Raw genomic sequence first — 121,896 nt, forward strand, 5'->3', positions numbered from 1 at the left:
TTTTATTATAACTGTTTGTGAATGATATTTTTGAAAGGAAAGTTTAGGTTTTACTTTGTGGTGAAGGGTGGAGTAGGCTTATTTATCTGTGTTTGTCTTGTTTTGTTGTAAATTTTCTAACGGGCTTTTTTGAGATTAAAGATGGGGTGTTTCCTAGGTTAAAGATGGGGTGTGTTTTGTTGTATATTTGCTCAGATTTCATTTCTTTGAAGGATATCTGTTAATGTTGCTAATTGTTGATGCAGCTGATAGACAGAAGTAGAAAAGGCACGTTGCTGTGACCGATCGGCTTAAATTTTATTTACTTATCTCTTTCCAGAAGCTTCTTTGTGGATTTTTCTTCTCCCTATCCCCTCTTCCTCATCATGCGCTGGCCTTGGCCGAGGAAACTGGAGTGGGGGAGTTGGGTAGGGTCAAAACTGAGCACGATACATAAACTCAGATGTCAGCTCCCCACCAACCCCCTGCCTTAGATGTATTTTGCAACTTGGAACGAAATGAAAGCAATTTTCGTCTGCAGAACTCCGTGATCTGTCTGCGAATCCCCGTGAGCTGTGTTCAGTCCTACACCAACACCGGCGCCACATCGGCTGCCCAGCCCTCTCACCAGCGTCCTAAACCTTCTGGGACGACGTCCAATCAGGGAGGCGACGCGAAACGTTAGCCCTCGTTTACTCGTGAAATCTCGTGGTTTTTATCCGCCGCACGCGGTTTTAGCTGGGAATTGCTAAATTTAGGCGCGTACCGGCATTAGACCCGGTGATCAGACCAGACAGTGCATATTTAGACTCGCTTGCTTACGTTACGCCTGCGGTTGTGAGTTCACGGACATTGGAAAGAGCAAGGAAGTGGAGGTGTGTGTTGATGGGCGGTGGGTAAAGACTGCTCTGCATGTATATAGTAGCTGTTTTCCTCCCTTGTCTGAATTTTCCAACCATCATCCCCATACCTCACCTCTACCCCCTCATTATGCAGACACACAGGCAGGCAAATCGACAAACACATATCAACAGATAACTAACACAATGTGGCAAAGGTCAAAACAAAAAGTGCCATCGTGGTAGGGGCAGTAAACGTAAGTGGTTCATCGTGTCAAGGGGAGGACTTTGGAACCTATTTCTCCGTCTTTCCGCTGCCTTTATCCTCCCGATATTTGAGTACCTAACTCTACTGTGTCTTATGGGCATGGAGAGTTTTCAAACCACCGACCCTTCCGGGTCTCGAACCAGCTAGCAGTCCACAGTCGAGTGCACGGACCACCACACCATGCTTGCTTTCCAATAATGATAATAAGCTTAGTCACTTCTTTACTTTTCCAATGACTATAAATGACAGGCTTGTTTATAGTCGAGTGCATTGACCACTGCGGCACGGAGCCTTTCCAATAAGTCTGACAGTATATAGCCTTTCTAGTACATAGACCTCGATAAGAAATCTTTTTCAATAAGCCGGACAACATTTTTTGTTCTCATAGGTTCGTCTGGTGCATCGATAGACCACCAGGCTAATCTTTCCAATACGCCTTACAATCTTTATTACCATGGCTCGTCTGTCTATCAGATATGGGACGGGGTGGAGAGTTAGGGAATATTATTATTGTTACTATTATTATTATTATTAGAAAGCGCCAATTCTCTGTCCTATGTCCAAGCTCATAGGTGGGGGAGAGAGTAATAGATCATAAACAATGCAAAGAACAATTAAATGAAAGCTGAATTCGTTTGAAAACATTTTTTTTTAAGTTCTTGATTCATCAGATAAGAAAATAGCCAGCATTGCAGGTTAGGTATGGAGAGTTGTTTACAAATAAAGGAGATATATGGAACTTTGCAGGATGTAGACAGAAAGATGTGGTAACCTGTACAATGTACACAGGCAGCCTAATGTGTTAGGGAATCTACACCTCTGCGTTCCTAGGAAAACACAGGTGTACGTGCACTTACTTTCCCCTCTATTTCTCCTCCTCCCTCCCAACCCTAACCGAAAGAGATTATGTCCCAAGCGCTTAACTCCCCCTCCCTCCCCTCCACACAGCTAAAGGTTAGCTCCTTACATTCTCTTAGCAACCGAAACTTAGGACGCGGGAAACGGTGACGTTGCAATCTACCCGGGGTGTATTCCTATCTACCCGCTTCCACTTTTCATGTCCTTATCTGCCTGCGCTCTGTTCAGTTAAAGCCGGTGCATAAATAATAGCCGGCAAGCCTCCCTTACTCACACCTTTGAGGCGGCCTTTGATACCGACAAGATTGAATGGGGTTTCCCCCTCACACTGCCAAGCCCAGGACACCTTTGGCTGAGGGATCGAGTTTCATCAGAGCCCGACTGGAACGCAGACTGTCTTGACGGTCGCAACTGTTTCAGCCCTCCGTCAGGAACCTTAATCCGCGCCGCATGAGAGAACATACAGTACGGAAGAAAGCAATCACAATATAATCTCTCTTTTATTACCACCCACCCCATCTCTTTCGCTTCTTCCCTCCTTCCTCCTGTACTTTGCCTTGTGTTCAAAAAAGGAAACCGTATCGCTCAACTGTAAGGAAATAACGATTGTGCGCATGCGTGGTACGGAGTTGTTTGTTAGTGTTTTAAGTGGCCTGTGGAACTGCTGATTAAACGCGAACAGATACATCTAAATATGCAAATAAATGGCAACACTTTCTTCAATTATCTTTAATCGAGCACATTCACCATGGATGTGTATAGGTGGATTGCTGTCTGTTTGCCAAGACCAACGCTTAGTCTCGGCGAGCCTAAACACAGAATGTGACTAAACCGGAAGTTTTGTAGTAGCATGCCTCGTTTTAGTAGTTAACTGGCAAAAATCGTCTGCCAGCCGTCCAGTAATACAAGTTCGTGCATTCACACACTCTTTCTCGTTCGCTCGATCTCTCTCTCACAGAGGCGGGAATGAGATGGAAAGGGAGGAGAAAAAAAATGATGCACTTGCCGTGTAGTTTTTCTTTTTTTTCCACCTTCTCCTGTCTATTCTTCTAAAGCTTTCTTTTCTACAACGTTTTTGTTCCTTACCCCTCCTAAAAGACTACCCCATCCCCACAACAACCAAAAAAAAAAAATCAGAAAAAGTTTTTTTTTCTTTTTTACAAAACTTTGTTGATTTGGCCTTGACCTGTGATAGTCAACAGTTTAGAGTGGATGTCGACAGCCGTTGGCGTGTAATAAATCCTTTTGATGTTTGACGCTAAAGACGTGCACAAAATGTTTGAAATACTGGAAATGCAGCACTTTTTGCCGCCTGGAATCGAAACCAGCTGAACTCAGGCGAAGGACTTTGACGATGACAGAAGGGTGTGTGTGTGCGTGAGACAGAGAAAGAGTTCGTCCGCCTCTGTGTCTACTTGTATGGTCTCTCTCGGAGGCACCTGCTAAGACATTAGTTTGCTAGAAACACTAGCTTTATTCACGTTTTTTTCTAGATATGAAAATAAATCTTGATTAGTGCGTTTTCTGTCTTTACCCTATCACACTATCAAAACTGTCTGTATGTCTCAGCTCTTTCGACACTTATGTCTTATCGTCTAGTTTTTCTGGCGACTTAAGGTGGTTGTTTATCTATCCAATGTCAGAATCGGTACAAACATAAATATTTCTTGTGGCTCGACACACTAGTGTCAAATTATTCTCGGTCTAAATGTGAGGGCAGTGTGCAAACGCGCCTTTCAAAGCAACTCAATGTTAAGAACTTAGCATGTGTCGCTCTTTGAACTACGGGGAAAAAAAATTTTGCAAAATTTGAACTTTTAATTATAGTTTTCATTAGTCCTTCGTTTATTTACACCTTAATTTTATTTTTAAAATAGTTGAATTTTGTGAAGAACTCTTTCGAGTCACTACCACATCATCATCGTCGTCGTCGTCGGCGGCGGCGGCAGTTTCACCAGAGGATTTCCTGTGCTGTCTTTTAAGTTTTACCCGAGATTCTGATAAAGAACTTGGTGATGACCAGACCATTCCGAGTGAGCGGACTATAAGAAACAGGCCCCCGCCATGTGTGCGGCAGTTTGTGGTGAAATTGATTTCCCTTGTTTACTCACTGCACAAGGAGCAACATGTCGTGCGTCAGCAGCAGGAGATGCTTGCGAAGACATCAGCAACCTTGACATCCTCGATCTGCTGCTGGAACCTTCTTGTTGGAAGTCTTAGTAAGTGTCAGACAGACATTAAGTGCAGTGGCGTAGGAATCAGGAGCGGGGTGCAGGTGGCAACTGCCCCCTCAAAAAAAGATACTGAGGAGGTAAGAATGTGAGCGTCGTTCACTGTCAGCATGGAGTTCGCCACCACCTCACAAACCCCGGCCCTTCCCCCTTATTTTTCCCAAGCCATTGCAGAGTTACACAGGAGATAGAGGAACAAACTTGACCTCTCCTGCTTTTAACTGTCTTTTGAAAAAAAAGTAGATAAGCCTAAACAGATTTTTATTTCAATACTTGTGGATAGGTGAGTAGCAGAAATAAGTACATATGATTGACCACAATGATATGCTTCCCTCACATTATTTGTCGCTAAAATAAATAAGTAAAATGTCCTTCATGAACTGGGCTTCTAAACTTCCCAGACATACCTGATACAGGTATGGTCTAAGTCTTAGTGACACGCAGGTGCAGCAACCAGTCTAGCAACATCCCACACAGGATTTTATTTTCCTAAGATTTGTAACCCCATAAAAGAAACTGTGTACAATTCGAATAAGATTGCTGTGACTGCTAATTTTTTTTTAATGGTTTCACTGCGGCTCACCTGTTCAGAAACCACCACAGCCAAAAGGACAGAAGCCACACACAATGGCTGCTACGCTGACGCCACGCATCTGAATGAGCTCTACGGAAAGAAGGAGCATGAGCTAATTATGACAATACCAACAATACAATCACAAAAGAGATGGAAATTCAATGGCCAAAAAATAAAATACTTCAAATGAATTATGGATGCTACTTTACAGTCAATATATATATAGAACAGATTATGCATCAATAAGCTTAAAATAATGATCACTCCCTGATGTAATGTTTTCTCCTAAAGAAAGACCATCATTTTGTGTTAGCATCTGTTCTAAACATCTAATATAACACCTTTCACAGTAGTTGTGACTCACAGAAAGTCAGTGAGTCGGTATCGTTTTCTCGTTAAGATGCTTTCCTTTCTCAGAGTACATTTCAGAATTATTTCAAACATTTAGCTTAATGGCTTTAATACTATAAAAGGAGTTTGTCTTTTTTGCCTGTAAACTTATTCCTGCCTTTATTTTGGAGGATGAAATCTAACCGCGCCTTTAACAAACAACAGCCATAACTGACTCCATAACACTAGAGTGACGTAGCACCGCTTTTCCGAGCCCGAGCGGCATCCTGCGCCAGTGATTACAGGTGCAAAATGCGTTCGTTATAACCGGATATTTCATAAATAGCTGTGTGTAAGACAGTGCAATTGACAGAATATCTATTGTCAACATCTACCCATATGTATGAAAAACACCAACCACCCAGTGTGGTCTTTAACATTGAATTTGACAGCTGGCCTGTCATCCCTTTAACATGGCGAAGCTGAGCTGTGTTTTGTAGGTGCTCGTATCCTTAAATAATTAAACTGCTTTAGATGCGCAGGAGGCTTCACGGACATAAACACGTTCCCCACTCCATTCCCCCTTTGAAATGATAATAGGCCGTGGAGGCGGATAACAACGAAGGGGTCGAATCTCCTGGTTCATTTTCTCGCCTTCTGTGCTAGAGACTGACCTATTTACAGTATGCATCAGCATGCAGCTTGAGACGCCAGATTATGGCAAATTATTTCCAGTCTGCTGCCTTCTCCACGGGAAAGGGAAGCGTCAAAGCAGCGGTGTGCAGAACTCACTCACAAGTGTCTGGCCCTCAAAAAGCCAGCTTTTTTTTTTTATTGCGGCCAGTCAGGGCAGACACAAGGCAGCCATGTCGATGACTTAGAGTAATGTTTTTTTGAGGGCCACCACCCGCTGACAATACTACATGACCCCAGTTGCGACCTGCACCCACTAGATTGAGCTCGAACCGTCTTACTCTGTAGTCAGTTATTTTGTATGTAGGCCCATGCATGCACAACCGAACCCCTCCAACACTTTGAACGGTGCGTACAAACAGACCAGGAATTTTATTATGTTAATAAAATTATGCATGTTTCTCGGTTGTTGTAATTATCGTTGCTCATTAAGTGGAGTTCTGGGCTTGTGCTCCAGGCATGTCTGTCAACACGTGTATATATGTGTATACAACGGCGTCTTGATGTGAATGAGAATGTACATCAACGTCCATCTATCACCTCTTGAGAGCGCTTCCTGGTTTGTACTAACGTTGATTTCATTAGTTCACCCCTTGAGGGGCATGAAAAGGTTCGTGTTACGGAGACATGTGCCTGAACTATGGAAGTATGAATGTCCATACGTTTGTACTTTTCTTGCTGTCTCACCCCTCTCTCGACCTGTCTCTCGATCTCTCTCTGTCTTTAATGCTCACTTTGTCGTTTTGTCTTTATCTCTGTCTTATATCCGTTATCTCTCACTCACTGTTGATCTTCTTGTCTGTGTTTCTCGCACATTATGTGTATTTTTTTGCTAGTGTCTCTCTTTCTCTTGGTCTCCCCTCTATTCTCTGTCGCTCAATGCATTTTTTTTTTTTGGGGGGGGTCTCTTTCTTTCACTCATTCTCTACACTTCTTTTTGTATCTCCTTCTTTAGATAATATATCTTACGGTTTCTTTGTGGATATTCACCAATCCCTGCTATCCCTTCAGAGCTCCGGTATGCTGTCTTCCTCCAGGGTGCTGGAATGTGAAAACGCGTTTATGATGCAAGGGAGATAACAAGATTGGCAAGCAAAACTTATAGTTATCGACCTTTTACACGTACATGTAGTCCATTTAAAAAAAAAAAATTTTTTAACGAATCCATTTTCAGGATTTTTCTTCAAAGATATGAATTGACTAAACATTTGTTTATTTCCACTTCACCTAAGGCTACAAGTTCGTGACACACCTTTAATGAGGAAACCTTATTAGTTTTTGGACATTGATGATGTTTTGGTCAGACAGTGCAAGGGAGGCAATGCTGGATGTATCATCGTATTTGCTTCAATCTCAGTTAAATGCTCGAAACTTGCGATTTGACATTACGTAATTAAATATCATGATTCCATACCGATGAACTGGATTTACATCATAAGCGATTTCCAAACTTTTTGTTTGTCCGGATTTTTGTTTACAGCCGAAGTAAATAAATGTAAAGCAACGTTTAGCTGGCGTTGCTTGATGCTGGCAGTAGCTACCCGTATAAACATTACATTTCCTTTTTAGTTCACAGACGTGTTCACAGTATATTCGACACTAACTTCGGTACTACAGACGATGAAAATGTCTGGAGAAAGTGACATATTGACATGGAGAGATGGGTTCCGTATTGTAGATCTTGGGGAGCTAGCGAGGCAGATGTATTGCAAGCATTGCAAATCGCTTCTAGACCTGAACCAGACGGAGAAGGAGACCAAAATGGGTCTGGCAAGTATACTAACTGTCGTCTGTCATTGTGGCTGCAACAATGACATTCATACAGCCAAACAAAAAAATACTGAAGGGACTTCCTTAGTCCACACGATCAACATTAGTGCAACAATAAGTGAGTTCTCAGGAGGCGGTGTAAAAGCCATGCAATTTTGTTTTATAAGTAGCAATCCTTAGATACTGTAAACGATCAGCTTAGTGTCCACTTGCTTAAGTTTATCAGAAGATCAAGCGCTGAAAGAACAGATCATTGTAGAGACTGTGTGTGTGGTCATATACACTTACAAGTGTATGTATTTTTTCCGAGTTCATTTTACATTTATTTGAATTTAGATCTTGTTCTGTTAGTATCTATAGACTTTTTAATCCAGTTTTTTTTTCCTGCTCTTATTTCAGGTATCATGCGCTGCACATTAACCTGTGATATAGTTCATTTGTTTCTAACCAGCTTGGGAATACCTCTACCGTCTGCAGATAAACTTGGTAAATATTTTCCATCTCTCTTAAGTTCACCTTTGGATGCTGATGAAATAACACCTGACAACAGACAGCTTAAACCCTGCCATAACGAAAGTTTGGGAGAAAGAGAGGCAAAAGAGACATTGGTAAAGTACCATTTTAACATTTCCATCCTATCTAAGATAAAGCTAGAACACTTTTCCACATTTGGAATTAATAAATTAGGATTTCCCAGCTTATACAGTGGATTGTAAGTAATGAAGGGGGTTGTAGTAACTGCCAGAAAAATGTTGAAAAAAACCTGTACTTTATACTGTCCAGCCATTGCTTTGTATTCTTCGTGAAACTTTGAGAACTTGAACCTGCTAAGAGCATGTTGGCCCAGAAACGGCAGAGTAAGTCAAAATGGAAAGTTTGTAGGCTATACAATCCATGATTGGCAGCCAGCGAAAAGAGTGAATGATTAGTGATATGTTTACATTGAGATGGTCTGCACATGACGCGAGCTGCATTATTCTGGATCCTTAGAAGTTTGTCAAAAAGATACTTGGAAATTCCAGCTAAATGAGAATTACAATAGTCCATCAGATTAGAGTTTTAGCTGCATCAGTGCATACTTCATGTATGCATTCCTGTGTCTGTGTCAATAGTCCAGTGAATTCAGTGACTGATAAAGCTGTGTATCATCAGCCTAACTCACATGCGGCAAGGCATGGTGGGACATAAGATCAGACAGAGGGGATGCATACAACACAAAAAGTATTAGACCCAAGACAGACCCTTGCGGGACACCATATCTCAGAACAGAAGCATCTGAGTCTACGCCATTCATACACACAGTCTGTATTTGGTCTATGAGATAGGATTGAAACCAGGAAAAACATGAATACCAAAAGAGTGCTCAAGTCTGTGTAGAAGTATAGCATGATTGACAGTATCAAGTACAGCTGATAAATCTAACAATGTAATGCCAGAAATGAAACTTTGTCATCGTCAGCACTAAGGAGTAGATCGCTTACAACTTCTGTGTGAAGTGTAGATTCAGTACCATGGCCTTTTCTAGACAGATATAAAAATGATGTGATTAAAATCTGCCATATAAGTTTACTTTCTGCCTTTTGTGTTGTGACAGGCTCAAGAAGTGGATCTTGATCACAGCCATCAGACCTGTTCTTCTGGTCAAGCACATTCAAAGAAGTTATCCTTGACAATTGAACAATCCATTAAATCACCAGTCTGTTTTAAGAGCACAAAGAGCACTGATGTTCTGGTCTCTAACTTGGATCTGCTAAAGAATTTGAAAAATGTGGAACCTGTTTCAAATAGTATGATTTCCTGTTTATTAAGCAGTGGTGAACAACATATAAATGTAAGTGTAAGGTAATGATAATAAAGGTCAGACCGCAAAATTATTTGTTAAATTATGCCATCAAGAACCAATAAGACCTCAACAATGAAATTTATTATTTTTTTCTTTTGTGTTCCTGTCAAGAGTTCTGTGTTTTTAGTGACTATGAAGAGGGTTGTCATCTTCATGTCTGCTTTGGTTTCTCTGCCAGTGTGACACCCTGAGACCATGACTCCATCTGTGCATGTTTGTATAGTGGGCAGAGCTGATAAATCTACTCAAAACCTAGCTTTTAAATCAATTGACAACAGATTAGTTCTTTCGTAGATTGTTTTTATGGGCTGTTGAGTTTTGGAATAGGGCTGTTATGATCACTGACAGTCCAATGAAATGGCACAATAGGATAAAAATTGCAGGAATGGATAGTTACTTTTTAAAATCTCATCATCAAATGTGCCTCAAATTTTGTTTTAAATTAAGTCTGTGCAGAAACAAGGGAGAGGATCATCCACAGATGCCTCCTTACCTTCATCCACCGGCAAGCACAAGAAATTATCCCCAGCACTTAAGCAGAGAGAAGGCTGGCCAAAGACCAAAACTACAAGAAAGGACCCTCCAATTAAGCCACACAAATGTGAGCAGTGTGATGCTGCTTTCAAAGCTCCAAGCTCTCTTAAAGTACACATGCGCATTCATACTGGTGAGAGACCTTACATATGCAATGACTGTGGAGCAACTTTTGTGCAAGCAGGAGGCTTGATGTCTCATAGGCGCCGTCACACTGGAGAAAGACCATACATGTGTGATGTTTGTGGTTTTACCTGCCTGCAGCCAGATGGCCTGCGAAAACACGTTCGAATTCATACCGGAGAAAGACCATTCAAGTGCGAGTCTTGTGGCGCTGCCTTCAAGCAGTCCAGTAACCTGATTGTACACAAGCGTATCCATACAGGTACTATCACAATATAGTGTCAGTCAGCACTTGTCTTGAAACGCAGTTAAAGTTTGTTATAAATAGTGGTGAATACACTTGTAAAGAGCTTTTATAATTGCAAATACTATTTACATTTTTGAATAAATGCGTGTATCCTAGTGGTCAAAGGATACAATCATGTATTCAAAGAGATATATAGAATTAGTGTGAACTGTAGCACTGTCAACAAACAGTCAGAAGAAGAAAGGGTTGCCAGCCTAAATGAAGACAAAAAAACTGATCATGCATGTTCCAGAAAGCATGGATAAGACCATACTAGTTGTAATTTGCAGCTATAAAATAAAAAACCACACAGAAATTCAAACCCAAGCAGTGCAAAGCTACAGAAAATTTTAGTTACATGTTTTCACAGATTTGGTGTCAAAATCTGGCTAGCAATAAATTTGATGCTTGTGTTCTAAAGAGTTACAGTATAATACTTTTGATCTGAAATTGTTAACAAACTTTTATTATTTCAATTCAAATATTACAACTGGTTTTAATTTTCTAAAGCATATGATATACTTGTTTGTTGGAAATGAAGAATAGAGTATAAAAATCAGTAGTGAATTAAAACTTTTTATCGTCATTGTGCTCTTTCTTTCTTTTTTGGTAGGTGAGCGGCCATTTGTTTGTGAACAGTGTGGAAAATCTTTTGCCTGTGCTAGCACATTAATTGGTCATGGCTACAGCCACATCTCAGACAAGCAGTTCGCATGTGATTGGTGCAACAAGAGGTTCAAGAAAATAAAGGACTTGAAGATACACAAGAAGAAAACTTGCAGGGCAAAGAAGAAACTATCAGACAACCTAGGAGGGAATAGTTCAGTCAGCACTGAGCTCGGAGAAAGCAGTAGTAACAGACAGGAAGTGTGGGAAGATGGATGCCTACCATAGTTGATGCAGCAGATTTAAAGATCCACCTTACCTTAGAGCAGCGGTTCTCAACCTGTGGGTCGCGACCCCCTGGGGGGTCGCGACGTGCCTACAAGGGGGTCGCGAAGGTGGTCATTTTTTTAAAAAAGTTTCTTATACTGGTATTAGTGGAATTAGTTTACATTGTGTAACCGAGTGGTGCGGGGGCTCAAACTCCAAATCTCTTCTTCCTATTCAAGTACACTGTCTCGGCAATGCAGTGACTTCTCACTTCCAAAACTCAAAACACAATCTCCCTCTCAACAATTAAGCCTCCAATCTCCCTCCTCTCACCTTTTGCCCTCTGTCTTCCCCAATCTCTCATCGCTGACTCCCCTATATTACACCACCATATTACAAACAACTGACAAGATGAATGCTTTCGTCCGAAAAATTTCGTTGTGGACGCAAAAGATACGCCAAGAAAATATTTTTGATATGTTTCCGTGCTTGTGTAAGTGCAAGGCTGACAACTTGAATCTTGATCAGGTGAAGAAGGTAATTATTGCCCATCTAAACGGACTGCAAGAAAGGTTTCAGCATTATTTCGCTGAAATTGATGTGACTAAATACGATTGGATTCGTAATCCATTTCTGGCTGATCCTAGCACAAGCGGGTTGTCCACGCAAGAAGAAGAGCAGCTCATCGACCTTTCGAGTGACCAATCCCTGAAAATGGTCTTCCAAACAACACCAGTGCCAACATTCTGGATTAGCATCAACGGTGAATATCCTCTCCTTTCTGAGAAAGCAATGAAAGTTCTGCTGCCATTTTCAACTTCGTATATGTGTGAGCAAGGATTTCAGCATTGGCAGCACTGAAGTCGAAATACAGAAATCGTGTGGACGCAGAGGCTGAGCTGCGAATAGCAGTGGGTACGAACATCGCACACAGGTTCGCTTCTTTATGCAACAGCAAGCAGGCTCAACCTTCTCATTAATCAAAGTGAGTGTCCAATAAAATAATATTTATTAGCTTTAGTAAAATTTCATTAACAGTTATACTTCTTGCAGATACGAACTTTGCTCTTCCGTTGTTGAATTGCATTGATTTCCTCGACGCGGCGTTCGAGGTTAGCTAAAGCTGCCCCCCCCCCCCCCCGCTCTTCCACCGACCTAGCCGGCTAAGGGGGGTCGCGGACGTACCGGTGTTCGTCAGGGGGGTCGCCACATGTAAAAGGTTGAGAACCGCTGCCTTAGAGCATGCTACTAATGTGGCTTGTGAACATTCATGTGATACTGTTTGTATTGCTTATTTCATTTGGTGTTGCATGAGCTGAGAAGTGAAGGAGTGCATGTGCATTCAGGTGACCAGTTTCCATAAACAATTATGGGGAAGACATACTTTAGAGACACAGCAGACAATGTTGGCTACCTCGCAGTTTTGCATGTGCTATACAGTGTTTGAAAGAATGAATAAAGCCATATTGTCCATCTCGTTCTCCACAAGTGAAAAATATTTTTTATCCTGAGGATTATTTCCTGCGCTGTTCAGTTCTTGCATATCATGCATTAATATTGCATTATGTGGTAACTTTTATTGATAATTTTGTTTGTGACCTCAAGGACTACCAAGTACCTTAGCAGGAACAAAGCCTCACCTGATCAATTCAAATGGTCTTCTGCTTTCAAAGGTGCAATGCTGTTTGATAGGGAGTGCCCAATGGTTTGTATTGACACGTATTATTCTTTCTTCGGATTTCATTTCAATGTGTTTAGCATTGTGCTTGCCACTGGACATTTGGATGTGATGCCTTATTACCTCTTGGTGGCTCCAATTCCTTCCGACTTTTGCTGATCTATGAATTTGTCTTAGCCCCGATTACCCTGCAATGTGAAACATGCTACAACTGTGGGACAAAGTGTTTGGAAACTAAATTCACTAAGGGCGTTATGGCTACTTGTTTTATTCAGAAAGGATTATGTGAACACTCATTTTTTGCCTCACAATACAGTTACTGAATGTGTACATAAGTTTGTAATGTCACCAGATGATATCATCTGCAGATCTGAACTATAAATCAGAAATCTGAACTATGAAAAAAGTTCTGATGCTGACAAAGCCATGATTTTTTTTTTTTTCAAATTCTGGCCCAAACTTTCAGATTGTATATTCAAAGAAGTGAATCTTTATTGTATGAAGAAAGTTTAGCAGGTTGTGTATTAACTTGGTTTCAGTGACAGATTTTTGTGTTCTATTTTCAAATAGTGTGCATTAAAGCATATCATTTTGCCTATTGCCGAACCAGTTGATTTCGGGGGCATCAAACTTTCACACATTGTACATCTGTGAGCGTGTGAGAAGTGTAATGCTAATTTTCAAAGTGTGAGGAAGACTAACAGCAAATTAAACGAAAATACTTTTTTAAAAGACACATTAGTATCTTTTCATTCAACTTACAGTTAGAGTTTCCTGCTTAACTTTCCCTTTCTCCATTCCCTACTTCAGTCTAGAATAAAAAGTAACAAAATCGTATTTATGATCGTTGGTAGATGAGAGAACTGTACACTGCCTTTCGAAATGTGTAATTTGCATGCATTCGTGTTATATCTTGTTAGGGACTAAGCACACGCATCAGTGGACGGGTAGGAAAAGCTTGTCGTAAAGATCCGTTCTTGTAGTAACAGTAATAATCATAAGATGCTGAACAAAATCACGGTCATAACATGAAAACCACGATTCATGACCTGACATGACCCATGTGACAACAAGAAGGAAGTAGTCTAATAGCCTCCCTTGATTGTGGCGCCAGCATTCGGGATTTTTCTTGCCATCGCTGCGTTTCTTTAGAAACAAGGGCTAAACTTACTAAATCTTATCACAATGACTTGGAGGGAAGGCCACAGAATTGTAGACATGTGCGAACTGGCTCGGCAGATGAACTGCACAGACTGCGGGTCACTGTTAGATTTGAATCGAACGAAAGGGGAGAGAAGAGCAGGGCTGGCAAGTGTACTGTACGTGGGCTGCCAGTGTGGTGTCATGAATCAAATTCACACGAGCAAAAAGCATTCTGCTAAAGGGATGAGGACGGCTTATCTCATCAACATTAACGCTACTATCGGTAAGAACAATCTTTAACGTACGTATAATATTAAGTACTTTCTGCGGTGCTTTTCATTTTCTGTGCTTTTGACTAGAGCACTACCACTACCAGTACTCGTGATTTCTCCCTGTTTTTGCACTTTGTTTGCTCCCGGGAACTAAACGCATTCAATACAAATTCAGCGTCCTCTCATGCATATATGTGAGAGATCTGTTCAACTGTTCGAGCGGCGCATCTCGAGACGGACAACAGCGGGTGACGTAGCACCCAAACTTTCCAGTACAAATAGCAGGCAGAAGTCAGTGCTTGCACCTGTTTACCGAAAGGCGGCTGGTCCTGCTTGGAAAAGCAGTAAAACTTTTGGTTCTGAACAAGCGAGAAGTACCGTTCTGCCGCAAGGTACTATGGTCTCACTGGAAAGCGGCTCACGTCACTCAAACCACCCCTAAGTTAAATTACTGAATTACACATATTAATGAAAAACTTCACATAGTATATCTTATGTTTTTATGTAAGATAAACACATATAAACAAGAGATCAAACTAAAACTGAATTTTTATTTCACTGTTTTGCAGGTGTGCAACGTTGCAAATTGATAACAGAGCAGGCATGCAAGTTTTTGAGAGGATTAGGCATCCCAGCAACCAAAGAAATATTTGACACCTCTGTGAAAGAGACCATAACACTAAATTTAGACACTAAATTTCCCCATGTTAAAGAAACTTGCAGCACTGATCAGCCTCAATTAAGATGTGAAAATGATCCATGTTTTGAAATTTACCAGGCTGGGACTCAAGAGGATGCAGGTGTATTAGAGTCTAATAACATCTTGCATGATCATAGTTATGGTGTGACTGCAAACACGCTAGTGCCAACAGTGAAGTCAGAAGAACACACAGATGAGCTAACAAGTGTTAAAAAGTCTCAGGAGGCTTGGCGATGTCGGGGACACAGTGGTAAAAGAGATGTCAGAGAGGAGGAAGACCTTCCAGATTTGGGTGAAACTAATGTTCTAGAAACACAGATTCCTTTTGAGAGAAAGAGGGAGGTAGAGATACCAAAACCAGTAGAATCTGAAAAAACAGAGCATGTTAATGTTCAAAGAGGCATCAGTCATACTGCACATGACAACACTGAGCGCAGTGAAGAAAAAGAGAGGAAGACTGTCAAGTCATCTACACCCATGGAATCTGATGCTTATTCCTTTGCCATGCCATTATGTGTGATTGAAACAACTGGGGTAAATGAGTACTTTTAACATTTTCTTTCAAAATTCCAAACTGTACAACACTTTTATCTTCATCTTGCACCAATTACAAAAGATTTCTTTATTGCTATTGTTAATGCTTTTTCTGCAGTATTAGTTTCAAATTTTGGACTAACAGTATGGAATTTCTATCTTGGTTTTATAAGTTTATTTAAACTCTATTTTTCCTGAGACTGTTTGATACCTTTCTATATCTTGCTTTTTCTTTTTTCTTTCCAGCAGCCCCACACAGATACCAGAAACAACCCTTTCATCCTTGATGCAAACAAAAAAAATCTTCCACCATTTCCTCAAGCAAATCACAGGAGGACTTGTGCCCAAAGGCGAGGCATAAAAATGTATGTTGTAAATGATTTGTGTGCTCCCTTTAAATGTGGGGAATGTGGCGCTAGGTTTGCATTGGCAAAAGCACTGACAATACATAAAAAGGTTCACTGTAACGGATTCTCCAATCTCATCATTAAAAGTGATAGACAAGAGCATTCCGTCAAAAATGATGAGACACAAAGGGAAGACGCTCAGAAAAGAGACGATGAAACCAGCAAAGAGTCTGACATAAAGTTTCAGGAAACAGCTGAGAATATCAACTGTCATTCTATTAAACAAACTGACTCCAGTCAGAAAGAGTCTTGCCCACCTGCTAATGATCCTTTCGTAGCAGGTGAGATGCAGACAAGTGAGTCTGAAGCAATGTGCGATGTTTTCAAGTGTGCACAAATCGAAGATCAACCAGCAGAGAGTTGCGAGGACTGTTGTGCTGGAGAAAAATGCAAAAAGTGCAGCGCTACCTTTAGCCTATCTAGCACTTTAGAAAAACATTTGAAAGCACACCTTGTTGAAAGACTTTTCCCTTGCCTGGAATGCAGTGCTAAATTCAGCAAGAAAAGAGCTTTAAAAAATCATATGGCAAGGATTCATGCAAAGAGAAAGACATTTTCTTGTCCAGAATGCCTTGTTACCCTAAGCACATCAAACAGTTTGAAGAATCATATCAGGATACACACAGGTGAAAAGCCCTTTCAGTGTGAAATTTGTAAAAAGTTGTTCAGAGAATGCAGTGCCTTAAGAAAACATTATATGCGAACACATAGTGGAACTTTGTCACATGTTTGCCAAGATTGTGGGAAGAGTTTTCCTTTTGTTTATGAACTGAATCAGCATCGAATTATTCACACTGGCCAGAAAACCCACACCTGCCAAGAATGCAAAGCTACTTTCACCTATGCCAGAAGTTTAGCTCTGCACATGAGAATTCATACAGATGAGCGCTCCTTCTCATGTGAAATTTGTCAAAAATCATTCAGACAATCAAGTCATTTGAAAGCACACCTTAGGACGCATAGCAAAGAAAGGTCATTCCTCTGTGAAGATTGTGGGAAGACATTTGCAAGTAAAGATTACTTAGTTGTTCATTATAGAACTCACACTGGAGAGAGACCCTATAAATGCCCTTCCTGTCCGGCATCATACAGTCAACGTGGATGCCTTCACCATCATATGAGAATACATACAGGTGAAATGTTTTTGTGTGATATTTGTCAAAAGTCATTCAGAAGTTTACAGTATCTTAAAGAGCATAAAAATATACACAGTGGGGAAAAATTCCTTTGTCAGGATTGTGGAAAAACTTTTTTTAGCAAATTGCGATTACAAACTCACCAAAAAATCCATGAAGGGTCATCTGACAACAAAACGAAGAAGACATTTTCTTGCGAATTATGCAGTACCACCTTCACGTTAGCGAGCAATTTATATCGGCATAAAAAGATTCATATGGGCATCAAACCCTATTCTTGTGTTATTTGCCACAAGCCATTTCGTGATCCAAGCTGTTTGAAGACTCATATGCGGGTACATTCCAAAAATTGACCTTTTCTATTTATAGAGATAGAAGATATCTTGGACTTTCATGCCAAATTGCCTGTTTGGTTGCTGTTGAACATCAGATGTCTTTAAAGAAAAAAAGTACTTGTCATAGTTATGAAGTCCTTTCATCCATGACCCCCTTTTCCCTTTATTTCAATACAGTGAGGATTGTCTGCCCTGGTTCAGCTCTTGTCTCGGACACACTATTCTTTCTCTTTATGGGGCATCTGTTTACAGGGCTGACTGCCTTGCTGTGAGATAGGCTTAGTTGCTGCCTCCGCATAAAATACCAATACCCCCCTCTTCCCTCCCCCTTTATTTGCTATGTTTCTTTATTTATTGATGTAAGAGTGTATGACAATAAATGGGCTAGTACTTGTATCACTCATCCATCAACATCTGGTTTATCATCATCTTTTTTTTTTCTTCCTGGTTTGTTGTTAGTGTTTTATGTCATGTCAATAGCTTAAGCTAAATGAAGCAAGATCTGAACTTACAGTATTAACTTTTTCAGTGACGAATTTTACCATCGCACCTCAAGACTGCCTCTTTTTCATCCTGATATTGTGTAGATTCTCCCAAAGGACTTAATTGTTAATATAAGTCATATAAATCAATACAACATTACAATTGTACTGTTTATTGTAAAGCAGCAGTCTTTTCTGTCTTTATAGAAAGCTAGCTAATTGCAGTTATTAAATATCTTAGAATGTAAAATGTGTTTGCCTTCTTTAGTTCCTACATTACACATCAAATGAATTTTGCTTATGTCCTTTCCTCATCATCCATCGCTTGAATTATTTTTTAATATCTAACATTTATTTTCCATTAACACATTACAGGCCTAACACATTACATGCTTAAACAATTCATACAACTGCAATATAACAAACATATATAACAATACAACAAACATGAGGTATTGCATGTCAAAATATATGTATAAAAGTCTAGTCACTGTTTAAATTCTAGTCAACAAGTTGCAGATAATGTAGCCATTGTTTTACAATTTTTTCTTCTTTCAGTTCCAAGGATGCATTAAAAATTTCAAGTTTATATCTATGCTGCAGTATCCTAATGAATGGTTGTAACTGGGGGTGTTTTTTTTTTTTAATCTGCAGGAGTATATGCATGATTTAGCAACCAGTAAAATTATATCCAGTACTGCATCTGTCTTAAAGTTATGACTGCTATAACAATATTTTCTACCCCTATCTGTTTAATACAGACCTGGACAAGGGGCGGCCCTCGGGCCGCATCCGGCCCGCCTGCCAGTATGTATACTATATATAGTATTGGGTAAAACTGAGTTAACTATATTAGTCCGGCCCTCTAAAACCATCCCAATTTCTCACGCGGCCCCTTGGGAAAATTAATTGCCCACCCCTGGTTTAATACATTCTTCCAACTGTGAGTAGAATTTTGGGTCATCCTTTATTTGGTCCGTATACACTACCAATCAAAAGGTCTTTCTCAAATATTTTTATCGCTGCCATCACATAAGTTCCTCCATTATCTCTGTAAATTTTTTTAATTGAGAATTCAAACTTATAATTAAATGTTAAGGTTTTATTACCAATGAATAAAAAATATAAAATTATTGCTGTCTTGACACTCATTTGTGTGACATAAGGTGCAGTTACTTTTAATAACAGTACATTGTATAACAATTAAGCATTCAAAGCTAAATCTGAAAGACTGTCTTGATTGAAGACTTAACCTGTTTGAGTTCTTTGAATTTCTGGGTATGTTGGAGCACTTTGCTGGCTAAATATTAAAAGGCTAATATATTTATGATGACTCATGGTCTTATATTGCTAGTTCTGATCTGGTGATGTTGCTCTGATGCTTGGAGTGTGTCTGATTCGGATATGTATATAATGCAGCAGTTTTTCATGTGTTGACTTCCCTTTGAAAATAAGGCAGGTGTAATATGAGGGACTATGTACCTGGTGCTGTTGGGGAACCATTTTTTATTAATCCACATATGGTGTGCACACAAATTCTTCAAGAAGGAAATGGTTTGGGGTAAAGTTTTTTGGTAGATTCTGTACTGGTCACTATTCATCATCACTCTTCCAGATTTTACATTTCTATAATACAAGAACTAAGATAATTTAACAATATCGATACTGGAAGGGGATGTCTAAAAGAGGATCAGTAAAGTTACTTTAAGAAATTATGTGCGTTATACATACTTTAATGCAATGAGGTCAGAAATCGCTCAAGTGGTTCAACTTTATTTACAGTGTCACTGCAGCCCACATTTGCTTACCTATTTACATAGAAAAGAAAATACATCACACCAAATTTGCATTTAGCAAGGAAAAATCAGTGTGCTTTCAAACTTCTGAAATCCATGGGACAAAGTTTATTACATAGATTTAAAGTCAGGGTTCAATTTTAGTGACTCACTTGATTTTTATCCTTATAAACAAATATGTATACACGAAATTTTTCCTCAGCCTCATCAAAGAAAAAAAAGTCATAAATGAGTAGTAACATTAAACATCTGTTTCAGTGGAAAAACAGCATCTAAAAACCAGGTCATTTGAAAGACGCGATCCAAACATTATTATCCTGAGCATATTTGTAATTTTTTATTTATTTTTATAGAAAAATGAATGACTTGAACATCTGGTAAAACTTTTTTCTTTTGTTATGTCTGTTATGCCTCTCTTTCAACAAACTAGACAAAATATAAACTGCCTTTCCATTAAATAAAATGTTCATGAAGTGACAGATATCTTTTTAACGGCTGCTATTATATAATAGCCAAATGATATGTCTGACCAGTATTTTAACCGACCTATATACAAATAAATACTTGCATGGGGAAAGCGCCGGTGACTACCAGTAACAATATACAAGCTGATTACGACTATATTGTGATACTATAAAAAAATACGATGTAGTTTTACTGCCAACGCATAGCGGCACAGTCTTGATGACATAATTACTCAGCACCATGCATACATATATACGCAAAAAAAAAACCCCAAACGCCAGTCAGTAAGATCATGGTTAGATTCTTTGTTTTTCCTTCTAAATATAGCCGGGCTAAGAGGGACTACTCTTAGTGATATGTAGTCTCCCCTTTGCATTGTTATGATGGCTGACGGGACTTGTAGTATCAGAAGCGGATTGACAAAAAGACTTGGATAGCTGTTTTGTGGTCAAAGTATTGTTCAGATCGTTGGCGTGTGCGTGCCCCCCACTTCCGGTTAATCTACACATATACATCATCAAGAATGTATATGGATATCGAAAGTGGTTCAAAAGTACCCAGGAGAAAGTGGAAAGGTGCAAATTGTTGCATTATTGGGTGCCATGCTACTCAAGCGAGGTGTAGAGGATTGTCATTTATATCTATTCCAAAAGCTGGCGAAAGCGAAGATCAAGACAAGTGGAGGGCGTCTTTGATTCAGGCCATTAATCGGTATGACAAGAACTTCAACCCGAACAAAGCCAAGATCTGCTCACGACATTTCATGGAAGGCTGCGTAAAATACGGTTCGTGTCGATTATTTTACTCTTTTGTCATATAAACTTTTTTCCAGTTCAATCTCTTGTTCGAATTTTAAACACTTGCGTAGTCTGTATTTTATTGGGATAAATCATGTGTGTGTATATATATATATATCGTTATTATATTGTCGATACATCAAGCTTATTTATTTTGTGTCCAGTTTAGGCTTGCTAGATAATTTCTAATTCTATATTTTCAGGTCCAACGGGAAAATGCAGTGGCCTCGTTCCTTGGAGCTTGCCCACTCGTTGGATGCCAAGCCAACCACATGAAACACCTGAGTACAATCTTCTTTGTAAATCCATGGTTACTGAGCTTAATCAAAACAAAAATCAGGATTCTAAACTTACAATGACATGGAAAGAGGGCTACAGGATTGTGGACTTGTGTGAGCTGGCTCGACAGATGAACTGCAAAATATGCAACTCTCTTCTAGATTTAAAACAGACACAAGCAGAAATAAGAACAGGCCTTGCAAGTATACTATATATTGCCTGCCAGTGTGGTGTCATAAATCACATTCGCACAAGCAAAAGGCAGCAGGATGATACTGGGAGAGCATCAGCTTACCTCATCAATGTTAAAGCTTCTATCTGTAAGAACCAGTTTAAATTCCATCAAGCTTTGCTTATCAACAAAATTATTCTCCATTATTAATGATGAGTGGATGTTACCACCATAGACAACAACTTAAAGTGAAAAAAATAGGAAAGAGAACAGATGCCGACTGTGAATCAGAATAGTGTGTGTGTGTGTGCACACACATGCATGCATATGTGCACATCTGTGTGCAAGAGACAGTGGCTTTGTGAGCAGTGTGTGTATATATATCTCAGATATTAAGATGCTTGGACTTGAACATCCTGAGAAATATTATGCCCTCTTCATCAGTCCAGCTCATGTTTGGCATGCATTTTGTGTGAGAATGCAAATACTAATCATCAAAGGAGTTCCACAATGCCATAAATTATTATACAAGCATTTATTTTGATCTTTTCAGTCTTTTTTCTTATAATAGAAACTTTTCTTTCCCTCATTTTTAACCTTCCTGTAACGAGTGATGAATCAGTTTCAGATGAAGAACTATACAATTCAGCTTAAACCTTCATAAACTATACATTATACATTATCTCATGTATGTATCTTTCTTTATTACACTATTTTCTAGGTATGCGACACTGCAGATTAAAGACAGAAAAGGTGTGCAATTTCTTTGCTGAAATGGGGATCCCAGCAACAGCAGAAACTTTGAACACAGTTTCACAAGAGACAGCAGCCATTAGCTTAGCTGAAAACATTTCACAAATTGAAACATTTTCTACGTATAGTGGTATTCAGTCTCATATAAGACATGAAAATGAGGCAGCATCTACTAAGGTTCAAGAGACTATGCAATCTCGCAATGTGTTACATGGTGAAACAACTCTAATGCCTGATGTGGCTGATATAAAAACAGAAACAGAGACAGATGATGAAACAAGCATAGTAGAGTCTCAAGAGAATTTGGATTTTCAAGTTCACCATGAAACAAGTGAGGTGAAAGGCAGTGATTTAGTAGACACATCTGAAGCTTTTACTCACACAAAGAGTGTTCCAGTGATGCTGATACCTGTAGCAACTAAAAGACCTCTGTATATGTTAAACCTACAAGGACCTAAAGAGTTCAATCTATGTGATTTTCGTAAAAGTCAGATTGGAAATGATATCTTTGGATGCAATGAAAGCAAGGAGCAGAAGAATGGGGAAACATTGTCTTTGGAATGGGCAAGAATCCTCTTTACGGTCCATGCCAGCATCGGTGATCGATACAACATATGAGGTAAATTAACTTCATTTAACTTTTTGGCTTTTTATATAATTGCAAATTATTGTATGATTAAGAATTTACCTCAATATCATTTTGTTAGATTTGGATACCCATAGTTTAAGAAGCATTTTAATATAATAATAATGATCAGTGATTTTATATTTTATAGTTCCTCTTTACCCTTGCCAACCTTTAACAGAGGCAGATACCCATTCCTGCCAGCTGGATCGACTAGGGGAACTTTGCTGTGCTAATCAGGCATTGAACCAGCATGCTCAGTTCGAATGCCAGCACTTTAACCACTTGGCTATTCCACTTCCCCATCAATGCATGTAGTACTTGCGTCAGTGGCATGGAATTTAGTCCTAGATACAAACATCCCTTGTCACTATCGCAGTAAACTTCTGTAGAAGAAGAATGACAAAGATTATGATGATGGAGTTCTCTTCCTCCTTTTTGACTACACAATGCTAGTGAAGTATCTGACTACTAACTGCACTTATCAACACTGCATACGTGCGTAATAAAGTGAACACTGCAGAACTAGAAGTGGCACCACGACACTGCAACTGTACCAAGAGAGTAGATGCTGTCTGGTTAATACTATGGTCAGCTTACATGCAGTGATGCAGTCATTGTCTATTCCCCCTTTTCACAGAGGCGGTCCTGTCACATAAGGTTAGCACCTGTCACCAGTACAATAAGGGTTGGCTGTCCTGGATTCATCTCTTGTCTTGTTCTTTCTCTGCATGTGGCATCTGTTTATAGGCCTGCCTGCCTTGCCAGGATATAGCCTTAGTTGCTGGCTACCTGTAAAACACCAATGCCCTTCACCCCTTTGACTTGACTGTTTAAGCTGTAGTAAGACTGACAATCAATAAAGTTTAAAGTCGTAGATGAGAAACAAAAAAGGTCAAACAAAAGGCACTCAAATCAAAACAGAAAAGTGCAGAGACAGCAAGCCACCTCTTGTAAAGTGAGGAGACATGTATCAAAACTTCAAATTTAAAGTATTTTCTCATTTTTAAGTTATTTTTTGTTGTTGCTAATGCTCTAACTTTGATTTTTTAATAGTTTCATTTTTTTAAATAAACCTCACTTCATGATGTTGACTGGCTCTTTCTTGTATTTTTTCAACCAGAATCACACTGATGCCAGAAGCAACACTGACTCTATTGCTTCAAACCACCAACACCTTGTGGAACTTTTAAGAACAAATCATTTCAGGAGTCGTTCTCAAAAAGGTGAATCTAAAAACTATGTAATAAATGATGTGTGTGCACCCTTTAAATGTGGTGAGTGTGGTGCTAGGTTTGCTTTAGAAAAGCACTTAAATTGCATAAAAAAGTTCACTCTTCCAAGAGTCCCATCATCAAACTTGAGGGTCCAGATTGTTCTGTTAAAAATAATGAGAGACAAAACAAAGACATTGAGAAAAGAGATGAAAGTGCCTTTAAAAGTGCTAATACAAATTTTCAACAACAGGCTGATCTTGCGCTGGAAAGGTCCAACAACTGTGACAAAACAGAGCTTCATTTTTACCCTAAGTATTGTGAAACCAGCAAAAAAGACAAATGGATCTGAGGTGGTGAATGTTTATCAGCATGCACAGTCCCATACTGAAGCTGAAAAAGATCATATGTCAACGATTCCCACACTTACAAAAATGTTTCCTTGCTCAGAATGCAGTCTTATGGTGACTACAGCAAGAAGTTTGAGGAACCATATGAAGACTCACACGGGTGAAAAGCCATTCAAGTGTGAAGCTTGTGAAAAGTCTTTTGGAGAACGCAATGCTTTAAGAAAACACTTTCTGCGAACACATAGTGAAAATTTGCCTCATGTTTGCCAAGATTGTGGTAAAGGTTTTGCATTTCCATCTGAACTGAATCAGCATCAAGTTATTCACACTGGTCAGAAAGCCCATACCTGCCAAGAATGCAAAGCTTCTTTTACTTATGCCAAAAATTTACATCTTCATATGAGGATTCACACAGGTGAAAGATCTTTCTCATGTGAAGTTTGTCAAAAATCATTCAGACAATCAAGTCATTTACACAGACACATTAGGGCACATAGTGGAGAAAGGTCTTTTCTTTGTCAAGACTGCGGGAAAACATTTACAAGTAAGGATAACTTAGATGTTCATTATAGAATTCACACTGGAGAGAGACCATATAGATGCCCATCCTGCCCCGCCACTTTTCGTCTTAGTGGAAGTCTTAACCTGCATATGAATATTCACACAGGTGAAACATTTTTGTGTGATATTTGCCAAAAGTCATTCAAAAGCTTACAATATTTTAAAGAACACAAAAAAGTACATGATGGAGAGGAATTCCTGTGTCAGGAATGTGGGAAAACATTTATTAGCAAGCAACAACTAAGGATTCATCAAAGAATCCATGCTGTGTCATTGAACAGCAAAGATAACAAGATAAAGATAAAGAAAAGTTATTCTTGCAAGCTATGCAATGCTACTTTTACTTTAGCTAGCAATGTGTATCGGCATAAAAAGATTCACATGGGCATCAAGCCTTACTCCTGCAAAATTTGCCACAAGCAGTTTCGGGATTCAAGCTGTTTGAAATCTCACATGCGAGTACATTTCAAGAGCTGACCCATAAAGGGGCTACCTCAACAGAAAAGACACCATCTTGCTGCACTCTGATCAAGTTGCTCATTTTCTGACATACCTACACAATGATCTGTGTCCGTTACTTGTACTCAGTTGTGGGTGGACCTGGTGATTTGCAGTAATAATGGTCCATGTGCACCACCATGACCTGTTCTGCTCCCCTTTTAGAAGGTCTCCCAACTGGTGGCCTGTCGACTGCTTGATGTTACATCACTTCTTCTGTTTGTCTCATCGATGGCCTCACTCTACCCATCCTTGGAGGACCGTCTTGGGCAAATACAATGATCAGTTGTATTGTGAAAGAAGAATGCAACTGGTAGGGCAGTACCACCTGAAAACAGAAGTCCTACTTGACCAGGTGATGTGAGCAGCTAACCAATGTATTGGCTGATCTACCCTCTGTGGGCACAATCTACACCCAACACAGTCTGTGTAGGGCATGCAAGATTGCAGTGGATGCTTCCCAATGCCTATTCTGTGTCATGCCCTCTGGGGTCAGGTATAGACTCCTGGTTCAGACCCCCAGTTAAGATATAGTTTCTTTGCTTGTGATAGCCTTCCTGAACTTTGCCATAGCTGTCAGGACCAGTGCTAGTTCAATATATCCTTTTGCAGTCTGTGAGGTAGTGTCTATGTCTTTGATAGGGAGTGTGGAAGAGTAATCAAATGAGAAAGAGGGGTAGTGTGTATGTGTATATGTATAGGATAATCCTAATAATTCTTTGTTTTGTTTTTGTTTTTTCTTTCTTCATCAAGTCATATTCCGAGTGCAGTATCACTTGGCCAATAAACAAATTGTTATTATTCTTATTCTTAAAGAAAATAGTTAAATATCTTTGAATGATGTATTGGCAAAGATGTAAATGACCCCAGCATTATATGTAGTACAATTAGATCAAGCTATATAATCAGACACCTTACAAGGGAAAAAAGAATGCATGCATATTTCAGCATATTCAAAGATTCAGTAGTTACAATAAAGCTCCTAAACCAAATATTGCACCAGTTTAGAGAGAGACTACATGAGTAACAGTAGATGGTGACGCTGCTAGTGCTGTTTTTCTGTCATCTGGTAAGCTTATAAAATGGATTATTTACTGGAAGCTGTTTCTTCTTTATCTAACCTATATTTTTTTTCCTTTTACATTATTGGTTACAGAATATTAATTGTTATTTAGGTTTTGCATTGTATAACTTTTGAAGGATCACAAATCCCAATAAATGTACATGTATAAGGTACATGAGTTTTGAAGAACAAAACCAAGTACAAACTGAGAATAGATTGCTCTCTGTATGAATATATAGAAGACACTAGTTCAAGGGAGCGTAATTTTTTTTAAATCCATGAAGAATTGTCTTTATCTGTGCAAAGTCATAATAAAAGTATATAGAAATAAGTTTGTGTATGTGTGTGCCTGAGAAGGGGTGCTTAATTCATATGTTCGTAGCCTAGCTGCTAAGTGTGCGCTCAACTGTGAAACTGAAGGTTTTCATGATATGACATTATACAGCCTACAGGCTTGCCCCCTTTTTGTGATACATATGTAGAGAATAGTAACCGCAGCAAACTAGTCCTAGTATTGGTGAATCATGTAATTTTGTAAACTTAAGTACTGATGTTTACACCAGTATGAGACTTTAAAGATAGATTGCAATCACTTCGAGTTGCTGATCGGCAACTATTTAAAATAAGTTAACATGGGGAAATCGTTTGCGAAAGTAATATCATGAATACTTCCACTCACTGTTTATGCTTTACGCACTGCAGTATCCGGCACAGTACACTTTAATTGATGAACAGTGAGCTTAAGACTAAATTAACTTTTAGCTTTAATTTGTGTACTTGTAACGCACACCATTATTACGACCGAGGTAGGTCGCACTCTGCGCTGACCAGTAATGATAAAGGAAGACAATGGAAGATTAGACTTAGAGACACTGAACTGATGCGGTGTGCAGCCTTGCCATTACACGGAATCTTAGATCAGTCAATATAAGTTCTGCATCCAAAAATATCTGAAAGTTATTCTGACATTTGTATGGAAGCTCAGCTTGCAATCTTCGGTACATTGGCCCAACTTTCGCAAATAGAAATATCGTTCCATCAACACTACTCCTGTGAGAGCACACGCTAACAGTCATTGTAAGCTGAACTTCGTGGAGATACCTTATGTCAGTCATTGCAATCTTTCCTGTATTTCGCAAAAAGCTTGCTGTGATAGCTCAACGTCAAATCTTTCTGATGCAGTTGCAGGAAGGTAATCAGAGTTTAAAGTCGACACTGCCGATGTGTAGATCTAAAATCTAAGTAATGGCAAGACGGCGAAGATGTGAAGGAGAAATAAAATGACCCAGGGAGAGGCGAAAAGTGACGCAAACACAGAAATCCACACAGGAATGTAGCAAATATCATAACAGATGTACTGTACTGATAAAAGTTAAACAACAAACTTCACGTAGATCAACTTATTGAAAAAAAGTTACTTCAACAAAACTTTCAACAAACCGATTATGACCGTTATTTCATATCATGTTATACGCTCAGCTTGCAGACGATTCTTTTTTCTAGAACGAGGCTTGTCTGCGCACAGCTTCCGGTCCAGCAACAGGACGACTAACATGGCTATGTCAGTTGAGTCGGCGAGAGGATCAACAATATATAAAAGGTCAAGAGGTGGTTCATACTGCTGCGTGGTAGGATGCCACTGTTCAAGTATCAAGTGTTTCGGTTTAAGTTTTTTTTCCTTTCCGCGGGCAGGTGTATCGAAAAAGCAAGACGAGTGGCGAGCGGCTCTCATTCATGCTATAGGCCGTTCAGACAAAAGTATTCCATTGAGCGCGAAGATTTGTTCAAGGCACTTTGAAGAAGAGTGCATAAAAAAAGGTAATGATCTTATTGATTGCTTACTTATTCACCTCTTACTCTCCATCTCATCTCTGTACAAGCTTTTAGTTTGCGACTGTTAGATCATTTTTGTTTTCACGAAACCGAAGTTTCGGTATAACGTGGGAAACATGAAAAAGCTGAACACATACAACTCACGCTTTATTTTTGGTTTTAGTAATAATAATAATAAAAATACCACGAAAATTTACTGCTAAATCATTCAGCAACACTAGAAGACCCAGCGTCTGCATTCCTCGCTGGGAATGCGATTCTGGGTAGGAAAAAATGTCTCCACTTAGACTCAAGACCGAAAAGTCAAATCGTCCTAAGCCCAAAAGACGAATCGATCACCGATGAAACAAGTAGCAGTTAAAGTCAAATATTATCAAATGAGCCATACTTTGTTCGAACAATATAGATATGCAATACTGCTGCCTGTTTTAAACAGAACCATGCTGATAAGTTTAGCCACCATTTTACTAAACAAACATGGCCGCTTGGCAATACGCATGCAGAGAACTTATCTTACAATGGCAAATTAGCGTGATTTTTCTCTTTAAACAATCTTTTAAACTTAATGTTTTGTCATAATTTTATTGTGAACTTGTATATTGACTTTTGTTTTTTTTTGGTAGTAGTATTTCATTCAAGGACTTCGGTACTCAGCTCGAAACACATCACGCTACAGTAAGGAACGGACACCACAGTCGTTAATTGTGAAACCCGCTTCACACAAAAAAAGTTAAAAATGTGCTGTATAAATCCACATTATTATTAATTTATAGTCATGATGTGTTTACTGTAAACAGCCTCAGGCTTTAGAGACTGGTCTGGACGATCAAGGTGACAAATGTACTCAGGTCACTTGGTGCTGGCTGTCAATGTAGTCTAGACTTTGTTTTGATGGTCACAAGGGTGTCGCGGGCATGCGACATGGCAGAGACGAACTTGTATTACACGTCCCTGGTTAAATGTCCACCCGATCAGCGACGTTTCTGAGACAACAATCAACTAACGAATAATTAGACCAGTCCACACCAGTCATTTGAGCCCGGGACAGTTGACAGTATACACAGCATGACTATCAATTACAAATAAAAATATGAATTTCAGTTGCATTTTTTAAAGTGGGTTTCTCAGTTGACGACAGGGTGTCGGTGCTCTACTGTAGTGTGATGTGCTTCGAGCTAAATGAGTGCCCAATCAGTGACATCTCTGCATATAATAATAATTTAAAATAAAAAAGAATCAAAATACAAGTTCACAATAAAATGATGACTAAAATCTGAGCTTGTGTGTCTATATTGTTCAAATAATGTATGACTTTTTTGGTAACATTTGACTTTAAAAGCTACTTGTTTCATCGGTGACTGATTCACCTTTGCGGCTTGGGATGATTTTATTTTTCAGTCTTCATACAAAATGGACAAATCTGTGGAGCAAAATTACCTATTGCTGTTATAACAATCATGCCACTCATTACGCTACTCAGGAAGTGTTCTGATTAAATATTCTTCTTCTTGTTTAAAAACTCAGTCTATATGAATAGACAAAGATCAACACCAGTGACATGCTTTCAGCTCACACACCCCTCTGTCACCACAGATGATTAAAGATATATCTTAGCCTGTAACACAGTATCAGAGTTAATCAAGAATAGAAAATATCTAAATTATTGTATTGATGTTTCACTTTCTGTGTGGGGTTTTTTTGTGGGGTATTTTGTAAAGTATATCAGCTCATACATTTTTTTAATTTTATTTTATGTTTCATTATTCATTCACTTTCACATTTTTAACAGGTCCTTCTGGAAAATTATCAGTACTAGTTCCTGGGAGCATGCCAACTAGATGGATGCCGGAACAATCATTTAAAACTTCCAAAACAGCTAGACCTAAACCTGTAAGTGTAATTTTTAACTTTTAAAAAGTATTTTACTTTAAAAAGCCCAGGACATAAAATGACTTTATTCTGATGGGTTAAACTATGAATACTCGTGTGTCTACTATTTGTAGACAGAATCTAAGTTCTTTTTCTGCACATGAAGACTTATGCATTATCAGAAATATTGTGAATAATTCTCATAAGTGTGCAGCCATGGCAAACAAGTAGGAAGGAGAAACCCAATGATTAAGAAAAGTATTATACTATGAAGGTAAATCCTAATTTATTTTATAACAATTAAATATAATTTAAAGCATGAGTTTGAGATTAGATAATTAGCAGCAAATATTTTAAAATTTGTCACATATCTCCCTTCAGAAGGTGCGGGAGCCCCCTATCGTGCCAGTTCGTATCTGCTACACCAGCTTCATGGACATGAAGAAGGATTTGACTCATCTACCTCCTCAGTGGATTATCATGAAAAATTCCGAAGATGATGTAGTGCTTGGCATGTTGTCAAGTAAAACTGAAGAAGTGCATGTGAAGGTGAGCTTTTCAGCAACAACTGGGTTACAGGCAAATGTGAGTGTGTTTCAAATGCCTGCACCATGGCTTGCAAGAGACATTGAAATGGTTAGGCTTAAAACATTTTTGAAAGAACTGGGTGAAAAGACTCTCTGCACTGGTGTCACTGAAACTGATCTGCAACCATTAGCTGAAATTAAAATCACTGATGAGAAGTATTTTCGACACATTACATATGTCTATGAGAATGGTAAGATCTGTTCCTGTTCATGTGTAAGGGCAACTACCTGTTTGCTGATGGTGAGTACTGCAGAAAAAACGTGCAAAGATTGTTTATTGGTCAAGAAGACACTCCATGAAAGAAAAAACAGGCAAGAAGCAATAAAACCAAATGATCCTCTCCGTGGTAGAGTCATTGTTGTGAGAAATCTCAATTGCCGCCTTCTTTATCCACAAAAAAAGGCAGAGGCCAGAAGCAACACACACTCATTTGCATCAAACAACAAACTTTCTGATGTTTCTTCTTTAAAACCAAATCACTTCAGGAAAACTGTACGGAGATGTGGAACTAAAAACCTTTGTTATAAACGATAAGTGTGCTCCATTTAAATGTGATGAATGTGGTGCAAGGTTTGCTTTGGTAAAAGCACTTAACTTGCATAAAAAAGCTCATTCTCACAAATCAAGTCTTCCTATTGAAAGTGAAGGACAAGAGTGTTCTGTTGAAAGTGATAGACAAAATGAAGACATTGAGAAAAGAGATAAAGCAGACCTAATGCTAAAAAGTATAGGATTTCAGGTTGATGAAAAGACTGACAGTTATCAGAAAGAAGGGGATCATTCATACTCTGAGAATTGTGAAACCTGGAACAGACAGACAAGTAGATCTGAGATAACACCTGATAAAGCAGACCTAGTGCTAAAAAGTATGGTATTTCATGTTGATGAAAAGACTGACTGTTGTCAGAAAGAAGGGGATCATTCATACTCTGAGAATTGTGAAACCTGGAACAGTCAATCAGAGGGATCTGAGATAAAACATCTTCCGCCATTTCATCAGGCAAATCACATGAGGACTCATGCCCAAAGGCGTGGCATAAAAATGTATGTTGTAAATGATTTGTGTGCTCCCTTTAAATGTGGGGAATGTGGCGCTAGGTTTGCATTGGCAAAAGCACTGACAATACATAAAAAGGTTCACTGTAACGGATTCTCCAATCTCATCGTTAAAGGTGATGGACAAGAGCATTCCGTCAAAAATGATGAGACACAAAGGGAAGACGCTCAGAAAAGAGACGATGAAACCAGCAAAGAGTCTGACATAAAGTTTCAGGAAACAGCTGAGAATATCAACTGTCATTCTATTAAACAAACTGACTCCAGTCAGAAAGAGTCTTGCCCACCTGCTAATGATCCTTGCATAGCAGGTGACATGCAGACAAGTGAGTCTGAAGCAATGTGCAATGTTTTCAAGTCTGCTCAAATTGAAGATCAACTAGCAGGGAGTTGCAAGTACTGTTGTGCTGGAGAAAGATGCGAAAAGTGCCTATCTAGCAGCTTAGAAAAACATTTGAAAACACACCTTGTTGAAAGACGTTTCCCTTGCCTGGAATGCAGTGCTGAATTCAGCAAGAAAAAAGCTTTAAAAAATCATATGGCAAGGATGCATGCAAAGAGAAAGACATTTTCTTGCCCAGAATGCCTTGTTACCTAAGCACATCACACAGTTTGAAGAATCATATCAGGATACACACAGGTGAAAAGCCCTTTCAGTGTGAAATTTGTAAAAAGTTGTTCAGAGATTGCAGTGCCTTAAGAAAACATTATATGCGAACACATAGAACTTTGTCACATGTTTGCCAAGATTGTGGGAAAGTTTTCCTTTTGTTTATGACCTGAATCAGCATCGAATTATTCACACTGGCCAGAAAACCCACACCTGCCAAGAATGCAAAGCTACTTTCACCTATGCCAGAAATTTAGCTCTGCACATGAGAATTCATACAGATGAGCGCTCTTTCTTCGTGTGAAATTTGTCAAAAATCATTCAGACAATCAAGTCATTTGAAAGCACACCTCAGGACGCATAGCAAAGAACGGTCATTCCTCTGTGAAGATTGTGGGAAGACATTTGCAAGTAAAGATTACTTAGTTGTTCATTATAGAACTCACACTGGAGAGAGACCCCATAAATGCCCTTCCTGTCCGGCATCATACAGTCAACGTGGATGCCTTGTACATCATATGAGAATACATACAGGTGAAATGTTTTTGTGTGATATTTGTCAAAAGTCATTCAGAAGTTTACAGTATCTTAAAAAGCATAAAAATATACACAGTGGGGAAAAATTCCTTTGTCAGGATTGTGGAAAAACTTTTTTTAGCAAATATCGATTGAAAACTCATCAAAAAATCCATGAAGGGTCATCTGACAACAAACACATTCACATGAGCGAGCAATTTATATCAGCATAAAAAGATTCACATGGGCATCAAACCCCTTTTCTTGTGTTATTTGCCACAAGCCATTTCGTGATCCAAGCTGTTTGAAGACTCATATGCGGGTACATTCCAAAAATTGACCTTTGCTATTTATAGAGATAGAAGAGATCTTGGACTATCATGCCAAATTTGCCTGTTAGGTTGCTGTTGAATATCAGATGTCTTTAAAGAAAAAAAAGTACTTGTCATAGTTATGAAGTCCTTGCATCCATGACCCCCTTTTCCCTTTATTTCAATACAGTGAGGATTGGCTGTCCTGGGTTCAGCTCTTGTCTTGGGCACACTGTTCTTTCTCTTTATGTGGCATCTGTTTATAGGCCTGCCTGCCTTGCCAGGATATAGCCTTAGATGCTGGCTCCGCATAAAACACCAATATCCCCCCACCCCCGCCTTCCTTCCCCCTTTATTTGCAATGTTTCTATTATGCATTGATGTAGGGATATATGACAATAAATGGGCTAGTACTTGTATCACTCATTCAACATCTGGTTTATCTTCATCTTTTTTTTTTCTTCCTGGTTTGTTGTTAGTGTTTTATGTCATGTCAACAGCTTGAGCTAAATGAGGCAAGATCTGAACTTACAGTGTTAACTTTTTCAGTGACAAATTTGTCCATCACACCTCAAGACTGCCTCTTTTTCATCCTGTTGTTGTGTACATTTTCCCAAAGGACTTAATTGCTAACTATGTCTAATATCAATTAATACAAATTGCCATTGTACTGTTTATTGTAAAGCAGAAATGTCATTTCTATCTTTATAGAAACCTAACTTATTGCAGTTATTAAATATCTTAGAATGTGCTTGCCTTCTTTAGTTCCTACATTACACATCAAATGAATTTTGCTTATGTCCTTTCCTCATCATCCATCGCTTGAATTATTTTTTATTGTCTAGCATTTATTTTCCATTAACGCATTACAGGCCTAACACATTACATGCTTAAACAATTCATACAACTGCACTATAACAAGCATATATAACAATACAACAAACATGAGATATTGCATGTCAAAATATATATATGAAAGTCTGGTCACTGTTTAAATTCTAGTCAACAAGTTGCATATAATGTAGCCATTGTTTTACAATTTTGTCTTCTTTCATTTCCAATGTTGCATTAAAAATTTCAAGTTTATATCTATGCTGCAGTATCCTAATGAATGATTGTCTGGGGGGTGGGGTATTTTTTTTTTAATCTGCGAGAGTATATGCATGATTTAGCAACCAGTAAAATTAAATCCAGTACTGCATCTGTCTTAAAGTTATGACTCCAATAACAATATTTTCTACTCCTATCTGTTTAATACATTCTTCTAACTGTGAGTAGAATTTTTGGTCATCCTTATATTTGGTCCGTATACACTACGAATTAAAAAAGTCTTTCCCTAATATTTTTATCACTGCCATCGCATAAGTTCCTCCGTTATCTCTGTAAATGTTTTTAATTGATAATTCAAAGTTATAAATAAATAGAATTGCTACCCCATGCGAGTAAGAAGTATATGATGCAAAAAGGCAGGAGTGACCCCATTCTGCAGAAATCATTTTTTGCTGCTTCTGTTCGAAATGTGTGTCCTGTAACAGGTAAATTGAATAAGAATTATTAGGTAAATAATGAAAACGTATCACATCTTTCCTTTTTTGCATGTCAACTAGGGCCTGACAATTCATTGATGCAAAAGTTTTATTAGCAATGAATAAAGAATATAAAATTATTGCTGTCTTTACGCTCATTTGAGAAATAAGACGGGTGTAATATGGAGGCTTATGTACCTGGTGCTGTTAGGGAAACCATTTTTTTTCAATCCACAAATGGTGTGCACACAAATTCTTCAAGGAGGAAATGGTTTGGGGTAAAGTTTTTTGGTAGATTCTGTACTGGTCACTATCCATCATCGCTCTTCTAGATTTCATATTTCTGCAATACAAGAACTAAGATAATTTAGCAGTATCGATGCTGGATGTCTAAAAGAGGATCAGTAAAGTTACTTTAAGAAATTATGTGCGTTATACACTTTAATGTATTGCGGTCAGAAATAACTCAAGTGGTTCAACTTTATTTACAGTGTCACTGCAGCCCACATTTGCTCACATATTTACATAGAAAAGAAAATATATCACACCAAATTTGCGTTCAGCAATGGAAAATCAGTGTGCTTTCAAACTTCTGAAATCCATGGGACAAAGTTTATTACATAGGTTTAAAGTCAGGGTTCAATTTTAGTGACTCACTTGATTTTTATCCGTATAAATAAATATGTATGCATGAAATTTTTCCTCAGCCTCATTAAAGAAGAAAAATCATAAATGAGTAGTAACATTAAACATATCTGTTACAGTGAAAAAACAGCATCTAAAAAACAGGTCACTTGAAAGAAGTGATCCAAACATTACTATCCTAAGGATATTTGTAATTTTTTATTTATTTATTTTTATACAAAACTGGATGACTTGAACATCTGGTAAAACTTTTTTCTTTTGTTATGTCTGTTATGCCTTTTTTCAACAAACTATATAAAATATTAAATAAAATGTTCATGAAATATCTTTTCAATGGCTGCTACTATTATATGATCACAAAATGATGTGTGTGACAAGTATTTTAACCGACCTATACACAAAGAGTCATGAAAACATTGAGTTTTTATTCTTTAAATACTGGCTGAAGGATCACAAATCTCAATAAATGTACATGTATAAGGTACATGAGTTTTGAAGAACAAAACCAAGTACAAACCGAGAATAGATTGCTCTTTGTATGACTTTATAGAAGACACTAGTTCAAGGGAGGATAATTTTTTTTAAATCCATAAAGAATTGTCTTTATCGGTGCTTAATTCATATGTTCTTAACCTAGCTGTCAAGTGTGCTGAACTGTGGAACTAAAGGTTTCCATAATTTGAGGACTAAATGGAACATTTAGACATTAATTTTATTCATTTACCCTATGAGGAGAAGAGGAATTGACATTATAAAGCCTACAGGCTTGCCCCCTTTTTGTGATATATAGAGAATAGCAACTGCAGCAAACTAGTCCTAGTATTGGTGAAACGTGTAATTTTGTAAACTTAAGTATTGATGTTCACACCAGTATGAGACTTTATAGATAGATCGCAATCACTTCGAGTTGCTGATCGACAACTATTTAAAATAAGTTTACATGGGAAAATCGTTTGCGAAAGTAATATCATGGATACTTCCACTCACTATTTATGCTTTACGCACTGCAGTATCCGGCACAGTACACTTTAATTGATGAACAGTGAGGTTAAGACCAAATTAACTTTTATCTTTAATTTGTGCACTTGTAACGCGCAGCATTACGACCGAGGTAGGTCGCACTCTGCGCTGACCAATAATGATAAAGGAAGACAATGGAAGATTAGACTTAGAGACACTGAATTGATGCGGTGTGCAGCCTTGACACAACTACTGTGAGAGCAACACGAATATCATAACAGATGTACTGTACTGATGAAAGTTAAACAACAAACTTCATGTAGATCAACTTATTGAAAAAAAAGTTACTTTGACAAAACTTTCAACAAACCGATTATGACCGTTATTGCATAGCATGTGATACGCTCAGTATGAATACGAACGTGAAGTGCTTGCAGACGATTCTTTTTTCTAGAACGAGGCTTGTCTGCGCACAGCTTCCGGTCCAGCCACAGGGCGACTACAATGACTATGTCAGTTGAGTCGGCGAGAGGAGCAACAATATATAAACAGTCAAGAGGTGGTTCATACTGCTGCGTGGTAGGATGCCACTGTTCAAGTATCAAGTGTTTCGGTTTAAGTTTTTTTTCCTTTCCGCGGCCAGGTGTATCGAAAGAGCAAGACGAGTGGCGAGCGGCTCTCATTCATGCGATAGGCCGTTCAGACAAAAGTTTCACTCCAATGAGAGCGAAAATTTGTTCAAGGCACTTTGAAGAAGAGTGCATTAAAAAAGGTAATGATCTTATTGTTTGCTCACTTATTCACCTCCTACTCTGCATCTCATTCCTGTACAAGCTTTTATTTTGCGACTAAGGCTTAGATCATTTTTGTTTTCACGAAACCGAAGTTTCGGTATAATTCGCCCCACAGCTAGGTCCACTTTTACTCAATACCGAAAAGCCAAATCGTCCTAAGCCCAAAAGACGAATCGATCACCGATGAAACAAGTAGTAGTTAACGTCAAATATTATCAAATGAGCTATACTTTGTTCGAACAATATAGATATGCAATACAGCTGCCTATTTCAAACAGAACCAAGCCACCATTTTACTAAACAAAATGGCCGTTTGCGATACGCATGCAGAGAACGTATTTTACAATGGCAAATAAACGTGACTTTTCTCTTTAAACAATCTTTTAAACTTAATGTTTTGTCATAATTTTATTGTGAACTTGTATATTGACTTTTTTTTGGTAGTAGTATTTCATGCAGGACTTCGGTACTCATTTAGCTCGAAGCACATCACGCTATAGTAAGGAACTGACAACCGCAGTCGTCAATTGTGAAACTCGCTTCACACACACAAAAGTTTTAAAACGTGCTGTATAAATTCACATTATTATTAATTTATTGTCATGATGTGTTTACTGTAAACAGCCTCAGGCTTTAGAGCAGTGGTTCATAACCGGGGTTAACCCACCCGCAATTCGTGATGACACTAAAGAAGGATTCGGTGAATTTGCATATGAAACTTGTGGGTTCGGTACCTCAAAAAAGGTTAAGAACCACTGCTTTAGAGGCTGGTATGGGCGATCAAGGTGACAAAGGTACTCAGGTCACTTGCTGCTGGCTGTCAGTGTAGTCTAGACTTTGTTTTGACAGTCACAAGGGAGTCGCGTGCATCGACATGGCAGAGACGAACATGTAAAAAAATCCCTGATTAAGATGACTACCCGATCAGCGACGTTTCTGGACGAACATGCAACTAACAAATAATTATACCAGTCCACAGCAGTCGTTTGAGCCAGGGACGGTTTACAATATACACAACTTGACTATCAATTAAAAATAATATGGATTTCAGTAGCATTTTTTAAAGTGGGTTTCTCAGTTGACGACAGGGTGTCGGTGCTCTACTGTAGTGTGATGTGCCTCGAACTAAATGAGTGCCCAATCAGTGAATCTCTGCATATAATAAATAATAAGAAGCCAAAAAAAAAAAAAATCAAAATACACGTTCACAATAAAATGGTGACAAAAATCTAAGCTTGTGTATCTATATTGTTCAAATAATGTATGACTCTTTTGGTAACATTTGACTTTAAAAGCTACTTGTTTCATCGTGACTGATTCGGTCTTGATACAAAATGGACAAATCTGTGGAGCAAAATTACCTATTGTTGTATATCATGCCACTCATTACGCTACTCAGGAAGTGTTCTGATTAAATATTCTTCTTCTTGTTTAAAAACTCAGCCTATATGAATAGACAAAGATCAACACCAGTGACATGCTTTCAGCTCACACACCTCTGCCAACACAGATGATTGAAGATGGTATCTTAGGCTGTAAACCAGTATCAGAGTTAATCAAGAATAGAAAATATCTAAATTATTGCATTGATGTTTCATTTTCTGTGTGAATTTTTTGCTTGTTTTGTTTGGGTTTGTTTTTTTTTGTTGTTTTTGTGAGGGAGAGTAAAGTATATCAGCCATACATTTTTTAAATTTTATTTTATGTTTCATTATTCATTCACTTTCACACTTTTAACAGGTCCTTCTGGAAAATTCTCGGGACTAGTTCCTGGGAGCATGCCAACTAGATGGATGCCCGAACAATCATTTAAAACTTCCAAAACAGCTAGACCCAAGCCTGTAAGTGTAATTTTTAAACTTTTAAAAAATATTTTACTTTAAAAAGCCCAGGACATAAAATGACTTTATTCCGATGGGTTAAACTATGAATACTCGTGTGTCTACTATTTGTAGACTGAAGCTAAGTTCTTTTTCTGCACCTGAAGACTTATGCATTATCAGAAATATTGTGAATAATTTCTCATAAGTGTGGAGCCTTGGCAAACAAGTAGGAAGGAGAAACCCAATGATTAAGAAAAGTATTATACTATTAAGGTAAATCCTAATTTATTTTTATAACAATTAAATATAATTTAAAGCTTGAGGTTGAGATTAGATAATTAGTAGCATATTTTCAAAATTTGTCACATATCTCCCTTCAGAAGGTACGGGAGCCCCCTTTCGTGCCAGTTCGTATCTGCTACACCAGCTTCATGGACATGAAGAAGGATTTGACTCATCTACCTCCTCAGTGGATTATCATGAAAAATTCCGAAAATGATGTAGTGCTTGGCTTGTTGTCAAGTAAAACTGAAGAAGTGCATGTGAAGGTGAGCTTTTCAGCAACAACTGGGTTACTGGCAAATGTGAGTGTGTTTCAAATGCCTGCACCATGGCTTGCAAGAGACATTGAAATGGTTAGGCTTAAAACATTTTTGAAAGAACTGGGTGAAAAGACTCTCTGCACTGGTGTCACTGAAACTGATCTGCAAACATTAGCTGAAATTAAAATCACTGATGAGAAGTATTTTCGACACATTACATATGTCTATGAGAATGGTAAGATCTGTTCCTATTCATGTGTAAGGGCAACTACCTGTTTGCTGATGGTGAGTACTGCAGAAACAACGTGCAAAGATTGTTTATTGGTCAAGAAGACACTCCATGAAAGAAAAAACAGGCAAGAAGCAATAAAACCAAATGATCCTCTCCGTGGTAGAGTCATTGTTGTGAGAAATCTCAATTGTCGCCTTTTTTATCCACAAAAAAAGGCAGAGGCCAGAAGCAAAACACACTCATTTGCATCAAACAACAAACTTTCTGATGTTTCTTCTTTAAAACCAAATCACTTCAGGAAAACTGTACGGAGATGTGGAACTAAAACCTTTGTTATAAACGATAAGTGTGCCCATTTAAATGTGGTGAATGTGGTGCAAGGTTTGCTTTGGAAAGAGCACTTAACTTGCATAAAAAAGCTCATTCTCACAAATCAAGTCTTCCTATTGAAAGTGAAGGACAAGAGTGTTCTGTTGAAAGTGATAGACAAAATGAAGACATTGAGAAAAGAGATAAAGCAGACCTAATGCTAAAAAGTATAGGATTTCAGGTTGATGAAAAGACTGACAGTTATCAGAAAGAAAGGGATCATTCATACTCTGATAATTGTGAAACCTGGAACAGACAGACAAGTAATTGTGAGATAACACCTGATAAAGCAGACCTAGTGCTAAAAAGTATGGTATTTCATGTTGATGAAAAGACTGACTGTTGTCAGAAAGAAGGGGATCATTCATACTCTGATAATTGTGAAACTTGGAACAGACAGACAAGTAGATCTGAGATAACACCTGATACAAAACCAGAAACTCCATTTAAATCTGGTGAATGTGGTGCAAGGTTTGCTTTGGAAAGAGCACACTTACATAAAAAAGTTCATTCTAACAAATCAGTCTTCCGATTGAAAGTGAAGGACAAGAGTGTTCTGTTGAAAGTGATAGACAAAATGAAGACATTGAGAAAAGAGATAAAGCAGACATAATGCTGAAAAGTATAGGATTTCAGGTTGATGAAAAGACTGACTGCATTCATAAAGAAGGGGATCATTCATACTCTGATAATTGTGAAACCTCGAACAGTCAATCAGATGGATCTGAGATAAGACCTGATACAAAACCAGAAACTGTAGCAGCACAAAATTTAGTGTTTAGATATTCTACAAATACAACCAGAAAGGGTCTTTCATGCCCACAGTGCAGTTATATTGCATGTGGTCCTGCCCGTTTGAGGAATCACATGAGGACACACACAGGTGAAAAGCCGTTTAAGTGTGGAATTTGTGAAAAGTCTTTCACAGAATACAGTGCTTTAGCAAGACACATGCGATTTCACAGTGGAAATTTGCCTCATATTTGTCAAGATTGTGGTAAGCGTTTTCCTTTTCCATCTGAACTGAATCAACATCGACTTTGTCACACTGGCCAGAAGGACCAAACCTGCCCAGAGTGTAAAGCTGCTTTCTCCGATGTAAGGTCTTTAAATCTTCATATGAGGATTCATACAGATGAGCGATCGTTCTCGTGTGAAATTTGTCAAAGATCATTTAGACAGTCAGGTCATTTGCATAGGCACATTAAGTCACACAGAAATGAAAAGTCATTTCTTTGTCAGGACTGTGGAAAAACTTTTGCAAGTAATCAGTACTTAAATATTCATTATAGAATTCATACTGGAGAACAACCCTTTAAATGTTTATCCTGTCCAGCTACTTTTCGTCATCGTCTGACCTTTGTGCATCATTTAAAATATCACAGAAATGAAAGATATTTGTGTGAAATTTGCCACAAGTCCTACGCATCTTTAAAGTATTTTAAAGAACACCATAAAATACATAGAGGGGAGGAATTCCTATGCCAGGAATGTGGAAAAAAATTTCTCACAAAATTGAAACTAAAGAATCATCAAAGAATCCATCAGAAAGTTTTTAGCAACCAGAAAGTAAAGACCTTTTTTTGCGAAACATGCAGTGCTACCTTCAATGATCAAAGCAACTTCGTTCGCCATAAAAGGATTCACACAGGTGTGAAACCTTATTCATGCAAAATTTGCAACAAGCAGTTTAATCAGTCAGGTGGGTTGAAAGCTCACATGCAGGTACATTTGAAACCTTAGCTAAAGAGATGACGTGTACTCCTGCCTGGTCTAGTTTTTATTTTTTTCTACAGTTGTGCTTCATCAGTGACAGCCACTGTTGGTCAGAAGTTCATGATGCTATTTCTGCTGATTGTTGAATGTAGTTCCTGCAGAGAGAGTTCTGTCAAAATTATTTGCATTTTTTTCTTGTGTTATATCAGTGACAACAGCAGCATGATTTTGTTTGTTTAATATGTTAAAAAAAATGTTGATGACCTCTTTTACTCCATATGCTAGTTCCTTCAAGTTAAGTTTAGAATTAGACTAATCCATGAACAACTGTATCCATTTTAAAAAAAATTTCCCCTGATCATTCTTTGTAATAAAGTTTGAGAATGTGTTTATAAAGATCAGGTATTGTTTTCCCAGGACTTAAAAAAAAACAATTGCAAGCATATGTTGTCAACAGTCATTACAAAAGTCACACTAGGAAAAAACTATCAATACCCATCCTGCACAGCCACATTTCTGTTCAGCCCTTAGCATCTGAAGCATTACAGAAATGACAACTATTTATGTGAAATTTGCCAGAAATCCTCCAGATCTTTACTACATCTCAGAAAACGTATAAAAATACTCAGCGAGGAACAACCTTTGACAGGTTTGTGGGAAAACATTTGTCACAAAGTTCAGACTGAAGATTTATCTAAGTGCCCATTCCAGTTTATTTGGCAACTACAATATCAGGCAATATATGCAGTGCTGCTTTCGGTGATTCCAGCAATTTCAGGCAACAAGAGGATTCAGGCTGGTGTAAAACCATATTCATGCAAAATTTGTGACAAGCAGTGTAAACCGTCAAGTGAGTTAAAATCTTGCATTCAGGTATATTTGATTAGGAGAACAAATGTAGGATACCTCAACCATAGAGACATCAACCTGACCTTTGTTTTTTTGCCTACTTATATCTTTAATAAAACAACAGTTTCTAATGAAGAATAATAATGATGATAGCATAAAGAAACCACTTTTTAATTTATAAAATACATCTGGTGAGAGTTTCTTTGACACGGAATAGGGTTGAGAAAGATTTTATTCGTCGTGATCTGTTTTATTTTTTGTTGTGCAAACTTCTTGGTTACAATAAAACCAAAGGGTATGCAGAGCTATCTTTTTATCTATTTTTTTACACAAGTAATTCATACTTGATGTGCTGACAGAAGAGTGGGATGAGTGAGTGTTTTGTTTAATACAGAAACATGTAAAAGGTTATTTGTTGTGGAACTCTTGCTATATAAACCCCTTCTATTTGATGCAAGTTAAGAAAGTTGGAATATGTCAAAGTTGAACATTTAAAATGCAGCTTGTGTTCCAAAACCTGATTGCTGTACAACAGTTTAGTAGCATGATGAAATACTAAATGGGTAGCTGAGACATTACGCTGTTTATATATTGCCTCTTAACTAGCATAGATCCATGAGATGTTTTTCCGTAAACCTTTGTATCAAAAAATGTCAAATACTTACGCATCTACTAATAAACTTTAGAGAGAGGTACAGGTCTGAAATGTTTTTTTCTCAGCAGTCCAAAATAATGCAAACATCAAATAAATAAAGATTATGGACATAATAATAATAATGTTATTGCTAGCAAAGTATTCTGCTCTTAATAATGATGATGATACAAGTAATAGTGGCCTTGTATAGAGCGGTACCCCATGCAAGCCAGGCTCACTATGCGTTACAAAGGAAAAAAGTCAAAACAAAAGAAAAACTATCCTGTTTAGCAACATACAAAAAAGCAAACTTATAAGCAATATCAATATACAGATGGACAAACACAACCTTCAACATTTAAACAGATTTCTCTACATTGTTTCATATGTAAGAGCATTTATGAAAGTGAATAAGCAAGAGCCAACACACCAATGCATGTGATACATGGTAATAAATTATGTTTACAGGGCTGGCTCCTTTCCCATGATATAGCCTTAGTTGCTGGCATGGCATAAAACACCAAAAAACAAAAAAACTGGCTCCTTTCCCATTATATAGCCTTAGTTGCTGTCTCGGCTTAGAACGCCCATACCCATCTGTCCATATGTCCATAAAGCTGATGAGTATAAATAACAGTTTTAGGTTGCTGCTTTCTCAGGGTTTGAAGCCATCTCAGTTTCTGTGCTTTCGTTCAGCTGCCAACCTTAGGGCCTACAGTCATCCAGGACAAAGTGGACGGATGGAGAAAAAGAACATGAACAGTATTTAAAGATAGAGTAAGTGGTTCATCAACATCACCATGCTGCCGTATTTCTTGATCACAAAAATCTTAGCCGCAACATTTGAGTGACTGTAATTCTCTCCAGTGTTTCAACGCCATGTTCATTCGATGTTTGTGCTCATGGAAAGTGCAGCATCAGGTGCATCTTCGTCACTGTTGGCAGGTAGCGCGAAAAATAATTACTGCTACCTGCCGAATAAATATGTCATCGAGATCCATATTAGCTGACGAGGGAGCAACATCTGGGGCCATAGTTATGAATCAGAGGTAACTTACCTTAGCACAGGTGTAGGTAACGTCCGGCCTTCGAAGTAAATTGGTCTGACCTTGTCAGCGCAACCGCAGGCGAGACAAAATTCAATAAATTGAGGGCTTTTTTCATGACAATACATTTACATTAACTGCATCATAATAATAATGTACACTATGAAATAATGTGCTGGAGAAACAGTTCCAGGCATCACATTAGGGGCGATTTATTTCAATGTTTGACCAAATATACCATAAATTTCGGTCTTTTTAGCGCACCTGTATATAACCCACTAAATTACAACAAAAAAATATCTATTCATTTATAAGCCGCAAATACAAACAATTTTTTCAATGCCCGGCTGTGTCGTATGCATTTCGTCTCATGAGAGTTGTGCTTCAGCAACTTATCTGAATGCTTCAATTATATGTGACTTCGATTTTAAAATATAAACAGTTAACGCTGTAATAACGTGAACAGTTAACACTTTAAATGGAGCTCGTCAAAATATTAATCGGATCTGAAAAATCTAATTCTTACATTGAAGCTTTTTAATCGAGTCCTTTTCTTGAAAAATCCGCATTTTAGCTTCCCGTTAGAGTGTGTGTGCGAGAGAGACACGTGAAGACTTTTGAAAGAATTTCAGGTTTTGCAATATTATTATAGATTTCTAGAAAACTTGGAACATTAACGGTGTATGTTATCAAGGCGCTAAGGTTTAGTTATCTAATCTAAATATTTGTATTTGAGAACATATAATTCGAAAAACTTAAGCATTGATGACTGTCATAGGTCCTACGAATGAAATAAGGAAGGTCTTTGGGCACCATCCTGATCCTGGGACCCTGAAATGGCTTTTGGCAGGAAAAAAGTTCCCTTCCCTGCCTTGGTGATGGTTTTAAACCCGAAAGCGTTGTGGAGTCGTGTAAGTGGAAAAGGCAGAGCTATGATAGCGGGTAGTTTAGAGATCCCCACCTTGTGTACATTCTACAGAGGATTTGCTACTGTGTAGGTAATGAGCAGAAGTAAATCAACTGCCGGATGCTCAGGGTGTATGCTTCACCCCGACAACGCACCTGCCCACACCACGCCCTAAGCATCCGACAGTTCCTGGCCGAGAAATCGCCGTGCTGCAACACCCTCCATATTCACCTGATCGTGCTTCATGTGACTGTTTTTTTTTTTTCCCCCCAAGCTCAAGGGGAACATCAAGAAGACCCCTTTTGTAGGCGTGGAGACAAAAAAAGGCGGCCGTAACGATGGAGCTGAGGGGTGCACTGCTAGAGTGAGAGCAAGATTCAAACCTGAGGTCTTAATGCCTATAAGAGGTGGTTTCACCCTGATATAACAGTACAATCAGACTGTACAGCCTGTAATAAAACAGACGTTACTGAAGATGAAGTTCATTTCTATAGATAAAACTAATGGTGAATAATATGGTTTCCTTCAAACATCTAATACAAAGAGAGCAGAGAAGGTATTCTAAGGAACGAAGATCATACTATTTCTACTAGTGCATAACTGAAGCAAGTAAAATTAGAGCCGAAACAATTTCAGTGAACACAAATTAAAATTAATTGTGCACGTCCATTAACCTAGGGAAGGACCATTTTGATATTTCAAACATCATTTGCGTGACATACAAAATTATCTATTTAAAAATTAGCCTGCAACATTTGGTCAAGCTGTAGTTTTTCCACGGTGTGTTAACACTTTTGCAACATGTACATCCTCCAGCTTGAGTCACCACAATCCGCCTTTTCGCTTTAAGTGCGTGAAATACTGCTCATCATGATGATGATTATTATTAATGTACTTCCACTGCACAGACAAACAGAAAATTTTCTATTAGGAATAAAAGGTTTTGTTACGATATACTGTCTCCTCTAGGAACTTTCTAAGCATGCACCCCACAAATAAACTAATAAAACCAAACGAATTTTTACCAGGCAAAGCTTTTTCGGGAAAATGTTGGACATTTGAAGGCAATCTGTACACTGAGGTAAACAGCAAAGTCGAAGATCACTTATTTTTATTACTGCTGCTGCTGCAGGAGACATGGTCGAAAAACGCTACACATCTCAACAGCCGACATCCAGCCGGAAGTGGTCTACCATCGGCTTGGGATGCACAGTCACATCACGAACTCGTGGTCACAAAAATCATCCACACAGGCTGCGGGTAGCCAATCAGAAGCGCGAGTATCTGTCCCGTCATGTACTCATATATGTCCTATCAATCCCGTGAAGTATGTTCTCTGCTTGTCCCTCAGAATTTACATTGTTATTTTATTTCACTTAAATTTATGTTGCGATGAAAGAGTTAAAAGATCACTGAAGTTCGTGTCTCACCAGCTGTTGCCCAGGCCGGGCATCATCAAAAAAATGAATGATTTCGCGGGCCGCATAGTATGGCTGCGGGCCGCACAGTATGGCCGCGGGCCGAACGTTCCCCACCGTTGACCTAGGTTATTGTGGACGTAAGAATATGTCTGAAAAAAAGGATTAAACGTTTATAGTATTACACAGAATATGTGTTTATATGTTAGTGTACCTCCAGTTAAAGCATTAATGCACGATGATCATACATACATTTGGTGTCTGATGATCACAGATGCATTCCTGGATTTGAATAGAAAGAAATATTCGTTCTTATATATTGGGGTTTTTTTCGGCTTTGTTTTATTGTTGTGAAACTCTTCCATGTCATAATGATGAAATCAATGACAATAAAGATATGAAGTATCAAATGTTTCATGCAAAGAATTCACTCACTCAAAGACTGACACGCGCGCACCTGCTCTACATTATTTAGAACATGATGGCCTGCTATGTTTGACATGATACACAAAGTATTTACGACTATGGTCATCTCTCTCTGTCTCATTCTCACGCCAGTTCATCATTTTCAGGAGCAGAAATTCAATTCATCCTTAACTTCCTAGACACAACGCAGGGCACGCACCATCTCATTCTGTGTATGAAGTTGTGAACAGTGAAGACTATATCAATACAGATAGTTGTACTGTGAATAGTGAACACAGATTAAGACTGGTTGAAAAGGTAGCAGTGGCATTGTAAGACAGGCCGTAAATAGCTGATGTCCCCCGAAGTAGACATTAAAATATCGATTATCGTTTCCAACTGTCAGATGCCCGCATCCACCTCCTCTCGACCACACACGTGAATGTCCCAACTGCGCAATGACACCTGCCATGATGGAGATGAAAGAGCTTAGTGGGAAAGAAGGCGGGTCTAAAATGCATAACCAGCGATTATATTTCATTAAATCCCTTTTTTTAAAAGAAGAAATGCGTGCTCATTGAACAAAATTTCAGTGATTGGCGACTAGAATCAACAAAAGTGATCCCAAGTCGACACTGTTCTCTGTCTTCTCTCCCATAATCACTTGACGACGATGGCCGCGAAGCTAAAATTGTTGAAGAACTGTCTGTTGAGGCTTTCTGCTGCTGTTCTCGCTTTGTTAATCTTATGGTCCTTACAACCGAAAGACTTGAACAAGCGCGTGCGGTTCGCTAACGGGCAATGGAATGGCACCAGAGTTTGGGGTGACGGTCAGTCGAGGACGGAACAGATGAACGGAAAGGAGGAAGGAGAAGCACGCACGAGTGGGCTCAAGTCTTGCTTCCATTTGCAGGAGATTAAGGCAGATGGCAAAGAGTTAAACCATGTCTTCTTTTTGAAAGTGAGTGAAAGCAAGACAGAACAACCTAATCTTGCTGCCTTATTTATTTATTACGAAAATCTGTTCGGTACATTTTGCATTGACATTACAAACTTTTTAAAGATTGGAATTTCAGTTTCTTTATAGTTACCTACGGCTGTCGAACGGATGCCTTTTCACTATTGCATATCGCGGTCTTGTGAGAGCTCACGAAACATGCGTTCATTCGAAATTCAATGTTTGAAGAAAGTGAAACAGAGGGTGAATCTTCGTCACTGTTGACTTCTTTTCCTTCTCTCATTCTCACGTTCATCATGCTCACAAGCAGACATTCACATACCATAAGCATTGCGATCTCGGACTTTTTGTTGTTGTTGTTGTTGTTGTTGTTGTTGTCAAAATAAGCCTGTAGACGATTCCTTCTGTGTGATATAGGTGCACAAGGCCGGAAGTACTACTGTGACGAACATCCTGTACAGATTCGCACTGACCCACGACTTGAACGTGGCGCTGCCTCGCAACGGGTTTCAGATCGCTCAGCGAGTCTCGGACTGGGCCAACAGAGTCCAGCCACTGGTCCCCGGCACCGCTGGTCACTACGACATCCTGGCTACACACGTCGTCTTTAACGACACAGCCGCCAAACAGGTGCAGTGGGCCAGTGGTGGTGATGGGGCAAGAAGGGGCGGGGTGGGGAGAGATAGTGAAGGAAAATTAACGGGTAGCCCGTCAAACTCGAAATTAAGCTCGAAGTTGTTAGCACGTTAGCAAACTTGTTACATTTATATATATATATCTTATGATTTAGAAAGAACTGGTGGCTTGACCATAAATTTGAACTTTTGATGTGGCTGAAGGCCGTGGCAAATGCGAGAGTAGTCTGAGCATTTGCTAATGAAGCGTTCCCAATCAGTGAGGTGACATTTGAGAAGAGAAGACTTGCCCATGTGAACATGTGTGTATTAGTAGAGCGCTTGTCACGCACTGAACACCAACTGTTTCTCTCTCCCTTTAAGTGTAGAAGTTTCCATAGCCTATAGAGGTCGTAGAGTCAGTGAACGTGGTTTATACCGTGTCTAGGCAAAACATGTGAAAGGTGGAATCCCACAATTTCCTTTCGCCTTTACACCTTCCCTGAATAAAAAAATCATCACCCATTTTTACGGAGAAGCGGTCACGTGGGGAGGGGGAGACTTACAGCTAAAGTTCGATTAGGTCTCGAACGCACTAACCACTATCAACGCTGCCTCCGATTGTATTTGTGATTTTGTACTCACTGCTTGTGTTTGTTAGAGACCAAAAGTGATACCAGCTCAGCTTTGTATTTTTCAGTGGCTGCCTAGGGACACAAAGTATGTGGCCATCGTTAGGCAGCCATTTGAACAGTTTGTGTCAGCCTTCTACTACTATCGAGATTTGTTCCATATCAAGCGTCTGCAGATGGTTCCAGGTGAGAGAAGTTTTTACCATGTAATCAAAATGTCACGCTCCTGCTTCCTCAAAGTGTACTTTTTTTTTTCATCTTTCCAGCACTAAAGTTTGTTTCAAAATAAAGGTTCAAGGTTGTTTCAAAATATAAACAATAAAAGGAATGGTTTGTGGTTCTCGAACCTACAAGTTTTCATGTCTGGACGTGTACGTACGAGAGAAAAAGACGAAAAAAAGAAAAATGGAGATTGGAAAAGTAAGAAAGATAAAGGGAGGGAGAAGAGTAAGTGACAGAAAAGAATGAAATACAAAGTAAAAAAAACAACAACAAAAACAACAAGACAAAAACAGAAAGGACAAAACACAAAAAACCCAAACAAAAACAAGAGATTAACGAGAGTTTAAGAGAAAGAAAGCGAGAAAGAGCAAGGCGTCAGAAAAAGAAAGATAAATTGAGCATGAGCAAGTATTTGAAACACTCGTTGAGTTTCTAATTTAGCATGGTGATATTTTGGAGATTCACCCATACTCGAGAAACAGTATCCTGCACTGAGCCTTCATTAGAAAACAATTCGCACCCCACTTTAATTTTTATAACTTGTATCATGGTTATGACTTCTCAGAAGTTTTTTTTTGTTTGTTTGTTTGTTTTTGTTCGCAGGTGATGATCCTATCCAGACGATTCTGTTCAATCTAGAAAAGTGGGATGCTGAACTGCGGGGTTGCGGGACCATGATCAGCAATCGAATGTCTTGCGACTTCGGGGTGCCTTTCGACCAACTTCGGAACAGCTCTTTTCTCCAGAGTTACCTCAATTCTCTCGACAGACTGTTTCATCTCGTAATGATTGCAGAATTCTTTAACGAGTCCTTGGTTCTTCTGAAACGGACTTTGTCATGGTCCTTCAAAGACATTCTTTATATTAATCTTTCCAACAAGCACAAACACCGGAAGTACAACCTTACGCCTGCGCAGAAAGAAAACTTCCGGAAAACGCGTTTAGCAGACTTCATGTTGTACGAACATTTTGTTAGAATCTTCCGACAGAAGGTGGCAGCCGAAGGCGACAATTTTGCGGACGAAGTGAGAAGTTTCAATCGCGTGAGAACAGACGTGGAGGAGTTTTGCACCGGAAGAGGCAATGGAACCAATGCGACTCGGATAATCGCGGCTTCAAGATATAGTCCCTGTTTCATTGTGACAAGTGCCGATTGTGAGTTTCTTTCCCAGGATTTCCGTCAGCTGACATCACAAAACAGACAAAGCATGCGCAAAAAAGGAATTTTGTTGTAAGAGTTTTTTTTCGAAACATGTAATCGGATTGCGTCAGTGTGAAAAATTTTTTCATCGCGATTGTAATGAACTTCGAACTCAGGTCTGATAGTCCAGCAAGTCCCAGTGCTGGCGCGAGATCTACCCAGTGTCAACCTAATACTTGCTGAAAGTTGTTAGAATGATTCGTTACTGCTCATGCATACCTGAGCACTTCATCTACTTAGAGATCGAAGGGGCATATCCATTAGATTGCGTGAAATGAATTTTTTTAAAAGGTGAACAGACTTGGTCTTCATAGACGTGACCTAGGTCTTTGACATTGTCAACAGAGATGGTTCTGGGTTATGCTAGCAAAATATGGCTGTTCACGCAAGTTTGTGAAGATGATTTGGCTGCTGCACGATGACCTAACAGGTCAGGACCTCTGCAGCGATGACCTCTAGGAAGCATTCGCCATAACTAAGTATGAAACATGGATATGTTCTTGACCCACCTTTGTTCAACCTGTTCTTTTTTTGCATGCTGTCAGATGAATGAATGTCCATAACATGCATGAGGGAGTCAACAGAAGATACCGTCTGGACGGCTCTCTATTCAACCTCAAGCGGTTGAATGCAAAGCACCTCAACAAACTCATTCAGGAAACCCTTTTTACTGACGACTGTGTTTTCTTGGCACACAAACAAATATCTTTAGCTGATGCTTGACAGGTTTTCTGAGTTTTTCAAAGCTTTCGGACTTATAATCAGCCTAGGAAAGACTGAACTGTTGTACCAGCCTGCTACCAGCTGCAGTGGACCCCAGCATCAACATCGATGGTACATTGCTCAAAAACACCGATAGCTTTGAATATTTGGTAAGCATCATCTGAGTGATCTGTCACTGGACAAGGAATCCCCTCCAGGACCTACAAGGCGGGTTAGGCACCGAGGAAACTGCGCACCAAAAGATGCTCAATCACCACTTCAAACTTTCCATAAAACTGCACGAGCTTCGTTCGATTTTTGACGTTCGATGGCAGGACAGACCTACAGTCACCTACTAATCGAGAAATCATGGAGAGGACAGACCGTACCAGCATGCAACGAAAGAACATAAGGATATAACAATCGACTAACATCACGATTACGTGATTTCCGGTCCACGTGAGCACATAGCCGAACAGGTAAGCTAATTCTAAGGAAAGGTTATTCTCGACATAAGGGGAGAGGTGAAATGCCTTGATCAGGTGGGGGAGAACACGGGCTGATGCTAGATGCTAAACCCCGACATCTCAACACCACCCAGCGCATGTCTCGAGTCTTGTGTGCGATGCCATCGATAAGCAACAAAGATTAACGGTCCATGCCAACCACCAACTCTTCTGCAGATCATCGAAAGGGTCCTCCGTCCGTGAGCCAAAGGCCAATTCTACTCCAAGCAGCAGTCTGTGTGAAAGCAAAGTTGCATATGCAACACGGGTAGCGGGGGACTGTGTGGTAGTTGATACTGGGTAAGCTGACTAATAAACGGAACGCCTCAGAGTCTTAGACAATTAGCCAGGCATGCACATTTACGCGCCTTTAATGGGAGCTAAGTGCTCATATTTTTTCATCAGCAGTTTAGTTTAAGCGAATTGTGTACATGTAGGTGTCGGCGTGGATGGCGGAGCAGCCGAGAGCGTAGTTAGCGAGAACAGATTCTCCGTCCATCCGACGTGCCTGTTCCACTATAGGCACCACGACAGCCATATTCCCAAACTCCCTTGAACAGGTCATGTCAACTGGGATGGAAATTAAGTCACCGTATCCCCAGACAGTGACAGTTGTCGATGGCGTATGCTGATCAATGCAGCTCCCATAAACTTTGAGGCCAATCGGCAGCAGACTTGTAACGGGCGACGTCGCAGTGGACATCCAACAGTCATGAGACTCTGCGCTTCTGCACTGGGACGATAAATGATGCACACTTATCACGCAAATCCTCTTCTTCGGACATGAAAGACAATGGAGGCAAGAAAAAATGTCTGTTGGTATAGATTTTATTTTTATCTCCTTGAGGTAGGCCCTCTGCAACCCACTGAAATGTGGGCTTCATCAACCTTCCGCATAGAAGAAAGTCTGACCAAAGAAAGGTGTTGGCACGATGAGCCAAAAACCCATCAGGGACCTCGACCTCCAGGATTCCATTCTCATCAAAAAATGGACGAACACAGGGGACCTAAAAAAAGCAGTAGAGAAAACCAGGGGAAAAGTTTTATGGGAAAAAGTGACAGTTGAAAAGCCGGTAAAAACAAAAGGGAAGAAAAGATAAAATGACTGCTGAGTAGGGAGACAGTCTGACCGAAAAGGAACAAAGGTGAAGAAGTCAGTAAGTCAGAGCAGTCAGAGAAAGGGATAACAGAGGAGGAAGGGTTAGGCCAGCTCAGCCCTAGTTAGAAAAGGCACACCTGGGGGTTGGGGGGACAAGATTATAAAGATGAAGAAGAAGATGATGATGATTGCAAAACTCTTTTTGTTTGATTGCTCATTCAAGCCAGTTTAATGCAGTTACCGTGAGTCTTAAGTTTTTCTTCCAGGAAAAAGTCCCTCCTCAATAGTGCTTTCTGAACTGTTTCTGTTTCAGCACACAACCTTGATGACTGAATATAGTTCATTTAAAGGAAAATATAAATTCAAAGTTAATACATACTAGCTATGGCTCCTTTTGCACCTCTCACTCTCTCATTAGCTCACTCTGAAAAGTATGCTTCTCATCTAAATATTGCAAAACATCATTCTTTAATTTATAACTATCAATGCTTTGACACCTTTTCAAATTGAAACTGAAATCCAAAGCATACTGCATCCATAAGGTATGAACATAGGATTACTGGTAAAGGAAACATGAAACATAACAGCATCTGCTACACAGACCATGTCATACATAGTCTTCTTGCTCCCAAAAGGGTTAAAAAATTTCACACCTAGATGATCCACACATAAAAGTAAATTACTTTTTCTAAAAATAAAAAAATGAAACACACAGTGTTCAATCTTTTGATCTTTAAACATTCTAAAAAATGTGGTACATGAAGCCATTCATACTGAAACCAACAATAAATACATGTATATACATTCTCACACCAGCTACATCAAGGAGCCAAGGGAAATATGATTCATTTGTTCACCTTAGGCTGAGGTTGCAAAATATTTGTAAAAGTCTTAAACTTGAACATTCCATAACTAAAATGAGTTTTAATTAGTGATCTATGTTGAGGCCATGGATAAAATGTAGAATGCAAAAAAAAAACCCCACCTGAGAACATTCTTTACACTGATAAAATGCCCTTCATTGTACTTTGTAGCAATGGTTAATACCTGAGAATAATAATAAGAAAAAAAAAAGAATTTTACCAAAATGTGAATATGCAAATGTTTTCCTATTAACTTTTACCCAGGTTAGGAAGACAGATCTCCATATTTTTATTACTTATTGTTATTTACTTTTTATAGTGAGAGGGATAACTATATTTCATGATTAATAAAATGATCTTGGTCATCTTGTGTATTACTACACCAAAGAAAGTGCTTGAGTTGGCAGTATATGCGATTTACCTACAAACTAACTTTTGATACCACAACACTGGGAACCAAATGAGAGAACCTAGAGGATTGCCACCTGACCTGCAGAATCAGTTATTTTGTAAACAAATAAAACAGAATATTGCAATTTTTAAGGAGTAGCATGAAAATGCAGATTACACACCTATCCTACAGCAAAAGTGCTGTCACAGAAAGAAATTATGGGAATATTGAGGCTGTTAATACCTGTAAACAAGGGGTTCTTACTCTTAAGTAGGCTTGCATTTGAAAAAATACCAGAATAGTAATGAAATAGTATAAAAATATATTTAGATACACCCATAAAAAGTTTTGATATATCCTAATAAACTAGTAAGACCTGAAGCACAATACAGCATAAGCCACACATCAGGCTACACTTTCTGTCTAGTTACAGCTATGGATGCTCCTTCACCTACAGCCACAATCAGTATAATACATCCAACAGCTCAGATAATGCATGCCTTTACTGATTACTCTGCATTCTTCAAATTAAATTCAAAAGGGGAAAAAAAAACCAACAAAGAACAAGAATTGTTGACCACAAAAATGGCTTTCTGAAAAGAAATGTTTCCAGTTAAAAACTGCACACAGGAAGTCTTTACCATGATTGTAGTAGCATCACATTAACTGCATAAAAGGAATAATTGCCTGAACTGTCTGAACATCAAGAAGCAATCAGTTTATTGCAAAGACTTGGGATGCCGACACTATCCATTAAACGCTGTTTCATAAATATATCTTGAGGTAATGTGTCATGTAAGAAATATATTGGAAATGTTAAAATAGAAAAAATTTATGACCAGCATTACAACTGATACATGTGAACAATCATTGTTGGAGAAAGAATCTATTTCATTCTTAAAGGAAAAAATACACAGAGTTCACAACCCAGCTAGAGTGATCAGCAACCAGTATGAGCACGTTTATGTACACAGGATGTGTACATAATAGATTTATTTTTGCAACATTCACTGTGATACTTTTTAAACTTGTTATGCCCAAATAGCAGTGAATAAAGACAACCTTGCCTACACTTAATGCAATTTAGGAAGCAAACATGCCTATCTATCTATCAAACTACTATCTCTTTTCCTATAAAATGCTTGGTTTTTTTGGTCACAATAATCCCTGACTTGGGAGATTTCTTATGCAACAAATTACTGATTCACTTCCTCAGAATTTTTCATTTTTCTAGAAGGCTTATAAATTAAATAGCTACCCAAGTAAACTATGTTTTTTTTATTCAACATATGCAGTTCATATCAATAATGGCATATAGCATCCTACGAATTTCTTTAACATTGAAATATTATGGATAAAACCGCTTGTTTTCATACACATTGTCTTGTACTTGCTCTTTTAATATCTATGCAAAGATCTTTTCGTTACCAGTGATAATAATTTTTTTAATGATTTATTTATTATCATCATTTTATTATTACTATCATAAAAGCATCCCCCGACAGTCCCTGAGGTTTTCCCTGAGCAACAACAGCTGCTATAAGTTGTTGGGCCACTAAAAATGGTTGAAGAGAAAGAAAACTTGCATAAAACTTTGATTACAAAGAACAGCAACATGGGATAGGTATGGTGAGGTCATAAAATTAATTTGAAGAAATTTGAATTTAGTTTGTTACAAGATAGCACATTCCCCAAATCTGAGTGAACAACTCTGTTCTGCATATTATATAAAACCCTGTAATTTTCACCCGTTTTTTTTAGAAAGAGCTTAGGACTTACCCACAAAAGTAGGTATGCTCTAATGTTAATGCCTCAGTAGCCCAAAGTTTTGACAATGGTTGTTCCCTTCAATGATGATAAAATTTAGGTTACACTCCATACACAATTCCCTACCACAAACACTCTCCCCTCAAAAAGTCATGTCTTTTTGTGACAAACTAATATTTGATCAACGTGCCAGCACTTTTCATATTTGACTCCATTTGCCTTTGATCACTTGAACTATAAGAAGACAACACAGTACACAAACACAAAATATATCTTGTTGACTTTGTCTCATCTACATTCAACTGAAGATATTCCTTTCAATCATCTTGGCACACACACACACACACTGAAGTCCTCCAGCATACTTCCGTATAGGTCCTATTCAGAGGATGTACACTCACAGTCTGCCTGACTCTGGTGCTCCTGCAACACTTTCTGTGATTCAAAGTCCTCTCCACACTCACTACATATAAATGACTGGGTCAATCTGGTCTTCTTTCTCTGCTTTCTGTACACTCTGGATGTATCATCTGTCTCAGACTCATCCAGATTTAAGTTCTGTGAGCCATCCTTATCGGAGGACTCATCATCCTTCTGTTGTGAAGTTTCTGATGTCTCATCTGCATTGGAGATGTCTCTGTCTTCTCGGCTGTCAGTCACAGGAATTTCCTCTGTCCCATGAATTTTCAGCATGTGTCGTCTCAGCTCATACTTCCTCTTGAAAGTTGTATTGCATTCCTGGCACTGGTTCTCGGATGCTGCAATGCAGCCGACTTTCATGTGGATCGCAAAAGAAATGGGCCGCCGGAATTCTGCATCGCACTCAGGGCATGAGTATGTCTGACTGTGGTGTGTTCGGACGTGCTTGCGGAGCTGGTATGAATTGTCAAAAGAGGACTGGCACTTCTGGCACCTCAGCATCTTTTTCTCTTTCCCATGTTTTTTCATGTGTGACTCCAGGCTGCTGGGCCAGCGGAAGACCTTGCTGCAAAGCTTGCATTGCACCCGCAAGTGCTTGGCCACATGGGCGCGCAGTAGAGTCTTGGTAGTGAACATGCCCTGGCACTCCTCACACTTGTACAGTGAGTACTTGATGTGCTTCTTGTTCTTGTGCCGCCGCAAGGCAGCTGGCCGATCAAAACTCATTTCGCACTCATCACACTTGTATGGCTTCTGTCCAATGTGCTTCTGCAGGTGCACACGACAGGCAGAGGGTTTTACAAAAGCTTTCCAGCAGATGCCACAGATGTAGTTTTTTCGCCTGGGCAGTCTTCGCTTTGGTTTCCCCTGTGGGGGTAGAGAAAAAAAAAAAAGACCTCAATTACAAGATTATTTAGTGCCAACAAAGCAAGCCAAAATTGTCTTTTACTGTCATCTTTTGAGTTTTCTAACCCTTACTTTACTATTATTGCTGCAAAACTTTGGTGACTAAAGGTGCATTAATGGTATTCAATTGAACCATAACCATTTAGTTAGGATAAAAAAAAAAAATTTATGTTTCTTCCTAGCCAATCAGCATTCTGGCACACTTTGGTAATGTTTTTTATTATATGCTGCTGTAACATGCAGAAAAAAACAAACATTTGCCAAAGTAGTATAAGACGCTGACAAGGTTGAGCAAGGCTTAGGACACTAGAGAAGATGTAGCTACAAAACATGAAACTGCACAAAATCTACAAAATATGCTGCAAAAAGTTGTTTACTCACTTCAGCATCTGTCTTGCCTTCTTTCACAGTTGCTGCAGAAAGAAAGAAGATATGATAAGCATGATGCTACTAAAACCAAAGTATCCCTTGAACTGTATACTTTATACATTTATGTATAACTCCAATTCATAACTTTTCTTTAAAGAAATTGGTTTTGTAAGTACTGTGCCTTCCCTCATCCGCTTCAAATGCTGTTTTTTTTTTAAATATCCCCCGCCTCCCTATTCCCTCACAAAAGAATAGACACCAGCCACTCCGATCAGCACTTCAGTCCAAGTCGCTTTGTATTCGACTACCTCTTTGCTGTCTCCGTCGGAAGAACTTCAAAGCGTCCTTACACTGAACATTTTGACAACCCTTCTACTCATGTCCTTAAGCACTGCTGCTGCACGCTGCGGCCAAAGGTTATTGTAGTTTGCCTGTTTCATCAAAGCCGTCGAGAACACGGGGATATCTCTCTTTTGATAAAGAAGAAAATCTGCCTGAGGTAAGTCGACGTTTTACACCGAGCCAGTAACTAAGGCTATATATCACGGTAAAGCAGCCCTACAAACAGATGTCACATGCAGAATACCCGCTGTGCCCACGACACCGAAAGTCACAAAAGTAGGCAGGACGACTAAGCAACATCTTATCGACATATGCTTGAAGCCCTCTCACTTGCGAAGGGAGGGTTGAATGATATCAGTATAGTTAGAACCGAGGTCAGCCCACAAATTTATTCTTCAGCTAAAGTAATTAAAAAGCCAAAGATTTTTTTTTTGTTGCAACAAGCTCATGATAGCGATATCTTCGCTAACTTTCCCGTAACTTTAAGCTAAGTGTCATGTTTTCTATTTAACCGTTGTGCCACCTGACCACCCTATTTCTCACGATGCACGTATCATGCACAATGGGTCTGACATCTTCTCTCTCTTTCTCTTTTGCATTTTTCCAAATGGTTCCTAAACTCACGTTTGTCACACTTGTCTCTGAGCCGGTGTGTGGTGAGATCCCGGGCCCGCCAGAACGCCAGGCCGCAGCCGCACTTGAAGGGATTCTCCCCTGTGTGGATGCGGCGATGCTGCTCCAGGTGGTGCAGCATGGCAAAGGTGGCGCTGCAGTACTCGCACTGGTGCTCGCGCCGGTCCGTGTGCTTGAGCTTGTGCCGCTTGAAGTTGGACGACGTGGAGAACCTGGCCCCGCAGTCTTTGCACTCAAACTGATTGGTGGACTTGTGAACGCGCTTGTGGGCCTTCAAATACTCGGCCCGGGAGAAGGCCTGCGTGCACACGTCACACTTGTGGGCCTTTTCGATCTCCCCTGAGTGCGTGCGCATATGCTGGGTCAGGTGCCCCTGCTGCGTGAAGCCTGCCCCGCAGTGCTGGCACTTGAAGGGCATGGCGGTGGAATGGGTCTTCTTGTGAACCTTGAGGTTGTCCGGGCGAGAGTACGCCGCCCCGCACTCGGAACACTTGTAGGGCTTCTCGCCCGTGTGCTTGCGAATGTGGCGCTTCAGGTCGTTGGCGCGGCAAAAGGTGGCTGAGCAGTCGCTGCAATGGAAGAGCTTGTCGCCCGAGTGGCTCTGCATGTGTTTGAGGTGGGCAGTGGAGGTGGCAAACTCCTTGGAGCAGATGTCGCAGACGTAGGACTTGCCCAGAACTTTGGCCGAGGGCAGCTCCAGGCTCTGCCGAGCTGGGAAGGGGGGCTGCAACTCCTGAACCTTTAAAAGAACTGTTTCCTTTTAGCTGCTTCTAAAACATGTAGTATTTATACAGCAAGAGAGAAACAATTAAAACGAGAGAGAGAGAGAAAAAGAGAAAAATTTGGTTTACTAAGAAGGGCTGAGGCACGTTTCAATGGCGGATGATGGGGATTTTTCATGTAAAACATGACAAAAATGGTTTCCTAGAAACTATAGTTAGGTCATACAATTTCCAAAATCAATCAACAATAATTTGTCTTGCGCGACACTTGACCACCTACAAAAGCTAAGTAAGAAAGAATGAAAAATAATGTTTAATGCAATAAAATAAAAAATAAAGGTGCTTGCCTCAGCTACTGGTGACATTAAATCCGGTTTCCAAGTCTTGTGGGGCGGTTCGCACCTCTGGAGTGGAATGTGGGCCTGAGCCATCGCGGAAGCCTGCGTATGAAGAAAAACAGAGCTGACTACTGTTGGCAATGTGGAAGTGAAAATCACTCGCTCAGTTTGTGTGGAGGGTTGTTTAAACCTGGCTCTCTCCTAATGGCCAGTTTTATAAACGTGTGCTCTCCATGCACCCGCTCCCCTTCCCCACCAGTTCACTTGATTGCAGGTCCCCCGGCCTTTTGTGTTCGTTAGACCGCCAAGCTTTGTTCTTGCCTGGGGGGAAAAATTACCTCCACTGTCAGTGTCGGTGTAACTTCAAAGCGTTTATACACCTAGCCTTATGACCGTTCTCTCCTTTCATGTTTACACGTGCAGATATGTGAGAGGGAGCGAGCACAAGTTCTTGCAACTCATTCCAACCCTCCACCCCATAAAACAATTATAGACAAAACTTCGGCCAGCTCATTTCCACACCAGAATCTTGTTTTCAAAATTAGAAATTCCCTTCTCAAAAGAGCGCTGAAATGAAGAAAAAGAAGAGAAAGGGAAAACAATTTGGCGGCGGAGGGGGTGAGGGGAAGGAACACTTGCAGGTTTTACAAGTTTCCAAGCGTTCTTAAAAAAAAAAAAATCGAAGCCTTACAAAGCGCTGGTGCGAATGAGCTCCCAGTCTTCTCTCTGGCCAACCTGTTTACTTCTCGATCTTTGGTCTATGTGCGAATGTTTATTCGTTTGCAGGTGGGTCACAGTGTCTGCATACGTTGTTATGAAAGACGGTGGCAATCAGGAAAGATCTGGTAAGATGCTAACATGTGATTGGCGGCAAGATGCGATAAGTGGCACTAGATGTAACATGACAAGTGGCAAGAAGCGACAGGTGACAGGTGACAACGTGACAAACTAAGACAGGTGGCAAGTAATATGCATGTCCAGCATGCTTAGTCTGAAATGTTGGTCTGCGGAAAGCGAGAAGAAAAGTCTCAGTATTAAGGCATAAAACATGCCAGACCAGGGTTAACGTTACAAAGACATCCCACGAGGATGCAGAAAAGCACTCCTGTCTGCAGCCTCATTTATTTTTTTCTCACTATGCTATGTACTTGAAATACAATTACAAATGAAATGATGTGTTGATATAGTAATCATAAAGAAAAACTGGTGCTACAGAACACAGAAGAACATGCCGGCGACTGTTATTCAGCCATGATGGTTATTTCGAATTACTGCGTTTTCATTCAGACAACAGCATCTCGTAGTCTTGAAGTAATTTTCATCAGATCCATCATTTATATGTATCAGTTGCAGAACTGCACTGTTATCCACTCAGTGAAGTGTATTTGCTACAACAATAATGCACAGAAGCCCCTAAGGGGTTAAACTCCAAAGGCTTTCTTAGCAGGACATATATTTCAGGTGTGTGTCTCTAAAGCACATTTGTTTTTTTAAGACCACCTACATTTTTACCACTGATACTCTAACACTCAAAAGAACTACTTACAATTGTAAGATATCTAGTCATAAAATGGATGCAGGTGCAGGTTTTTTCTGATACAAAGAACTTGGTCTGATCATGTTAGGTCTGGCACTTTGCAGAACAATATGAAAAGTGTCAGCTCTTTACTAGTCCTGTGTACCACTTCGGGGGCTAAAAGCAGCCTAACAGTGCCCTAAATATTGAGAAAGTCATAGCAGATAATACAGATCTTACTGATGGGTCAAGTATTAAAATGGTCGAAATCACTTGACAATGAATTGTCAGATGTGAGAAAGTAAAAATGAAAAATTTTCACATATTTTCCCTCAACCAGCCACTAGTTTAAACTATTTCAAGTCTAAAATATTTTAAATCAGCTTTTCCATAAGTTTAACAACAAAGATCTAATATATTATCATTACCAAAAAGCAAAAAGACCCTCAAAGGTTGGTTTAATAAGCATATAACTTTGCCTCAAAGCAATTAAAATCAATGATGGTGATATTAGTTTAAACTATTTTAACATTTTGATAAAGAGAAGAAAAAAAATGAATTTATTCAAAATGAAGCATGCCATGAACTTTAAACTGAGAAATAAAAAACAAGATTTCTTATCCTTTAAAGTACTTTAACTGAAGCTTTGACTTTTTTAAAAGTGTTCAAAGTCAAACAACTTTTAAAAACACAAATATAAAGTCTTACATTTTACATGGTCAGTTTAGATACATGTATTGTAATTACTATCCTTCTTTATATTGCAAAAAATGGAAAAATGTATGCAGTTTCTTCCAACTTTGTGAAGGCCTGTTGTTCCCTTTTCAATTTCATTTCCTCAAAATCCCTTAGCAAGTCTCTATTTTGTCTCCTGCTAAGTCAGTACAGCTTCAAAGCATTTAAAGATGGCCTTAACATAAATCATTTGAACTTTTCCCACCAAAAATTACAAACTGATTCAAAAACTTATTTCTTTTTAATGTAAAAATACTTCCTTTTTAAAGAAATATCAACACGTCTCAAATTCCTCATGATAACACCTGATTCTGAGGCTGAAGATCATAGTTATTGTTGTGAAAAGTGGAAAACAGTAATGTCATATGTGTGTGGGTGTGCATGCATGTATTTGTGTTCATGCATGCTTCTCTGTTTAACAGTTTAACTGTCCAAGTTTAAAAAAGTTGAATGGGCAACATACATTCAACACAAATACAATAATGAGCAACCTACGTGTGTTACGACAGGCTGATGCTGGGGAGTCATTTCCTGGTGCGGATGTCTGAGCTGTGCATAGTTGGCTGGGGGCACTGGGTGATGTGCCATGGGTCTGTTGCTGTGCATTGGGTAAGGCAGAGGGTGGCCATGAGTGCCAGCTGCAGCTGCGGCGGCACTGTGCATGTGCACGTTGTGGACATGCTCCATCCCAAAGGACATCAAGAACTCATCGAAGTGGTTCTCCATGGCCATGCCAACATAATGGCCTCCACCTCCCCCCTCCATGGCTGATGCCTGCCTGATGACAAGAATAATGCAAGCATGCATCATGCTTGAGACAGCAAACACATTCATACAAAATAATTTTTGGTTGCAAGAAAAGAAAATAAATAAATCCCACTTTGCAGCCTTGTGGCTAGTATATGATAATGAAGCACACGGAAACTGGTTGGTTCAAGGTTTGCTCGGGGCTGTAAACAAAAACCTAGCCATGGTAACCACTTACAATCAGTGTTCATATGGTCAATACTCATATAGGAACTCTGATAATACCTTTTCCTTATTCTTTTCTAATCCCCATAACACAAGCTGAATGTAGCTGTGTAGGCTTTTTTCATCTTAACATGTATTATACGACATTATTATAGAAAATGTAGAGCACAAACATACACACATTTTCCCTCTATGCCCTTTTTTGATACATTGGAACAGAGGTGAGAAGTCATGCATTACTGTCTGTAAAATGCAAACATGCATTCACAAATTCCAACATTTACACATGTCTGCCAAAAATAATGGAAGCTGTATTTTAAACATGTAAACACATTTTAAACAAATAATGGAAGCTGTATTCAACACACTGAGCATGTCTGCATAACCAAAACATAACAAATGGAACACTATTGCCCTAAGCTATTACTATAATCTATCATTCCAGTAATAAACCTGTGACAGTTTAAAAAGTCAGGCCTCACTTTCCATGAACATGAGTTGGTCAGCTATGACTGTTATTATCTATCTTGCTTTTGAATGCCTAGGAAAACAATGCACCTATTAACATCTGATACTACAGAACTTATAATAAATGTAATATGGCATTCATAAGTTTTAGAAAAAGGTAAGAAGTTTAAACAGTCATGCATTTAATGCCACAAGAGTTGTGAGTAGTGTCATTGGGGTGGCAAGGTGACACACCCCCCTAATGTTTTTGACAATCCAATGTCAATCTAAAATATGCATTAATGTCTAAGTGCAGCTGGACTTTTAAAAATTACTTACATTTTAAAAGTAATGCCATCACATTTACTTTTGGGTAGTGCGTCAAATTACAAGTAATTCAACTTGATACAGTTTGATTGATGTTCAACGATTTTGCAACACTGGTCGTCTGCTCAAGACGTGAAACTGCTGCTTGAAATAATTGGATGTGATTATGTTTCTGAATTACCTTACTTTTAGCCATTTAAGGCATGGCATATATGCGTGTTTCTGTTCCTCAGATCGATTAACATTGTAAACAAGACAATGATACAACTGGAGACAGCCAAGCTTTACCTATTTTAAGCGCCCGGTAAGAACGAGCGCATAAACATTCAACAGATGAATTGTTGATACCGTATCTGTGAACGGAAAGAGCTATGATCCTTGCGTATTCTTTTCCCTACAAGTAATTTAGGAGCAATACTTATTTTAAAACTTTTAAAACAGTTTCTTACCGACCAGTCAACTGGATTCCAAAGACGGGAAGTCAACTGTCTCTTTGAAGAAAATAGAAAATCTCCACAAATAAAAACCTTCACAACTAACGTGAAGATAGTCAGGTCCAAAATTTACTATTTTCCATAATAAATTTGTAGCAAATAAGCGTAAAAGGAATATACAATGTGGAGCATTTTAATTGAGTATATTCTCGAGCTGGTTTCATTGAGACGCTAAATCCCCGGAAATGGTATTCTCCTCGTTCGGCTTGATGCGAATTTGGAACTATTTGTCGATTTTGCAGATAGTCCAGTCAAACGATATTGACTCTTTATGTGCTACAACTTTCTCATGCCTAAAGACCGTTTTTATTTCCATTTTATTTATTGTTCATTGCTTGTTTTTCTTCACGCCTTTCCTTGATGCTGATTACCTATTTATACCGTTTATTCTCTATTTCCATCTTTCTTTTCTAGTTAATTTATCTTCGATCTCGCTATCCTCCCCCAGATCATTATTTACTAATTAGAATCATTTTGGTTTGATAGGAAAAATTCTACACTTATTTGTTGCAACAGTCGTTTTAGTTTTGTAAAAGTTTGCAGATGTGGTCAGTGTCCCACGCTTCATTATTTTAGTTTTCATTCCTCAGCCTCTGTGTACGTCGGTGTGTGTGAGAGAGGGACCCCGGAGGATAAAATGGTTTGTCTTGGGCTGTAATTGTTAGGACGATTGACAGACGCACCATTATTGCTGTTCCACTTTTCCTGTCGCAGACACAAATAAATAAAATTGATTTCTCGTCATGATGTGCTGAGTAGCAGAAGTCACTTCAACATCCTTGTCGGATAAACTTCAATAGGCTGGTGGTAAGTGTAAAAGTTTTGAAGTGCGTTCGATGTATGCATCCACTGGCGCGCGCCTTTCACCAATGAACTGACAGAGAGAAAGAGCGATGTATCCCTGGTCGCAGAGATGTATTGCAGGTGAGAGCGACCTCGATTGGAATGATATGGATGAAAGCGAAGGAACTGTAGAGCTAGCAGTAATAACATCAAAATCAGGTGGATTATTGTTGGGATTTGTTCATTATCGACTCTTGTGAAATCTGCGTTTTCGTAACATCGATCCTTTACTGACCTTTAGGATGCGAACATATTAGACACAGTATGTAAGAATTGTCAGGAATGTCTATATCCTACGAACACGCTGTGACTGAGACTCTTTCGAAGACTGCATATGACAACATATCGTTCCAGAGAAAAAAAGCAAGATTATTTATTTATAAAATTTACATATTAGAAATAATGACGTGGGAGAAAAGAGAAATTAATTTATTATTAGGTGTTGCGCTGAGTGAAAATGTTCAGGATGGCCCACATGGGGGTCGAACCCACGACCTCCGCGTTATCAGCACGGCGCTCTAACCAACTGAGCTAATGGGCCTCCTCGGTCCGGCGCCTTTCTTTTAACCTTATATTCTGTAAATCTTATCGATTTTATTTTTCTTTTCCCCCGTTTTTACACTGTTTTATCGGTATGTCTTTGTTTTCTGCTATACCTGTTCCTTCGACTTCGTTAGTTCATGTTACTTTAAACTATACATCTATCAGATTAATTTTATAATCGCAAGGAACCAATCGCTGCCTTTGACTAGTACGCTGGGCCCCGCCATTACAAGGAACTCTAAGGACGCTGTTGGGACTTGCAATTTTTTATTCTGTTTACCATTTAAAAAACCTTCATAAACTGTAATATGGTTCGTGTTTTGGGAGTGGGTATTGGACTGTTTATTGTGGCATTCATATGGATTTTGTGTTTGTTTTTATGTCTTCTGATCTCAAGAGCGTCCACAAATATTTCGTGAGTAGAGATTTGATTGTATTGCTCAGTTCAGCTGTGTGTTAATATATAATATTAAAGTATTTTGTGCAACTGATTTCATTCTCATATTTTCGATCAAATGAAAGAAATGTCAAAATGACACCAATGTATACATTAAATGGAAGACAGTTTTTAGTTGTACAAGGATATATATATATATATATGTGCTTTGTTTTAGTCTGTGGGTTGAATCCTTGCTTTGAAAGGAATTAGTTCATGTTTGCTGGATAGACTTTCTTGCTGTTTTCATGCTTTGCGCCAGGGCTTGAAAGCAGTGCTTTGATGAGGTTGACAGGAAAGTTTGCAAACAGTATGTTTGGTGGCATGCTGTGTTGCCATGCATATTTTTTACAGAGATTAAATATTTTATTTTTCATGTGTATTTGTATTTTTGGTGTATATGTGCATTATGGAGTAAAAAATTGTAATACTTTCATTTGCAAACAGTTAATGCATAACATACTATTTTTTAAATCTTCTTGCAGATTTAATAAATTCTTCTGTTTAATAAATGATATTTAATAATCATTGCATTGTCTATAACACAGGAAGCTTGGGCCATTGTTACTGATAGCTGCTGCAGTGATCACTATTATCCTAGTGTTTATACCAAGGGAACCACAGTTTCCAACTGCAGATCAGCAGGCAGTGGTGAGTGAAATGGCAAGAAAGCATCTTATACTGATAAGAAAATTTGATATAAGTCTGCTTCGTTGAAATTTAAACTAACATTCCACTTTAGAAGCCATAGAAACTATTGAACTGCAGTTGGAGCTGCTCTTGTGAGAGACAGACATGCTTTAAAACACTATAGCATCAATGAAAGAAAGATGCTTTAAGTGCATTCTATAAATAGAACATTCAATAAGCAGCACATTTTCGTGGAAAGGATATATACTTAGAAGAGCTTGAAAGAGCCTGGTGCTAAGGATTATTAGAGTTATGATGGCATCTAAGAAATTGACAGATTTGGGTTTGGCATTTGGAACAGCACAAATGAAGAGGGAATAGAAATATTTTCCTCAAACTAAAAGACAGTGCTTAATGTCCATATATTTGTTTTTGCTATGAAGTGAGTTAAATATTTCTTGTCTTTTTCAGGTTTATGACTACACAGTTGTATATAGATCTGCTTTGATTGCAGTAATGGCTCTTTCCATTTTAGTAGGTGGTGGTCTCTTTTGGTGAAGCATGCTAAAGAGCCATACTGGCCAAGAGACTGCGCAGGTTGCGTCCGTAAATAAAATAATGTCAATAAAAAAATGTGACAATGAGGGGAATATACATGAGCATGTTCACAATCTCATAAACAAATGCAGCTGTGTGTTATTTGCGCACATGTGAGAGCAAAGTAGTGTTAGGAGACCCCATAAAGCATTCAAGGCATTTGCATGTGTACATGTCAATGTACATGAAAATACTAAAACTTTACTGCTGTAAATATACGTTTTATAATGTTTGAAAATAAAAATATAGTTCCAACATTTTTTTTGAAAGTTATATTTGTCATTTTTGTTAAGAATTAGTATATGTGGAAGAGCGAATAAATGAAAAAGAAACTTTCAGAGGCAGTGGGAAAGAAAAGAGCTATTCTTTTCTCCAGTTGACTATTCTGCTTGTTGGTGCACACAGTCCTGTTCAAAAACGTTACAAATGCACTTTTCCATCTCTTAGGGAATGTAATTGGGTATCTGGAGGGCAAAATGGTGGTGGTTTAGAATCACTTTCTGCCAGGAAAGCAATCAGAAATTGCAAACAAATTAATTGACAATATAGCAAAAAGAAAATATTTATTATTGACATGCCACACACAAATCAAGAAATGTTGCATTTGATTACACAAAAGTCTTATAAGTGTGAGTGTTTGAACATCACTGTAACCCACATTTTATAAAAATGTACATGCATTGTGTATACGTATAAAACAGGCCTTTTTAAACTATATAGTCACAGGAGGGATTCAGACGCCCAGTGAAACTGGAAAATGCAGTATATTTGACACACACATACACACCCACATACAGATCTAACATCCGAGTGGTGTTTTTTTTTTTTTTTTAATCCAAGCAAAGTCTTGAATCAACATTCCTTTTCATTTCATAACCAACCAATGGACAAAGCAGTACCCCAGTTTTTACAAGCACAAAATTCATCTCAACACCCCCCCCCCCAAATCTCCACCTCACCAAATGGGCTAACTTTCTGCAAGATCAAATAATTTAATATGATACATTTTACTGAGGCTGACTTGTTTGAATATAAAAGCACTAACTACAATTAACAGCAAAAATTTGCACTAGAAGTCACTTCATAACATGTTCTGTCACGCTATGAAAGTTCAGCACTTTATCCAGAAATCCACCTTCTCTCGAATATATAATAGTTGCAAAATTCAGTTTTAGATACATATTCCGATGATTTCATGATAGTATCATTTGTATATGAGCTTAAAACCTTGTCAAATTTAATTGCATTATATACACCAGGGGTCAAAGTTAAGATCCAAAGATGCATCTGAATCTCCTGATTTCTTTACCTCTGCTTGGTACCTACGGCCTTCTGCAGCCATAGCTGAGGAATGCATGCAAATAAGGAATCTCTATTATCAGCCAGTCTCCTAGATAAATAACAACAGAGTGCCTCTATATAGCACCTTTTCCCAGCACCGGCTGGGCTCGAATCACTTGAAATACATACCAGCACATGAGCACATACCTTTTATGGGTAGGCAGTGAACGCACTTTCATAAGCATGCACACAGACACAGTGTTGAACATCTGGAGTGCGTGTAGAAAACCACCGACAGCCATGTAAACAGGTTTCACATTCAGAAGGAAGTATGTCAAGGACAAGATGTGAATCCACCTAATCAAATTCTTACACTTATAGTGACAGGCACTGCGCCACCAACCACACCTGTTTTCAGTTACAGGCTCCTGCAACACTTTTGGTCCATAGTTAAAAGTCAAGTTTCAGTTGCTTCAGTTTCTACACTATGGCCCCTGGGTATAAGAATATCACCTTTGTGCTCATAGAATCTTTATTTTCCAACTTTAATGTGTAAAAGAAGCATGCATAGGTTTCAGGGGTAGGTAGGGAGAGGAGAAAAGATGCGAGGCAAAGCATGATTTATATAATAGTACTTCTCATTTTATCTTGCATTTCATGGCTTATATGGCAAACAATGATTACAAATATTTGTATCAAGTCCCACGCTAATGGAAGCCTAGATACTAGGGAAAATATAATAAAAACTCCAAGTAGTTCTACACTGAATGCTACCAAAAAAATCATCTTTTTTCACTTGAGCTTTAGAAAACTGCTAAGGCATGGCAAACTGCTAATATTTTGTTAAGATTTTAGTTGACAACTAAGGTTAGTAAGAGCTAGTGGATCTACGCACCTGACTCTTGGTACACACATTGTGCAACAAAACAGTTATGTGTGAGCTCTTAATTTACTGAATATTTGCATGTACAAGCTACATTCTATTTTACATGTAACACTTGCTCCAAGCATGATGACAAAGTTGAAGAAGGAGGTTGTCCAACATTTTGTTGTACAGAATCCAAATTAAAATCAAATTTTAACAAAGATGAAATCCACCGGATACAGAACCTGAAAGACTTGTTCTTGTTATGAAAGGCATGAAAAAGGTTTCAAATCGTAAATGGACACATAGCTTTTGATTTAGGCATAACATCAACAGAAATTTCAGGCTGCAACAGAATTTTCTTCAGCTATGCTAATTCCAAGAAAATAAAGTTTATTGCAGGCTAAATTTACATTACAATATGTTAAGGGGAAGAATGCTGTGTTACCCTATAAATTATATCAACATGTTTTGTATAAATCTGTAAAAAAAAATTTTCTATGAACCAAACAGCCTTCTGAAATACCTTGTGAATGTATGTATGCATATTATATAACATATACATACTTCTACATTATTTCCCAAATGGCTGCTCAGATTTATATGATTTTTAACAAAAGTTAGTGGACAGAAGAGAAGGAAATTGTACAACCAATGTACTAAACTATCTTCATAAACACTGATGCAACATTTAAATTCATGTGAGATGTCTAGTTTGGGGAGAATTTGATTGCCACAACACAGGATAAACAGCTTCTTATGTACAGAGTAGAATTAAGTCATGCCAGTCTACAACAAAGAAAGCCATTTATAAATATACAAAAATACAAACATCACACTGACTAAATATGGATCACAAAAATTTCAATTTTAAAAAATGGTTTCATGAATAGATTCCACAGAAATCTATCTTACCTTACAATATGTCATGTTGTAGCACATTATAAACAATAGCAGCTTCAGATCTAAAGGGTAAGCAGAGCTGTATATGTTACCATTGAGACCACTGCAAGATCAGAAGTGGAGATGCCATCTTCATCAGATGAAACTGCTTTATTTGATGGCCTGGATCTCTAGCTGATGGGGGTATTTTCCCATCTTTTGTTTTATCCATCCACCATTACCCCTTATGATTGCCATCTGCTTGTTCGTCATTTAGTGGTTCAAATGATAATGTAGAAATTCTAAACATGTATGGGCAAGGAAAAAATTTGACACTTTCCAGTCCCTCTTGAACAACTATTATTTTCCATAAACAAAGATGGACTATGAATCTTTGACTTGTAGTACAAGGATAGTTAAACTGACTGCAAGTCACCACAGCGCAAGCCATAGGCTGCAATGTGTTAAAAATTTCCTGGACACGAATGATCCCATGAGTTAGGAGTGAAATATATGTTCAAGCTGAAATTCACATTCTACCAGTTGACAGATCAATAAAAGGAAGGAAGAAAGTACTCTCTAAATAGAAAGGAGGGTAAACTGATAAACATCCCTAAATTGATCTGCCAACTGTCAAACAGACTGCAATACTAGGTGAGAAATACCATGACCATGCAACAGAATCTGAGCCACTATAAAAATAATCAGCGACAATAAGACATAGCAATACGATATAGTTTTAGTCTTAGAAAGTTGCAATAAGTGATTTAGCTGCGTAAACATTTTCAAAGCTAAATGATAAACTCTACAAAAAAAAAAAAAAAAAGCTGTTTTCTGCTTTTTCATTGTCACTTGTGTTGTTAGGAAGCTTGAGTTTATCATACAGTCAGGTGACATGTTTAAAAGGGCCAATAAGTCAACAACAGTCAACAGTCATAGCAATACATTCTTAACTGGCTTCAAAATATGCTGCAGATTCTAGCCAGTCTTAATAAATCCAAGAGGTTTTTAAGATTTGGCAGTTTCTTCCTTGCATATCATGAAATATTCAACCTTTCCTTTCCACTAAAATTGACTAATTAATCATAAGTCAGTTCTAAGTAAAGTGGAAAGATCATAATGCAAAAAAAAAAAAAAAAACATCTACTATTCTAAGACAAATGTCTAAAATAAAAAATGCCTCCAGATTTTAAGAAAAAAAAAAATGCAACAGAAATGAAGAAGAATTTTGCTCAGATAAATCATCGTTGGAAAGTCTGAAAGTTTGAAGCCCAGGTGTGAGGTACAAATGCCTGGTTGCCAGCAATGGTAACAGGAATTGTGTTGTACCATTGTTGGTTACCACGGAGATGCTGACTGGCTGGGAAATGACTTTCTGCTGTGGTGACTGTGATGCGGCTGCTGCTGCAGCAATGAGAGTAGCTCCTGCATTCAGCTGTGCAGGATGTGTAGTAAACTGAGCGTGACCAAGAGCCTGTGTCAGATGTGTCAGCTCTATTGTAGTGGGTTGAAGAGTGCCATTTGGCTGAACCTGCAAGCAAAATAACACAAAATATTACTGAATAGATTTCATTAATTTAATGTATCTTCAGTTGTTTCTGCTGTCGACTATCATAACACATTTTCACAATATGTACATGACTCACACCATGTTTAGGATATTTTTAGTTACTTCAAAACAGCTGTTTGGCTTCTTGAAACTATGTTTTGATCCCCCAAAAAAGAGCTCCACTGTCTAGTTCAGCTCAAGATGAAACAGAGGTATAAAATTCCATGCAGTCAGATGAAGAGACAAAACTTAAACACAGAAGAGGGAGACTCAAACACATGGTACAGGCTGACAGAATGACAAAACTCATGCCATTCTATTTTGGCACATAAGTAAAAAAAATTTAAAAAAAAAACTGGAAATGTCTACTTCTCTCCTAATCAACCGACTCTCACCCACTTCCCACACACTGCATTCATGCTATTATAGAAAAGTTGCTAAAGTTCACTGACTTTGAAGCAGCAAACCTTGCCAAGTTGTGGCAACAGTTAGAAGGTACACAAATACTCTGAGACTGATCATAAGTTCTCAACAACAGAAATATTCTAGACTGAAATACAGTTCCCAAACAGATACTGACCTGAAGCAATGTGGGTGTTCCAGTGCTAGCAGCAGCTGCTACAAGGCGGCTCAGTTGTATGGTGTCTGGTGCGTGTACAGTTATGTTTGTGCTCCCTGGGCGAAACTCTTGCAGTGACTGTGTTAACTCCGACATTGCCTGGGTCAAAAGGTCGGCCGCCTGCAGGTTATCTGTGGAGGTTCCAGGTGCCACCACCACATCACCATAGCCCTCCACAGCAATACTTGTTCCCTCCTCACTAGGTACAACAGCCAAGTCTGTCACAAACTCTTCCTTACTGCGAGGTTTTCTGCGTTCTGAGATGGCAGGTACAAGGTCGGGATGGCTTTTTCTTTGATGCTAAAGTAAGAAATTTATAGAAAGTTTAAAAAGAAGACACTGTTTTCAATCTTCAAAAACATTGTTATTTTCTTCAGTTTTTTTCCTTTCCCTCTCAAAGTGATACCTATGGTTTACATGATTAAGTGCTAACAAATTCTACTGTAAGGAATGTGTAAATCTAAAAGGATTTGTTTCTACAAATAGTAATTTAAAAAATCCTTAACTGCCATGATCAAGTTTAGTATGCTAAAACAATCACAGGCTTGCATTGTTCCTCTTTGCACTTTCTGTATTTGATTTTATTCATCATTAGTACTGTTGTTTATTCTTTCATAGCTCATATGTTATTCGTTTGTTTTTTTGTCCCTCATATGCTGTCCATGTCTCGTTCTTATTCTTAGGCGCTAACAGCATGCTCCTTAGGAGTGTGAGTATGTCCTTCCCAAATTTTGCATTTATTGTTATTATTATGTGTGCATGCATAAGCAAGATGTACGAGTGCAGGCTGTCAAGAACAACTGAGCTTAAATTACATCTAAGCATTCCTGATGATAAAGCAGAACTAAGTCAGTACTCCCTCATTTTAATTAACATTTCAGTCTCATATCTATCTTTTAAACACATTTAATCCCTGTCATTGTTTTCCCAAGGACTGAAAAGTTGATGGAAAGCTCCTTGTGTTACTTGCTGCTAGAAAGGAAGAAGATGCAAGCCAGGCTAGGAGTTGATGTGAATGACCCGGCAGCAATCTTTGTCAGCCATCATACTTAACAGATGCCTACTTCTTACCTGCATGAGTTTGGCCTTGCTTGCATACTGTTTGTGGCAGAAGCTGCAGCCGTGTGGTACTGTAGTGATGGAACCGACAGGCTGGGAGAATGTCTGGTTGGGAATTCCGGGTGTCACTTCCAGCATTACTTTTTTGCGGGAGCTAGGGGGTAGCTGAGCCCCAGGGTGGTTCTTGAGGTAGTGGGCTTTCCTCTTGGAACTGGACTTGTACACCTTGTCACAGTGTTGGCAGAAGTAGTCTCGCTGAGTCTTCAGAATGGGCAGAGTCAGCTCTGGCACAGAATCCTAGCTTCACCTCCGGGTGCCGTTTTGCCAGATGGTTTACAAGCATACCCCGCCGCTTGAAGCCAATAAGGCAGTGGTTACATTTGTACATAAATCGGTGATACTCTGATGGGGATACCTGCAAAAGGAAGACCATAAACTAAAGCTCTGAAAACTTAACTCCAGGTACTCACTCATGAGGAAAAAAAAAGTTTTGCTGTTCTTTATGCTTTCTCGTAATTTGCATTATTCCATGGCACTGAGTTTCATAACAAAGTTTAAAAGGAATGCTTGCATGACTAGTTACATTGTTTGAAAACAAGCCAGTCTCTCACAGTAATATCTGCAGTTTCTAAAGTAAAATGTTAACACATAGACAGCTTTTTGTTTTTATGTAATGTGATGACTGTCAAGTGATGATGTATGCTGTTTCACAGAGAAATAATGCAGTTTCTCAGACTGCAGAAGACTCATTAACAGATGAAAAAACAACACTGCTTTTGTTCACACCTCCAAAACAAATATGCCTGCTTGTTATGGAAAGTACTTTTACCAAGCCAAAAATGAGCTAAAATCTGATAATTTGCAAATAAAGACTAACTGCAAAGTCTTGATATTCTTGATATCCAAAGCAGCATCACATGGTAAAATTCCACATTCTGTCTGTTCACCTGGTTAACCTGAAGCAACACGAGTGCAGGGAAGACAAGAGAGGATTATCAACCTACCTTTGGGGTGAATCGTTTGAGACTTGGTGGTTTTTGTGGCCGTGACAGCTGCCAAGCCTCTCTTTCAGCTGAGTGCATGCGCTTGGTGTGCTCCTTTAGCTTGTCCTTGCGCTTGAACTGTCGGCCACAAGTCTCACACATAAACTCACGATGAGATGTGTGACGCAACATGTGAAGCTTCAGTTTGTCTGGACGTGAGAAAACCTGGAAACATGAGGCAAATCCATTTAATTTTTCCCGTTGCACATTAAAATGTAAAATGAGATACTGTGTTTTCTCTCTCTCTCATAATTTTTCAAAAATATGAATAAAATTAAAATAAAACTATACATTTAAATATTCTTCCTCCCTCTCTTTCATAGTCTTAAACAAATAATTCTTTGTGCCTACCCTTGGGCAGTCTGAACATGGATACTGCTTCTCAGAGTGAAAGCTTCTGATATGTTTACGAATGATATTAAAGTCATCAAACATCTTTCCACAATCTCGGCATTTGAAGATCCCATTTTCATCTGCATGTTGGTTGACATGTTGCTTGAGCAGTCCAATGTGGTCAAACCCTTCATGACACATTGGACATTCATAGTACTTTTTCTCGCTGTGTGTTTTAAGGTGGCAGGCTAGTGCTGAATTGTTCATGAAGCGCTTGTGGCATGTGTGACACTCAAGTGGTTTCATGCGCTCCTCTCCATGGCAAAGCAAATGTCTCTGAAGTTTCTCCTGAGCTGTGAAAGCCTGCAATGCAAAATTACAGAGAACAGACATGTCAGCGTAAGTCTGACATTGACCAACTTTAGTCCCACTGGGTGATTTAAACTTAAGCTGTGTTTGTTTTGTTTTGTTTTGTTTTTTTTGTTTTTTTTGTGAAGGAAATGTGGGACAGCACTGTGGACAAATTAAGTACAAAGATGACCACAAGAAAGATATTTGCAAACATGAGCTTATAATAAAAAAAAATTTGTATTTTGTTGCATTAAACATCTACACCAGATAACCCATCACTCTCAACAAATTCATGTGAAACCTAAAATAAGCAATTTCCATTAAAAAACAATAACTGTTGCTGTTCAGAACCTGCTTGTACTACAATAGTTTATAGCAAAATAGTGATTAGGAAAAGTACAAGTGTGAAACAGTATGGGCTGAGTAAAAGGTTAAAGAAACTAAACTTTTCTCACCTTCCAGCACACATGGCATTTGAAAGGACGGTCTGTTGTGACCTGGGGGCCTTCGCATGCTCAGCAACATGCTCGATGAGGTCCCGCTTATTCTGGAACTGACTGTGGCAAACTGGGCAGACAAGGCATGACTCCAGGCAGACTAGATTGTGGTCCCCATCTGCTCCATTGCCTCCAATACCATTCCCAGCAGCGGCAGAAGCACCATCATCTCCTGATGAAGCATCTGCACCAAGAGGGATGATGGGATCGCAGGTGATTTTGCGGATCTCATCCAGCCCCACATCTTCCGCTGCATGGGTTAGCGTGTGCAGATTAAGCAGGCTGGGGTTATCAAATGTTAGGTTGCAGTGGGTGCACACCCATTCCTGGTTACCTCCCTCGTGACCCTTCCTCTTATAGAGAGACTTCATAGTCTGCCGAAGACGTTCTGAGGCAGGCCGGCGCTGGTATTTCTTCAATGACCTCGAATCAGAATTGTGTGCAATGCTCAGTCTGTTCTTATGAATGTATGCATATGTAAATGAGGTTATTTAAACAAACAAATAAACAAAAAACACAATTATATTTGTTTCATTGACTAATACAGTTGACAAAACAGGGAAAGGAATAAGTAATTAAGCTAAGCTATGAGCCAAATGAAAATACCCCTTGCCTGTTTTTACAAAAACTGAAACAGTAACTGTTCTAGGGCACACGAGTGAAGGGAGTGTTTTTTTGTGGCCTAGGTGGCTAATGCCTACTGTCTCATGGGAGGGGGGGATAATTTACAAAGCAAAAGTAATACCAGACCTTGTAAGGTTAAATTATCATAAGGATCTCAAAGAAAGGAATTTACACATTAAACTGTATTTCTATATGCATAAGGGGGGATGCTCTTTAGTCTGGAAGTTTGTGCACTCAGTGTTTTAGGTCAAAGTTACTGATTCGTGGCCTTTAAACCTGCAGCTGGAAACTTTCCTCATCTCCTCCTCCCCGACTACTCGTCGGAAATTGTTTAGGGACAGTCAAAGGACATAGATGTGTAGGTTGTACTTTTCACATACTGTCTTAGATACAGGCTACCATTTACAGATCCCTATCCACAAAGCTACTTAGTTGTGAGACCATTGCCTTATGTGTAACAGCGTAATTTTGCACGCGCACACACACACAATTTTTTCTTTCTCTCACTCTTCATCCCTCTCCACTTTATATGCATAAACATATAAACATTTACAAGCATGTAGGGAAAGTATCCATAACCAAACATTACTATAGGGCAACATGTTGATGCACATATCCCTGTCACAGAAAACATAATGCATCTTGTTAGAGGCAAGAGACTAAACAGCAGAAGCAACTCTCACTTGTTCAGGTAGATGCTGCTAGGTTTCTTTTTCCACTGATAAGCAAAACCATCTCCACCCTGAAGTTTGAAAAAAAAGGTTGTCAATGATGATTGTCAATGATTGTAGCAATGCACTTAAAAGCTAATAGCAAAGTGCATGCACTGATAAATATGCACATACGTACACACTTGCATGTACACATTTTGGTAATAACACGAACTAATATCCCTGGACTGCTGGCAGATGATTTTTTTCCAGTTAACTGCTAAAATGAGGCATTAGAAGACATAGATTCCGGTTTATTCACATTTCAGATTAGCTACTAAAACAAGGCATTAGACGACATAGCTTCCAGTTTATTCACATTCTTTGTTCACTAGTTCACTTTGATTGCACTGATGCTGATCCTGATGCTGATGACGAGTCAGAGAATCTTTACAATGGGTGTGAATGTTCAAAGTACTACACATGTTGCAAAGGGGAGTGTGCAAATGACAAGTGGGGGGAACATGATTTAGCAGAGATTTGACAACACATAGCGAATCTTTGGCAGAAGCAGAATCACTGTCAGAACTTGGTGATGAGGGACATGCAGCAGAATAAAGATGAGCGGCAAGCAGGTGGTGGATTTTTTTCAAAAGGCACTTTTTACAATGACTAGCATGGAAGCGAAAGATTCGAAACCATTGTTTCGATGTGGCAGTCATGTGAAACCTACACGTAAGATGATCTACAAGGAACCTAAACACACAGACAGATTTTGTGTGTGCATAAAGATCGAGTACTTTTTGCGCTAAGGATCCATGTGAAACCTCTGAGCTCCAACTTGCCATTTTTGACAGGCAGCAACTAAATCTAGAAAATTCTAAATAACCACCAGGATACAACCAATTAAACAATGCCAAGAAAGGTTGCTGCATGAAAATAATTCCTCAAGCAATGTCCACAGTTACAGCTTATAGTCTACCTAATAACAGTAATAAATGGGAATTTATGAAGCGCAATATCTTGGCCAAAGGTAGACTCCCTGAGCTGAATAAGATCTTAAAATAATAACAAAGATGTTGAACAAAATTGTCACAAAGATGTAGAAGGAAGAACAATACAAGGACTCGCTGGATTCTGGCAGTAAAAAGCAGTTGCTGTAGATTTAATGGAAATGACTCCTGAAAATAGGGGTTTTTAGATCAGGAGAATACATTGAATAATCATAAGAATATGAAGAAATGTTATCAAATGAAACTGCAAAAAGTATGATCATCACTTCAGTTTATTCAACGCAACTCAAGGTCACCACCAAAGAAGTGATGCAGGGAGAAGTGGAATCTAGCAAATAAATCCAAACAATTCACACTTCAAATAAAATTATATACAATTCTGTTGCAAACCAGAAGAGGAAGAAAATGAAGCAGAAACACATGTGAACATGAAGGTCCAAAACTTTTATCCAACTCAAAGCACGACAACAAACCAAAAAAAAAGTATGGAGAGCCAATCCCATCAGCCTGTTAGGCGAAGGGTTAGGGTTAGGTTTAGGTGCTCACACAGGGTTTTGTCAAACCAAACGATTCATATGAATTAACTTCTCTAACCCCCACCCAAAATATATCCTTCCAATTATTTTCAGTCACCTGTCGGGCTTTGTTTCTCAAGAGACCGCTTCTTGCTGATGCTGCTTTGTTGTTGCTGTCTGCTCCTTCACCAGATCCTGACTTGGTTTCCTTATCATCTTTTATGTCATTGACTTCGACTGCCACTGGTTCTTCCGTTTCATGCTCCAGCAGGTGGCGCTGTAATGCCATAGAAGTGCGGAACTTACGATTGCATTCACAACACTGGAATCTGCTGGCCTGTTCATCCAGTGTTGCCCAGTCAGCTTCCATCAGCTCATGTGGCTTCATGCCCATGCGGTCTGCATAGTGAGCTGCATACCACACCTGCAAGCATCCATTTTTTAATTGCAATCCTGATGTTCTGAAATGTCAATTTTAGTAGGCTTGCTGCTGACCAAAAGCTGGATGTGGTTAATTTGAAAAAGAAATATCTACTATTCTAGGGAAGCAACTACTGCATTCAAAATGAATATGAATTTTCTGCAGTTACATACCTCAAACTTATTTTTTTTTTTTTAATAAATCATCATGACTTAAAGTTAAATATGTCCAAAAACGTTCACAATAAATATATCAAACATTAATTTATAGCCCACTCTGCTTTCAAATTTATATAGAACTAATGATATGCTCTGTAAATATGTTCATGCGTATTTTGCCTCCATTGAGGGAACATGGCTTGATCAACTAGCTGATCACTTCTGACAAATGCAAAACCATGCACTTTTGTCATCAACAATGCTAGGTTAGAAAAGCGAAAAAAAGATGAAAATAAGCATTCTATGTATGAAAATTCAGTTGCAGACATGGGTGAAACACCCTCCTGCTACCTCTGCAAGTATTGGAAAAGCTCTGTAGTATATTTACTGATCAAGCAACCTTCTCCCAAATGTATCATGGTTTGGAAAGAGTTACAAGGATCAGCGTGGTTCATGCGAAGAAGCAAGACACTTACTTTTAGCTCTTGCCTGGCCTCTATATTCTTGATGACACTGAAAAAAACATCTTGGCCATGCTGATATGCGACAAGGTTCTGTTCGCTGTAAGAAGCAGCAGGCCGGACAAACATCATCCAGTTACATTTGTTTTCGTCACTCAATTCAAAATAGCTGATGGTCTGATCTGGTTTCTCAAGCTGCAACAAGTCCATAATTAGTCCTTCATCAGCAAGATGTTCCATACAAGTTTCAGGTTAACTGTGATTAAACTAAAAAATAAAAGATTTACGCCCAAAACATGTTTCATAAACTGTGAAGCAGATGCAAGACACTCACAATAAGAACAAAGTTTCTGTTAGTGATTCTGTCGACTGAATCCACCAACTCTCCAACCAGAGGACCAAACTGTGTCATCTTTGGAATTGCCTTTTTGGCAAATACACCTAGTTCTGGAAACACATAAAGCATTAGGGCTCATTATGATATTCAGTCAAAATTCCAGGTTCTGTAAAGCTTTAGTTTAAAATGCAAATTTTTAAAATGATCTCTAGAGTAATATATAAAAGTCTACTTGCATTTACTCCAAATTCCCAATCCACCATTATTAAATGCAAAAAACCTCAATGTCCCAACAAATAAAGAACACATGCCTGTCGGTTGATTACTTTCTTCTGGCTGCCCCAAGCGGAAAATCTGTAGCATATTGGGAAGGGATGCCCATGCTCGTGACAGCACAACCTTGTCTGAGACCACCGTAAGATGATGCGTGGGACACTCACCATGGTATGCAACTTGACATTCTTCACACCCTATGAACACAATAATATCATTTTAATGTACAAGGCAGAACTCTAGAAAATACTAAACTATTAAAGAATTTAACTCTCTCTTATTTTTAATTCATTCAGAATACTTCTTCTTGCACATTATACTGTATTACCAAATCATAACAAACTTTTGTATGCTTAAATAATAAAATAACCTTTTGTATTGTGACCCCATTCTTTGATCAGACCAACGACATTTTCATGGACTTATGTCACTATATAAACATCATCTCTATTACAACTACCTCCCAAACACTACTTATGACCAATAGTTTGTGCTGTATTACAACTTTGCTCTTTTTACTTTTTTAACATAAGTCATGCGTTGAAAAAAACAAGAATATTTTAAAACTGACTGCTGCTGGACAGCCATTTGCCCTATTTTACGATTTTCAGCAAAAGTAAAATAAACTTTGAAAGAGACTGATTGTTCATTGGGTCATTCTAACCCAAATCATACGGACCACTGGCCTGAGTCGATTGAGCCCACCAGTCCTATATCAACTCCATTAGACATCGCAACAAATCGATCACTGATGATACTACTACTATATACCATCAAATATTACCAACAAGTTTAGCTATCATCTTACTAAACAAAAATTACCACTTGGCACCCACATTCATAGAACAAATCTCACAGTGTCATTCACATTACCAAAGAAAATTTCATTTTGTTTGTGGTTTGTAAATAATTTGTAAATTTTGACCAGTAAATTAAGCAAATTGTTCCTGAAAAAAAGCCAGTGTCAGACATCTTAGGAGATGTGGCAGCTTCTAATGAGAGATACTGTTGCAGTGAGTTAGCTCTCACTATACAGCACCCTTGATTTCAAAAATACATGATAGAATGCTGTCCACTATGAAATAACACTTAGTTTATTTTAAAACTTTACGTTAAAAGTTATGTTATTATTCTATGAGTACTTAAAAATGATTAAAAAATTTACACACGCACCAGGAGATGAGACGGTGTCTCTTCTTGGTGTCACAGGTAAGTGACCACTGTGGAGTTATCAGACCAGATCTAAAGTCCTGAAGTTAAGAGCTTTTAGTGAAAGAGTGGAGCCACAAAGGCTTCTCACTCTCTAGATTTGTGTCAGAAAGTGCAAAGAAAGCTGGTGTATCCCAGAAGGAAGGAGGCATCTCTTTTATAAGCTCTCTTTTCAAAAGCATTTTATAGCAGTCTAAAGCAGATGTACCTGGGTTTAGTGTGGCCTTTAGCAACCATGGCTGCTAGCCCTATGGACGAGGGACAATCATACATTTGGTTAAAGAGTTGTAGCCCCACAAGCTCCTAACAGTTGGTTCTTCTGGTAAAGTTAATGAAGAATGTGAGAATTTTAATCTTCAAGTACATTTGCTATTTTCAGAAACATTTTTTTAAGATATGCGACTCACAGAGCTCATCATAGTTGTAGGGACCAGGCTCATAAACCTGCCTGTTACGAGCACTATTCAACTCCTCCTGCTTAAAGTTGGCCAGACGAGTGCTTTTTCGAGTCTGAATTGCCTGCAAATGACATGTTTTGACAACAGTTAACTACCACCACTATTCCCACTAAATAAAGCCAAACAAAAGGAAAAACAATGTTAAATGCCAACATGACTGCAAAATTCATTTAAAATGACTTTTACTTGGTTAGCATGCAATTAAATCCCAGATAAGCACACACACATATAAACTTTTTTTTTCATCACATATATGAAGGAACAAATATACAAAAGAATGAAGATGTACATGCATGAACATACACAAAAAAGAGAGAGAGAAAACAAAGATTGAGAGAGGCTTGGAAAGTAACATTGATCAGAGCAAACACTAACCCCCAACCATTTCTAAAACCCTAAACTCAGTCAACGGAAATTCCCTGTTTATAAAGTATGTTTTCACTCTTACATATACACACATTCATACTCATCTGAGAGAAAACAACAAAATGGGGGAGAGAGAGAGAGACAGGGAGAGGAAGAGAATAAGAGGTTTATCAAAGCAGAACATACAGGCACAGAAGTCTGCAGCTGACTGGCTCCAGATGAACAGGGCTGGCTCTGTTCAGGGTCAGAGGAGGGAGCCTCTTCTACTACTATTGCCCTATAAGCTGAAGGACCTAAGCCTACACTGCTGCTCTCTGCTGCTGACACTACCGAGTTACCTAAAAATAAATGTCTTATTTTTCAAATTATAAAGAAAATATAGTTTTCTTTCTACCTGTTTTAAAAATTCATTTCAAAATACTTTTCTGTAAGCATTAAATCACTTGATTTTGAATAATACTGTGGCATTGCTGAAGGTTTTGCTTTTTGTTTTCTTTTATCTTCATGAAAATATGAAAACAGATATAGAAATATTTTGCTTGTGTATCGTATTTTTTTGTTTTGGTGGACAGCTGTAAATTATTTTATCAATAATTCTGATTTGAACATTAAAAATAAAGAAACAAACAAAAAAAAGTTATTGACTACTGACATTTAATAAAGGCTTGTCCTTTCGCTCACCTAGTGAATCTGATATCCCTGAGCTGTTCAGTGATACCACATTACCATGCTCCTCCAGTGTCCTTGACCCTGCTGCTTCCATGGCAACACTCTGTAATGTTGACAGCTGACTAGAGTCTAGAGTGTCATCCATCACTGCACTGGTTACCGTTGCAGCAACAGCTTGCGGTCCTGAGATCATGGTGGAGTGCAGTCCATCTGACTCAACTCCCACAGTGTGACCAGCCAGGTTGACAGCATGCAAGAATGCCCGAGCTGATTTACATCAATCAGTTAATTATAAACATCAAAACATCTTTCAAAATCAAAGTGGATCATGTTTGATATAGAACTTTGTTGCTAAGTTTGCTAAGTAAAGCTGAAAAAAAAACCCCAATCCAGATGGATGAAGCATCCATTATCCACAATCTACAAACCCACTTTTAAATTGGCCCTTTTTACTTTGCTTCTGGTTATCTCCCTTTTATCGCTCATAAAAAGTGCAAAAAAATCTTGGGTATAGCTCTTTCTGTCCCACCTCTTCCGCTACTTGGAGTTCCTTTCCTTGTCCCTTTATTGTGCTTCATCAATGCAACAGTTCATATAAGGGTTGAAAACAAATTTTGATCACTAACATCTGTTATAAAATGTCGGAGCTTCACCTACCCACTTGTCTACCTCTTGGACTATGGATGCTCTGTCTGCCAGTTATTTTTGAATTTTCTTGTACCTCATCGCTACTGCCCTGGCTTTTTTTTAAAACATGCCTTACTATTCTTAAACTGTGATTGAGTTTTCATCTGTGAAGGACTTAAAATCAACCATTACTGCACTGTTAAAGTCAAGCATAACTGATATTCTAAGTGACTTTACGGCCTTTTCGGAACTCCTGAAATGACTATCACTTTTGTTACCAAGAAGAAAATGAGGCCAACCTCCAACATGAGATTCACAGTCCAAGTCTTCCTGTGTTGTGTCGCATTCTCCCATGGTCACCTCCATCTTTATATCATGAGGAACAGAGCTCCTTGCTATAGCTTGGTGAATAACAGCACGAAGAGCACCCACTGTGGCAAAGAAAATTTAAGTATTTAATTGAAAAAATAAATATACCACCAGGAATGGCGAAAAGGAGAAAGCCTTGTGATCCTTTGTATTGTTTTTTTCCTTTTATTCAAATATTTTGAAAATGTACTTGAGTATAATTATATAACTTTTTAATCATTTAAGTATACCTAGAGCAGTAAAATTACTTTAAATGTAAAGTTTTGAACTAAGCTGAACAGCAATTTATAGTGGGCGAGGTTTGATATTATAGTTTTGAAATTGAAGGACCTGTATAGTGAGTTAAGTCGGTGTGTGTGAGTAACCCTACCATCTTCATTGTAATCAATGCTCACCACTGGATGTGCTGACCTCTCCTTGGCTAGAAAAGGCAGGCAAAGATGTGACTTCCATTGTGACGTATTGTCCAGAGGAAGACTGCAACAAAAAACAAGGCTTTCCTCAGAAAATTTCTTCAAAACTGTAAATTCTTTGACTCTCACTAACAGCTAACATTATTCCAGAAAAAATGCCATGGTCTACTCAAAACTCTGACCACTAAGAACAAACAATACAGAGTGAAGACCTCTGAGAGTTTCTTATCAAGTCCTAATCATCGTCTATCTTACCCTGTAAACAAAGGTACAAGAAACTACCACAATTGCATGCAGGTTAAGACAGAATTGTGTAGTGTGAAAAAGAAACAAATTCATAAAATGCTGACCATAGCAGGCATGGAGATAAGTGTTGCGTTAGGTTGCACCTCTCTGCCCTCAGGACCAATACTGATATTTGATTGGCTAACAGTGCAATCAGCTGGGGACACTACTCTTTGAACTGCCACTACTTGATTATCTTGATTTATCACATAGTAGCCCTGAAAAACAACAACAACAAAACTAAGCATATTAAAGTATCTAAATCTTACTCTGTATTCAATCTCTCTCACACACAAACACATAAAAGAACAAAGAGAAACAACAATGTGGACACAAACAACAATGAACTTTCTATCCTGCCAAATTAAAATCTCAGGACAGACTTTTTTTTAGGAAAACACTAATAATCACAGTCATTCTTTCATTAGTGTGCATAGAAAGAGACACCATACAACAAGTAATTTCAAAGCACCAGAACACCAAGGCAAATTCAGCAAATTCAAATGTCACCAGACCTGCTGCAAAGTGCTGCTGTCAACTGTTGGTGCTGCAATCAGCTGTGTTCCAGCATCTGTGGTAATGGTAGAGTAGGCTGGCATGGCCTCACTCTCAGCAGCATCCTGCTGATGGTGGTAGGAATCTTGGGTGAGTGGCGTGATGCGGCCAAATGTTGAATGTGCAGCCTGGAATAGCTCCTGTTGTGTGGCTGCATTGATCTGGTAGGCACCTATGCAGTCAAAGCTGTCTGCTGACCATCGCAACTTTTTTTTTGTAATATCCACAACGTGTGCTACATCTATCAGCCGTATGAATTCAGTTTTTTGTTTGTTGCTATGTCAAAGCAAAACGACAAACATTTTTGTATATCATATTGTTTGTTGTAACCACCCATCAAACGATATTTGTTCTTCCATTATTACAATTAAAGAGATAATTCAATAACAAAATTGCTATTTAATATTATACTGCACATACTATATTTCTCACAGTTACTTTATGCCCACGCCATGCCCAGTATTTCAAAATGACCACAAACAAAAATGAATACAGATTTTACTGATGATAAAACTTACAAATCATCACAAAATACTTATTTTTTTCCTGTAGCATTTAGGTCCTGATTTCTATGAAAAAGTAAAAATATTGCTTTTCCCTGAGTACCTGAAAAGGTTGGCCTCAAATCTTGATAGTGACTGTGATCGTACTGCCCAGAATTGGCATAGTCCTGTGCCAGCTGATGACTGTCCACATAGTGATTGTCTTGAGAACTGGACGCAAGAGCAGCAGAAGACACCTCCGCAACATATGCACTCTGGCTAGATGCCACCCATACCCCTTCCTCTGCTTCACTAGTTCCTTGATCAGGACCATCTACTTGTTCGTCCATCTTGCTGTCAATTAGACTGACCTACCCTTCCATCATGACAGCATAGGATTTTGTTTCTGTGTTGAGGAGGACTCTGTGGCAAAAGATATTGTTTCTACAGAAAATACCACCACAAATGGAGAAATAGACAGTTACTAACAACTTTGCCAATGTCATGAATGGTGTGTTATGCCTAGTCAGCAACTAAGGCTATATCACGGCAAGGCAACCAGCCCTGTAAACAGATGCCACATGCAGAGAAAGAACAGCATGCCCAAGACGAACCTGGGACAGCTAACCTTCACTGTATTGGTGACAGGTGCTAATCACTGTGCCACTGAACCCCTTTGCCAATGTCAGAAAGAAAGCTGCTAATGTAAAGCTTGTTATATGTTTACTTATGTTTATGTGGTAATATGGTAATTCTCCCTCTACTCTTTGCTCCTCAAACTAAAGCTGCTCGCAGAACAATACAAATATTCATTTAAAGTTAATGGAACTGAGATCTGTAATGTACTATTTTCAACACTGTTCACCAAATTACTTAATACGCTGAAAACACTTTCAATGGTTTGTGGAATATATATTTATTTTATTAACAGTAATAATAAATGTGTGCTTTACATAGCGTATAATCATGCTCAATAATGAATTATGAAACTGAACAACTTTAATTATTAATCAGTAAGGGCAATTACAGCTACAGTTAAGTTATAAATGGTCAAAGCTGCAAGCGAATAAATGGGGACAGAAAGTGTACTAAATGGTGTAACTTGGTGCATCCTGTCTGGTCACTGACTTTTGTCTGTAAGCGTTATTTCTTAAACCTTGTCACAGCCTGCAACATTTTTTTCCTGGCACTGTTATCCTCTTTATTACACACTAACAATTCTTGATGTTCTTTTATTTTCAACCTGCTGGTGACGCAGGCAGCTTGAATTCTATAGTTATCCTTTGGTACGAAGCTCGCAAATACTGCTAACCTCATCACCATGTCCAGTTTCTGCCACAGAATTACATTTCTAATTTTATTTGTATGGGCTGTATAGAAATGAAGCTGCTGGTCCATATATGAACTGCCGATCAACATTACTGTCAAATTTAATTTTCTCGAGGCAGCCATACTGGAAAATCATACTGACTAGTGTGTTTAACTTGTAGATTCTTTGCTCCGAATCTGTGGACCATTTTTTTTTTTATTCGTTTGTTTTTACTGAAGATGTCACAAAAATTAGCAGACGACAGTAAGTTTGGTGGTGGGTGTTGAGACGGGGGATACGAAGTGGTATGAGTCTAGCCAGACATGGACCAACCCAGCAGATCGTATATTTTACACAGCGAAGGGGACACAGCCTTCATTAAGTAACTCAAACAAGATGTCGGATTTCAATGGAACACAAAGATAAATAAATTATGCAAATAGCTTCAAAACACACCATTAAGTATATGTGATCTTATGAGTTTGTAAAATACTCATTTTGAACTTGTCTCCAATAATAGACAACATATAGACATTTGTCAACAATCAAAAGATTTTCCGTCCCCCCTTTTATCGAAATGATCCGCTGTCGGACGGATCCATTTTGACCAGCAATCTGGGAAGATACCAACAATAGTTCCCGCTTGGGGAGGGGACGCACGATTCACATCATGCTATGTGAATGTCGCGGCTTTTATTACTTGCGCATACATATAAAACTATTACGTACTGTAAGTTCTTACCTGTAACTTTAACTTTGTCGTCCAAATCTTTTCTGTATAACACAAATTTTGTTAGTTTTTTCCCAACTTACAGACTTCACGTTCTCAACGAAAGCACGTTGTCCTACCTCGCGTACGTGAAGTCTCGTGATCTCTCGTTTACACCACGTGCTACGTGTTCTTCTGCATAGCAGACGACAGATAGTTTGGAGGTGGGATAGTTCGGTAATTATGGAAGAACTAAGAAAATGATAGACAAGATGAAATGGTTTTGTCATATTGTGCTAGTTTATTTGTATAAAATGGAAACAGAAAAACTGCAATATCCCGCTGAAACTTGAAGTCTGTCCACTCCTATTTTCTCCAGAGTCGTGTCATTGTTATAAAATTATGTCTACTGCAGCAGTTCTCAACCTTTTACTTGTGACGCCCCCCTGACGAACAAAGGTACGTCCGCGCGCCCCCCTTAACCAGCAAAGTAAGCTAATTTCACTAATACCGGTATAAGAAACTTAAAAAATGACCACCTTCGAGGCCCCCCTTGTAAGCACGTCGAGCCCCCCACCCCCTCCCCAAGGGGGCGCGCCCCACAGGTTGAGAACCGCTGGTCTAAACAGGTTAAGGATGACGGAGATCCAGGATAAATTATATAATTAGACTGCGAAAAGTTTCGTCACTTGATTTAATCCTATCCATTTGTTAATACAATTAAGTGACAGGCTTCATATTCAATATATATTCAGTTTCTTCCAATCTGTGAAAATAAAATGTCTTATAAAGAGGAAAACCATGAATTATGGGTTTTTTTCCCCCAGTTGTTCACAGATAGCATGTAGACGCGTCTTAACACATTCTCACAGCAAATATATATTCTATAATTACAGACAGGTACGTTTTCTTTTTATTTAGTCTGTATTCATGAAGAGTTATACAAACAATTAACATATATATATGCAGAGTATACTTAATTGGCAGACATATATGTTCCATTCCAGGAAAGATTAGACAAAGGGGTTGATACCCCCCCACCCCCAACCCCAAAAAAAAACCCAACAAAAAACAAGCCCAGATCAAGTTCAGCCACAATTTCATTTTTAAGTGAAAAAATTCTGATAAGTGTATTCAATAACTAAAAATTTTAGCTGTAGTAGTTATAGGCTGCAACGTACGTCTTTTTTCCCTTAAGAAATGGATCGCGAAAGTGCTTGATGTTTGCCAAAATGAAATCTTTAAAGTGTTACTAATATTGTGAAAATTTTAGAGTTAATTGATCACAAAGGCACATTTGTGATGCAATGCATATTCCTAATCAACAAATGCTTGAATTCTGAATGTGAATCAAACCTCGATCAGTCCACTAGAATGCCGTAGAGCAGCTAGGTGCATGGGCATTGAATGGGAGTAAATTTCTTTACTTAGAAACTGCTTACACATACAAGTATTTCTTCTACTACATCCTGTTCATTACATGATCTAATTGAAAACAAATTTTAATGCTAAGTCACTATCATCTAGTTTTGCAATTATCATGAATCCATGAATTTAAAATATACAAGAATACAGTGATCGACATGTTTCCAAGAATCTAAAGCATATTGAAATTTCAGTCTTATTTACCCTTCTGCTCCGGAAAAAGGCACAACGTCAAATGTTAAGGGAACTGCGGGGGAGAAGCAATTAAGGGATCGAGTAACAGAGTATGTTCTTAAGCTAGGCTATAACATTGGATTTTGTAAGGACCAAGCATGCAGAAAAGATATATCACTACAGTGTCAACATGATTTTGAGAAAACATTAAGTTTATGATGAAATGTGATCAAAATCAGAAATCACACGTACCGTGCAAACTGCAGTATTCTCCAAGTAAATATACAAAAATAATAATAAATCCCTTCAGTTAGGAAATAACAATAGCATGCTATCAAAGATGCATCTTAAAAACAACACAAAAACCCTGCATGAACTATTTGGAAGTGCACAACCAGTGGTTTCATGAGATCTATTGTTTAACATCTAAGCAATACTGTTATGCTGTGTGCTATAGAGGAATAATTTTATTCTGAAAGAATGGAAATACAACAGTGAAATTTAAAAGTAATTGTCAACAAGATAAATTTTGAAAAATAAAATGATTTTTTTCTATCAGATCTTGAGAACACCAAAAAGACATAAAAGAGTAACAATACTTAAGTTTTAGTATTTGCAAACCTGAAACAAATAGTCTTAACAGAAGCAAACATGGATTTTAGAGCTAGGATAAACTAAAACCTAGATGCTTAGAACTATTTCACAAATATCCAACTCTAGAAAAACAGCACAAGATAAAATGCTAAGTATTGAAACAACTGGAATGTAAAGAGAGCTCATGCATTTGTCACAATCTTCACAAATTGAATGTAGTTTAAGTTTCTTCATGAGAACAATATTTACAGGTTTATGAAGAACAGCAGGTATATGGTATATCTGTCGAAAATCAAAATTTTTTCACATAGATGTATCTACCATTTGACCTTGTTGAAGGATCTCTGACCATTATTACTCCCCACAAATATCTTTATATCCTCATACATGCTAATACAGTATTTGGCTTTTGTTCTGTAAAGTAGGAAAAACAACTGGAATGTCAAAGTAAAATATAAAACATCCACATGTATATTCTCTTGACACAAAATGTGTCCATCCTCAGTTTATGATTTATAAAGAACTAGTTATTCAAGAGCAATGAAAATGGATGCACTACAATAAAACGGGACAAAAGATGTGCTTGAACTATTTTTCAATGCCGCATAAACAGCTGCCTCACATCTACTTTATAAAATAATCTCAAAAGAGACAAATACTTTGTCGATGACAAGTAGACATTTTTTTAAAGTTGTTTAACTGAGCAGCAAACAAGATGTATTTGCAAATAGACTGGTGCCATATTACACACAATTGTTGATAAGCTGTACATGTTTGCCTTTATGGTGTTGGGACCAATTTCTCAAAGTTAAAAATTTGATACAATTATAATCTGTACAATGCAATTCACATACCGCAATTTGATAAAAAGACCATGTAAAGACACAGTAGCAGTTTGCTATCATTATTGCCAATGTGTTGTCAGTATCACAGACATACAAGGTGAAAAGGTGCTTTGGTAAATAAGCTTTTAATATCAGCACTGAATAATAATAATAAAATGTTTACTGAAAAATTATTTGTGGAAATGTAAGAACAAAAATATAAAAAAATATACTGCCTTTGATATACATTCTACATTAACAAATGTCAAAATATGTGTTAAACATTTTGTGCTTAAAGCAATCAATATGGGAGGAAAAAGGGATAAAACTGTAGTATAAGGGTTAGAGAAAACTACTTGGACAAGCAGAGAGGCATGCAGAAACGAGCACACATGTGCATATGAAAAATTACTAGAAATTTTCTTTGCACACAAACAAAGAAGCATGATAATGTTATAGTAGACAATAGTGTTAAATGTCATAGAAAGGTCAAAGGTATCAATGACTATAATGACTCCCATACCCTTTACAATCCAGCATTCAGCTGCTAACATCCAGAAGACAATATACAGTCCCATTTGCATCTACAAATGTGTGCAAGGCCATTCAGGTATGAAAAATACTCAAATTCTATTAATATTATAGATCATATCTGTTAAAATTGACCACATGTGTGTGTGTATAAGATGCTATATATAGATATAATACAGTTTATATGTGTTTTTTCAGTTTTAACTCAGTTTGTTAGATATGTCTTAACTTTTTAAGTGTTTTTTGTGAGTCAAAGAAAAATTTTCTTTGGGGTTGTGACTTATACAGAAAATAAAGATTAATGGATGGACCACGCATACTGTTTTCAAAACTAAGGATTTTCACTTGTAGAACAGCAATGACAGAAATGACAATGAAGTAAAAGATATTATCCAGGTACACATTATCTGGATATCCAGATAATAAGTGTTAAGTATCAGAAATGATTAAAAAAAACATCAAAATGCATTGCATTACTGAAAGAAAACACAATATTCTAAAGAAATTAGAAGAAAATGTAGGTAAATATATGATGACTGTTAACAAGATTAATTAAAAGTACCACACAAAAATGTCAGACCAAAGTCTGAGGGACTTCAGCAGACATATAAAACAAATACAAAGAGGTTACCATGCACAAAGTTGGTGGTAAGATATTGTTATAAATATGAAAAAGGAAATTAAAGACCCATTATTATTGATTGTTCTACTGTTTCTATGACTGGAGAGGAATGAAATAAGTGTACTGTGCCATGCAGGGCTTGCATACCACATCACATAACACTGCTGAGCTTTTCAGATACTTTATCCACCCAGCCCCCATCCTCTATAACAACCAGTGACTAGCACAATCAATTACTCTGTTACTGTAGTGTATCCTTATGGATGTTATGCTAGAAGAATGCCAGCAATTTAACAGTCATGAAAGAATTGGACACTGAAACTAAAAATGTTCCAGTAAAAATTACAAAACATATTTCTTATAACACGTCATTTAATTTGCAATTTTTGAAAACCAACTTTTTAACCTGCAATGAGTTCAGGTCTTTACAGAAAGTTGGGATAAAGAACCAGCATGCATCACAATAAATTTTTAATATATCATTTCAAAAGAATGATATTAAATCTTAAATGGCTTCAAACAATTGCTTTTAAAAAGCAAGTTAAATAGTTCATTTTCTCAAATGGCTTGATATTTTGTAAATTTTCATAACTGATGCCATCAAGAAAGTTTTAGACAGGACTCAAGGAGGTGACAACTGGCTAATCTGAGGAATCTGATAGCTCCTTGATAATATCATTGTGTAGCTCAAAGTTAGGTAATAAAAACATTGCTGATAACACTGGTTTATTGCTATGACTATTAATACCCCTGGTATCGACACATGAATGTCTGCAACAGCCACCACAAACCAAGCTCCCAGTTTGCAACTAAGACCTTTCTTGTGACAAAATATTTCTACTTATCTTTTCAAAAAAAAAAAAAACCCACTAAAATTGAGTTCAAATGTGTTCTAAAGTATATAAACAATACCAAACTTTAAAATGATAAATCAGAACTTTAACATCTTAAGATAAGATAGACCTTATTATTATGTTTGAAAATCGCTGCATAAATACTTCATACAAGATTAAAGAACTCACAGAACTCAAATCGTTTTTTTCCTTTCCAGTAATCTTCAGTGCGAATGCAAGGTAAAATGTCTTGTTAGGAATGATATAAAAATATCAACATTGTCTGTTATTCATCTATGTTTTTTTAATATTCATCTTTAAAATAACAAAGAATCTTGATGGTTCTCTTTCCTGTCATGATTCATTACTAGTGTTAGTTTTTTGTTTTGTTTTTTTTACAATAAACACATTCTCATAGACTGGTGAAGAGGCCAATATCTCAAATGGGTGGAGCAGATGGCAGGGCATGCTGAATTGGTGGCAAAGCAAATCCCAGAACAGGCGGCAAAGTGCCATTTTCTCTGCTGATTTGTGGTAAAAGCATCTGAGGAATGAAAACAAGAAAATAATATATAGGACAATTTTGTGACAGAGAACAGAATGTTATGTTAATTACACAAGCACTATGTTGATAATATACTTTGTAAACCTATGGAAAAAATACCCTGAGAAGACAATGTCAATGGATCTATACACAACATTGAAAAATTAACATTCCAAACTAGCCATAATATTTTGTCTTTGATCATAAGTGGCTCTAGATGATAGCAACTTGACATTGCATAGAATTCATTTTTACAATAAAAATGTCAGTCCTTATTCTAAAGGCATTCTAAGCCAAACTTACTGGTGAATATGGTGGTGGTGACTGGGTGAAGATGGTTGCTCTGCCATCTCTTTGTCCAACTTCCCGATTCATATTTTCATCACGGGTCTTGTCAAACTGGACAATAAACAGTGCAGCTAAGTTTGGACCCTGACCCATGGGTACATCTGGAGAGCTGGTGGCATAAGCCTCTGACCGGAATGTGGAACTTCCTGTGATGGTGTCATTATCTGCAGGGTCACTCAGAATTCCAATCTTGTCACAGAAATCAAACATCACTCAGAGGTTGCAAAATGAACTACAATCCAAGCATGTAATACATGTATTACTTGGGTGAAAATGTTTCATGAACTATATCCAATCTCCCAGACACTTAAATTTATCAGTCATGGTCAGCTATAAAACAGTGCTTTAAGACACCAACTGTGGGTATTGCTAAAGGGAGCATGACTGAAGCTCACAGAACACCGCTACTTATGTTTTCTCTCTTACAAAGATAAAGGCCGAACATTGATCTTATGGTGGGAAAGAGTGGTTTGACTTGTGGAGAGAGGTGAGGTGACAGTCACCTTAGTGGTCACTTCACTACCTGCTTCCATCTGACCTGACAAATACCCTCACCTCCTTGCATAATCCGTGCATAATGTGTGTCTGTAATTTACTTTGTGTATGAGCGAGTATCTTCTGTAGAGGTGAGCATGTCTGTTATATGCAAATATGGGTGCGTGGTTGTTGGTGATTCAGTCTGTATTTTATCTACCATCTACTATCTGATCAATGTTACCTCAATCCATCTTGCCATTTGTTGATTTCTTGTTTCTTTTCTACAGGTACAAGAGGTCTGCGTGGCATTGATCAGTAAATTAAACTGAAAAGCTAAAACCTGATTCAGTGAGCATTTTCATAACAAATCCTATCAAATACATACACAGACATACGTATCTTCCTCTGTATGAATACTATACCTGAGAAGTTTTGACATGATAAGGGAAATTTTTATTGGCAGCTTGAGGTCGGGTGAGTATCTGGAGGAAAAACAAAAGATTTACTCAAACCACAATGTCCAGAATAAATATTAAAAAAACCCTGATAACTATGATGACTAATGAAATTATAGGCATATAAGACCTGTTCTTAACCACTTTGTCAACTTTAATAAATTCTCCATAATTATGCCCTGATGTTTTGTCCTTGAGATAAGCAAAATATTTACCAGGAAAAACAAGTGCCCACACAGTCCAACAAACTGTTCCACAGCATTGATAGTCTTCTCACGACTCCATTTTGGCATCCCAAACATTGCCGCAAGAATAACAACAGGCCCTGCCCAAAACCTGATGAAATGTAACAGGCGATTGTTTACAATTCAGAATGTGAACGTGGATTAAGATGAATGATTGAAACCTATAAATAAACAGAAATTCAATGACCTAATTTAATTGTTACTAAAGACTAAATTAAATTAATGAGACCTCTGAGTAAATAAAAAATGACTATTGCATAAATAAAATAAATTTGATTAAATATTAGGTATATAAAAGAGTGAAGATCCCTTTTTATTAAGAAATGAATGACATATCTAGTTAAAAATACAGAAGACTTTTTTCCTTTTAACTTCTTTAATAAAATTAGTGATAAAAGGTAGATTAAAAAAGTGATAATAAAGTGAAAAAAAAGAAACCAACAATATGATATAAAAATTAAAGCTTGAAATTATTAAAAAAGTACAAAGAAAAAAAACAGAAAGAAACTATGAATGAATGAGATTAACTTTAAAAAAGACAAAAGAACAGGGGAATTAAAAAATAATAGATGAACACGATATTTCACTGTGCAGGTAAATTCACACAATGCTTTCAACCAGGTTCATTAAAGCAAACACAAAGTTCTATTTACCACAAAGTGTAGATAATGAAAAATGGAAGATAAAAGGTTCTTTTGCTTGGGTGATGTTTTAGCGTGAAAAAAAGGGCATACAGGAACCATAGCCAGGCTACCAGACGCATTGCTATCAAGCCATAACCAGGAGGGCTCTCATAATAATATAAGACCAGTCCTTCGTCAAAAAACTGAAACCAAAAAATGCCAGAAAAACTAGAGTTAGTTCAGCTTTTGATATGACAAGTTCATAAGAAATTAAAGAAAATAACACTGGCTGCACAAGTCCAAGTCTTTAACTGGTGGGCTTCACATTTTAAGATTCTGTCAGTATAGTCTAAATGTCTTTACAACAACAAAAAAAATCTGTGTATTTTCTAATGATTTGTTAATTTATAATTCTCTAAAAAAAATGGCCACAAAGAGAGCCAACTTACAAGTCCTTCCCAGATAAAAAGAAAACAGTAGATAATAATGAAGAGGCTGAAAAATATGGAAAGGCGAATAAGAGAAATTGAAGTAAGGCGTCCTCTGGTAATGGTGTACCCTTTGGCCATCAGAATGACCATTAAGATGAATATTATTGTGGATGCAGCTTGAAAAATGCGACCTGAAAAATAAAAAACCCTCTGCTAACTGGAAGAATTTTCCTTAAAAATTGTTAATGAAAGATTTATTTTTAAGGTGGGAGATGTCATAAAAAATAAGCGTTTATTAACTGATCATTTTACACCCTTGTTGTCCTAAAATGTAAACATTTATCATGGACCTTCTGCCAATGCTCATATCATTCTTGTTTCAGGAGTTGTGTTGGAAAAGTTACATCACAACACATAGCCAGAGAAAAGATTTTTTAACCTGATTGAAGCACTCGAGTAATGTACTAAGTTATGTCTTTGATTGTAGAGGGTAGGGGTCAAACAGCTCCCAGGACTGTCCCTTTCTCACGCCGGTTGCATGCGTAACAGCCAGCCTTGAACTGCCCACCCGCAGCTACTGGTGACTGGACCTATTGTACGAAGTTGCCTGAGCCACTTGGGGAGACCATGATCAGACAGGGCGTTTTGGGGGTGACCACGAGGCTGAGAAAGCTCGCGATGAGACTGTGGGAAAATGGAGTGGATGGTTCTGGAACGTTCAACGGAAGATAGAATAAGTAGTGTAGCTTTACTGTTGAGAGGAGCTTTTTGGTTTGGAAGTGAGTGTGGTGAGACGACAGGCCAGCCGCCAGGTGAAACTCTGAATAAAATCTACAGTTGTGCAGCAATTTCGATCTTTGTAGTGTTCTTGTACGACTAGCCCTTAATAGAGAGGTTTTACTGTACAAGAAAAAAAAATCCATAAAATATGCTGGGATTTAGGAAAAACCAATAATGTCTGAAGTAAGGTCAAGGTAATTTTAAGGTATGAACTCATAGCAAAGGTTGAAGTAACAATAAGGTATGTGGTCAAGGTAAGGTTGAAGTACCATTAAGTCATGATCTCTTACCTGTGACTTCTGTGGGTTTCTCTTGCCATCCATACTGACCATAACGACCCCAGGCAATACAAAGAAGAATAAGCCCACTCAGCCACAGGCTCAGGGAGGCCATGTAGAGTTTGTAGGAGGAGTGAAACAGCTGCCGATTTCGTAGTATCACTAAAAAGGCAATCAGATGAACAACATAGATCTCCTATGTACAGGTGCTAATCACACAAAATAGCTATTTGGTCTTGTGTGAATATGTGTGTAGTTGCTGCATGAAGCTGACATTTTCACTTTATTAGAATCATGGTTATGTCAACTTAATAATATTGAAATCAATCTCCAGGCTAAATTGTGTATCTATCTACTTTTATACAAAGACTTAAAGGTGGCATTGCTATGTGTTTGTAAATGTGTCTTCCACTATCAGACTGCTTAGACAAGCAGATGGATATTACTTTCCCTATGATTGCTTTGAATTTTAGGGGTGTTATTGCAGCCTTTGAGCACAAAGTTAAAAAATGATTAATAATATACATTAATTCTGTATATGGTAATATTTTATTCCTCTAATTCACTTGTTCAGAAGTGATATGCAATATAAGGCAAATTGAACCTACCTGCACAAACTATTGACAACGCCATCATGATAATATATGCTACCAAATATGCCATATCTTCTGGGAAAATGTCTGGAAAAAGTAAAAGTTTATGATGATTTACTACTTAGTTCTGCACATAAAATCTATGGAAAGAAAATAATGTGCATTTAGTCTTTTACTGCCTGTTAATATTTTTGAAAAAAAATCCAGTTTTCATTTTTTCCCATTTCAAAGCTGTATTAGAGATGTAAATCTGCAATTTACAGTCTCAAAAATTTGTGCAGTCTTTACTTGTTCCTTAGATGCCACCCAAACACTGACCCAAAGCACCATGGTAAAGGCAGATATTTAACATGGTGGTTCTGCACCAGCTGAACCAATGATATCCATTGCATTCAAAAAAACAAACAAACAAAAAACAAAAAAAAAAAAAACAACTTCAAACTGTTGAATCCACAAAATCATCCTAAAATCATATCTTAACAAAACAGCCTACTGTTACATATTGAATAAGGAGCTTGAAATAAATCTCTGGTACTTACAAAACTCATCTGCTGAGTATTCATACTGAAGGAATTCATTTTCTTCGCCATTAGTGAGATGTAGTTTATAATAAAACTTTAGCCCTTGGACCTGAGAAAAGTACAATACAGGCTTTAAGGGGGAAAATAACATCACAATAGATGTGATGCAGAATGAACACACACTTGCAATATTGTTTTTCAAAAATCGTTAAAAATTAAAGACATTAAAGTATTTTGGGTGTGTGAATGTATACAGACACTTGTAGCCTATGTGTATTAATAAACACTCAAAATAAAAAAATATACTTATGCATATATATTCATGCACATGCATTAATTACCTCAGACTAGCATGACAAATAATAAAGATTAAATGACTTACTTTATCTAAGGGTTCATCGCACCGGGCAACAACTATGTACCACCACCTTTCACGCATTGACCGAAAGGTTCGAATCCCACTACAGCTGTAGAAGGCTTGTCCATTGGTAGTAGCAACAGTGCAGCCGGAGAAGCGTGATATTGCTGTGTTGCTAGTGTTCAAGGCTATGACCTGATTGTTTTCAAGGGACAGCACAGATCTCCGAGCAGAGCAGTTCTGTAAAAGTAACAAAGTGGTCAGTTTTTGTAAAACTGCTGACACTCCACAAATTTGGTTAAAATCCACTTTTTTAAGGCTTCATAAAAGTAAACAGACTGCCTGGCTATCAAGAAAATGGTATCATTGAGAAAATATTTAAGAATGAAAAACTGCTCTTTTTCCAACTAAAGTCTACCTCATTTTCTGTGTCAGTCCATAAAGTTGTTTCGCTGCACAATAACTAAAAAATCCTGTGACCATATGTTGTTGTTCTGGTGACAGAAAAAGTTAGGAGAAGGTCCTCGGACAAGGAATGGAGTTGTCTGGGTGGGACATAAAGGAAGAGAAGTTCAGAAAAGGAGTCAGGGCAAAGGATTTAAAACACAGCACAGTTTGTATTGAATGAGAGAACGGGTGGGTAGCCAGCTTAGAAAACGGAGAGGGTGGTGTGGTCCCGTTTCCTAGCTCTAAGCACCAGACATGTGGCAGAGTTCCGTACTTTCTGCAGTTTGTGAAAAAGGTATGCAGGGCTGCTGGCAAGCAAAGAGTTTCAATAATCAAGCTGAGAAAGCACAAACACACAAACAAGTGTTGATATTGCGCACAGAGAGAATGTGGCGGATGGCGCTGATCTTACATAGTTCATAATAGGCAGACTGACAGACAGCTGTAACTTGTTTATCAACAGTCATGTCTGCAGTGACAATGAATCCCAAATTCCTGACAGATGACGCAAAGGTGATGATGGATTTGATGATGGATTTGGTGGACAAACATGTGAAGATTGATTTTTCTTCTCGAGCATAGGAGGGTTTCCATTTTATCAATGAGTTTAAATTTGCTCCCATCCAGTCCTTGACATCTTTTGTAATGAAACATTTGTTAAAGGGACAAGTCAGTAAAGACCAAAAAAAAAAGTTAAAGATAATTGAGATAGTATAGCATTTTCTTAATAAAAGCAGATAAACTCTGGCTAATGTGCTAAGAGATAATCTGACACTAAAAGCCAAGAAAACTTGCTTAATCACCACATGAAATTTCTTACCTTGTTTGATCTGTATACTGACTCCCATTGCCCTGGCTCATCAAAGTACAAAAGGATCTCCTGTGTGCCATAAGACTGACAACAAAATAGTTCAGATTCATCTTAAGTACCATAAAACTGGCAATACTGATGATGCAAAAAGTATCTATCTCAAAGAAGTAAAAACAATTTGATGAATGTCAAACTTAAGTGTTCAAATCATGTACAGCTTACAAATTTTAATGAAAGTTGACACAACAGGCTAAAACTTGTTCAAACTATAAAAACATATATAAATATTCTTAGCAAAGCCCAGGATTTACATCATGCTTGTATAGCATGCAGTCAACCTTCATAATTAGTTGGCACTGCATGTTCAAGTCAGATTCCTTTAAAAGACACATCTGCAAGAGCTTGAGATTTGGCAGAAAAGATCAAATATATGAGAATTAAAGAATATGAAGATTATTTATTTGTGTGAGCAAACAGCTGCATAGATCCAGGGGATGTCACACCTCTAAGGATGTGGAAGTGTAGTTTTAAATTATCACACAGGTACTTTTTTTTCTTACACAATCCTATTAATAAGTACACATTCGACACAAAACTGAATATCTTCAGATCACTTCACAAAGAAAGATACAGTTGTGCGTCTGTGTGTGGACAGCTAAAATTATTGTATTGGAAGCTTTATTGACAAGTAACAGAAAAAAGCACACGGTAATTTGCATTTGTTAATACTGTCATGACCTTTATCCCTGATTTCATATTTTTTATATATGTAAAAATGTTTACTTACATTTTATAACAATAACAAAATATTAGCTTTTATGTCTGATTTATTACAAAATGTCTCATGTGATTCTACCTTTCATCTTATCTCTTCTGCGTTTTCCTACCCTGATATCAAGTCACTTAATTTCCACTCTCAAAGATCAATCGTCTTTACATGATTTAGTGCTTTCTTATCGTGAATCAACACTTCTACACTCTGGAAAACACTTACAAAGATAGAATGTACTCAAGTGTGCCAGTTCAAGTCACTAATCCAGTGTAGTGAGAGTTTAATGTGCAGAATAGTGTTAGTAAGCTGACCTTCTCATTAAAATAAGTCCAGATGCTTGGAGGAAAGTGGTTTACTCAAATCCTAACAACAAAATGTCATTTGATTCGAATCTAGGAACAGCTATGTAAGAACAGAGGTGAATAAATATGATGTTTGCTGTAAAAAGGGATCTAACTACAGATGTGAGCTAAAGGTCTCTTTGCTGCATTTGGGACAAAGCTGTGAACATTGTTGTCATGGTAATATATTGATTGGACACAACTTTTTCTACTGCTGTCTTTTCCTTTACTGTGGCTCTCCAGTGGTCTTACAAATTGTTAAATGCAGCATTTCATTTAAGACAGAAGCATAGATAAACAGTCTTATTTGTTTAGTGTGCCCCTAGTATTGATTAATCTAGCTGCTCCTACTCTTCTGTCTGGTTTTGAAGACTCTTTCTAATCCAGCCATAAAGATAGAATGTGTATATTTCTCCACCTTAATATACTAATGTAGCTTTTAAAATGCTATATCATTGGTGACTGTCCTCCGAGGGTCCTGTATTTGGGATGAACTGAGAACACTGATAATATTCCTAATCTCTTTGCAAGGTGTCAGGTTAAATATCAGAACTATTCCTGGTGAAATAATCTCCTCTAGTATAATAAAAATAGAAATCTTTTGTAGTGCATTCCCTTTGATGTTAACAAAATAATGAAAATTTATGTGGCATTTTCCATAATAATTTGCTCAAGTGCTTCACAAATAAGAGAAGCTACAAACAGATCAATCTTAATATTCATACGTGCTTATACAGGATATACATCCACAGAGTAAATACAAACACACATTATGCCAGTGCACAGTTTGGATGTGGAAGAGTGAAGCCACTGATTTTGAAAAAAAGTATGTCTTAAGTTTGAACTACCTTGGCTATGCATTCCCCTGTGCATGCCATCAGTCCAGCAAGCTCAACAAGAGGATCTGACTAATAAAGCTGTGTATCATCAGCAGAACTGACATGTGACATGGCAATGTGAGAGATGGCATCAGACAGAGGGAAAATATACAATGCTACAAGTATTACAGACCTTACAGACCCCATACCTCAGAGCAGAAGCATCTGAGTAGACACTACTCACATATACAGTCTGGGTTCAGTTCCTCAGATAGGATCAAAACCAGGACAGAGTAAGATCATGAATGCCAAAAAGAGTGCTGAGGTCTGTGTAAAAGTACAGAATGATCAACAAAATTAGATGCTGCTGACAAGTCTAACAACAAAAGAAAAGACACTTTGTTGTCTTCAGCACTAAGGAGCAGATCATAGATAACTTTATGAAGTGAAGATTTAATACTACGGCCAGACTGGAGTAGATTAAGGAGATGATTTTCGTCCACATGTACAAGAAGCTTGAGAATGAGCAATCTTTTCCAAAATCTTAGAAAAGTTGTTTGATACTACTTTGTTATTGCTTAGAGTTGTGACTTGTAATTGCTTTAAGTCAGTTTCTTAATAAGTGGGCTGACAAAACAGCTGACAAACGTAAGGGAAGAGTGATCAGACATCAGAGAAGCATTATTAGGAGGGAATGCTTTGGGGGTACTGCTTAGACAAACTTCCTTAATAAACCATATAAAGAGAAGACAGGAAAGATAAAACAGCAGGGTAAAAGGGGAGAATATGTGAAAAAAGAATATAGAGGAAAGGGCTGGTAAGAGAGAAAAAAGAATAGCAGAAGAAAAAGAGAGGCCAGTGGGCTGGATGTTCACTCCTGATAAGAGAAGATGAGCCTAATAGTCCCATAACTTTTCAATTGTTGGGGAGTGAGATGTTAGAGACTGCATGCCTGTTGCATATCATCTTTGTTCTTCTCTCTTTCCTTCCTCAGCATCTAATAGATCGGGTATACATTTATATTTAGGTCAAATAGAGGAAACATGCTAACCCATGCAAATATCATGTGCTAATGTACATGGATACCGATATTCAAATCACTCAACTGTCTATTTTTGAAACAACACTGACATCAAACTGTGGTTACAAATGATCTTATAAGTTCATTGCCACAAATATCATCTCTTTCAGCTGACATGTATGACCAGCCTAATGCTTAATTGTGGTGAAAGGTGGGGATAGACAAAAATCAATAAAATTTCATTAATTTTGAATGAAACATTTATTAGTTTCCACTCTGAGTCTTTTGAAAAAAAAGTTATAGACATTTTCTAAGATTTAATAAGAACCTGAAGACTGCTATAAAGTATTGAGAGGTAAGTCTTGTCATTAACTTTGAGAAAATTCTTGTTGAACAACTTTTATTGTTGTTAAGATGAAAATATAATAGGTCATCATATCTAGTAAGGCTTTGGCTACACCTGAATGTATTTTGTTCATCTTTGTTTGAAAATAGGAACTAGAAATATGAGAAAAAAAAATTTAATTGACTTTTATGTCTTTTTAAAATGACAAATTCTACGACTCCACTATTAAAGTACTTGAAATGTATGAAGATTATCTAGCTACACTCACCACAGGGTACTCAAAAGTGTAGGACAAAGACCCCAACTTTGAGAGAAAACAGAAGCGAGCAATGAACTCCCAGTTACTCTGAAACCAAATTGATATTTCAGTCATAATTACAATCATACAAATTTCGTTTTTTATCATTAGAACCTGCTTCATGCAGATTATGACTTGCATACGTGCTTTATGCCTTTCAAAAAAAAAATTATTGCACTTTTTTGTTTGTTTGCTTGTTTACTTTTTATGCAAATCTGGTGTACTGACGATCATATTTTGTTAAGTCAAAATGTTTGCGTTTGGAAGAAAAGTGAAAACGCTCATGGTCTAGTGAGCCAGTCCCGTGCGTTCATTCGTATATGTGTATATGCGTGCGTGCAGGGATAAAATCGTTTTCTGTATCCTTCTATCCATCTGCGCAAAACCGCGAGTCATGCCAACTATATAGAGCGTTTCTCCGTGATACGGATTTTGCGCGTTATAAGACCCCATCATCATCATATAGATCGAGACGTATATATCGTACGTACGCTACCGATGTATAAGCGTTGATCAAATCTATACCTAAATAGCGTCGACAAATAAAAACATTGCACAACAAAATTTACTGTAAACATTCCGGTACAGAAACATCAAAATTCAAATCATAAAAACCTGTTCGTAACTTTTCAGACGTGTTTTGATAACAGCAAGAACCTGATCGGCAATGGAGATCAAGCCTGCTTTTTTTCTAAATGAGAGAAAGTTATGAACTTACTGTTTGAGTTTCAATATTTCCTTCGATCCATCTGCCCTGAACAACAGATAATAAACTACAGAAGATTCCAACACCAAACAGTATTAACAACCGCATGTTTTTAATTGAAACATTGCACGTTTTAATAACCTAGCTGTCGACTACGCCATTTTCCCCCCTTTAGGGTCATGTGACCGCTACCATGACAACGTAAACAACGTCTGTCAGAAGGAGACGTCGGTAATGTCAGTATGGCTTTACAGATATATCAATATACGGCGGCTGATAAAAACTGATATCCGATAAAGGCTTTGACGGTATTGATATTAGAGGAAGAGTCGCCCTATAATGAACTTTTAACAAGGGAGGAAATTTTACACACATCGAGTGTAATAACAATTAATTTAAATGCGGATTCGGCGCATTCATGACAACATTGAACCAGGGGCAAGGATAAAACTATCGAACCACTTGATTCTATCTCACGAAGGTGAAACCTTTAATGTGGAAAATTTGTCATGATAAATTTATAAATGACTAAAGTTTTGAACATGATCGCTTGCCTAATATTGCTGCAAGATGTGTTGCAGGTGGATGGATAAGGGGGATAGCGATTCGTAGTTAAATGACTCCTAGGTTGGTTCAAGATATTCTTTGGGATTCTGAAAGTGTCCTTGTTGCTATCACGAATGAATGGGGGATAAAGTTTTCGTCAAATTTGATTGATATTCAGAGGCCAGCAGTCATCGTTCCATTTAACCGATGTGACCCATCAAAACTGGGTGAAGCTTCAAACTTAACCAAATGATTTTACAAGCCCAGGTCTATAATTTTGACCATATGCAAAATAAAAATGATAAAATAAAATCACCTGGTTCATTAATGCAAGTGTGTTAAGTCTAACCCCGAGTTAATTTCCTTGCTTAACAACATGGCTAATTCAAGTCCACAAATTCTATACCTCGTGCATCCATCTCCATCTTGTTACAAAACAGCAGGTGACTCTGTATTATCTGCCTTAAAAACATGCAGACCTAATAAAAACCACCAATGACCAACTCAAAAGAAGTTAAAGCATTTAATGCAATGAGTATGTGATTCCAAGTATAAATGAATCAAAGTGTGTTGTGGAGTTTCAGCACGGCATACTTTAAAACCATCACGACATTAGGGTCCACTACTTCACTTAAAATATATAACATGCTAATACAGTGTTTACTGTTGCCCTTTTTGCGCACGCCGGTTTAGGTAATATGAAGACCATAAATTCATCACAGAATAGTTATCTGCTCAACTCAGCATTAGCTCCCAAGATTGTGTCTTGGCTACAGAATGCACCTTGCTCTTGGTGATCAACAACATTAGTACAAAATGTGGAGGGGAAATGGTGTTTTACGTTGAGCCAGCAACCAAGTCTTTACCATACTAAACAGGTACCACACAAACACAACAAGAACTGAAACCCCCCGATCAACTATTTGAACTACATTAATAGTAAATATTTGCTATATTTATTACATAGCTCAGCTCCAAATCTGTCTTGAATACATCATCAGATTGACATAAATTTAAAGTCATGAAATTTAGATAACTAAGAACATGATTCACTTCCGATGCTTACTTTTAGAATATAATCTGTTTCTAGATAATAAAATGTCACACACATTTCAAAATTAAACCAGTATAAAACATCTGATTTTAAGTCCTTTGTCACAATCTCATTTGTCTTGATGTCATTCAGTTTGAAATCACCAAGAAAACAGTAACAACTGGTATGAACTTTAAAACCCACTTAATGTGCAGTTTTTATTTATATACATATTGGAAGATCAGAGGTATTTATCCACAATACATTACACTTCAGTAATTGTAATCATTCTGCTGTGGCCCTATGCTCCTCCAGGAGTAACGAGGACTAAACTAAACACATTCATTCTAGTATGTAGTCTGAATAGAAGAAAACATGTAAAGCTGACATGTACCATGGTTAACACACTGTACGTAACCATAGTAATTACGCAGCCTTTAGTCACTCCACATTAACACAACAGTGGTCAGAATTACATATTAAATAGCTTAGGTCCACAACTAAAGAAACACTTTCACCTTGTTTTCCTTTTTCTTCAACAACTGGCAAACAAGAGGCTCAAAAATATCGATTGTAAAAAAAATGAACTGAGTTAAGGATTAAATTTAATACAAGGGACTGAATAAAATACTGGGACAATATCCCAGCATCAGATACCCATTAAATATAGCTATATGCTGAAGAACAGCACAGATAAAGCAAAACATTGTTCAATTCTTGTAAATGCACAAACATTGCATTAAAAGTTGGCCAACACTCATTAGTGGTTTTTAGCCAGAAACATTCAGCACATGTATTTCACAACAAATATCCCATCACAAGCAAAGACAAAATATTTCTAGAGTATCAGCTCTAAGTGCACTGGATATGATGCTCTCCTCTACTCCAGTCAAAAAATAAAAACCACAACCTCCCAATCTTCAGAATGCAATTATCTTGGATGGACAAAGTAAAAAACAGAAGTGATGGTAGCTTGGTAAAAATTTAAGCTATCTTCCATCCCATTCTCAGAGCATTCATGAACATCAATGACTTTGTACAGATCCTGCCTCCGCTGACTGCATATGGGAATCATTGAACGAACTTCTTCAACTCGGTCCATATCTGGAAAATAGATTGATGCATACTTTGTTTTTAAAAGTTACGATAGCTTTGAAGATGTTAAGCTACTTACCACCATCATTTTCAGAGCTTTCATAAACATCAACAAATTTACAGAGATCCTGCCTCTGGTGACTGCATACAGCAATCATTTAGTAAACTTCTTCAACTTGGTCCATATGAAGACATTAACCAGTAATCTGCTGACAGCATATCTGAAATTTATATCAGTTTTATACTTCATAAAAAAGTAGGATCACAGAAAATTGTCACAAAAATATCAAAACTGTGGCTGTCCCATAAATGAAATATTTGCAATAAAACAAAGAAAATGAAATGTCAATACAAAATGAAGTTAAAACTCACTAGAAAAGCAGCAAAGAAAACAGTAAAGACTGAGAAAACAAGTTTGTAAATATAAGCAAACAGAAAAAGAATTAGACTGTAAGAACAGATGCCTGCATTCTAAGCAGAGTGAAAAGGAGAAGATGGGGGAAGAACACAGCTGCACATAACTTTAAAGTGGTTCATAATATAAAACATAAAAAGTAGATGTAAAGACTACATTACCTATTTCGCCAACCACAATTTCTTCACCATGCTGAGTTGTAGCCACAATGTCACCCCTATAGACAGGTTATTTACACAGTCATCAACTAAAACATGGAATTTTTTACTCTTGGCTTTAAGAATTAAGAAATGACAAGAAGACACGGGAAGAACACACCAAAGTAAATAAATGTTTAAAACAATACCTGCTAGTTCATTATTTACTGGAAAAAGGGTGTTCAGTTCATGGGACCAGGATGGGTCTAAAGTAGAAGCTGACATCTGTAAGGGAGGTGTGGTCAGGCTTCCATCTAGCCTGACAATACCCTTACCACCCTTCCCTGGATTAAAACACTCTTTGTTTCTGGACAGTGGAAGTTTGGTCTTTAAGACTGCTTCCCCATTTGTTGCACTACTTCCTCAACATTTCATTTTTACTCTCACACTCATTTACTTATGTAGGAAGCAAGTGAAAGTTACAGAAGATCTGTAAGAATATCACTCCTAGAAATCACCATTCACATTTTTGATCTAAAGAAATGAGTACACTGTACATTCAGGTATGTTGGTGTGACATATACCTGTGCACACAGCTACACACATGCTCATATGTGCATACATGCATACAAATACCTGTGAATATGTTAACATGTGCAGTTTTAAGGCTAACATGGTTATGTGTTTTTGGCATTCTCACCAGGGACTGACAATAGTGGAATGTCCCCAGGCCACATAAGAGGCCGAGTCATCACGAGCAGGGGAGACAGTTGCGACATACACCTGGTTGTCAATAGCTCGTCCTCTCTGCAAGGCTTCCCAATGGGCAGGGCCTGTAGTCATGTTGAAAGCACCTGGATACACCAGCAGCTTACAACCTGGTAGACCAGTGATTACAAGAATTAACAAATCTTAACTGCTATGCGAAACAAGACAAACTTGACAAAGACTGAAAGTGTTTTTCAAATTAAACTATATATAATTGTCCTTCTTTCCTCAGACAAAACAGGACACTAATTTTAGTTGTTCTAGAATCTCATTCCTTGGTTATTATTTTTGTCTAGTTCATAATTTTTTTCTTACCTAGAGGCTTTTGAAACCTAAAAAATCTATAATGAAGTCCATCTCTTATACATTCAGTATCTAAAGTTGTTGGCCTAAAGCTTGTTTTACTGACTAGTTTTGCAATACACCTATAGTCTTTCAATGATTATGAATGCCCAAGATTTGATATATATTTGATATATTATTTCTCTTACCTTTTCTAGCATAAAGCTGTGCCAACTCAGCAAAGCGAATGTCATAGCAGATGCCAACTCCAATGTGACAGAATGCTGTAATAAGGAAACAGACTATAAACTACTTGTTGTTGATACAATATATGTAAATTATTCCTCATGTACACAAATCCTGTAATAAGATGTCTAGTGCTATATGACAAACACTCTCATGGACACATTCAGATCTGTCAAGCAATCAAGACATTTAAAAAAGCTGAACTAAGCTTCTCAAATGTTTAACATACGTGTATCAAAAATGGTAAGAGTATTTCCAGGACTGAGGACCTCTGATTCCTGAAACTTGATCTTTCCAGGAACATTGATGTCGAATAAGTGGATCTGAAATATAATAAAGACAAATGTGTTCTAATGCTAACATCTGTTAATAAAATTCCTGCATACTGTCTCATATTTGCATTTTTACCCTGTAAGCCTGTAACATTAGGTATGTACCAGCTGAAAAATAAACAAACAAAAAAGCCCCAAGAACTCTCCTATAACCTTACTTTTCGATGAACAGCTACCATAGTTCCATCTGGACGGAATATAGGACAACTATTGTACAGTCGACCATCACTGGATTTCTCTGGAATTGATCCTTAAAGACAACAACAAAAACTGGTCTATTAAAATACGCTTTGATAACTAACATAATTATACATCTTATAGCATAATCTACCTCATATTTGATTCTTTTGAATGCTAGATTGGCTGCACAGTTCACTTATTTTCATAAACATAAAAAACCCATCTCTCTTCTAAAAACGGTTACTATTATTGTTATATGTGAGATGGACTTTTGCTTTAAGTGTTACTTTGTACTGTCAAAATAAAAATCCTAAAGCACAAATACAGAGTATACATATCTTAACCATGGGCAATTGGACTATGGCTAAAGTGGAATTCATGAAATAGGTATTTCTAGATTTTTTTTGAAGTGGAACCAAATGGTTCATAATGGGAATGACAGCAAGTTCTACTGTTTGGGTTCATCATAGCAGAAGGATTGTTGCAAATCATTTTGGTAGGTTTAAGAAAGTGTGGTCTGATGAAAAATGAAAGAATCTCGATGGAGAGAGATTATATTTGACAGAGGCTGAGGAGAAACCACAGATGAAGCTATGACATATCACAGGTTGTAATCAACTTGGACTTGAACAGCACACACATACACCACTAATATCCATTTACAACTACTCTTGGTATAAATGCCAATTCAGTAACATGCTTTTTGAAGTGACAGCAAAACATTGTATGTCTTACCACCAATAAGAAAGACATTGTTGTCTTTGGCTGCTTGTGAGAGAGTTTGAGTAGAAGGCCCTGGTATAGTTTCAGCATATTCAGGGAAATAACTGGTGCCATACGGAGAGTTAAAACACTCCTGTGAAAAAAGCAATGTCGGCAGCGAATTCAGCAAAAGTGCAGCTGCATGAAACTAAGTAAACACACACCACTCTGCACATGCACTCTCTCTTTCTCTCACACACAGTTATGGGAGAAGGAATAGTGAGTGATAAGCTTACCGGTAAAACTACAAGATTTGCACCTTTACCCGCTGCCTGTTTGACCATTCCCACAGCTCGAGCTAGATTGTCAACTTTAGAAGTTCCTACTGCCATTTGCAGCAATGCCAGATTGAATTCTACAAAAATTAAACACAGAGCAATTTATCTATTGGGTAATAAGACATGTATATAATAATGCTGTTTACTTTAAAGCACAGTCTTTACCTTCTGAGTCAACCAAAATGTTTGCGGGCACAAAATGCATGTATTAGCAAAATGATAAAAATAAACCTTCATGAAACTTGTTAAAGAGTACGAATTTTAGATGATTTTCTTTCAATAAAACAGCTCACTCCAGCACTGACTACATTACGATATATACTGATTTAGTGATTAATGGTCTTGGGGCGAAATGAACGGTGACTTTATCTGATACAGATTGTGTCGCTGAATGATAATCTAATGATCTTTACTCGATACTGTTTTATATGAAGTGTAAATGGGAGGTGGATTACAAAAAGGGCAACAAATAGTACTGAGATGGGTTTTCTATTTGATTAATTTTAATTTAATTGTGATTCCTTTTCCTTTGTCGGATGTTATATTATTACTTTCGTGTAGATGGGATTTTTTTTTTTTTAAAAGTCCTTAGCCATACAAGCGATCGATACGGTGTATTCCTATGTTGATGAAAACATTAAAGCTTTTTCTCCTTCTTTCTCGCAAGCCCACACGCAATACTTTTTTTATGCAGATGGAAAAGCTCACGAAGATAACACACTTGAAGGCATGTTGGATTTTTGTTTTTCGTAGGAAGAATAGACGTAGAGGGCTACAGCTGAGTCCCAAGTTCGTGGTCCTGACGAACCTTTGCACTCTACCAACAACAAACTCTTCGACTTGAGAATAGAGCCATTTGAGTATATGGTACGGAGGGTAGGGGGAACGGGTGTTTTACGCCGAGCCAGCAACTACACCTAATATCGCGGCAAGGTAGCCAGCCCTATTAACTGACGTGAGATGCAGAGAAAGAACAGCGTGCCCTAGACGAGTGCTAAACAAAGGACACCGTCAGTGTATCGGTGACAGACGCAGACGCTGACCGTTACGCTACCGGACCGCCTGTATGATACAGGGAGCAATACACCATGGACGTAGATAGGTAACCTAACGATCTTGCCCGCTCGTCACCACTGCACTGAGAAACGCAGGGTCATCGTCTTGTCTGTATATGTGACACCTGTCCGCAGGGCTGGGCGTGGGGGGTTTTCTCCTCCCCACTCCCGTAGTGCGAAATCACCTCAAGTTGGAAGCACTAACTAAACCAACCAATGGGTTGAGAGGGGCGCCTGGTAATGTAGTGGATAAACACTCGCTTTTCATCAGGATCTCGGCTCGGGAGACACGTACTGTTCTAGTCTTTTCACATGACCTGTCGTCGATCCCATCGGTGGTATTTTACGGATGCGTCGGTTTCCTCCCCCTTCGTAGTGCGAATTAAAGTATTTTGATCAAAACGCGCAAGCCCGGTAGCGTAGTGGTTAATACACTAGTTTATCACGGGGGTTATATAGGGCATAATTAATTAACATATCGACGTTGTTTGTGAATGTTACGTGTGTCGATATTTTAGGCCAGGGTATTTGCCGTCTGTACTGCATGATTGCTACGTGACAGTGTACGTCTCAATCTTATAGTGTACTTGTTGTCTCCTGTGTAATGTGTGATGACAAAATTATTCTGCTCTATGCATTCGCTCAACTCGATCGTTACACCACCATCCAGGCCTGACGGTGTACCTTGGTCAGTGGGTTTTTTCTTCTTTTCCTTTAAAAGAAAGGTTGCTGTAGCATTCCTCACTCTCGTGATTTTTTTTCTTTGAAGCTGGGTGCTACAACTTTGATCCTTAATGTCATTTTCCTCATTTACTTAATTACAATTACAATGGGCCCTGCGAGATCGTCTACCCCGGGGCCCGTGCTGTCTCTCGGCGGCCTTGATTACCACCATCAGACTTTACTGCCCACATTGCTCTCAGCTGACAGCAACTGATCATTGTTCAAAAAATAAAACAAGACAAATTTTTCTGAAATAACTGTCGACATTTAATAAAAATGTATGGCTCTTCATATAGACCTGAGGATTTCATCAAGTACCATCTTGTAGGTATTTAAGCTATCCAAAGTGTGTGACTAACATTTTGATCGGATCCAGTGTGTTACTGTTGTTCTTAGCATGGCAAAACCATGCTGATATCAAGGGATTTTAGACCGAATAAGAAACGGCACAGCACAGACGTGCTGCTCACGTAGGCCTCGACCACCATCATGATTTTAGTCTCGGTTATTTTCTTGATCGTGGTAAATACAAACTCTACAAACTCAATGGCGAGACAAGAGTGACCAATCAGAAAGCAGTTTCGATGACATGACTGGAAGTAAGTCGTTTATGTTCGTTGTCGGCAAGTGCTGTGATTGCCGATATGATCAGCTGACAGGGATTGCAATTTAACTAGCGATTTCATATTTTTGTGTTTTATCCGGTGAAGGTGAGCTGAACAAGACTAAACATTTTATTTAACTCTTATATGAGTCCATTGTATGCATCGTCTGCTGGGTCTTATTTCCTTTTGTTTTTATGATTATGTAATAAATGTGTTATCACTTTTTACTTTATAACAAACGATCAATCCATTATGTAATACTGGTTTTGATTTCAGTTTAGATTCGCTTTGAAAACGGAGCGCAGCAGAACGAAAGCAGCGAAAAAAGAATAATCGAAACAAGAAAAATCAGATCGTTCTAGCATTATACTTTTGTTACAGAGTTGATAGAATTGATAGGAGGTTCTCAAACGTCGTAAACTGGAAGACAGCAAGCACCGTGCAGTGCACGTGAACAAACGTACCACCTTTACGTCATACTTCAGGACTCAGTGATTAATTGTCACTGCTGACATGACATTGATAGACAAGTTATACTTGTCTGTCAGTCTGCCTATTATGCCACTCTCCTCTCCTTCGTTTTCTGTACTTGCTTTACCCATCCATTCTCGCATTCAGATCAAACTGTCAGCGCTTTTAATTTTTTTTTTTGGTAGGCTCTTGCCCTATTTCTCTGATCTTGTCTCCCCCTACATCCCAGCCAGACTACTAAGCTTTTTCTCTGATGACTGTATCCTAACTATTCCTGTGACCAGAAAAACAGCTTACAGTTTTTTTTAGTTGCTGTGCAGTAAAATAATGAAACTCTCTCCCCTTCATTGTTGCCACCTATCCACCATTGAATCTTTTAAATTTGAACTATTAGCACATATCTTCTATGTTATTACTTCCAACAACAGTCCACACAGTGCTAGTCCATTTTCAAACCTCCCCCAGTTCTTGTTACCTGATTCCTCTTTTCATTTTTTTAATGTCTTTTAATATTCATCTTTTATTAATATCATTAATTGTTTATCCATCTATCCTTTGTATGTTGTTCGGGTCTCATTCTTGTCTTGAGTACTAAGAGCACACTCTTTACAAGTGTGAGTATGTGCTATATAAATCATATTATTATTATATTGGATTTTGATAAAATTAAAAGACAATGCTTTATTCCTTTCTCTAGTGCAACTTGAAGGTGGTGCAGCTGTACATCCTTCTTGCCCTGTCAGCAGACCTTTTAAACTAAGTAGCACTGTATAGAAAAACAGCAATAGCAATGGATCTGGTCTTGCACACAGTAGACTACTACTTCCTGACTCCCTATGTGTACAGCAAGGATTGGCCAGAAGATGACCCCTGGCGTCAGCTAATCAGTTTATTCCTCATCGCAAGTGTTGGTGGTTATTTGCTGTATTTTGCAATGGCCACCATTAGTTTCTATGCTGTCTATGACCAACGTCTGCTGGAGCATCCACAGATTCTCAGAGTAAGTTGAACAATAGTTAAAAAGTGACATAGATGTTACATTTCTACTATTATTGTATACAATCTTACTTCGTTGTGACTAACTTTCTTTATAGTCTTGGACTAAAACATGTCACCATTATGTCAGACAATAGTCATTATACATTAGTGAGTTACAGTATTGCAAGGATACATTTTATTGAACATAAAGCAATTTAAATTGTAAGAAAACATAATTTGTTTTTTAAAGGCTGACTTAAACCCAAGTGCAAAATTATTTTCTGGATTTATTGCAAGATCTTAATTTACCAGATTTTAGACAGGAATACTGTTGGATTGTTGAGATATAAGTTTTTGAAGATAATGTTTTCCTGCATTTTGGAGCTTTTTAAGTATGTGATATTAATGCACTGCATGGTGCCATCTTTGAGTACTAGATATTGAAACATATCTTCATGTGGATTAATATACATGTATTATGCCATTGTTATAAATATAGTATGTTTAGTTTTTCTTCCTTTTTTTTCTCTCTTTGTATCACATACATGCTCCTTGGAATTTTCTTTTAACAGAACCAGATACGTCGAGAAATAATATGCACAGTAAAGTCAGTTCCTTTAATGAGTATTCTGACAGTGGCGGTCTTTTTTGTGGAAGTACGTGGGTACAGCAAGCTATATGACAATGTTGGTGACTCACCTCTAGGTTAGTTTCTTCATTTCTCTGCTTCCATCCATAAGCATCCATATTCGTTCTAGCCTTGGGATAATTTACAAGTTATCATCATCAGTATTAATGTGTACTTTGTACAGTACATATGAGTACAGCACTTATATGCATACGTGTTCAATACCACTAATAATAATGCAGATTTACTTAGCACATTTCTCCACTATAGAGTAGACTCAGTGCACTCTACACAAATAAAAATAACATCTGAATGCAGATTAAAAATGCTCAAAGCACAAGTTCACACACAAAGTCCAGTTATATCAACAAATATATAGACTCATGGCAACAGACAGCAAAATCAGAATGATTTTTGTGTGGTACGATCTAGGATATGTTGCATTGAAAATTTTTTAATGGATTTTTTTGGCCGTCATAGTAAAACAATCGTTTTGTGTGTGTGTGTGTCAATCTTTTTAATTATAATGAATGCTTTGCAGATAGAGATTGCCCTTAATATATATATATCTGTATTTCAATTGATTTCTGGGGTTTTCTTCTGTCACATAAACTAATCTTGCCATCTCCTTTACCCTTTTGTTTGTTTAATTTCTTTCTGATTCTGATATTTTATTTAAAGAAAAGGTATTTTCTCCTTTGTTGAGTCTGCTGCAAATCGTCTTTTTGGCCTTGTTTTATGATGTGAACCCAGAGAATTATTAAATTACAAGATGATTTCATAGCATGAACTGATTGGTTTATATGTCAAAGAAGAAGCTCAGGGTCCCTACAAATCTTTGTTTGATTTCACGCAGGCTGGTTTTGGGTAGTTCTGAGCTGTTTCACCTTTGTGGCCTTCACGGATGCTTTCATCTATTGGATACACCGTGGGCTGCACCATCGCTCTGTCTACCGCTACCTGCACAAGACACACCACACCTGGAAAGTCCCAACCCCATTTGCCAGCCATGCTTTCCACCCAGTGGATGGTTTTTTACAGTCATGTCCATACCACATCTATCCATTTCTTTTTCCCCTTCACAAGGTATGTAAATAGGTCTTACACATATGAAGACTTTAGAAAACACAATCAGCAGGAATATTTCAGAAAGTTGTAAAGAAGAAAAATTAAAATGCTAGAAAATAGCATCAGAATAAAGTGCATTGTAACACTGTGCTAGTGCTAATTTTTTTTTTTTTTGATGATCTCCTGTACAACATTGCAGTAATTTGTTTATAAATCAGTATTATTCTTTAATGAAATTTACATTGAAAACCATTATTGTTCATGCCAAATATACTTTATTAAGAATAACATCAGATTGCATGGAAATTGATCTTTTTATTACAAAATAACATGGTCGTGGGGACGAATTTCAGGTTACCTACTTGGTCCTATTTGTGTTTGTCAACTTCTGGACGGTATCCATACATGATGGGGTCTACAGCGTCCCAAAATGTTTGCAGCCCTTTATTAATGGCAGTGCCCATCACACAGACCATCACCTCTTCTACAACTACAACTATGGACAGTTCTTTACCCTCTGGGACCACATTGGTGGCTCGTTCTGCAACCCAACTGCTTTTGAAGGAAGAGGGCCTCTCGATGAAGTTTTAAATAAGAAAAAATTAAAGTGTGACTCTGAGAAGCAGGTGACAAATGGAGACACAAAGAAAGAAAATTGATTTTCCCTGCTGGTGCTCAGATGCAGAACTGTTTACATTTTCGGAAGAAATGTTATGTGAATATTATTTACACTGTAGTTTATTGCTATGTCTGTGGGGAAAGTAGTTTTAATCATTTTTTTAAATTATTTTATGTGGAGAGGATTCTTTAGATGTTTGGTGTTGTGATAATAATGATTGTTTACTGATTTTTTATTAAGGACAGCATGATACAATTATGATCTGAGTAATTAAGCGAAGAATACAGATGATATTTTCCTAGATGAAAAATCTGTTGGGTTTCTGAATGAAGCAGTATTTTTTAAAGTGCATTTCCCCTTTTAAATGTGAGTCCAGTGCACTGCAGATGAATAATTACAAATACATGTAAACCAAAAGTTCATACAAGAAACAAAAGCATTGGAAAACAGATGACACCATGCCAGAAATATGAGCTAAGTGCATTGATGAACTCAGGAGTGAGTGAATAGTACTCCTAATTATGCAAGTTATTGCTTAAAAGATGGGTTTTGAGACTGGATTTGAAAGCTTTGAACGTAGACACAGTGGCACAGAGAGAATGGCAGGACAATCAGACTGAAAAGACCAGATTCAATGGTAAGGCAAGAGTCATTCAGACTAGTGTGCTGGGCAAGGCCGTGAAGACAATGGTAGCACAGCATGACGATGTTTTCATCTGCGTGAGTTTGGACTGGCAACCAGTGAAGCTCCCAGAGGAGGGTGTAGCATGGTCTTCTTTTTGTCTGCAGAAGACAGTGAAACGGGTATTATTCTGAGCCCACTGAAATTTGTCCAGTAGGTGGTTAAAGAGATCAACAAAGTCTGACTCTGTGTCACATGAAAAGTCATTCTTTGTGAACAATATGTTAATGATATAGTTCAATAACCATAGAGATCTCATTTACCCTACAGCTAGGGTACCAACAGGGTATGTGTGCCTGTTTTGAAAGATTGCAAGGTAACGGTCCTTTCAGATAGAAATTGCATTAAATACTTTAAAGAGCAATATTTTGGTAAGTTTTTTTTTTATGCTAGCGTGGTCTGGGGAATAAATTTCAAAGTTTGGTGTGCAGCACTTTGGTTTTAATTCTCCATTATGTAAAGAGTAAGAGAAGCCACTTTTGGTTGTAAATGTTCTTTGTGGCCCTTCACAAATGTATGCACCAGCTCTAAAACATTCCATCCCATATTCCAACTGAATGAATTAGAGTTAGTATGAATTTAGTTAGTATAGCAACTAACTTTGCCTTTGCCACCTCAGAAATTATCTGCCTTCCCACTTAAAACCATGCACACTGCAATGGAAGAATCCACTGAGGCTTCTCTAAGAACCTGTGATACCCTTTGCACTCTGTAGGAGCATTTGGCGACTAGTAGCAAACAGAGTATGTGCCACGATTCTGGTAGAGATCAGTGATGATAACTTATTAGAAATAGTATATGATGCAAAGAAAAATCCCCTCTAATCCAATAACACAGATCGATTATTAGCCCAAAAAGAAAACAAAAACCCAAGGCAAGGTAATCATGAAAAGGATTGTGTTGAAGTAGAGTGGAGAGGCTTTTCATTATCCAAAAAACTTACAATATTTAGCTTTGCTACAATCTTTTGTTAAATTTTCAGTGTCATGTTGAATACGTTCACTGTTAATAAAACAGTATTATCAGGCACGTGCAACAACACAGATCAGTGTAATGGCTGCCTTTGCACGCTGCAGAGTTGATATGCTGAATTGAACATTTTTGTCATGTGCTTCTTTTGTGCTTTCAAATGTTTGTACCATGCAAACATGAGCGTCACTGGAATTTCGCTATGTCCTCGATGAGCTAGATGGTTCTTTTCTCCACACCCTCTCCTACAGTTTGAAATCGTTTGCAATAGGCCTTGTCTGTGCATGTGGCATGCTATCTCCAGACAACTAATGGGTGCCAGCTGGTGCTTGTGGTGTGCAGACTGTACCAAGCAGAAATGTGAGTGCCTGCAGTGTGCGAGGCAGAAAGTTTGCCATATGCTTCTGAAGAAGCTTGTCTGAAACTTTCACCAAAAATTTGTTCTGCATAGCCAAAGCATTACTTTAACTTATTCAGTACCTATGCCAAAGAAATAGGAAACTTTTATGTTCTCCTCTGAACATAGTGTGAATAGTATTGTATTCTAATATTCCGATTTTCAAAGGTCACTACAGTTGTCAGTCAGCAGGAATCAAAACCTGTCTACTGATCAGTTTTATTGCTGATTATTTTCTTATGTGTTACCTGCTTTTGCACAGTTACTTGAACTTGGTTAAGCCAAGTGATATAAACCTGGTGGTCATCATGAGCATAAACGTCAAGTTCAACAGTTGTTTCTTAACATGTATAGCTCTTTTGTTATTGAAAAATTTTCCATGAAAAATATAGCTTGTGAAGCTGCATCTTCACATATTTACTTGAAGGAAACATTTTTGAAACATTCAGATTATTGAGAATATTGTTTTAAAAGTAGTGTCTTTTATAAAGTGTGAGTATTTTGCATGACACAAAGATTATTTTTTAGCTTCTGCTAAAGATTTTTTCCCTGAACGCTTTCATTCTCTTCCTGCCTGCTTGCATGTTTTTTATAATATGTATTTGTGATGTGTTATTGTTTTGTAGAATTTTATGCTGATCAGCAGCTTGAGTTATCTCAGGGCTTAAACTATGTTTTTGGTTTTAAATCAAAAGTATGAAAGCATGGAGAAGAAAACAAATAAAATATTGATTATGGGAGTAACATATGAATGGTCTCAAACTTCCTTCTAATGACTGAGAAATCAAGCCATTGTCATCTGCCATGGAAAATGTATCTTTAATGACAATAAAGTAACGGCACCTAACAGTTCATCTGTACATGTTTGCACTTTGGTTATTAAGTTCATATGAAGTGAATAAAGTGCATGTAATATAAATTCACAAATTCTGTATGTGTGTTTTTTAAAAAAAGGTCATTAACTCAAGTGAGCATTTTTTTAAACAGTACAAAGTACTCTGGAAGATTTCTGAGCATGAGTTTCAAATTTTGGAGGCATACATAAATGTAGTGTTCATGCACACCTCTGTCGTTGAACTAAGATGTGGATGGGACACTTACTGAGAGGTCCCAGGTTGCAACAAAAATCTTCCTCCTCCTCCCAAACAAACCCCCTATAAAATCCCAGCCAAAAATATTTTAGTCTGTAGCTAGTACATAGCTTCCTAAACTACGGACATATATAGGGATTATTTTGTGCCTATACAGTTTGTATCCTTGAACATCTTCATGAGATTTTGTCATGGGATTATTTAGGAAGGCATTAAAAGTAACTGGTGTACTGTTTATTTTTAGCTACAATCTGAGGCTTGCTAGTTGTGAGTCATGAGGAGTTGTCATTATAGATAACATCACTAGATGTCTTTATAGCATACCTGGACTGTCTAAGAAAAATCATCGTGGGATCACACAAGGAAATCTGTCTCACAAGAATAGTAACTGTCATAGCTCAGGTAATAGTACTATCTGACTTCAAAGTGTTACTGATGTTGGTGCTTATAACCTAGGCAATGTCCCACTTCACCTTCAGCCAAATCTGTTGAAAGGTTGGCTGTATGCAATTAGTGTAGAACGCTGTGCTATAGTATCCCAACCAAAACATCTTGTCAGCCAGTCTTTTATGTTTTTGCGACTTGCTTAAAATTTATGCTCATCCTGCTCACATCATTCAATGGTATGCATTTGAATAAACTCTTTTGAGAAAAATAAACTGTCTCCTTTATCAATACCAATCCACTTCTTACATAAACTTGACAAGCACTGATAGAAATAATTTTTTTTAACATTAATTCCATGAAAGAAAGCACACATACAAGTGCAGACAACACACTTATACCTTTTTTTACAGACTTTTTTTTTTAAGGACACTTTCTTCCAGTCTTTTTCACTGTGGGTGGCACATACATTATTCTCAGTTACCTTAACAGGTGGTTGCTTGCTGGTTGACACCCACCCCTCAACTTCCTTAGGATTCTTTGTGCTGGGAAATAGGGTCAGCAATGAGGTATGTGATACATTAAACTTAGATCAGTGCCAAAGTGTCGTTTATCAGATGTACAGAAGCATTATTTCACTAGTTTTCTGTTGTAAGCAGTTGTAAATGTTAAGTTCCTTGTGATCGCTCTGCTTGTGCTATTTTCCCAATTGGATGTTGATCTTATTTCAAATAAGGGATGAAAACACTTTTTATCTGTTTTATAGCTTTCCATAATGAAAGATCATGACCATTGTTTGTATATGTGTGTGAAGTAGGTTTGTGGGGAAACTGAATAAATAAAAACAGAAACTGTGTAACAAAACATTTTATTTTATTAGCTATAAAGTACTAATAAGCAAATAAGCTGTAAGAAAATGTCATTTTCTGGGGAAAAAATACAAAACCACAATATTCAGGTAAATGAAAATAATGAGCAGTTTTTAAAAAACTGCCATAACAACCAATGTGTTTACACAGATACTACTGATACTTTAAACATATACCTGTTTGTTCATAAGCTTAAACAATCTCACATACAAAAAAATGTGATCTTATGAGTAATGCTCTTGGATAATTAGAAGTGTAGACATTTGCAAGATAGCACAAAGTTTAGGAGAAATGTATGTGTTTTTTAACCCTCTCTTCTCTTCTGATTTTATACATTGTATGGTAGAAGTTCAGTTTTTTAAATCTCATCTCTTATTATATATTATGCTAAGGCAGAGATCAATCATCGTTCTGTTCCTTTACTCTTGGAAATGTAGTACTATTTTCTCTCTCGTTCACAAAGTATTTTTTGAGCATTTCAACATCTGACAAAGCAGCTAAACAAAAATAAAACTGGCTTTGTATAGTATTGCACATACCTTAAAGCCTACAAAAGAATAGACTTTGGAAATGTGTTTACAGTTAAAAAAAGAAAAAGAAGATTGATAGATCACAATGAGTTCAAATCATTACAGAGAAACTGTCCACAATCAGTGCCTAAGTAAAGATAAAATAATAATATAAAAGTGTGGATGCAGTATAATGTACCATACCCTAATGAAAGCAGTTCACAGGTTTGCTACATAGAAATAATTCTCTTTTAAAGGCTGAGATTTATTCCAATAAATGAGATACTGCAACTTGAACCAGACTTTGCCAAGAAATAAATATGAAAATAAAAGTAGTTCAATATTTCATGAAATAGTTTTTCTTCAATGAGGTATGAAAGAAAGTTAAAAATTTTTGAATGTAAATTTTAGTCTGCATGATCACAATTACTGCTATTGCAACTTGCTATGCATCAGTGGGCTGTTAGCAGGAAAATATCACTTGAGATTTCACAAAATGCCTTCAGAATAAATCAAAATAGTCTTTACTGAAGAAAAGCAACTTCAAATCTCTATAAACATTGGGAGACAAAACTGAGTAACAAAAAAAAATAAAATCTAGGGATCTCTATGATTGCATCAAAAGATACAATATATTAAAATCGGTTACACCTAGAGAACATACTCAATTGTTGACAAATATACAAATATTTAAATTGTGATCAAACCTTTGCTCCATCACGAATATATATAAAAAGCAAATAAACACAAACAAGGTACAACAAACACGAAGATGGTTGATTGCATACACTAAATTAGTTTACAAAATTGAGACAAAATATAGTAAATAAAGTGTTGGAGC

The 121,896-nt window shown here is 37.9% G+C and overlaps 11 protein-coding genes and 1 non-coding gene across 20 annotated transcripts; 7 read left to right on the forward strand and 5 right to left on the reverse strand.

Moving 5' to 3' along the window:
• Positions 1-7,210: 7,210 nt before the first annotated feature.
• Positions 7,211-19,215, forward strand: LOC112568500 (zinc finger protein 62 homolog). Its single transcript, XM_025245810.1, has 9 exons — positions 7,211-7,660; positions 7,942-8,150; positions 9,137-9,373; positions 9,833-10,304; positions 10,942-11,221; positions 13,462-13,537; positions 14,032-14,305; positions 14,864-15,528; positions 15,775-19,215. The coding sequence occupies exons 1-9, from the start codon at positions 7,393-7,395 to the stop codon at positions 17,422-17,424; spliced, it is 4,131 nt and encodes a 1,376-aa protein (XP_025101595.1). The 5' UTR covers positions 7,211-7,392; the 3' UTR covers positions 17,425-19,215.
• A 1,270-nt stretch (positions 19,216-20,485) lies between these two features.
• LOC112567989 (zinc finger protein 879-like) lies at positions 20,486-30,645 on the forward strand. Of its 3 annotated transcripts, XM_025244959.1 has the most exons (7): positions 20,486-20,934; positions 21,150-21,545; positions 22,119-22,769; positions 23,899-24,001; positions 27,965-28,279; positions 30,084-30,184; positions 30,545-30,645. In XM_025244959.1, the coding sequence occupies exons 1-3, from the start codon at positions 20,673-20,675 to the stop codon at positions 22,766-22,768; spliced, it is 1,308 nt and encodes a 435-aa protein (XP_025100744.1). In that variant the 5' UTR covers positions 20,486-20,672; the 3' UTR covers position 22,769; positions 23,899-24,001; positions 27,965-28,279; positions 30,084-30,184; positions 30,545-30,645. The 3 variants fall into 3 exon arrangements, with proteins under 3 accessions (XP_025100744.1, XP_025100743.1, XP_025100745.1); XM_025244958.1 differs by lacking the exons at positions 27,965-28,279; positions 30,084-30,184; positions 30,545-30,645 and having other exon boundaries at positions 23,899-26,792; XM_025244960.1 differs by lacking the exons at positions 20,486-20,934; positions 21,150-21,545; positions 22,119-22,769; ... (1 more) ...; positions 30,084-30,184; positions 30,545-30,645 and adding an exon at positions 24,243-26,792 and having other exon boundaries at positions 23,943-24,001.
• On the forward strand, positions 30,137-43,393 carry LOC112568501 (zinc finger protein 271-like). Its single transcript, XM_025245811.1, is given in 9 exon segments — positions 30,137-30,184; positions 30,545-30,712; positions 30,970-30,991; positions 31,237-32,203; positions 32,556-32,703; positions 32,705-33,160; positions 39,373-39,540; positions 40,391-40,398; positions 40,660-43,393. Coding segments are annotated over 9 exon segments (3,204 nt in total). The 3' UTR covers positions 41,879-43,393.
• Positions 36,189-40,752, forward strand: LOC112567993. The gene is made up of 3 exons (XM_025244967.1): positions 36,189-37,147; positions 38,910-39,010; positions 39,373-40,752. Exons 1-3 carry the CDS (start codon positions 36,880-36,882, stop codon positions 40,291-40,293), a joined length of 1,290 nt encoding a protein of 429 aa, XP_025100752.1. The 5' UTR covers positions 36,189-36,879; the 3' UTR covers positions 40,294-40,752.
• Positions 43,394-47,459: 4,066 nt separating the features above from the next.
• On the forward strand, positions 47,460-51,237 carry LOC112567995 (galactose-3-O-sulfotransferase 2-like). Its single transcript, XM_025244971.1, has 4 exons — positions 47,460-48,071; positions 48,486-48,698; positions 49,383-49,500; positions 50,140-51,237. The coding sequence occupies exons 1-4, from the start codon at positions 47,784-47,786 to the stop codon at positions 50,769-50,771; spliced, it is 1,251 nt and encodes a 416-aa protein (XP_025100756.1). The 5' UTR covers positions 47,460-47,783; the 3' UTR covers positions 50,772-51,237.
• Positions 51,238-53,493: 2,256 nt separating this feature from the next.
• LOC112567985 (zinc finger protein 708-like) lies at positions 53,494-64,608 on the reverse strand. Its single transcript, XM_025244949.1, has 6 exons — positions 64,242-64,608; positions 62,542-62,824; positions 59,805-59,897; positions 58,727-59,474; positions 57,773-57,804; positions 53,494-57,352 (listed from the first exon to the last, which is right to left on the reverse strand). Exons 2-6 carry the CDS (start codon positions 62,809-62,811, stop codon positions 56,444-56,446), a joined length of 2,052 nt encoding a protein of 683 aa, XP_025100734.1. The 5' UTR covers positions 62,812-62,824; positions 64,242-64,608; the 3' UTR covers positions 53,494-56,443.
• Positions 64,609-65,596: 988 nt separating this feature from the next.
• Trnai-gau lies at positions 65,597-65,670 on the reverse strand. The gene has a single exon. It is a non-coding gene; the product is annotated as a tRNA-Ile (tRNA).
• A 187-nt stretch (positions 65,671-65,857) lies between these two features.
• LOC112568009 (transmembrane protein 218-like) lies at positions 65,858-67,584 on the forward strand. The gene is made up of 3 exons (XM_025244991.1): positions 65,858-66,087; positions 66,657-66,759; positions 67,210-67,584. Exons 1-3 carry the CDS (start codon positions 65,981-65,983, stop codon positions 67,294-67,296), a joined length of 297 nt encoding a protein of 98 aa, XP_025100776.1. The 5' UTR covers positions 65,858-65,980; the 3' UTR covers positions 67,297-67,584.
• Positions 67,585-73,672: 6,088 nt separating this feature from the next.
• On the reverse strand, positions 73,673-87,896 carry LOC112568502 (histone-lysine N-methyltransferase PRDM9-like). Its single transcript, XM_025245812.1, has 19 exons — positions 87,751-87,896; positions 85,824-86,122; positions 85,178-85,389; positions 84,728-84,880; positions 84,360-84,441; positions 83,895-84,026; positions 82,981-83,235; positions 82,486-82,637; positions 81,883-81,994; positions 80,305-80,463; positions 79,991-80,103; positions 79,672-79,851; positions 78,735-79,040; positions 77,122-77,180; positions 75,773-76,237; positions 75,597-75,618; positions 74,985-75,329; positions 74,595-74,798; positions 73,673-74,005 (listed from the first exon to the last, which is right to left on the reverse strand). The coding sequence occupies exons 2-19, from the start codon at positions 86,047-86,049 to the stop codon at positions 73,820-73,822; spliced, it is 3,363 nt and encodes a 1,120-aa protein (XP_025101597.1). The 5' UTR covers positions 86,050-86,122; positions 87,751-87,896; the 3' UTR covers positions 73,673-73,819.
• A 711-nt stretch (positions 87,897-88,607) lies between these two features.
• On the reverse strand, positions 88,608-104,128 carry LOC112567988 (transmembrane protein 145-like). 2 transcript variants are annotated; one of them, XM_025244956.1, is made up of 13 exons: positions 103,946-104,127; positions 103,198-103,275; positions 99,641-99,715; positions 98,398-98,613; positions 98,034-98,124; positions 97,510-97,581; positions 96,914-97,063; positions 95,862-96,034; positions 95,443-95,615; positions 94,760-94,880; positions 94,512-94,571; positions 93,568-93,801; positions 88,608-93,264 (listed from the first exon to the last, which is right to left on the reverse strand). In XM_025244956.1, exons 1-13 carry the CDS (start codon positions 104,039-104,041, stop codon positions 93,160-93,162), a joined length of 1,644 nt encoding a protein of 547 aa, XP_025100741.1. In that variant the 5' UTR covers positions 104,042-104,127; the 3' UTR covers positions 88,608-93,159. The 2 variants fall into 2 exon arrangements, with proteins under 2 accessions (XP_025100741.1, XP_025100742.1); XM_025244957.1 differs by lacking the exon at positions 103,198-103,275 and having other exon boundaries at positions 103,946-104,128.
• An 855-nt stretch (positions 104,129-104,983) lies between these two features.
• LOC112567997 (omega-amidase NIT2-like) lies at positions 104,984-111,454 on the reverse strand. Of its 2 annotated transcripts, none has more exons than XM_025244974.1 (9): positions 111,358-111,454; positions 109,966-110,084; positions 109,703-109,823; positions 108,946-109,037; positions 108,685-108,778; positions 108,419-108,493; positions 107,860-108,037; positions 107,184-107,239; positions 104,984-106,616 (listed from the first exon to the last, which is right to left on the reverse strand). In XM_025244974.1, exons 2-9 carry the CDS (start codon positions 110,059-110,061, stop codon positions 106,444-106,446), a joined length of 885 nt encoding a protein of 294 aa, XP_025100759.1. In that variant the 5' UTR covers positions 110,062-110,084; positions 111,358-111,454; the 3' UTR covers positions 104,984-106,443. The 2 variants fall into 2 exon arrangements, with proteins under 2 accessions (XP_025100759.1, XP_025100758.1); XM_025244973.1 differs by lacking the exon at positions 111,358-111,454 and adding an exon at positions 110,729-111,084.
• A 73-nt stretch (positions 111,455-111,527) lies between these two features.
• LOC112567998 (lathosterol oxidase-like) lies at positions 111,528-121,638 on the forward strand. Of its 5 annotated transcripts, none has more exons than XM_025244975.1 (5): positions 111,528-111,750; positions 113,708-113,861; positions 114,412-114,544; positions 115,324-115,553; positions 115,889-121,638. In XM_025244975.1, exons 1-5 carry the CDS (start codon positions 111,674-111,676, stop codon positions 116,192-116,194), a joined length of 900 nt encoding a protein of 299 aa, XP_025100760.1. In that variant the 5' UTR covers positions 111,528-111,673; the 3' UTR covers positions 116,195-121,638. The 5 variants fall into 5 exon arrangements, with proteins under 5 accessions (XP_025100760.1, XP_025100762.1, XP_025100763.1 ...); XM_025244977.1 differs by having other exon boundaries at positions 111,590-111,750; positions 113,559-113,861; XM_025244978.1 differs by lacking the exon at positions 111,528-111,750 and adding an exon at positions 112,314-112,384 and having other exon boundaries at positions 113,559-113,861.
• The last annotated feature ends 258 nt before the right edge of the window (positions 121,639-121,896 follow it).

The sequence above is a fragment of the Pomacea canaliculata genome, linkage group LG7 (assembly GCF_003073045.1).
Source record: "Pomacea canaliculata isolate SZHN2017 linkage group LG7, ASM307304v1, whole genome shotgun sequence".
NCBI classification, from domain to species: domain Eukaryota; kingdom Metazoa; phylum Mollusca; class Gastropoda; order Architaenioglossa; family Ampullariidae; genus Pomacea; species Pomacea canaliculata.

What these genes read in the sequence shown, in the direction of transcription:
- LOC112568500 (XM_025245810.1), top strand. Translation starts at nt 7,393, where the DNA reads ATGAAAATGTCTGGAGAAAGTGACATATTGACATGGAGAGATGGGTTC. An exon ending in CAACATTAGTGCAACAATAA is followed by an intron (nt 7,661 to 7,941) that starts GTGAGTTCTCAG and finishes CTCTTATTTCAG; the next exon opens with GTATCATGCGCTGCACATTA. An exon ending in GAAGATGGATGCCTACCATA is followed by an intron (nt 11,222 to 13,461) that starts GTTGATGCAGCA and finishes TGTGCATTAAAG; the next exon opens with CATATCATTTTGCCTATTGC.
- LOC112567989 (XM_025244958.1), top strand. Translation starts at nt 22,650, where the DNA reads ATGATATCTTTGGATGCAATGAAAGCAAGGAGCAGAAGAATGGGGAAA. An exon ending in TGATCGATACAACATATGAG is followed by an intron (nt 22,770 to 23,898) that starts GTAAATTAACTT and finishes TTTTTCAACCAG; the next exon opens with AATCACACTGATGCCAGAAG.
- LOC112567993 (XM_025244967.1), top strand. Translation starts at nt 36,880, where the DNA reads ATGACTATGTCAGTTGAGTCGGCGAGAGGAGCAACAATATATAAACAG. An exon ending in AGAAGAGTGCATTAAAAAAG is followed by an intron (nt 37,148 to 38,909) that starts GTAATGATCTTA and finishes CACTTTTAACAG; the next exon opens with GTCCTTCTGGAAAATTCTCG. An exon ending in AAACAGCTAGACCCAAGCCT is followed by an intron (nt 39,011 to 39,372) that starts GTAAGTGTAATT and finishes ATCTCCCTTCAG; the next exon opens with AAGGTACGGGAGCCCCCTTT.
- LOC112567995 (XM_025244971.1), top strand. Translation starts at nt 47,784, where the DNA reads ATGGCCGCGAAGCTAAAATTGTTGAAGAACTGTCTGTTGAGGCTTTCT. An exon ending in ACCATGTCTTCTTTTTGAAA is followed by an intron (nt 48,072 to 48,485) that starts GTGAGTGAAAGC and finishes TGTGTGATATAG; the next exon opens with GTGCACAAGGCCGGAAGTAC. An exon ending in GCGTCTGCAGATGGTTCCAG is followed by an intron (nt 49,501 to 50,139) that starts GTGAGAGAAGTT and finishes TTTTGTTCGCAG; the next exon opens with GTGATGATCCTATCCAGACG.
- LOC112567985 (XM_025244949.1), bottom strand. Translation starts at nt 62,811, where the DNA reads ATGGAGGGGGGAGGTGGAGGCCATTATGTTGGCATGGCCATGGAGAAC. An exon ending in ATCAGCCTGTCGTAACACAC is followed by an intron (nt 59,898 to 62,541) that starts GTAGGTTGCTCA and finishes CTTCATACGCAG; the next exon opens with GCTTCCGCGATGGCTCAGGC. An exon ending in TAATGTCACCAGTAGCTGAG is followed by an intron (nt 59,475 to 59,804) that starts GCAAGCACCTTT and finishes GTTCTTTTAAAG; the next exon opens with GTTCAGGAGTTGCAGCCCCC.
- LOC112568009 (XM_025244991.1), top strand. Translation starts at nt 65,981, where the DNA reads ATGGTTCGTGTTTTGGGAGTGGGTATTGGACTGTTTATTGTGGCATTC. An exon ending in AGAGCGTCCACAAATATTTC is followed by an intron (nt 66,088 to 66,656) that starts GTGAGTAGAGAT and finishes TCTATAACACAG; the next exon opens with GAAGCTTGGGCCATTGTTAC. An exon ending in CTGCAGATCAGCAGGCAGTG is followed by an intron (nt 66,760 to 67,209) that starts GTGAGTGAAATG and finishes TGTCTTTTTCAG; the next exon opens with GTTTATGACTACACAGTTGT.
- LOC112568502 (XM_025245812.1), bottom strand. Translation starts at nt 86,049, where the DNA reads ATGGACGAACAAGTAGATGGTCCTGATCAAGGAACTAGTGAAGCAGAG. An exon ending in TTTGAGGCCAACCTTTTCAG is followed by an intron (nt 85,390 to 85,823) that starts GTACTCAGGGAA and finishes TTGACTGCATAG; the next exon opens with GTGCCTACCAGATCAATGCA. An exon ending in AGCAGCATCTACCTGAACAA is followed by an intron (nt 76,238 to 77,121) that starts GTGAGAGTTGCT and finishes TTCTGATTCGAG; the next exon opens with GTCATTGAAGAAATACCAGC.
- LOC112567988 (XM_025244956.1), bottom strand. Translation starts at nt 104,041, where the DNA reads ATGCGGTTGTTAATACTGTTTGGTGTTGGAATCTTCTGTAGTTTATTA. An exon ending in GAAACCCACAGAAGTCACAG is followed by an intron (nt 96,035 to 96,913) that starts GTAAGAGATCAT and finishes TTTATTTTTCAG; the next exon opens with GTCGCATTTTTCAAGCTGCA. An exon ending in ATCATGTCAAAACTTCTCAG is followed by an intron (nt 93,802 to 94,511) that starts GTATAGTATTCA and finishes TTCTGTGACAAG; the next exon opens with ATTGGAATTCTGAGTGACCC.
- LOC112567997 (XM_025244973.1), bottom strand. An exon ending in TCCACTATTGTCAGTCCCTG is followed by an intron (nt 107,240 to 107,859) that starts GTGAGAATGCCA and finishes ACCTGTCTATAG; the next exon opens with GGGTGACATTGTGGCTACAA. An exon ending in AATTGTGGTTGGCGAAATAG is followed by an intron (nt 106,617 to 107,183) that starts GTAATGTAGTCT and finishes TCTATTTTCCAG; the next exon opens with ATATGGACCGAGTTGAAGAA.
- LOC112567998 (XM_025244975.1), top strand. Translation starts at nt 111,674, where the DNA reads ATGACAAAATTATTCTGCTCTATGCATTCGCTCAACTCGATCGTTACA. An exon ending in AGGCCTGACGGTGTACCTTG is followed by an intron (nt 111,751 to 113,707) that starts GTCAGTGGGTTT and finishes CTATGTGTACAG; the next exon opens with CAAGGATTGGCCAGAAGATG. An exon ending in AGCATCCACAGATTCTCAGA is followed by an intron (nt 113,862 to 114,411) that starts GTAAGTTGAACA and finishes TTCTTTTAACAG; the next exon opens with AACCAGATACGTCGAGAAAT.